General features: G+C 32.6%; 1 protein-coding gene and 1 pseudogene across 1 annotated transcript; both read left to right on the top strand.

Annotated features, from left to right (window-relative positions):
* Positions 1 to 71605: 71605 nt before the first annotated feature.
* LOC126882834 (5S ribosomal RNA) lies at positions 71606 to 71718 on the top strand (annotated as a pseudogene).
* A 1215-nt stretch (positions 71719 to 72933) lies between these two features.
* Positions 72934 to 133112, top strand: LOC126882707 (uncharacterized). The gene is made up of 4 exons (XM_050647688.1): positions 72934 to 72998; positions 73064 to 73294; positions 74291 to 74698; positions 132881 to 133112. The coding sequence occupies exons 1-4, from the start codon at positions 72934 to 72936 to the stop codon at positions 133110 to 133112; spliced, it is 936 nt and encodes a 311-aa protein (XP_050503645.1).
* The last annotated feature ends 11067 nt before the right edge of the window (positions 133113 to 144179 follow it).

The following is a 144179-nucleotide window of genomic DNA, read 5'->3' as shown; positions in this document are numbered from 1 at the left end:
TCTCATTTAAAATCGAACGGGTAGACGAGCCTACAAACAGACAATTTCTACGTGGCATTCATTAAAACGCATGTACTGGGCACGGGAAACATTATTTCTTTATAGCCTTGTTTGACAATAAAAAAATTAACTTCTAGCAATGTATATAATCAAAACCGGTATAATTTGACTTGAACTTTCAAGTGCGTTCGTATTCAAAAATGACAATTTTTCGATTTTTTGAAAGTTCAACCGCGTTTATCTCGAAAAATATGCAGCCTACGAAAAAACTTGTAAGAACATTTTTTACTTATAATGACCCAAGAAATGCAAAAAAATGTTTTTTTTTCGCGAAAAATCGCTGTTATGTAATTCCTCAAGCTATTTGTTTATAACAATCTTATCGGCATCCGGAGCAAAAAATACCCAAAAAATTCGTGATCTACGGGTCAAAATACATAAAAAAACTTGGGTGAGTCCATCCTAATAAAGGAGGCCGTTGTACCCCTCTGGCGACAGGACTAATATTTCAAAGCTATTTCTAAAATTTATTCATAATAAAATTTACAAAAAATTCGAAGAGAAGAAGATATGGCTTCGAAAAAATTTGGCTTTCGAAACGGTATGGGAACTCGAGAAGCTTTGTTCAGTTTCATTGTTCTCATGCGAAAGTATCTGGATCAACAAAAAAGTCGACTTGTGAGTAGATTAGAAAAATATAGATTACGAAAAGGCTTTTGACAACGATCAACTAATATAATGCTTGCAAAAAATGAACCTGGATCCAAATAACATTAATACAATACGTGAACCCTACTGGAACCAAAACGCCTCTGTCAGAACCGAAATGGGTGATACTGAAACATTTGAAACCATAAACGTCGAAAGAGTAGTTAGACAAGGTTGTATACTATCACCATTATTATTCAACTTGTACTTAGAGGAAATCTCTGCACGAGCTCTAGATGAAGCACAAGAAGGAAAAAAAGTCAATGGAAAAATCGGGAACAACATCAGGTACGTCGATGACACAGTACTTATTGCTGGCAGTGAAGAAGAACTGCAAATTATGTTAACCAAAGTAGTGCGAGAAGGAGAACTATATGGCCTTAAGGTGAAAAAACAATAATAATTTCCAAAAAGCACATACCAGTTATAAATATTTTGTGGTTCATTTTTTAAATAGGAGGAGTAAACTCAACATACAGATTCACACCCAATAATGTCACTAGAAAAATAACCAGATTCATCTTCTTTTTTGGTTAATCGAGTTGTCCTTACGACGGTAATCCATAAATTATAGTATATTATATTAAATCATTGCTAAAGACTTCTAATAACAACTGTTTTTTTTATAAAAATATAGACTGGAAATGTAAAAATTAAATGAACATCGTAGAAAAAACAAAAAGTTGTTGATATAACTTAATTATTAATTTTAAATGACATTTGTGTCAAAATTACAAAAATATCAATAGTGCCAAAATTTCATAATTTAGTGGAATAAGCTTGCCTGCAATTGGACCAATTACAAACAACTATTACGGCAAGGTAAATCTAAATTACTCCTCCTATTTAAAAAAATGAAAAATAGTCAGCAAAATTCTCGTTGAACAGGTGAAAAAGTTTAAGTACCTAGTATATTTGATACATTGAATGTTAGACCAAGAACAAGAGATTAAATGGAAAATAGCACAGGCAAGAAACACCTTAAAATGCGACATTGTCCCGCTACCGGGTATCCTAATCTGTCCTTACGGTACCGCATAGTAAAGTGTTATGTATATAGTGCACTATTACATTGCATGGAAGCTTGGACCTTAACAGTTAGCTCGTAACGACGTTTAGAGAGCTTTGAGATGTGGTTATTTCGTCGTATGCTGAAAATTCCTTGGACCGACTGCGTTAGAAATGAAGAAGTTTTAAGGCGTATGAATAGAGCACGTGAACTAACAGAAATTGTCAAGAAACGTAAAACATCTTATCTTGGATACATATTTATTTAGACACTGCAGTAGTGTAACTTCCTTCAGCTTATTAAAGAAGGGAAAATAGAAGGCAGACGTGATCCGGGTAGACGAAAAATGACCTGGCTGCGCAACATCAAAGAATAGACATAGGGCAGTCAATGGGAGACACCCTTGAGTCGCTACAAGAATTGTTAAATAGAATTAACGATTATTGCATTCGATATGGACTCAAAGTAAACAAGAAAAAAACTAAATTTATGATTGTCTCAAAAACACAACATGGAAATGAAAGGTTAATACTAGAGCAAACCCAAATAGAAAAAGTAAAGACATACAAATATCTGGGAACCTGGGTTGATGACAAAAATGACCAAAGCAAAGAAATTAAAGTCCGAATTGAAACTGCAAGGCAAGCATTTATAAAAATGAAGACACTGCTTACAAACAAAGATCTTCAGTTGCCTCTCAGATTGAGGGCTCTAAGATGCTACATATTTTCTATATTACTATACGGAATGGAAGCTTGGACATTGAAAAGGCAACATATAAGAAAAATAGTAGCGTTCGAAATGTGGTGTTACAGAAGAATGTTGAAAATTCAGTGGGTTCAAAGGATTACCAATGTTGAAGTGCTACGACGTTTAAATAAGGAGTTAGAAATTATGAACAGTATAAAAACAAGAAAACTAGAATATTTGGGTCACATTACCAGAGGAGAGAAATATGAGCTGCTGAGAGTTATTATGCAAGGAAGGATCCAAGGAAAAAGAAGCATAGGAAGAAGACGCATCTACTGGCTGAGGAACCTTAGAGAATGGTTTAACTGTAGTTCATTACAACTGATCAGAGCAGCAGCCAACAAAGTGACCATAGCCATTATGATATCCAACCTCCGCTAGGAGATGGAACTTTAAGAAGAAGAAGTCAATGGGAGCAAGAATAGGATATTACCTCCGAATTCTATCCTACTGCATGGATTTTAATGAAATTTTGGGCCTAGCCTCTACTTATCTCCTAATTCAAAGTCTACCCTATGCTGATGTGTGCTTTTATATTGGGGGTGGTTCCCACCCCTTCTTATGGGTGGAAAAATTTTTGGTTAAAATTACCACGGAATTCTCTAGAGAACCTAATTCTAAGCAAAAACTGTTCAATATTTTTTTTTGAAAACTCAATACTTTTTGAGATATTCGTGGTTGAAAATTGGCCATTTTCATTGAAACATAATACCTTTTCGAACGGTTTTTTGCGAATACCTTAAAAATTATGCATCTAACTAAAAAAACTATATTAAAAATTTTTGTAGGTTATAAAAAACAAAGATACACTTGCCTTCATAAATCTTCTAGTTATAATACAAACAGAGATATGGTGGGTGAAAATAGTTTGTTTTTTGGTACATTTTCAAATTGGTGTATTCAACTTGAAATAACAGAGAAACGGTCAACTTTAGGTGTATAATGCTACTAATACCTATTATAGTACCTATGCTTGAAAATACCTTTAAAATGAGCTATTAAAGGTCCATTACATTAAAACTAAGCGAGATATGCTGCAAATAAATTGATAACTAATGTATTTTAAAAAAAAATGAGAAGTAATTTTAACCTCCATCCACCAAAATGTAATTGCATCGTTTTCCTTCTACAATAACTTTTATTATAGTGTTTTTTCTGTGTTTAAAAAGTTGGACGGGTTTGAGATGAATGATTTTTGAAAAAAAATGATCAAATTATAGAGTGCATTTTTAAATTTTCTTAAAAATCTTCTTTTTCTCCATGTAACTTGAAAATAATTAGAGATACAGTAATGAAATATAAAAAAGGAATTTATATCTGAAAAAGCGCTACATTTCTGTGTGGTACCTTTTTTTCGTATCTCTTATCTTTTTCTAGTTACATGGAGGAAAAGGAAGATTTTTAAGAAAATTTAAAAATGCGCTCTATAATTTAATCTTATTTTTTTCAAAAACCGTTTATTTTAATCCAGTCCAACTTTTTGAACATAGAAGTAACATTATAATAAAAGGTATTGTAGAAGGAAAACGATGTATTTAAATTCTAATGGATGAGCGGTTAAATAAACTTCTCATTTCTTCTTAAAATACATTAGTCATCAACTTTTTTTCAGTATATCTCGCTTAGTTTAAATGTGATCGACATTTATTATTGCTCATTTTAAAGGCCCTTTCAAGCGTTACAAAAGTTATTGATGTCATTATACATCTAAAATCGACAGTTTCTCTGTTATTTCAAGTTGAATAAACCGATTTGAGCATGCAGCAAAAAAACAAACTTTTCTTACCTACCATACCCCTCGTTGTATTTTAACTAGAAGATTTATGAAGGAACAAATGTCTTTGTTTTTTTATAACCTACAGAAATGTTTTATATAGTTTTTTTGTTAGATTTATACTTTTTAAGGTATTCGCAAAAATCGGTCCGAAAAGGTGTAATTTTTCAATGAAAATGGCCAATTTTCAACCACGAATAACTCAAAAATATCGAGTTTTCAGAAAATAATTATAGAACAGTTTTTGCAAATAAAACATTTTTCACCCCCGAGAAAGGGTGGGAACCACCCCCAAGGTAAAAGCGCACATCGGCATAGGGTAGACTTTGTTTCTTGAGCTATTCCCTACTTACTGTAAAAATATCAAGTAAATCGATATAGTAGGATAGAATTGGGAGCCAAATACCCTCATTTACTGCCCTAACAGGATTAGACAAATAATTACTTAAATTATAGTCCCACTTCCGGTTTAATTCGGTCCGGTCCTACAATAATAAATACGGTATAGCGCGATTAAATACGAAGCTGCAACAACAGGCACACTTATTTTGACGGATACGATAACGATTTTACATCTGACCTTTTCGGGAAAGATTCAAAGTAAACGTGGTGGTGGTAGAAGAAGACCATCATGGCTGAAAAATCTAATGGTAGCCAACATTATGTTCAACGGTCGATAATGGTCCTCGTCAAGAAGAAGAACGTGGTAAATGCGGGCATATTTTTTTTTCTTTTTTCTTTTAAATAATTAGAATTTCTAATTTATAATAAGCTTTGCATGTTCCACGACTATATACGACGCTGCCAAGTCAAAACGGCATAAACGCCAAAATGACCACTTTTTAGTTAGCTGCACTAAAAAATAGGATTTTAATTTCCGCACCAGACAGTCAACGCGGAATAACCGCAGAAAAAGTGAAATAGGTGTAATATAGGTTTAAAATTTTTATAAACGCCAGTCTAGTCACGCACGTGAATACCGACGTGAACACCGATTGACATAATCGCCAGTGTCCGTAAGATTATCATTGTGTACATTTCGGTCCAGTAATAATAGTAAAGGTATGTATTTTTACAATTTTTATGGATAAGTAACATGATATTACCTACCCTTGCAATATTTTCAATTTGTATTGATTTTTGAAGCGTAAACACACTGAATTTCTTTAAAAACTATGAGGTGTTTATGCCAAAACCACATATTTACATTGTGGTTGACACAAGTGCCATTGCTCAATGCTATTCTTATGCAGGTTTCTTATTTAAAAATTGCGCAAATAAAAAGTTTATTTTAAAATTTACTATTGTAACTTTGTACTAGTGTGATGAACAATTCATTTTGTATTACAGCATAGAGTTCAAATCAATTTTATATAGCTAAAAATGGCGATCGATTTTTGGCGTTTATGCCATTTTGTTGTTGTAGATCAATAGCAGAAGTAAACAAATAATGGCCTGACTAAATGAAAATAAAACATATACCAAATCAGTACAAAATGATATACTGACTGACAATAACTCCCCTATATTTCTCTTAGAGGTTTATGACATTTATAATGCCAACATTGCAGAAGCTTTTAGCAATGACATTATCGTCTTTGAGGAACCACCAGACGTTGCAGTAGAAGAAGAAATATTTAGTCACAATATCACATCACGTTTCAACTTAGCAGCAGATAATGGTTTGGGTGCCGGTATAAGTAGTGATCAAAATCAGGAAAATACAAGCAGTCAAATCAATACGGATGTTGAACCAAATATTGACAGTGATTATGAATTAGAATCCACTATTATTAGATATCCGCTTCTATTCTCGAATTTTTTACTTTTAAGTATTTCATCCTGGCATCAAAAACATGTTTAAGAATTGAAGGTTTTGTTTTTAACTTATAATGTATTTTTGATTAATAAAAAATAAACCTTATCAAAAATCTTCGTAATTTCATAATTTTTCTTGTTGGCATAAACGACAATTTTTAATTTTCGTTTCTTTTTTCATTAATGGTATATATCCCTTTTAAGCGCCATATTGACTAACCTTACAACGATACGATCAACACAAACGCCAGAGGTAAGTTTGGCATATCCACCAATGTTATATCTTGATTGGACATAAGCGCCATTTTCTAGTTTTTAATTTATTTCAGACAGTATTTTCAGCCACATTAATATTCACAATATATTAAAATTTGAAAAAAAAATCACCATTTTTTTGAGTCACTCTGCAGATAAGCCGAATTGGTAAAAATAAAAATAATCAGTTTTTTGTGTTTCCTGAAAAATCAAGTGAATGTCGTTTATGCCGTTTTGGCTTGACAGCGTCGATATACAACCAAAAAAGATCAAATATATACCGGAAATCAACAAAAACTTCACCGGAATAAATTTTTTTTATGACTTGAAGTTAACCAAGACATAATATTTAGACATTTTTTTAACGCTGTGATCACGAATTCGTCAAAATAAGTGTACCTGTTGTCGCAGCTTCGTATTTAATTGCGCTGTACCGTAGGGGAGAGGCTTGTACCTTGAAACGGATTTTTTCAAAGCTCAATTATTTTTAAATTTTAAAATTTTAAGGAAAAATTTTTGGACTAACTTGTAGTTTTACACCATAGTATACTATATTTAAAAGTTATTTTAATAAAACAAAACCAAACATATTTTTTAGAATTTTATTTATTAGAGTTAATTTGGTCCAAGGTAAAAACCAGTCCTGTACCTTGAACCACGTAGTCTTGTACGTTGAACCACCCGTAAACCTTTAAAAATATATGTAAAAAATTGTGTTATTCAACATTGAACCTCTCAAAATATAAGTCAAACACATGTACTCCTTTTTGCCTTTGAGACTACCCAGCCTTACTTGGTTGTTTAAGTTTGAGAAACACATCTTCAATGTCAGTGTCAAATTGTTGATCACTTGGGCCAGAAAATTTGTTGCTGTTTAGAATTCTCTTCAGATACTGGACCGTTAAATAGGGACTTACAGCAGTTACTTGTGCAGCATAAAAATGTGTCTTCTTTTTTCCCATTAATTTTGTACGGCCCAACGTACAAGACGTGATATCGGTCCAAGGTACAAGACTCGGCCGAAATGCAAACAAATGTGAATTTCACCTAATAAAACGGTTTTGTTATATTTCTCATTATCTATCCTCTGAATAGTTACTTTTCACGAAATAAAACACTATATTTTTACGATAGCCGCAAATGATTTCTAATCACGTTCAACAACTTACTACAGAATGACAACGATTTTAGAAGAACTTGAGATACGAAACACAGACAGTTCGCGCGCAAAATAAAAGAAAAATTGGGGGCCCATGGTACAAGCTGGCCCAAGGTACAAGCCTCTCCCCTATTTATTAGTGTTATCAAAACCGGAATTGAGACTATAATTTAAATAATTATTCCCGTTTTGACAATTTTTGTCATAATAATTTTAAGTCTTGAATTTTTCAGTTTTTCTGTATGTATTAGTTTTTCAATCGAACCTGGACAAACAAATATAATCTACGAGGCTAGGATCAAAATTATTTTATTTTGTTGTTATTATTTTGATCCAATATCCAGGAAAAAATGTGTTCTAATTTACTATAAAACGGTGAATATAAAGTATTCAAATATGAGAAAAATTATGCCTCGGGATCTTGCCCATTACAGATAAAGGAAAAGCACCCTATGTAGTTTATCATCTTCTTTTATTCTACAATCAAACAGAAGAAAAACGATAGAAACTCGGTTTTTCGTCCAACTACTTCCGGTATGTAATCTTTTAGTAAATTTAAACATTTATCTTCCTATCCCTGTTACATATTCAGTTCAAGTCGGCACTGACTTGTGTCAGGTAAAATGGTTGCTAGAGACAGCCCGAAACATTCTTCCTGTGTCAGAGTCACCTAGGAGGTAGTGAATCACTTGTAGGAATGTCGACAAGCGAACTGACACCAAGGCAGCTTTTGCGGTTTCCAAACAGACACTATTTAAGTTTGTAATGTGACTATTTTGGTAACGCAAAGAATATAAGTACGCTCAACGAGAAAAATACAGGGTTGTACTGGATATATTTTCTACTAGTTTATTCAATAATATCTAGCAATATAAAAAGGAAAATGGTGATAAAATAAATAAATACGTAAACAATCCCAAAATATATGACAACATTTATTCTAGGAATACACAGACCTTCTGGAAGTAAGGGGCAATTATTTTGTAATCTTTACCATCTTTGTAGAATAAAAACCAGAATTTTTGGAAGAATCGAACTGAGAAAAAATATTTATATTCTCAAGCAGACGAACAAGCATGATTTCTTACGGGTTGATCCACTATTAACCACATTTTCTCCTTCAGCCATATAATAGAAAAAAAAAAGATGGTACTGAATCAAAATATTTATGTTTTTTTCGTCGACCCACGGAAAGCCTACGATACTGTTTCACCGAATAAACTGTGAAAAGTGCAAAGCTCGAATATTATAATATAGAATTAATAAAAGCCGTCAAAGTATTATATATAGGCAGTGCTGTTTTTGTAACAATATAGGTTCCGGTACGCAATATTCTGGGGGTGTTTAGAAGGGGGTCCGCCCCCGGGAAAACTTTTTAAATTTAGCCTCAAAAGGGGCGTTTTAAAGGTATTTGGGATCAAGGAAAAAATTCAGGAATTTGTCTATAATTTGTCCTGAACACTATAAAAAATCTAAGACCCTACTTGGCTACATCATTGATAAGATAAGAGTACAAAGATTATTTGCCTGAGACATTTTGAAATTTTTTACTATCAAACTTGTGGTTTCTTAAAAGTTATGTCTACTTTTACTGGAAATACCTGTATTTGCTAACTAACTGGCCTACTGTAGAAGTTTAATCTTGTACAGATTGCAAGCCTTTCATTTCAACTCAAGCCTATGATTACAGCGATGCCAAATATATGGAAACTTCTCTTTTAACAGTACACCACCTCCAGACTTCCCTCCAAGCATCACCGCTGCTCCATCACATGCCAAAGCAACAAGTTTACTTGTTAAAACGTTTTCATCTACTTTGTGCCCTTCAAGGCATTTCATAACAGCATCAAAAATTCCACGAGACGTCACATTTTCCAGTTCCAAAAAGTCTAAGAATAAGTTCACAGGCGACTTTTTTAGGCACACTCTAAGTACAAAATCAATGTTGATTTTTTTACTTAATGTTGTTGACTCATCAATGATAAGCGCAAATTTATCAGTCCCTTCTACTATTTCCTGTACAACTTGTTTTTTCATTTCTGTGCTTATGTGAGTAAATTATATTAGCACAAATTCATTGTCAAATTGAAAAGCTGAAATTTAAAAAATTCTCTCAAAAAAATATTAAATATTAACGATTTTCAAAAGTAATAAACGAATTGGATAACTAATAATTTGTTAAACTAACCGATGAAATATAAAAAATTAAAACCGAACTAAAAACCCAATATAAGAAAGTGAAATAAGGATATCTATTCATCGATCAACTGCCGTATTAAGTTATTATTAGTGAATTTCAAGTAGATACAATGTGAAACTATTATTAATCTGATATGTAAGTGTATTTTTTGCTGATAAATTAATTTAAAGTTGCAAAAACTCTCAATAATTAAAAACCCAATTAAATGAGTACTTCCGACAGTGACATTTCAAACATAGTATTATTAGATAAACTTAGAGAAGAAATCAGTAAACAATCTGCAGACTTAAAAAAATCTATATTAAGAGAAATTAGAGATGAAACACAAATATTGACCAACAAAATAAACAACGAAGTAAAAAATCTTGAAGAAAAACATATTAAAGTACTAAATAGATGTATAGAGTTAGACAGAAGATTAGAAAAAATAATATATTGATATATGGAATAGAAAAAACTGAAAACGGAGATATAATTGCAGAAATACTTAACTTGTTTAATGAAGTGCTTAAAGTTGAAGTGTCAATTTATGAAATAAACAATATTTATCAAACAACAATTGGGACTAAAAATGCAGTAAAAGTTGAATTTCTATCTTATCTCAAGAAAAATATAATATTAAAAAACTGTAGTAAATTACGCAATACCAATATTTATATAAATCACGACCTATGCTACGAGGATAGACAAGATCAAAAAATTCTTAATACACATCTTAAACTAGCAAGAGAAAAGAAAATTTATGCTAAAATTAGTGGTAAACATTTAATCATAAATAATGAAAAATATTCGGCAAAAGACTTGAAAAATATAGAAAAGAATGAAAATAAAGATGATATTGGATCAGAAAAACCTAAACACAATGCAACAGAAACACCAACAATAATCAATTCTATAAAAAATTTCGAAGACAACCTATCACAATTTGCCATAACTACACCCAAAAATTCATCACAAAAGAAAATAACTGAAAATCTAACAAAAGAATCAGATATTAATAAAGGTAAATCAAAAAATAAAAAATCAGAAAAGAAAAATATTATAGAACATAACGAATTACTAAGACTGGAAAAGAACAAAAACGAGGATAAACACGAGGAAGGAACAAAGCCAAAATCAAGACTAAACTCTTTTTCAGGTACCAAAGAAAGAGTTAATACTAGGAAACAAAATAATAAATTCTAAAATTTTGTAAGACAAATATTATTTTTCAGGTTTTTTTCACTATAATTTTTTTTTTTTTTTTTAGTTTTTGTTATAGTATGGATCCATACATTCGTGATGTAAACTATATTCCCATAATTACTCATAAACCTAAACATATTGAAGATTTTAATAAATTAACTACAGATTTTTATAAAGATAAATATAATGAAAATTTTACCATTTTACATCAAAATATTAGAAGCCTTAATAAAAATCTAGATGAGCTACGATTAAATATACAACAGATGACACTCGATTTTGACTGTATACGTCTAACAGAAACTTGGATTATTCCTGATATATCTTTATTTCAAATAGATAATTATAATATTTTATATAATCAAGGAAATATAAATCAAAATGATGGTGTCGTTGTATATTTAAAAAAGAATTTAAAATTTACGTGGAAAATTGTAAACATTAGTGTATGTAAAGTATTAGAGATAACTATATTAGGTAAAAATAATAAAAATACAATAATAACAGTGATTTACAGACCACCATCAACAGATGAAGAGCATTTTTGTAGTGATTTAGATAAATATTTAGAGATTACTAAAAAATCAGTTTGTAATTATCATATTTTATTGGGCGATATTAATATTAATATCAAAAACATGACACCAGAATCTTCTGAGTATTTAAGCATATTGAGTGAACATAATTTTCTATCTATAATAAATAAAAATACTAGAGTACAGGGGAATTATCGTAGTTGTATAGACCACATTTTTATAAAAAGTAAGTTTTGTATCAACCATAATGCTTTATCAGCTGTTCTGGATCTCTCTGTGACTGATCATAAAGCAACATTTGTAAGTTTTTCTTTTGAAAAAAATAAAATTGAATACAAAACTAAATTTAGGAAAATAATTAATTATGATGATTTAAAAAAAGATCTTAGTTTTCAAAATTGGGATTACTTTTCTAATACTAATAACCCTAATGATTTCTTAAATAATTTTACAGATACACTCATTTCTTTAATCAATAAAAATACAAAAGAAATAAAGAAAAAAAGATGTGAGATTAAGAGGAATATCTGGATGACTGATGGTTTAATAAAATCAGTTAATAAAAAAAATGAACTATACAGAAAATTTATGAACAAGCCAGATGACCTAAGATTAAAAAAAGAATATACAATTTACAAAAATAAATTAAATAAACTGATTATTGAGGCAAAAAAGAATTACTTTCATTCAGAAATCACAAAATATAAAAACAGTTCTAAAGGTCTGTGGAACACTATTAAAAAATTAGATAATAATCAAACAAAAAATGAAATTAATTCCATTTTAAATCAACATAATGAGGTAATCACTGAGAGTCAGAATATTTGCAATATTTTTAATGATTATTTTTCTAATGTAGGGTCTGAGCTTGCTAAAAATATTAAAATACCATCTTCACCTAATCCTCCAAAAACTACATGTAATAGTACGTTTTTTCTAAAACCCGTAACAAAATCAGAAGTTCAGTGTATTATTCATTCTTTAAAACCAAAAAAATCTCCTGGCATAGATAACATTTCTGCTGATCTGTTAAAGATAATTTCCCATTATGTTGTTGATCCAATAACTAATTTAATAAATATAATATTTGAACAAGGTACATGTCCTGACAATTTTAAAAAAGCTGTAATTATACCTATATTTAAAAAGGGTGATAAAAAATTAGTGCAAAATTATCGTCCAATATCACTTATTACCAGCCTTGCAAAAATCTTTGAAAAGGCATTAGCCGAACGAGTTAATCAATATCTTAAAAAGTTTAACCTGCTTTCTACAAACCAATTTGGTTTTAAAAAAGGATATTCCACTTCAGATGCTATAACATCTGCTACTGATTATTTATATAAGATGCTGGACAGTGGTTCTCCTACTTTAGCAATATTTTTAGATTTAGCGAAAGCATTTGATACTGTTAGTCATCAACAGTTATTAAGTGCTTTGAGCGATCTTGGAATAAGAGGAATACCATATTTACTATTTCAAAATTATTTAAAAAATAGATTACAAATTGTCAAAATTAATAACAAACTTAGTACTGAAAGAACCATTGAGTATGGTGTGCCTCAAGGTACTGTTTTAGGCCCTTTATTGTTTTCAATATATATAAATGATCTAGCGGCAATGAAAATAAATGGAAAGATTATTTGTTTTGCTGACGACACAGTTATACTTTACACTAGTAATTCTTGGAATGAACTTAAAACTTTGGCAGAAACAGAAACTGTAAAGGTTCTAGATTGGCTAAGTAGGAAACTACTGACAGTTAATACAGATAAAACTTACTTTATACCATTTTCAATATATAAAAATAATTTACCCGAATTCATGGAATTAAATCTAAACTATAATAAGGCGTACATTAAAATAAATAGGAAAGAATACATACAATATTTAGGCGTTTATATAGATTGTCACTTGAAATGGGATATACATATTGATATGGTATGTAAAACTCTAAGAATGATACTATACAGATTTAGATATCTCAGCAACATTCTTGATTTATCTTTCTTAAAGATGGTATACTATTCCTTAATAGAATCACGTCTTAGATATGCCATTATAGCATGGGGTGGAACATATTCCTCACATTTGATTAAACTCGAAATACTTCAAAGGAGATTTTTAAAAATAATGTTAAAAAAAACTCGCTTATATTCATCAGAACTTCTTTATCAGCAAGCTGGTGTTTTTAAAATTAGACAATTATATTTATTAAACATAATTTTGCATACATACAAAAATAAACAAATATTGAAATCAATAGATCATAATTACGACACTAGAAGAAAACTTCATGACTATGTAAAAATTATTAGTAATTTTAAATCAATTGGTAAACATAATTTCACATACTATATTCCTAAAATATTTAATTATTTACCCGAAATTTATAAAATATATTTGAGAAAAATAAACTCATTCAACATGATTAAATCCATTTTTAAAAAATTTATTAAGAACACTGGAACTGAATTTTTGAATGCGATCTTTAATTAAATTTATAATATAACTACTAATATATAATATATTTGTTATGCATGAGTTGTTATGAGTTATGTATTGTTAATTTTTAATATTTGTTATGCGTTTTTGTATTGTTAATGTTTAATATTTGAATAATGTAATCCCTGAGCACAACCTCTGGTTCTTCAGGGAATTTCTTCTTTTGGTTTATTTACTATTTATTTATATGTGAAAATATTTAACTTAAAATTAATTTGTAATTATGTTAGTATTGAATTATTCTATTATAATATTGTTATATATGAGAGCATAATGAGAAGTAAATAAACATTATTATTATTATTATTATTACAAGCGTTCCGTGAATGTAAAATTCTGCCCATATCTGACCCGTTTAGCTCTTGTACATTTATTTCTGCCTCATAGTGGTTGAAAAATTGATTTTCCTTTGCTACCTTATCAGCAGTTCGAGAAACTTACGCCGTTACTTCTTTTTTTTGACATAGTTTTTTAAAAAGAATCTTTTCTAACAATAGTTTCTGTGAATCTGCAAAAATTTTTACACCAGCTTCATGAGCATCACTGACTGTGATCAAATATCTTTTTTCTCAGTGAAATTTGTCGATGAGCTCGACTCTCTCCGAAATTACTAATATCACCTTCAGTCCACTGCTTGGCCATTTTCATACCAGTTTCTTTTTCTACACCCAGAGATCCAACTTTTCTGCAACTTTCACAGCCTAATTTTTTGTTGTGAACAATAAGCCAATCGTTTTTCTTACAATGTTCATTTTTTTGTTCAAAAGTTTAACAGTCTGGCCAGTGTTTATCACGTTCTTTGTCGTCATCAACAGAAGAAGACAAATTAACGCCGGATGAACTAGACACTAGTGAAGCCGTTTGGTCCAATATCACCGGCGATGTTAAGCATTTTTAAGATTGTTCATCTAATTTTGGTTTTTTGGGCTGGTTAAAATAATTAGTAATTTTCTGCATTGTTTCAACTGTAAAGCATATGAAACATACAGTCTCGCGCCAAGTACATAAAGTACAGTCTCGCGCCAAGTAGACACAGTTGTCAGTTCTACATCGCTTCAATCGCATAATGGCTCACCTAAAGTTACAAAATATTTTATTTTTTTTTGTTTTTTCTTTCAAGAGGTATTATGTTTTCCAGCTTTTGGGTTATTTTGCCGGTTATTAGCGCGCTCATCACTGTATAAGAAGAAAGAAGAATGAGCAGCCCAAAACATTCGTAGACTAAATCCCTTAATAATCAGCCTCTGTCAAGAAGACAACTTAGACTCTTGCTTTATCTTATTTTATGTCTGTCGCACTCGCAAACGAAACTTCAAATATAGTTCTAACTAACGATCTGCAGACCCGGAAAACATTGAATTATATAAACAAAAAATTTGTGTGTACTTTGAACGCACCTAGCGTATGATTTCAAAGACTTAAATATAATATAAAAAAATTATAACGCGACAACTCGCAGACACTAGATAACCTACCTGCTACAAAGTAGTCGTCGTTCTTCGGTTGTCCCGGGTCTTCAACCTTTACGGCCTTCGACTTCACTCGGTCACAAGTGGAGACGGTCGTGGATCAAACTTAGTATTCCCGGAATTCCACAACTATATATTTGATCTTAAAGGACGCCAGCTGGATTGCTCCAGAGGCCAATCATAATTCCCAATTTTCCCTAACCCAGCAAGAGAATAAATAACAAGACAAACCTCGAGCTCACAACATTTATTGTTTGTCACACAATAAGAAATTGACAAGTGTTTATTCGGACATATATCAATACGTGAAATCCGCTAATATTCCCCCAGATACGATATTTAGGCCATTGGCTCTAGGTTTCCTTATAGACTAGTAAAATCCGCTAATCCGTTTCTCTCCCGAAAAATTGTCAATTCACTATCTCCCTTCCCTGAATACTAAAATGTGGTAGGTAAGAAATTAACTGTCATTGCAATATAAATACTAATAATGAATCAACCCAGGGTCGTTACCATTGGTACCAAGGCGAGCGACGAGAAAGAAACGAATTTTAAGGAATTAATTCCTATACCTTTACACTGTCATGTATATATGACTATACTCTGGGCTAATTAGCAAAATTCATGGAAAAGTTATTTACCAGCAATTTTATTGCTGGAATTGAATTATAAGATCCTATATATTAATAATATAGGTATGTAAAGTCCGCAGATAGTGTGCTACTTTTTTTATAAACAAAATGGCGCCGACAAATCGTATTTTTTTCAATAATTGCTCTATAACTCCGAAGATTTTAACTTTACAACCAAAACAGCTTAATAAAAATTCACCGCAATTAAATTCTGCATAGAGATAGGTTTTTCACGATTTGCTCCGACGAAAATTTTCCTCGGAAAATGCGGGTTTTCCTAACAAAAACTCTAATTTTCAAATAAAGTTTTAGGTAAGTAATTATTAATCAATAATTAAATAACTTAGTGACATCAAAGCTTTCTTGGTATAGATTGTAATTCCAGAAGCCGGTGAAAATTAAACGAATATTTTAGCAACAATTCAATTGTAAATTAACAAACTACGATCGCAATAATAAACAAAATAATCATGATACATTGATCAAACTTATAAAGATTATAAAGATGAGATGCTTATTTAATATTTTATCGACAAAATATAAATTTTTCTTTTTTTTGCATAATGTTTAAATTTTGAAAAAAAAATAGTTATAATACGCTGGTCTAATTAGTAAAGTAAAAAGAAAGGTTATTTACCAGCAATTTTATTGCTGAAATCGAATTATAAGATCCTATATATTATTAATATAGGTATGCAAAGTCCGCATACAGTGTGCTACTTTTTTATAAACAAAATGGCGCCGACAAATCTTATTTTTTTCAATTATCGCTCTATAACTCCGAATATTTTAACTTTACACCAAAAACACTCAAATAAAAATTCACCCCAATTTAATTCTGCATAGAGACATGTTTTTCCCGATTTGCTCCGACGAAAATTTTCCTCGGAAAATGTGGGTTTTCCCAACAAAATCTCGAATTTTCAAATAGATTTTTTGGGCCAGTAATTATTTATCGATAATTATATAGCTTGGTGAAATAAAAGCTTTCTTGTTATAGATTATAAATTCAGAAGCCGGTGAAAATGAAACGAATATTTTAGCAACAATTCAATTGTTAATTAACAATTTACAGTCGCAATAACAACCAAAATAATCATGAGACATTGATCAAACTTAGAAAGATTATAAAGGTGTGATGCCTATTTAATATTTTGTCGACAAAATATAAATTTTTCATTTTCTTGCATAATCTTTAAATGTTTAAAAAAAATTGTTATAAACAAATTAATATTTCTCAGAAATTGTTCATTATATTCTAATTAAAAAAAATACTTAAAATGCGTGTTTCATAGGTCTTGAAAATAAATGCTTTAAAAAAATTTTCCAACCATTTGCAAAAAAGTTATGAAACAGCAAAATAAATATACGAAATCTCCGTTGTTTATAATTAGTTTTAATTGTTTCAAAGCTTAAAAGTGAGTCTATGGTACAACCTAATTACTCACAAGGAATGTCAAAAATTACTGCAATGGTTATATTTTAATCAAAGATTAAAACACTTTTTTTGTAATTTTTAGCGCAAACGTAGGCCTGATACAGAGTCGGAGCTAAAATGTTCACTCGAAGCGACTGACACGCAGCATGCATTATTTATTAAAAGTGTACATCACGCGGCCGGTCGTCGCTTCGAGTGAAAATGTATGTAAATTATAAAAAAATATATTTATAATCTTTAATTAAAATATAACTATTAAACTGATAATCGATATTTTTTTGTAAATAATTAGCTTGTACTTTAAACTCACTTCTACGATTTGAAAGAATTAAAAAAAAAGTATAAACACAGTAGTAATCATATGATTACTTTGCTGTTTCATAACTTTTTTACAAATGGTTGCAAAAAAAGTTTTAAAGCATTCATTTTAAAGATATTTAAAATGCCCATTTTAGCTATTTTTTTAAATTATATAATAAAAACTTTCTGAGAAACGTTAATTTGTTTATAACTATTTTTTTAAACATTTAAAGATTATGCAAAAAAATAAAAAATTCATATTTTGTCGACAAAATATTAAAAAGGCATCTCATCTTTATAAGATTTCAAAGCTTGATCAGTGTATCATAATTATTTTGGTTATTATTGCGACCGTAAATTATTAATTTACAATTGAATTGTTGCTAAAATATTCGTTTAATTTTCATCAGCTTCAGGAACTATAATCTAAACCAAAAAGGCTTTTAAGTCACCAAATTATTTAATTATTGTTAGATAATTACTTATCTAAAACTTTATTTGAAAATTAAAGATTTTGTTGGGAAAACCCGCATTTTCCGAGGAAAATTTTCGTCGAAGCAGATCGGAAAAAACGCGTCTCTATGCAGAATTTAATCGCGGTGAATTTTTATTTGGGTGTTTTTTTTGTAAAATTAAAATCTTCGGAGTTATAGAGCAATAATTGAAAAAAACACGATTTTCGTGCGCCATTTTGTTTATAAAAAAAGTAGCACACTATCTGAGGACTTTGCATACCTATAATATTAATATATAGGATCTTATAATTCGATTCCAGCAATAAAATTGCTGGTAAATAACTTTTCCCAAAAATGGCCTATTCTCCGATAATCAGCCCAGAATACTATGAGATGTTGGAAATTGATAAGTTCAAAAAAATATATAATTAAAACTACAAATGATACTCATCATCCTGCAGAAGTTGATTCATCCTTAGGCCTTCTTCGCCGCCTCCAATCAGAAACAAGAAAATAGACTAGCGTCCAGTGTGTAAATTTCTACCGTCTGGTATAAAGAAAGCTTATAAATTCTGGTACAAAATTATAGTCCGGTACAAGCAATATTGCCCGGTACAAGCATCCTTAAAACAATAATAAAATCCCATTACTATGTGCCATCAAACTGTACATACTTTATACATATTAGTAGTACATCAATTTATACTACCAAATTAGGTCCACCTTTTTTAAAGTGAAATGCAAATCAATAATTTTTACTCAAGAAAAATTAATTACTCAAATCCCACCACATAGAAAATATTTACAGATCACTTCGCAAGTGACTATCTGCCGTATTTAAACAAATGTAAAAAAATACACGTGCCCTTTTTAAATATTTACCGAATTTAATAAGTCCCAAAAAAATGACATTTAGTAATGTAATCAAAAAACTACTACAGATCCCACAAGGACAAAAATAGTTTCTGTCCTTGTGGGATCGGTACTCACCGGAGGGACCGCAGACGTTCGGAAAAAATTAGCGTCTCTTTGCAAAGACAATGACGTCGACTTTGCAAAGTAACAGGACACTTACTCAACACACACACACTACACATTACTCCCCTGACTTAGTGATAAGTTATACAATTACGTGGCTAAGGGTTCTAGTTCTAAACCAAAGCCAAAATCAGAGAAAAAAAACTACTACAGATACTGATAGTGTAGAACAGATTGTGACAGGACAGATTCTTCCCAAAACGAGACTGTGTTCGAGACATATTTCCATCAGCTGTCATTCGTTGACGGCACTCCTAGAGTACACCGGGTTACTCCAGCACCAACAACCTTGTCGAATCCGATTATATATTACAGGAGAATGGCATTTCCGCATATCTACACCCCGCACGGTCTGCCATCACCCGCAATCCCTTTATAGTCGAGAAGAATAATACATTTACCAGATTAACCACCCAATGACGTCATGCTACTACCGTTCTACCCATCAACAAAATATCTATGATCATTGTCAACACCAGTTTAGAAAAGAGAAGAAGACGACGAACGTCACGTCCTAGCCTCACGTCATAACCTCCGAATGTCAGACGTTTTCAAATGTAAACACTTTAATATTTTGGTTGTATCGCCTGTGATTATCGGAAGTGGAGTGTACACCAGTCACCCGGGCTACCAGAGTCCGCTTATAAATCCCAAAAAACGGCTCACAATAAACAGAAACCTACTGAGTATTCGGAAAATAGTAGAATCTACTTCTGCTTACTAAATCCATCAGAGGCTTGTCTAATAGTATCGTTCAGCAGGAATACATCCCACTCTCAACCCACACAGGACCCTGAATCTATCGAGACACCATTCAAGAACACAAACAACTCTTAAAAGAAACAGCAATTCTTTAAACATTACAACGTAAAGTACGCATATCTTCCTCTTTCTAAACCGCTAGACCATAATAAATTTCCTGTCAACAAATGTCGAAATATCAACATGAATTAAACTTTAAAACCGAACAATGGGTAATCGGTGCCATTGGACCGTCACTAGGCATGCATTAAGTTTAAAAAAATGTTATGTAACGACGTGACAAGGTCGTTACAAAATTATTGAAACAATACCAAAATTAAAAAAGTACAAGGTATCAAAATGAGGTGTCCCTAAGCGGTCACCCATTCAAAATATAACTGGACTAGTAAGGATCTGTTTTTAGGTGGATGTGAGAGGTGGCATTCAGATTTTTGCGGATAAAGTTAGGTGATAACTTCGTTAATAATAATTGATTTATGCTCCTTCTCAAATATGCCCGGAACATTAATAAAAAAAATAAAATATTTAAAAATTTCAAAAAATTTCGTTTTCTTTTTCTACTTTTTTTGCTTATAACTTTAAAACAATTCATTTTGGAACAAAGTCGTATAGGAATAAAACAAAGATAATTAAATTTTTTATCAGACTCGATTGGTTACAAAGGTGTTAATTTATCACCCTTGCTGCAGAATAGCAATAAATTTAAAATAAGGGGGCAAAATAAGTCTGTCTTTATTCAATGATTTTCCATCACTTAGGTTACACTTGGAACCTTCCTAATTCGCTTAGAAAATTTTTGTAATATGCTAAAATCGTACACCAAATTTCATTAAAATTGACTAACTAGATTTTAAATAATAATTTTGCAATCTAAACTTTTTTTAAAAAATTAAAATTTTTTAAAATTTTGCACAACAAAAACTAGAACTAATAAAGATTTATCAACTTTTTTACATATAAAGAAGTACTCCACCTATCTAATGTATTTTACAGAATTGAAATCGGATTATTTAAGCAGCCTCAGCAATGTTTTAAAGTTATAAACAATTTTTTGGCATATAAACAAATTAGTGCTTTGGCCAGGAGGGTGAGCTACGGGCTCCTTTATTTAGATGGACTTACCCAAGATTTTTGTGTATTTTTTGACCCGCAGAACACGATTTTTTTGTCTAACAGTTGATCCGGATGTCGATAAGATTGTTATAAACAAAGAACTTGAGGAATTACATAAATAATAAAATAATATATTTTTTTGTATTTCTTGGGTAATTCTAAGCAAACAATGTTTTTACAAGTTTTTTCGTAGGATCATTGATTAATAACTACACAGTGGGTGGTTTATAATCAATGGTAGGATGCATAGTTTTCGAGATAAACGCAGTGGAACTTTCAAAAAATCGAAAAATTGCAATTTTTGAACGCGCATAACTTTTGATTAAAAAATAAAATAGCAATTCTGCTACAGCATTTGAAAGTTTAAGTCAAATTATACCGGTTTTAATTATTTGCATTGCGAAAAATTAATTTTTTTATTATTAAACAAAGCTATTTTTTATAAGCCAAAAAATTGTTTATAAGTTTAAAACATTGCTGAGGCCCATTAAATAATCCGATTTTAATTCTGTAAAGTGTATTAGATAGGTAGAGCACCTCTATATAAATATGTAAAAAAATTAGCTAACTTCTAAATGGTCTACTTTTTGTATGTTCGAATGTATGTTTGAATGGTCTTGTTCAGAAAGATTTTAAAAAAATTTAACTTTTTTAAAAATATTTAGATTGCAAATTTATTATGCAAAATCTATTAAGTCGATTTTAATGAAATTTGGTACACGGTTTAAGTATATTACAAAGAATTTTCTAAGCAAATTACTAAGGTTCTAAGTGCCACCAAAGTGGTTAAAAACATTGAATAACAACAGGCGTATTTTGCTCCCTTATTTTGTATTTATTGCTATATTGCAGAAAAGGTAATACGTTGAAATTTTTGACCAGTCGTATAATATTATCTTTATTTTATTTCTCTACGACTTTGTTCCAAAACGAATCGTTTTAAAGTTATAAGCAAAGAAAGCAGAAAAAAATCGACGTTTTTCGAAATTTTTAAATATTTTAATTTTTTTATTAATGTTTCGGGCATATTTGAGAAGAAGCATAAGTCAATTATGATTACTGAAGGTGTCACCTAACTTTATCTGCAAAAATCCGAATGCCACCTCTCACATCCAAAAATAGACGTTTTTCACAGATCCTTACTGGTCTAAACAGCGCTAACACTGCTTGACTACGGTTATCGGGTGAAAATCGTACAAGTCAGTGTGCCATGGCGGTAAAATTGATATCAAAATTGATTATTTTGACAGTGGAATTGCTCCACCACCTATCAGGAAGAAGGTCACGTCAGAGGTAGGTCAACGAAAAAAGCAGGAGACGGACCGAAGACACCCCTTATATGACCACCAAACTCAGCCAAGCAGACTAAGATCTCGGAAAAGCTTTCTGAAAACATCAAGATCCATCCCCGAAGTGCCAGAGACTCGCCGAATACATCTATGGTAAGCTTCAGCTACCGCGACACATTTTCCTCCCTCAGAGGAAATGGCTGCTGGATACAATTTACCGTATCCGACTTGGAAAGCGCTAAACAGATTAAGAACCGGCGTTTCACGTTGTGCTAGTAACCTGAAAAAATGGGGATACCAGGAGGACGATACCTGCGACTGTGGCGCGGTTCAGACCAGCGGGCATCTACTATCATGCACAGAGATGAGAGAGACCTGCACAGAACAAGACTTAATTATAGCAAATGATAGGGCCATCTATGTGGCCAACCATTGGAAATACAGAATTTAAAGTTGTTGGTGTTCCGGACACGGAAAGTAAGTAAGTATTTTGATATATTCTACAAATAGTAAGATTGCTTTTTAATCTTCCTTTCATTATATTCTAATTATCCTATTTCCGACGAAGACAAATACAAATACACAAAAATTATAATAAATATATTAACTAAAAACATCAATATATTTTTTTACATTTTACTTGCACTGATACATAAGCAACTTGAAAGATTTAGCAACTAACTTTATACTGTGGTTTTTATAAAAATTCACTCTCAACATTTTCCCCAATCCCGCCTAAAGAAGTATAACTTCAAAAACACGATCCGTAATGACTGTATTTCTTATTTATTAAAATAAACAAAGAAAGTAAAATTTTACGAAAAATAGCCTCTTCTTAATAATTTTATTGTAAAAAATTATTAGAATAAAAGTTATTGGTGTTACAATTCTTGAACAGTATTCTTTAACTAACGTGACTTTGGCAAACGAAGTCACTTAGCTGATGTGTACACAAACAAAACGTTTTAGCCAGAGTACTTTAGTTGACATTTTATGCTTCAACTCTGGTTTAATTAAGAAAGACCTCATTAAAAAGCTTATTTTTAAAATAATCCTCTTTGTCGGGTTTAGGCGCTTTAACGCAAAGAACACTTACACTTTGTTTGAACTTGAAATAAAAAATAGGTATTGTTGAGAAGTTGTTGCTCATTTTTGTAACTTGTCACTGTTTTTCTGTCAATTCAAATTAAAAATGAAATTACTACTTATACGCCAGTCAATGGGAGCCAGAATAGGATATTACCTTCAAATTCTATAATACTGCATGGATTTTAATGAAATTTTGGGCCTAGCCTCTACTTATCTTCTAATTAAAAGTCTATCCTATGCCGATGTGTGATTTTATCTTGGGGGGTGGTTACCACCCCTTCTTATGGGTGGAAATTTTTTTGGTTAAATTACCACGGAATTCGCTAGAGAACCTAATTCTAAGCAAAAACTGTTCTATAATTTTTTTTTTGAAAACTCAATACTTGAGATATTCGTGGTTGAAAATTGGCTATTTTCATTGAAACATAATACCTTTTCGAACGGTTTTTTGCGAATAGCTTAAAAACTTTGCATCTAAGTAAAAAAACTATATAAAACATTTTTGTAGGTTACAAAAAAAAAGCAAAGAGACACTTGCTTTCATACATCTTCTACTTATAATACAAAAAGAGATATGGTAAGTGAAAATAGTTTGTTTTTTGGTACATCCTTAAATGGGTGTATTCAGCTTGAAATAACAGAGAAACGGTCGATTTTAGGTGTATAATGCTATTAATACCTTTTGTAGTGCTTAAAAAGCCCTTTAAAATGAGCTGTATTAAAGGTCCATTATTTTAAAACTAAGCGAAATATCCTGCAATAAAAATTTATAACTAATGTATTTTAAGTAAAAATGAGATGTCATTTTAACCCCCATACACCAAAATATAAATGCATCGTTTTCCATCCACAATACCTTTTATTATAGAGTTATTTCTATTTTCAAAAAGTTGAAAGGGTTTAAAATGAATGGTTTTTGAAAAAAAAATCAAATATAGCGCATTTTAAAATTTTCTTAAAAATCTTCCTTTTTCTCCATGTAACTTGAAAATGATAAGAGGTACAATAATGAAAGATGAAATGGAAATTTTTATCTGAACAAGCCCTATATTTTTTGTGGTTTCTTTTTTTCGTATCTCTTATCTTTTTCGAGTTACATGGACGAAAAGGAAGATTTTTAAGAAAATTTAAAAATGCGCTCTATAATTTGATCTTATTTTTTTCAAAAACCATTCATTTTATTTCATTCCAACTTTTTGAACATAGAAATAACACGATCATAAAAAGTATTGTAGAAGGACAACGATGTATTTAAATTCTGATGGATGAGGGGTTAAATATATATCTTCTCATTTCTTCTTAAAATACATTAGTCATCAATTTTTTTGCAGAATATCTCGCTTAGTTTGAATCTAATCCACATTAAGTACTGCTCATTTTAAAGATCTTTTCAAGCACTACAAAAGTTATTAGTATCACTATACACTTAAAATCGACAGTTTCTCTGTTATTTCAAGTTGAATACACCGATTTGAGCATGCAGCAAAACAACAAACTCTTCTTACCTACCATATCCCCCATTGTATTTTAACTAGAAGATTTATGAATGAACGAATCTCTTTGTTTTTTTTTTGTAACCTACAGAAATAGTTTAATAGTTTTTTTGTTAGATATATAGTTTTTAAGGTATTCGCAAAAATCCGTCCAAAAAGGTGTCATTTTTCAATGAAAATGGCCAATTTTCAACCACGAATAACTCAAACAGTATTGAGTTTTCAAAAAATAATTATAGAACAGTTTTTGCTTAGAATTGGTTTCTCTAGCCTCTTTCGTGGCTATTTTAACCAAAACATTCAAACCAAAACCCAAGATAAAAGCGCACATCGGCATAGGGTAGACTTTGTTTTTTGAACTATTCCCTACTTACTGTGAAAATATTAAGTAAATCGATGTAGTAGGAACGAATTCGGAGCCAAATACCTTTATTGACTGCCCTATTAGGTATTTGGTTCGTTTAAAATAAGTTAAATAAATATTTTTGTTTGTTAAATAGTTTCTAGAGTCAAACATAAGCAAGTTGCGCTCAAACTAAACTTGGTCCCTTTTTTTGGTAAAAAAACTTGTGAAAATAACCCTCTAATTAGCATCCCAAACGAAATTATTAGGTAATTACCGTTTCACTCTAATTTACTTTAATACTTAATTTAATTTAATTATGTATTTTTTATACGATCTGTAAGTTATATTTCCTTAAAGTGCTTATTTTTGAAAAAAAAATTGGTCTTGAAAAAAAGAAAATTTTGAAATTATACAAATTTTTTCTTACAAAATAACTTAAAAATTGATATTTGTATATACCAAAAATCTCATAGAGATGGGGCTTTTCTGAATATTGTGGATTTTTTGTTTTTCTATAGACAAGAATAGGTGAAGACATGACTGTTCAACATTTTCATAAACTCGTGATCAGTGACTCGTTTAAGCCTTTTCAACTACAGCCCTTACAAAAATAAGCACTTTGAACCGATGAAACTTACAGATCTTATTTATAAACTATACACCGTTAATAAGTAACTTGTGAAGCGGTAACGATTAATTTTATTTGAGATGCTAATTAATGAGTGATTTTCACGATTTTTTTTCACCAAAAAAAAAGTGACCAACTTTATTTCGAGCGTAACTTGCTCGCTTTTAATGCTAGAAACTTTTCTAAAAACAAAAGTGAAGCTTTTTAAACACTTTAAGAAACTGTTAACGATTTTTTCCGAAAAGTGCGTCATTTTTTGTTCATTTGACGTAGAAATATTCGATTTGAAATTTGACGAATAACAACCTATTTACATTTTCTACAATAATTATGCGTTTACTGGGTTTACGTACTTCATATATACAACATTTTTTCACTTTTTTATAAGCTATATTTTTGCTAAGAATGTTTTTTTCAAGAAAATACTTACTTTTTGAGTTATCTGCAAAAAACTCACGATACACCATGGTTTGTTTTTAAATCAGGAAGGGTAAACTAAAAAGACAGATTCACACCCAAGAAAGTCACTAGAAAATTTACCAAATACATTTTCCTTTTTGGTTGATCATATCGGCCTTCGACAGTAATCCATAAATATTATATTATACTAATACGTCGCTAAAAAGTTCTGAAAACAACTGTTCTAAAAACAACAAAAATATATTTTTTTATCAGTTGGTCTGTGCCCATTGAACTAGCAAGTACCTAGTTTTTTCGAGCAGGGAAGTTTGTTGCTCTTTAAGCATGCACTTAATTTAATCTTATAACATCGACTGGTAGTAACCATATTTTCATAAAATTTAACATGTATATTAAATATATATATAACCATATATTATGAAGTTACCACTTTGAATAGTGTGCTAGTTACAATTATTTAGCAGAATGCACTGAAGATGTTCTGAATTAGAACGAAAACGTTTTGCACGACATTTTATGAAGTTTTTTAATAAACGATTTTATACCAGTATACAACTTGAAGTTTTTACATCTGTATGAGTTTTTTAAACTATGGTATACAGCCAACTATTAAGATTTTCCCATTGATTTTAAATAAAGATATATCGCGGGAAAAATAGTACAACATTTATTTAATCTTTTAGCTATTACTAAATCAGTGGTTTTCAATGTATTTTAGTCATGTACCACAAAATTATTATTGGTACCACCTAACCGAAATAGCTATCGAACTAGGTAATCTAATTAACTACAAATATGCTAGATTTTGGCTGTGTTTTTGTGTTTTGTGTACCTACCACCCCAAATTATGGTATTACGTACCACCAATGGTACAAGTAGCACATATTGAGAATCCCTTCACTAAATGATTCTATAATATATCGTCGCCTCAAAGCAACAGTAGGATATGTAAAAAAAATGACTTTTGGGATAACCATTTCAAATGATTGGAAATAAACCCTTCTGTTGAGTGTAACAGTAAGATAAATAAAAAGTGGAATCCTTTTTTCACAATATTACATATCCTTATGTAGCTTAATTCTCTTTAACTCATATGCTATAATGCAAACACTAAGACAACATACATATCCTATTGTTGTATTTTGTCCTTTACTAATTTTGGTCACAAAATATTAATGCAACACTAAGTTATCTTACGCATATCCTACAGTTAATGTAGTTATTGCCGAATTGCCAATATTTGTCTTTGTTTATATTAAACGGCTTGCACCCACAATTTTTATTATCTTCAGAAATCTTACCACAGTTCTACTATTACATTCATATTAAAAGTTGTATTGTGAGAATAAACATGAACAATTCAGCATCAGCCAATATAAGTTATAAAAAATCTAAAATATGTAGTAGAAGTCAATATTTAGTATATTGTATTGAAAAGGAAAGAACAATAATACTTAAAAATGGTCGAATTTATGTTCTTTCTGAATTGACCACCTTTGCAAAGTCAGCTAAAAAGAAAGGTAAGCCATATGAAGTTACTGAGATGTCAACTGAAGAATTTTTGATTGGAAAAAAATAGCCAAAGACATGGGATCGAACTTTAATGTTAATGAAAAGGCCAAAAAGTTTTAATCAATGACATCAAATGGATTAAATCAAGAAAGGCAAACCTGGAAAAATTTTCTAAAAGACTTCATTCAAACAGGAAGAATTTGATGTTATCAATATTATCAAAAAGTTAAGAAGCCAGAGAGAAAAGCCAACTTTATTTCTTGCCTATGAGCAAGCACCACCGACACCGATTAAAAAAAAAGAATGATTTAATGAGTTTATGCAACGATAACTTAATACCAAAGAGACACCATAATTTTTTCACATAGTTATCTGCATCCGATGTGACCACAACTAATTCTGATTAATTTTTCATTCTCTTTTGTTTGTCATTTTCGTTGTCAAGTTTTAAAATTGTCGGAAAACATGTATATTGAGTTTATGATTTACCTAATAAAAGGTTTGAACAACAAAATTGTTTTGATTTTTATAATAAAATGTGTAAAATTTTACACAAAACTTCAGTACAATAAGTTTATACAGTGAGGACGTTTGAGTCGGAATAAATTCATTATCTCGAGAAGGGGGTGAATTTGGAGAGAAATCCTGAGACAGTTCGATTTTTATTTTTAAATTATGACTTTTTGCCATATATATCATACTACTGACGTCATCCATCTGGTTGTGATGACGTAATCGATGATTTTTTTAAATGAGAGTAGGGGTTGTGTTAAAACTCATTTAAAGGTTATTTAATGCTCTATTCAGTAATGTAAATATTAACATATTTATTTATACAGTGTGTTCAAAAACTTTTTTTTTATTAAATTATTTGACACAAAAAAAGAATGTAAGCAATTTATTTAATTAAAAATACATTTTACTGCTTTCATAAAAACAGGTGTTAATGTTTATCTCAAAAATAAACATTACTTTTCGCTTAAATTTAATGTTCAAGCTGCTAAGAGACAGGTGGGTGGCAAATTTAACATTGAATTTAAGCGAAAAACAATGTTTATTTATGAAATAAACATTTCTTTTTGTTTTCTGACAGCACTCAAATGTATTTTAAAGTAAATGAATTACATACACTCTTCTTTTTGTCTCAATTAATTTAATAAACAAAAATTTTTTTTGGGCATCCTGTATAAATAATTATGTTAACGCTTATATTAATGAATAGAGAATTAAATAACCTTTCAAATGAGCTGTCGCACCATCCCTACTCTCATTTAAAAAAATCATCGATTACGTCATCACCACCAGATGGATGACGTCATTAGTATGATATATATGATAAAAAGTCATAATTTAAAAATAAAAATCGACCTGTCTGAGGATTTCTCTCCAAATGCTCCCATTCTAGAGATAATGAATTTATTCCAACTCAAACGCCCTCACTTTATAACATATATTTACGGATATCGTTAAAAACAGATTAACTTTTAGAGCAACAGTAGGACACGTAACTTTTTTTTTTCAATTATTTCTCACTTTTTTATGAATTAATATAAATATTTATGTAAGGCCTCTAAAGTTATATACTCAAACAAAATTCCATGTAATTCCATTCAAATATAAAAAAGTTAATAAGTAATTAAAAATTCGTAAAAATTTCAATTGCGTTTTTCTCGAAACTACAATATTTTACATATCCTAACTGTTGCTTTGAGGCGACGATATCAACTAAAAAAATATAATAGGTATATTAAAAAATTAAAAAACTAGGTACCATATATGTACTATGTTTTAACCACTTTTGTCTGAAAATATTTTAAGGACTTTATATAATGAACACCACCAATTTGTTACTGTAGAAAAAGGCATTATGAGTAAAGTAAAAAGTTGACATTTCTAAAGTGTACTCAAAACTTTAAATCTACTAAAACCTCTCGCCATTTCTATATTAATGGATTGAAAAATATTTCTTTGAACACGTCGAATAGTTTAAAGAAAACTTCTCGTGTTAAAAGAATTTCTCTGTTGGTTGCTTTAATCCAAAAACTTTTGCAGATTATTTGACACATACTTTAAATTAAGTCCTCCGAACATTATTATCAATTATATCTTATCAGTTTTACGGAAGGGGAGCTTTATTCAGTTAAGACCTAGTAGAATATCAATTTAATGCCCCTTTTCACCTCGAAGGTTGGGCTTATTCTAATAACCCAGTCAAAACTTCACTCACAACTTTTCACATAACTTCAAAAGTCGACAGGGAGGAATCAAGGACGGAGATGACTTAAGCAAAGGGTTATAGTGATATTTTATTAGTATCATATTGTACGCGGCTAGTAGTCCAAGTAATGAAGCTTAAAATAGGACAAAACCTTGCAATTTTTACAGAATGGATCGATTTGCTTGAAAATTTGAGAATAAGTAGTAGATAGTCCAAGGAACAAAATCTATATGATGCCAAAAGACCCTTTTACTATGGGGGTGGTTACCTCCCCATCTCGGGGGTGGAAATTTTTTATTATATTTGGACCGCAAAAGTTGTTAAAAACATTCATTCTAAGCAAAAAATGTTCTATACATTTTTTTGATAAAATTAATAGTTTTCGATTTATTCGCTATCGAAAGTGTTAGTTTTATATCGAAAAAATCAATGTTTTATAGTTATTTTCCTAACAAGTGCAGAAAGTCATACTTTTCCGCACGCGATTGCAGTTTGCCGAACGAAGCGAAGCGGAGTTCGGCAAGCAGTCGAGTGCGGAAAAGAGACTTTCTGCAAGAGTTAGGAACAATATTTTTTCTACGAGCATTTAAAAATGACCAAATCTTAATCAATTAATTGAATTAATATAAAAATACATACACAAATTAAATCTTTGACGAGGTTGTCAAAACCAAACTTTCTATATAATTGGTTAGCATGACGACGATCTAATAACACCGAATTAAATTTAATGCGGTGCCTAAATACCTGTTATGTACAGGTTTTAATATTTTAAAGGCATAGCAACGATGTCAAACAAAGCAATTATTGTCAAGAAGCACGTCACACATTTTAAAATTTATCTTTACTTACGAATTAAAAATAATTCAGTGATTTAGATGGCATCAAGTGACGAAGAACTACCTCCATCTATCCTCGACGTTGTCAATTATCTTAATTTGTTACCGGAAAAATCAGCAAACAGGTACAAGAAAGGATACAATATTTTTATGAGTTGGCGTAAAGAAAAAAGTGTAAATAGCTTAAAAGAAGAAGTGTTTTTGGCTTATTTTATTAGTCTATCCAAAATCTGCAAACCAAATACTTTGTGGTCCCGCTATTCCATGCTCAAGTCAGTATTAAAAATTGAAAAAATGTCAATATAGGCGATTATTTTAAGTTAACAGCACATTTGAAGAAAAAAGCGTAGGATTCAGTTGTACGTTCAATATAAACATTGTAAGTAATAAATAAATATAATTAAAATTACATATTTTGTATTTGATAATAATAAAATTGTTAAAAAGTTGATTTAATTCTTTGACAATGTTGTCAAAACCAAACTTTCAATATAATTAGTTAGCATGACGACGATCTTGGTTTCCATGACGGTGGATACGCGTGCGGAAAAGTAAAAACCGCGTGCGGAAAAGTAAACCGCGTGCGGAAAAGTGACACGCGTGCGGAAAAGTAAAACTTTCTAAACTAAAATGCGTGCGCGAAAGTAGACATTTTTGTACGCTCGTAAAAAAAATAAGTTTCCTGTTAATAACTCATAAAGATTTATCAAAACAACTTTATTTAACAAAAATGTACCTTTTGAAAAAATAAATAAAACCGTTTTTTCCAGTTTTTTTAAAGACCAATAATAATCGAGCTATACTATGTTAGCTCTTCTTCGTCAAATGCTAAATATTGTAGTTTCAAAGTCAAAAGACGGGAAACTATGCATTTTTCGAGGATAACTTGTTGAAACTAATTTAAAGTATTTAGCAATATCTATCTCCGAGAAAAAAAAAAGTCTCTAGCTCAAAAATTAAGTGACTTATAATGAAAAGAATATCAGTCCCCATTTTTTTTCAGCAAAAAGTGATCGAAAACAACTCCCTAATCACCACCTTAATTAAAATTAGTCATTGACCTGATTTACCCTTCTTTATTTATGTATTATTATTAGGTTCTAGAAGTTTGATCGGCTTAAAATGATTAGTTTTTAAAAAAATGGAGTTAAAAGTTAATAACAAGTTTTTGTAGTTTGGTAAAAAATGACCTTTTCTTCAGAATAGAAAGATTAGCATAAGAGATACGAAAAAATATTTCAATACGAAATTGTAGATTATTTAATTCCCAAGAACTTGGTTTGCAAAATTTTTTTCTACAACAAAAATTGAGTGAGCTATTGACAATTAAAACTTGTAATAACATGCAAAAACCATCTTTACCAAGCTTTTCAATGTCATCTCTTTTTGTGACTGAGGATTCTAAAAGGATTTAATATTAACAGGCTTATAGATCTTATAAATATCTACAAAATTATTTTTCACCAAACTTTCCAAGATAAAAAATAAAAAAGTTACAATTAAAAAATCAATATATTTTTTTGAAAAAAAAAAAGAGGGAAATCCAATTGGAAGCATAATAATGTAAGTCAGCGGTGTTTTTAGTCATTAGTCTTATTCATTCTTCTTTATTTATGTATTGTTAATAGATTCTAGAAGTTTGACTGGCTCATAATGATTAGTTTAATAAAAACTGGAGTTTAAAGCGAATAACGAGTTTTTGTATTTTGGTAAAAAATGCTATTCTCTTCAGAATGGAAAGATTAGCATCAGAGATGCGACAAAATGTTTGAATATGAAATTGTAGGTTATTTAATTCCCAAGAACTTGCTATAAAAAAATTTCTACGGCAAAAATTAAGTGAATTGTAAATGAGTATACCATCGAAAAACATTGATTCCTTAGATATGAAACTAACCCTTTCGATAGCGAATAAATCGAAAACTATTAATTTTATCAAAAAAATATAAAGGGCAGTTTTTGCTTAGAATGAATGTTTTTATCGACTTTTGCGGTCAAAATATAATAAAAAATGTCCACCCTCTAGATGGGATACCAACCACCCCCATGGTAAAAGCGCCTTTAGGCATCATATAGATTTTGATACTTGGACTATCCACTACTTCTTCTCAAATTTTCAAACAAGTCGATCCATTCTGTAAAAATTCTGAGGTAAAAAGATTCGGTTCCTGGACTATAGTATCTTTATCGATAACTAAATTCAATAGTCTAGGCGCCAAATAGAGGTCACCGTGACCTTTTCAATTCTGATGGGTAAACTCGACGATTTCTTATGGATTTTTGACTGCTGATTACGAGTTTCGAGGGTGAATTTTGATCCTAGTTATCAATAAATTGTTATAAACAATTTAACTGTATACAAATTGTTTATAAGGCTCTAGCTCAGACTAAAAGAGATACAAAATAATTTTTCAAATAAAATTTGTTCCTTAATACAAAACAAAGGAAATGGTTTTTACTAAAGTGAAATCCAACAGTTAGAACTCAAGATATTATTGTAAAATTAGAGCATAATGCAAAATGCAAATTGCAAAATAAGTATCTTTCGAAGCTTTTTCGAACGTAACTCGGCTTCCACCCATGATATAAGCTTTACAAAGTCTAATTTTAAAAATCAATTCATAGACTTTCAAACAAAGTTTACTTAAATTACATTATCTTTATTTGTATTAAAGCTGCATATACCCGTTTGAAGTTATCCTTTTCTTAAGAAATTTGAAACTCAAAAGGAAAATTAGGAATTTGAACTCAAAAGGAATAGGTACTTTCAGCTTAGGAAATTGTTCGTAGGTTTATTTTTGGCTAAAAAATCGAGCAAAATATTAATATTTTAAATGAGGCGCAAGATCAGCTCATAGGGTAAAGGTTTGCACGCTAACCTCTCGATACAAATGTATTTACTTTTCATTTTTGAAGATACTAATACAATTTTATCATATAATTCTTATACGCTGTGAGCTCGTACGTAGAGGGGATATTTACAAATTAGCGAACGCCAGTAGTGACAAGTTTGTAAACGTTTACTGGAAATTTGACATAAATGTCAAAGTGATTCATTTAAAATTAAAATTAAAAACATTAATTATAAACAATATTAGTTGGTCAAAGCTGTGGTATATATTTTTACCTTAAATATATTTACGTTTTAAATACTGAATTTAAGTTTTTTTAATGTTCCGTAATATCTAATCATAAATAATCTATTATAATCTTAGCGCCATCTACACGATTATTGTCAAAGTATCCGAAGTAAGAAATTGATATTTTATCAATAGAACGTCAAAATGATTAGAAAAATCTTAAAAAAATCGATTACAATTTAATTACTTTTTTGCGTTGTAAATATTAAGCAATAACAATTAAATAATAAATTTTAAAATTACCGGTAAAAGTTGAATTAGTAACCGCTAGGAGCGACACCAGCGAAGCTCAGAGTGTATACGCTGTGAGCTCCTACGTAGAGGGGATATTTATAAATTCGCGAGCGCCAGTAGTGGCAAGTCTGTAAACGTTTACCGGAAATTTGACATAAATGTCAAAGTGATTAATTTAAAATTAAAATTAAAAACATTAATTATAAAAAATATTAGTTGGTCAAAGCTGTGGTATATATTTTTACCTTAAATGTACTTACGTTTTAAATACTGAATTTACGTTTTTTTAATGTTCCGTAATATGTAATTATAAATTCTTAGCGCCATCTACACGATAATTGTGAAAGTATCCGAAGTAAGAAATTAATATTTCATCAATAGAAGGTCAAATTGATTAGCAAAATCTTAAAAAAATCTATTACAATTTAATTACTTTTTAGCGTTGTAAATATTAAGCGATAACATTTAAATAATAAATTTAAAAATTACCGGTGAAAGTTGAATTAGTAATCCGCCAGGAGCGACACCAGCGAAGCTCAGAGCGTATACAGTCGGAAAAATTAAAGATTACCCATGAACGATCACATCAATCACTTATTTTGTATATGCTGTCTTTTTCTATAACAAACGTTTGTTATTTATAGAACAAGACAGAAAATACAAAGTAAGTGATTGCTGTGATCGTTCATGGGTAATCTTTCATTTTCCGACTGTAATTAAATCGTCATAGATGATCTGGTATCACCTTTAATTCTATTTACTTTTTCTTCGATTTTTTGTACTAAATGAGAAAAAAAAATCATTATAAAATAAGATTTCAGAAATACAACTAAAAAGAAGTTGTTTTTATTTATTAATACCATTCTTACAAACATTTTTGAAGTTATACTTCTTTAGGAGCGTTGGGAGTAAATTTATATGTGCGCGAAATCATCAAAATCTTGGTACTTGGCGCAGCTTAAACGTTATACGTCCTCTGATTGGGTAATTACAATAACCTGTCAACAATTGTTCAACATGTCGGTTATTTTATTAATACGTCAATGTTTATGGGTAAACAAATGTTGTGTATATTAGTTTTTATTGTTGTGAGGACACAAACAAAAGCAAGTTTATAATTGTAGTGACTTTTTAAATAGTTTTAAAAGCAACAGGTACGCAATTGTAAATGTTTCAATATTGTAATAAAAATTACATAGGTAGGTACTTACCTATTTGGAAAATGGAAAATGTACATACCTTTGTAGGTAATGCTTTGATTTACATAATTTGATTACCAACAAAATTTCTACCAATCTTCATCTAATATATTGTTTTCTTACTCTATGTTTTGTTGTATTTTAATATTTTAATTCCACAACAATCAAACTAACTTGATTAAATTCAAAACTGAAGACATAAGTGGATAAAGGTCATATGTCACAAAATATTGTTTTTGAGTAATGAGCATTTTAGTGTCTTTTGTTCCAAGTTAATTATTTGTTTTATAAATTTGCATTGCTATACTTTTTTAAACAGGTATCTGAAGGTACTTTTTTACGATTTAATTAAAATTTAATAAAAGTTACCTAACGCCAAATATTTCAAATTTTGTGGACATATTACCTTTATCCAAATAGTAAGTAGTAGAAAATTCTCCATATTTACACATTTGACGTGGATAAAGGTATGATGTCCAAGCGCAATTTTGGACATAATATCTTTATCCACCACAATTCGGAAATCATTGTGTGACATGTTATTGCTTTAATACCTTTCTGTTATTTTTATTTTGCTAAAAATATGTAATTTTAAAATTTTAAAAGGTTAAATAGCATATTACAAGAACAAAAAGATAATAAAACAATTTTTTAAAAAAATGTGACATGACCTTTATCCACTTATCTCTTCAACTGTCAACCAGTAAAACGTTCAGTTGGCCTGTCTTCCCACATGAAGGATATGATGTGTAAGTGGGTAAATGAGTAGAGGCTTCGATTACAGATCTAAGCAAGTTTTTATTTTTTTTATAGGTTTTATGATTGTAAGTATAATTAATATAATTTTTTTTTTCAGAAAATACGTATTTAGTTCAAATTTTTACCAACAATTATTATTCAGAAATCATTATCTTTGTGGCATTTTTCAATGTGTTTGTGTGTGTTTTATTCTTTTATTTTTTTAATTTTTGGTATTGTTTTAATAAAAAATTTTGGAAAGTGGTAAGTATTAAAATTAGTTTAATATTTAAATAAAATATAAATAAACTGTTTGAACTACATATATCAATTTCGTTGAAATCACATAATAGAAGTATAACTTCTTACTTGCGCACAAAGTACACATTCTTTTTTTTTTCATGCAGATACATCGAGGTATACAGGAAATCTCAGCTTTTTCACATCCACAAACGTTTTTAGAGCAATTTTTACAGTTTGGTGGTAATAAGTTTGTTCTTGGATACACTAAAATTAAAACTTTTTGGGGCTTCAGAGTCTCATTACTAGACTTAGGCAAATATGCAAATTGCATATTTTGCATATTATGCATAAAATATGCAAAGACTTAAAATTTTGCATATTTTTATAAAAGTGTGCATAAAGAGCATATAATTTGAAATTTTGGTTGTAACTATTTATATTCTTGTAACAAATAGCTTGGAAATCCCAATATTTTGATTTGTAATCTCTTAGTATTCAAATTTTTGGTATCGAAATTAGTAACTAATAAAAGATAGCGGCTTATAGTTTTGTCCTTGAATGTAAGGGTTCCAAAATCTGCCAGTTTATATCTCTAGGTAAAATTTTTTATTTTGACGGCCAATTTCACTTTTGTTGTTGAAGTCGAAAAATTGAAGCCGTGAACACGTATATGTGTAATTGTGAATAATTGTACTTTGAAAATCCGAAAATAAACTGTGATAAAATTTTAAAGTGCTTCAACTATTATAAAACCTTACAAAGAGGTATCTATGGATATGGATAAAGTTTATTGCTCATTTTGTGGCAAAACCGTAAGTACCTACGTATTTTACACGGTGCGGTGGTACAAACAAACATTTCAAAAATTGAGAATATTTTTAATAAGTGCGAACACAAGGCTGGATCGCAAGAAATCTTTTTCTGTTTTCAAGCATTTTTTAAATCTCTTGAGATGAAAAAATCTTCAAAATGCAAATCATTCACTAGTCTACTGAAAGGTTGCTTTTACTGTTTTTTTGCGGTACATATATATTGCACTTAATTAATGAAGTGCTCTTAATTTATGTTCATATTATTTTTTCTTTAAATATAAAAAGAAAAGGTTGAGGCCTCCTGTAAATATTTGGGGGTTCTTCCTTCTTGCGCAGTTATTTCTTGACATTTTCAAGATTACTGCACAAAATTTTATTGGATATTTTTAATTTAATTATTGTAAGTGTTATGCAAATAAAAGTTAAATTATTTTGATAATTTTAAGATTCCTATATCGATTTTTATTTAATATTTTTAAAAGAATTCACTGAAAACGAAAATGAGAGAGATCTTACATTTCAATTCATTAAGAGAGGACCATAGGTACGTTTCACCCTTATTAGAGATCGTCGGAGGGGTACATATGGTTCCTTCTGTGAGGTATATACCCCTCCAAAGCAGCATTTAATAATTTATTATTACTACAATTCAAATAATATCCTTTATTTGTTAAAATACTTAAACTTAAATATTTAATTACATAAACTTAGTTTCTAAAATACATAGGTACATGTTAATAATATTTTATTACATGCATATTTTCTAGATAAACGTGCATATTTTTGCGTAAAATACTGCAAATTTATTCGCATATTTCATACCTTTTTATTTGCATATTTGCCTAAGTCTACTCATTACCTATGTGATATACATATAGGAGTGCATCTAATAGTTCTTTTGCAATATTATCAAGGAACGTCAATTGTGTGTACCCATATAAAATAGCCACATAAAATGCTCGTTTTATATGCAATGATGATGCTGCAAAGAAATTCGATCCACTTTTATACGGGTATCATATAGATCAGGGGGTACCAATTATGTTTCCGATGGCCCGTTTCGAAAACCTATGACATTTCAGGGGTCCGGATTTAATGCTACCTATGTCTGATTGTTCTAATTCGGCTTCTTTGCGTATTGTTGTTAAAAAATAGCCCTTATAAACAAATCAGAAGGATGCCGGGTAAAATTTTTGGGCAGAAATTGTTTAAATTTTGTTTTTAATAAATTCAAAACATCATTTTTTTTGTAGGTACCCGAAAATATGTTCTCAGCATTTTTGGGTCATGTTAAACAAAAAAAATCTATGATTTTTCTCAAAAGTTGATAGATTTCGCTTTTATTCTATGTTTTAAGCGAGTTAAAATATGAAAAATGCGAAAATAAGCATTTTTGAAGCTTGAAAACTTATGTGTAAAATATTCTTTTTGAGGTTGTGCCTGAATTGAAGTTTAAACATCCAAGTTGTTTTTGTTTGTTAATTATGCGCGTCCACTCGACCCTTAAGCCGTCGCGGCGGCGCGTCGCACTATATGATTGGCATATTTAATTAGCACATTGGCAATAACTAATTGAATAAATAAATAAATTATGAAAAAATATATGTCAATAAAATATTATAAAATTTTAAAAAAATGGCAAATATATGTTGGGAATTTTTCGCATAAGTACGTAATGTAGGTATACGTGCGACAGAGATGCACCAAAGTGCGACGCGCGGCGATTAACAAATAAAATAAGTCTATATTGAAATAAATTCCGATTACTCGTTAGAATCTTGAAATTGGATGTATAATTTTTAATTTAGGCACTTGTCAACCTGAACACTAATAATTTACACGAGTTTTTAAGCCGCGAAAATGCATATATGTACCTACGTACTTTTGCATTTTTCAGTATTTAAATCGCTTATAACTCGAAAACTATCAACTTTTCAGAAAAATTATGAAAAATCTTTTTTGTTTAAAATTACGCAACAAACCTAAAAATGTATTTTTCGAGACAAAAAGGTAATTTTGAATTTGTTTAAAAAATGTTTCCTATGTAAAAAAAAATTACAACTTGTCTGAAGTTTGGAATGAGATTAGTGCAACTGATTCTCATTAGGGAGTTGAGCCAAATATAAAAGAACATACATAAGTTGGGCCAAACATGGTACCTACACGATTTCATGGCCAAACATTTTCATAATTGCAAAACACTATATTCTGAATTTATTTGCGGTCCGGACAAAACTAGCCTCTGATATACCCTCTGATACAGATAATACCCTGATAATAGGACCCCTGTTATAGATAATAAGACTATGAAACCCCAAAAAATTTTAATTTTAATGCCTTCATAGCAGACTTAGTACCAGAATGTAACTGTAAAAATTGCTCTAAAAACTTATGTATGTATATATAAAAAACCTGAGAGTTCCTGTATATCTCGATGCAGATGCATGAATCAAAATATTTGTAAAATAGTATTAATACTAATACTACTTTTACAAAGTACAAGAGAAGTACTACCGAACTCGACAAATCTCCTGTTGTCATCAATCCCTTGTTCCTATTTTAACGGATGTGCATTTAGAGAGAAACATGTCGGTGATATTAAACAGTATGTGGCATACGAACTTGCATCTTTTCCATTGGCATTATTCACAGAGAGGATGGAATGAGAAAGAGTACCAAATCGTCCTTGTTTAGTGTCTTTGCAACCAATAATAGGACGACCCTCCAATAACAGTCACAGAAGCCACTTTGTTATCGATTGTGGTTTTATGATACGTAAAGTGGTTTGCGATAGAAATTCCTCTTTTAAAAACATTCTCCATGAGTGTCTTGGGTACGTGCAAGAAAATTATGGATTGTCTACAAGTATATTGTTATTTGATGGCTGCTCTGAAAATCCTAATATCGCCGGAACAAAGTTATGGGAGCGCTAGCATGGCACTAAAAAGCACCAATCGATAGATGTACAGTTTGATAAGAGCACCGTATCAAGATTATCGCAAGAAAAATTTCTTGGTAATGAAACGAACAAACCTAACTTCATATACCTTCTGAAGACTGCTCTATTAGAGGTGAGTTTTAGTGTCGACCAGGCTGAATCTAATGCAGATGCTGTCATCGTCCGCTGTGCGCCTGCTGCATCACAGTATGATTCGGTGACAATCATAGCAGAAGACATCTACACCCTTGTCGTGCTCACGGCATTAGAAAGGAAGCAACCTAATATATTTTTTTAAAACCTGAAAAGGGCGTACCTCCGAACAATTGTACTGTCCTTCGGGTTTTATATATGACCACGTAATTGCACAGAATATACTTTTTCTCCATGTCTTCTCAGGATGCGACACAACGTCATCAGCGTACAACATGACCAAAGTAAATTTCATAAAAAATTTGCAGAAGCATCCTGAGTTAGCTAGTGAAACAACATTATTTGTCAGTGTGAAAGTGGAGCCATCTTTACTCAGTGTTTTTGGCGAAAGTTTTTTCGCTTCTTTATGTGGCGGAAATAAAGACGATTCTCTGGACATCCTGAGATACAAACGATTCGCTAGTACAGTGGTAAAAATTGCATTTAATCTCTCCTCACTTCCCCCAACACAAGATTTAGCCCGTTTCCACAGTATTCGAGTATATCACCAGATCATGGCTTGGTAAACATTGTGATCCAGAAGATTAAGACTGAAAAAAGCATGGAAAATTTTAAATAGGTACCAATCCAAACTTCCAAGCATCCAGCACCCCCTGAACTTATGAAATTAGACATTTGCAGATGCAAAGGAAACTGTGGAAGTGTACATGGAGATAACTCAAGATGGAACATTCGATGCTGCTATAAAAGATAGAAACATACAGCGTAGAAAAGCCGTATCCATGATGAACGGCACTCTGTGGGGCCAAACAATATTTAAAGCAAACTAACAGCTCATACCATACTTAAAAGGGCAATTACACACAACAGTGAAGTTTGGCAAAAGAATGGAAAGAATGTTACTAGGAACAGAGATGGACCTCTGGAGAAGAGCATCGCGCATATCGAGAAGAAATCGGATATGGGAGTCACGCATAAAATAATTGATGACATAAAAAACAAAACAATTGATATCGTATGGCCATGTACAGATAATGCCAGATGACAGAATTTCTAAACAGATTCTGACGTGGACACCACAAGGGAGACGGAAAAGAAGAAGGCCAAGAAGAAGCTGGAGGGAGGGAATTTGAAACGAACTATAAGAAAGAGAAATCCCTTCAGGTCTATAGCTAAACAAAGAAGAATGGCGGTTAGGAGTCGGAAGGCGTCGGAGAAAGCTGTAAACCAATAGTAGTAGTATATAAACGTTATTCGTGTTTCGTGTAAGACGTTCCCAACCTTTTATATCTGGCGACCCACCTTCTGATGTTTTTTCATATTCGCGACCCATCCCTTTCCCATGAATATAAAGAACACGGTCACTGTACGGTACCCAGTTACTGTAAGAGCCACGGCGCGACACCATCTGAAATCCTCCCGCGACCCACTAGTGGGTCGCGACCCACCGGTTGGGAAACGCTGGTGTAAGATATGCATCAAGTTTATAATAAAGTTTGGCTTAACTCTTAATATGAAAAAAAAAATACAGTATTTAAAAATAAATTTGCATGTAAGTATATAATTATTACAAGTAACTTTATAGATGGACTATGTACATACAACGGTACAACTCCCTTTTTTACAAACTAGGCTCATTTAGAGGCATCATTTGCTCGTTTGTGAGGAAAGTGTTCGTATCGTGATGCAAAAAACTTCCCAGCGAAAACATTTAGTGATACTTCCTTGAACACGACACAGCAGGGACTCAAGTGTAGACTTTCTGTTCGAGAAAATGCTCGTTTAATTTAAATTAAAATTTACCCGCCATATTTACTTCAGGGTATGTAGTTAGCTAAATATGTTTGAGGATAGAGTTACATTTACTTCGTAATGTATTCACTGGAACGACGTAGTTAATTCCGTTTAGAATATGGGGACAAGTTTAAGCATTTCGGTGAAGGTAAAGGTGAGACTGTAAAATATATTACTGTGATCGGTTATGTGAAAATGGGAAAATGGGAAAAGAAACAGGACTTTAAAATGAAATTATTTCATAACAGGTCTCTAAAAACATGCTCTATATTTTTTTAACTTATCTTGACCTTCCTGCATCCTAAGATTATATCTATTAAATTATAATATTTTTTGTTAATTTATGTCTTAATTAATTGAGCTTAATGGCAGTGCGATCTTCAACATCAAGTACTCTGTAGTATGAATCAGTATGGATTGCGCTTGAGGCGATATGTATATTAGATTAAAGCATAGATTATATGTAATAATTTACTTTTACATTAATATAAGGACGAGCACAAGACACAGTAAAATCAAAATAAAAACATTAAGTTGACCGAATATCAATAAAGTTAAATACCAGAAATACCAAATATCAAATGTTACTGTTTTATGTGAGAAGATAATTAGTTTCATGTCCCTAATTTCACAGACGCTTAATTAATTGAAATCTACTATACCGGTTGTCTATTAGTTGCGAAATTTAATATTATATTTTATGTTAGGCTAATTATTTATTTAAAATGTGTGTTGATTTATGTTGTTTTTCTACATTTAGTAAATAAGCATAAATCTCATTGAGATGCTCGACATCTGATTTCTTATTTATTAAGTTTTCAGTTTGGGTGGTAAATACCATCTCAAGGAAGAGTCTTTTGTTGAGGTTACTTCGGTTGTAGTCTTTTAAGGTTGTACGTGTTTTGCAAGGGAGCATCTGGCAGAGTATAGTCTACTGTCATTCTTGTGGGAAATAATACGGTCTTTTAGGTGTCTGTTGGTTTGGAAAATATATTGTTTGTTACAAAATACACAAGGAATACAAGAGACTCTCTTCGATAACGGGTCTGTAGGTGTTTTATTTTTAAATTTAATGAAAATGGAATCAATTGTTAAAATTGAGTAGTTATCGATTTTCAAATTCTCATCAACTGATTTAATAATTCGTGTTACGTTTCGGTGTTAAGTCTGGTATGAATGGTAATCGAAAGTATATAAACGGGGTTAATTTGGTGTCAGTGGTTGTGTCTATTTTGGGGTTAATGTTTTGTGGTGTTTGATTAGGGTTGGCTTGTGTTACGGAAAATGTATCATTTGTTGTATTGAATAGTAGTTTAGTAAGTAGTTTGTTTGGGTATGAGTTTTCTAGATAGAGCTGATGAAGGATTTTTAGGTTTTTATTATGGAGTAACTGATCTGAAATTTGTAAGTTTCTATTTTTAATTTGACTTACAAGATTAATTTTTGTATTATGCTTATGATACGACAAATCTTCGAGAGCTGATAGGTTTCCTCTACCAATATGTTATTATTACTTTCTTATTGCTACGTATTAGTGTAGTGTCAAGGAATGGGGCAGAATGGTGTTTGTCTTCTGTTTCAACTGCAAATTGGATATGCGGACGTAGCAATAACAACCATTGACTTAAGAGGAAACAGTAGCGATCAGCAGGTAGTAAAAACGCGTTCCAAGATTGCGGCTGTAATTTTGAATATTTTTCGAGATATTTAGCACACGTATTCGTAATATAATAAAGAATGACGGTACATAGCCCAATTTGAAAAATATATTGATATGTGGAAACTACTCTGTAATTAAATACAATATTAAAAAAACCAGCCTGTACCGCCATTAAGAAGAACAAAAAAATACACTTTCTTTAAATAAACATTTTTATCCGATGCCTAGATTTTGTGTCATTTTGGAACTTCTAAAATTTTTTATTTCATTAGTAGTTCCAAAATGACACAAAATCTAGGCATCGGATAAAAAAGTTTATTTGAAGAAAGTGTATTTTTTTGTTCTTCTTAATGGCGGTACAGGCTCGTTTTTTTAATATTGTATTTAATTACAGAGTAATTTCCACATATTAATATAGATTTCAAATTGGGCTCTGCACCGCCATTCTTTATTATATTACGAATACGTGTGCCAAATATCTCGAAAAAATATTCAAAATTACAGCCGCAATCTTGGAATGCGTTTTCGCTACCTGTTGATCGCTACTATTTCACCTTAATCGTACGACTATCTTGCAATATTATTAGAATTAAAGTATGAGTTGATTTACAGACATATTTAAAGAGTTCATTTCGAATAATCTACAAAATATTTACTAGATAATCAAAAATTTAATGGAAAACCTTCGGAGCACTTATAGAGTTTTCTTTTTATGCCAATGAAATCTGAAAAGTTTTATGTATTCATCGAAAAGAACATTTCGTCGCAACCTAGTCATGCTTCCCAGTACTTCCAATCAAACAAATTTCTTGGAAGCATCGACAGTTTCGTGGTAGCCTCTATTTATTTTCAATCAGAGAGAGAGAGAGAGAGAAAGAGAGAGAGAGAGAGAGAGAGAGAGAGAGAGAGAGAGAGAGAAAATTATACGAGAGGCGATAAGTTAAAAATTTACATTTTGTTAATGAAAAAAAAAAGACAACAAGGTGAAATAAAAACCATGAGTTAGAGTTAAACAATAATTTTAGCCTATTTTCGCCTATTCCAATCACTAATAAAAATCTTAAATTTTTGAAAAGGTGTTTTAGGTAACTAATATTGCTGTGCCATTTTAAGTATTATGTTTCTCTCATACTATCATACATATTACAGTATAAGTTGATTTGCAGACTTATTTAAAGAACACAACTCGAATATTATACACAATATTTACACGAAAATGAAATAATGGAAAACGTTCGGAACACTTTTTTATATCAACGAAATTTAAAAAAAATTATGTATTTATCGGAAGAACATTTTGTCGCATCCTAGTCATGCTTCCCAGTACTTCCAATCAAACAAATAACCTGCTCGTCAAAAGTTAGGGATATAGAAATTGATGCTGATTTTTATAGCTGATTTTTTCGCGAACAGACGGATTCCGCTATTTTTTTTATTTTAGATTTTTCTTTAGTGAAAAGGTTTACTCAAACTTATTTTTTGTACTTATACCGGGTGGAAGAAAAGAAATGTTTTTCTTATGTTAAGTTTGAGACACCCTGTAGGGAGAACGAGGTACAAATGTGAGTATATATCAGAATCGTATTGTAGTCTTCTGTTTTGTGAACATATTGTTGTTTGAATGTCCCTGATACCTTTAGAAACAAAAAAAATGGACGGTTTTTTAATTTAACATGTGTTTTAACCGAAACAAAACTTTGAGACACCTTGTAGGGAGAAAAAGGCACAAAAGTGAGTATACCTCGATATTATGTTGTAGTCTCGTATTTTGTGAATATTTTATTTTTTTAATTTCTCTGATATCTTTGCTAACAAAGGAACTAGACGGTATTAGTCTTTAATATGTGTTTCTATGTTTCACATGTGCGATGTGATGCATGTCGTCAGTTAAAACACATATTAAAGAGTAATACCGTCTAGTTCCTTTGTTATTAAAGATAGAGAAATTAAAAAAGTAAAAAATTCACAAAATATGAGACTACAACATAATATCGAGGTATACTCACCTTTGTGCCCCTTTCACCCTACAAGGTGTCTCAAACTTTTGTTTTGGTTAAAACACATATTAAATTACAAAACCGTCTATTTTTTTGTTTCTATCAGAGACATTCAAAAACAAAATATTTACAAAACATAAGACTACAATAAGATTTCGATATATACTCCCATTTGTACCTCGTCCTCCTCACAGGACGTCTCAAACTAAACATAAGAAAAACATTATTCTTTTCTTCCACCCGGTATAAGTACAAAAAAAAAGTTGGAGTGAATCTTTGCATAACTGTGTAAATACTAAAGAAAAATCTAAAATAAAAAAAATTTCGCAATCTGTTAATCTGTTCACGAAAAAATCTACTATGAAAATTTAGCAGAATTTTCTATATCCCTAAATTTTGACGAGCAGTTTATCTTGAAAAAGCCTCTATTTTAATTCAGAAAGACACAGAGAGATAGAGAGACAGAGAGAGAGAGAGAGAGAGAGAGAGAGAGAGAGAGAGAGAGAGAGAGAGAGAGAGAGAATTATACTAGAGGCGATAATTTACAAATGCATTATTGAATAATTTACAAAAGGACAACAAGGTGAAATAAAAACAATGAGTCATTAGTAGTCCTGTCGCCAGGGGGGGTACAACGCCCTCCTGTATTCAGATGGACTTACCCAAGTTTTTTTTTATATATTTTGACCTGTAGAACACGAATTCTTTGGGTAACAATTGATCCGGATGTCGATAAGATTGTATAAACCAAGAAGTTGAGGAATCACATAACAGCGATTTCTCGCAAAACAAAACATTTTTTTGTATTTTTTGGGCCATTCTAACCAAAAAATGTTCCTACAAATTTTTTCGTAGGATGCATAGTTTTCGAGATAAACGCGGTTGAACTTTCAAAAAAACGAAAAATTGGAATTTTTGAACCCGAAAAACTTTTGATTAAAAAATAAAATAGCAATTCTGCTTAACGCATTTGAAAGTTCAAGTCAAATTATATCGGTTTTAATTATCTGTATTGCTAAAAATGTATTATTTTATTGTTAAAACAAAGCTATAAACACCTAGTGCTTGAGTGATGTTTCAATGATTTCTCATTTAAAATCGAACGAGTACGTAGAGGAGGAAAAAGTACAAGCGGGGCTATTTCTAAGTAGCATGCATTAAAACGCATGTATTAGGCGCGGGAAACACTATGTGTTTATAGCTTTTTTTAACAATCAAAAAATAAATTTTTAGCAATGCAAATATTCAAAACAGATATAATTTGACTTAAACTTTTAAAGGCGGTAAGCAGAATTGCTGTTTTATTTTTTATTCAAACGTTATTCGGGTTCAAAAATTGCAATTTTTCGATTTTTTGAAAGTTCAACCGCGTTTATATCGAAAACTATGCATCCTACGAAAAAGTTTGTAGAAACATTTTTTGGTTAGAATGACCGAAAAAATACAAAAAAATGTTTTGTTTTGCGAGAAATCGCTGTTATGTAATTCCTCAACTTCTTCGTTTATAACAATTTTATCGACATCCGGATCAACTGTTACCCAAAAAATTCGTGTTCTACGGGTCAAAATACATAAAAAAAACTTGGGTAAGTCCATCTGAATTAAGAAGGCCGTTGTACCCCCCCTGGCGACAGGACTATTAGACAATAATGTTAGCGTATCCTCGCCTACTCCACTCACTAATAAAAATCTTTTAAATTTTTGAGAAGGTGTTTTAGGAAACTAATATTGCTGTGTCATTTTAAATATGTTTCTCTCATTTCCCACTGTTATAAGTTTATTACCACCAAAGATTTTTTCGATTGTCTTGCAACAGTATTATGTAGACTCGTACAGTAAGAGTTGCTTTGTAGACTTATTTAAAGAACCCAACTCGAATATTATTACAATATTTACACGAAAATGAAATAATGGAAAACGTTCGGAAATCTTCTTTTTACATCAATGAAATCTGAAAAATTTTATGTATTCATCGAAACAACATTTCGTCGCATCCTAGTCATGCCTCCCAGTACTTCCAATCAAACAAATATCTTGAAAGCATCGACATTTTATTGGTAGCCTCTAATTTAAATCAGAGAGATAGAGAGAGAGAGAGAGAGAATTATACGAAAGGCGATAATTTAATTCCAATTTCAATATCAACTCACTCCATTTCCCCTTAATAATGAAACTTGAATATTGGCCCGTACGCTCGTAGCAGCTAAATCACCTTTTTGACATTAAAAAGACAATCTATTTAAAAACCGGAAATAGCTTTCTTTAAGCAGTTCTTTTATTATTTTAAAATTTCAACGGTCGGGCTGTCAGAATAGGCGATGAAGCGATTCGAGAGGATTAAAAATGCATGACGCCTTTGGATTTAACAAATGTTTTAGCTTAATAGATATTTCAAAGTGGAAAAAATGACAATTAGATTTTCTTTTTATGGAATTCTTCGATTTACTTTATTAGAAAAGCCATCAATTTTTTATGTTTATCCGTAAAGAGACGTAAAAACTTGGTGTTACATTACTAACATACTGTTTTGCTATATTTTCACGCGTATACTTAAATTATACAAAATTTTGCTCATCTACAACTAACTTTCCATCAAACAACAGTCTACTATTTAATACAATGAATAATAAGTTTCGTTCCCTGAAAATGCAATTCCTTCGGCATTTATCGGTGATTAATCGCAAAACAGATTATGTTACTCCTTCTGGTATAAAGAAATATAAACTTATTCTCTAATCAGCTGTCGTTTAAACTATACACAAAAAATCACAATACACTTTTGCTTTTTACACTTAAAGAAAAATTACCCATTTTCGTGCTTTTACTTATGGCAGACAAAATAGGGTTATATAAAATAAAATAAAAATAAAAATAAAAATAAATAAAAACGTTTATTGCCTTAATAAAATTTACATTGCATTCTAACTTAAGATATTTCATTTTCTTCTTCTAAGTGTTCCGCTATATGCACCACCTCCTCTGAACTGCATCCTTGGGACTTGGTTCTTCACTTGTTGTTTGTTTCCTGGACATACTCTTCTGTAGGTACTTTTTCTGGCTTCGTACCTACTTACCTGACCGGTTTGCAACCACCTGGCTATCGTCTGATCATGTGGTCGATCAGACGGTGTTTTTCTCTTAATATCCTCTGGATCCTGTTATTCCCGAGGATATTCCTGGTCTTAAGGAGTCTTCTTTGGCCTGGTGAAAGAAGTAATGTGTCCTTTTCTCGGCCACCTCCCTCAGTGGTGTATACTGGAGCCTTTCCTGGATGGTTGCATTTGTCACCCGGTCCTGCCATGCTGAGCCAGCGATGATTCTGTAGCATGACGTTTCGGTTATGGCAGACAAAATAGGGTTACAAATTATATAGACTTATATAGACAAAAGGAACTTACGAATAATAACAAACCTTTACTGGAATCAAACAGCACAAATTGATATAGATAACGAACCCAGTCCAGAAAATGAAATCAGGAGAGGAGTTAGGCAGGGATGTATTATATCTCCATTACTCTTTAATGCATATAGTAAAGCCATTTTTGAAGAAAAATTAGTATCTCAAAGTGATGGAATAATAACTAACGGAAGATCTATTAACCACATAAGACATGCAGATGACACCGTGATTATGGCAAGCTCTGCTGAACAACCCCAATTACTACTCAACAAAACAAATAGTTTCTGTGAAGAATATGGACTAAAAATGAATATAAACAAGACCAAATACACGACAATAACTAAAAAACAAACATACAAACAAGCATACATTTGGGAAAAGTACCGATAGAGAGGGTTCATAAATACAAATACCTAGGAACCTGGATTTCAGAGAAAAATGTTCAAACAACAGAAATAAGGACCAGGATAGAAATAGCAAGAAAACATTCGTAAAAAGGAGAACAATTCTCTGCAACAAAGACCTTAGCTTAGAACTGAGAGTAAGAGATTTTAGATGCTACGTGTTCTCGAAACAAACCAGATAAAACAAAACTACTCATACAAACCAGATCAAATAGACCGGCGCAACAACACTTTATTGGCGATATAGAACATGTGAATAGATTCACGTACCTAGGAATGGATCTGGTTGCAAGCAATGAGGAAGAACCGGAAATAAATAGAAGGCTTGTGCTGGCAAATAATGCCTATTTCGCGATGGGCCACATATTCAAATCGCGAGACGTACACCGGAAAACAAAACTCCGGGTATATAAAACAATAATCAGGCCCATAGTAAGTTATGGCTGCGAAACATGGGTGGCGACACAGAAATCTGCCAATGCATTAGATGTGTTTGAAAGAAAAGTATTACGTAGGATACTGGGCCCAATAAGTGAAAATAACAACTGGCGAATTAGGTATAATAGAGAAATATACGAGCAATATAGCGAACCAACTCTAGCACAACACACTAAACTGCAGAGATTACGGTGGGCAGGGCACGTGGTCCCCATGCATGAGAATAGAATCCCCAGAAAATTGCTGAATGCAAGAATGCAGGGAAGAAGACCTGTTGGAAGACCTAAAAAGAGATGGGAAGACGAAGTCGATGAGGATGCCAGGAACTTCCTGGGAACGCGTTCATGGAAAAGAACAGCGGTAAATCGAAATGATTGGAGAAGCTTATTGAAGGAGGCCAAGGCTCGATTTGGGCTGTAGTGCCATTGGATGGATGGATGGTGTTCTCGATACTGCAATATGGACTTGAAAGCTGGACATTGAAGCAAGAATACATAATAAGCTATAGTCATTTGAAATAAAGCACCTGGACCAGATCAAATCCCTGTTGAGCTACTTAAACTTTTGGATGAGGAAAACATTACCTACTTGACTACTTTCTTTAACAAAATTTACAACGAAGGAAAAATACCAGATGATTGGTTGGAGTCACTCTTTATAACATTACCAAAGAAAAGCAAGCCCACCAAATGCAGCGATTTTAGACTAATCAGTTTGATGAGTCACACACTTAAGATACTTTTACGTATTATACAAAACCGAGTATTCCTTCTGTGCGAAACTAGAATGGGTAATAAGCAATTTGGATTTAGAAATGGTCTAGGAACTAGAGAAGCACTATTTTGTATGCGCGTTCTATTACAAAAAAGTTGTGAATTCCGAAAGAACGTTTATGTTTGTTTCATCGACTTCGAGAAGGCATTAGACTGAGTACAACATGATACACTTTTTCAATGCCTGCAGGCAGCAGGACTTGACCACTACGATATAAAACTGCTGAAATACTTATACTACAATCAAGTAGCCTCTATCCACATTGGAGACAGTCGTACTGAAAAACTGCCGATAAAACGTGGAGTACGACAAGGTTGTGTTTTATCACCCACCCTTTTTAATCTGTACTCTGAAGAAATCTTTAAGGAGGCTTTGGATGACAGACAAGAGGGAGTAAGGCTAGGTGGAGAAGTAATCAACAATATTAGATACGCTGACGATACAGCCATTCTTGCTGAAAATTTACAAGATCTTCAGACATTACTAAATCTAGTCAGTGAAGCAAGCTATCGAAGAGGCCTTAAAATCAACATTTCAAAAACAAAGTGGATGGCAGTTGGAAAGATTAATATAGATCAAGGTCAGCTTTCTCTTGATGGAGAGGAGTTAGAACGGGTAAATCATTTCAAGTACCTTGGCAGCTGGTTAAATGTAAATTGTGACTCTGATGAAGAGATAATAACTAGGATCGAAATATCATGGAAGGCTTTTATGACATGCTCAGATCGGTGTATTCAACTTGAAATCACAGAGAACCGGTTGATTTTAGGTGTATAATGTTACCAATACCTTTTGAAGTGCTTGAAAAGACCTTTAAAATGAACAATATTAAATGTCGATTACATTCAAACTAAGCGAGATATGCTGAAAAAAAATGTATGACTAATGTATTGTAAGAAAAAATAAGAAGTGTATGTAACACCTCATCTACCAGAATATTAATGCATCGTTTTCTTTCTACTATACCTTTTATTATAGTGTTATTTTATATGTTCAAATGTTGGACGGGTTTAAAATGAATGATTTTAGAAAAAAAAAATATAACATCACATTATTTATAGAGCGCATTTTTAAACTTTCTTAAAATTCTTCCTTTTTTTTCCTGTAACTTGAAAACAATAAGAGATACAGTAATAAAAAACAAAAATAAAATTGTTATCCCAAAAAACCCTATATTTTTGATCAGTATGTATCTTTTTTTCGTATCTCTTACCATTTTCGAGTTACATGGAGAAAGTGGAAGATTTAAAAAAAATAAAAATGCGCTCTATAATTTGATTTTACTTTTTTCAAAAACCATTCATTTTAAACCCGTCTAACATTTTAAACATAGAAATAACACTATAATAAAGAGTATTGTAGAAGAAAAACGATGTATTTAAATTCTGATGGGTGAGGGGTTAAAAATATACTTCCCATTTTTCTTAAATTACATGTCATCAATATTTTGCAGCATACGTCGATTAGGTTGAATGTAATTAACATTTAATGTTGCTCATTTTAAAGGTCTTTTCTAGCACTTCAAAAGGTATTTGTAGCACCAAAAATCGACCGTTTCTCTGTTATTTCAAATTGAATAAACCGATTTGGGCATGCACAAAAAAAAAACAAACTTTTCTCACCTATCATATCTCTTTTTGTATTATAAGTAGAAGATTTATGAAGAAACGAGTCTCTTTGTTTTTTTGTAAGCTACAAAAATATTTTATTTAATTTTTTTCGTTAGATGCATAGTTTTTAAGATATTCGCAAAAAATCGTAAAAAGGTGTAATATTTCAATGATAATGGAAATACCATTAATAACATTAATAGCCTTAACCATGAATAACTCCAAAAGTATCGAGTTTTGAAAAAAATATAGAACAGTTTTTGCTCAGAATTAGGTTCTCTAGCAACTTCCGTGTTTATTTTAACCAAAAAATTTTAACCAAAAATCCCCCGAGAATGGGTGGGAACCACCCCCAAGAAAAAAGCGCACATCGGCATGGGGTAGACTTTGTTTCCTGATCTATTCCCTACTTATTCTAAAAATATCAAGTAAATCGATGTACTAGGATGGAATTCGGAGCCAAATATCCTCATTGACTGCCCTAATACAGGGAACAACCCAGGGAACTATCCCTTTTTAGTTTATAAATATATTATATTTCTTTGATATAAAATAAGTAGTGCAATGCAATAAATCTTCTTCTTTAATCCTGGTTTCATACAATGTCAACTCTCTCTCTCTCTCTCTCAAATATAAATAATTGTTTGTTCTGGCGAATCTAATATCTTTTATACATTACCACTCCAAATGCAATATATACCGAATTATCTTTGACTTTCCGTGAATTTATTACAGTTCATTGTCTGATATATGTCACTTTTATCAAAGCAGTCTTGAAATATATGTCGAGGTGCATCCAATTGCCATTCTGTGCAAATACAGAGACGAGAGAAAGAGAGCGTGCATACGATATGAATATTGACATAAATAACTACCGAACGGAAAATAGCAACAGCTAGAGATAGTTTTGATTGTTTTTCGTTTCAACAATTTAAAATATTCAAAAAATTTTTAATACGTTGTAACGTTATAAACCATTGCATCTTTATTTCATTTTTATTCCACTAATTATTCTATTCCAATTTATACTGAATTTATTAATGTCCGTTTCATTTTACTATTTTTTTTTAAATAGTTGGCGCTCCCCTCTTTCTTTTTTATGAGCTAAATATTCTGCTCTCATCTAATGGCCGTGTCGCCAATGATGAATAATAGTTTATTCGACGAATAAAGTTATTAAAGATATAAAGTAAAATATCCAGGGGCGGAACGCTGCTTGGGGTACAAAGGGGTGGTAGGCAGGGGTGAGTATCAAAAAATAAGGGGTTTTTCTGCCGTTCGTGATTAAGATAGTGCACCAACATTTGTGAATAAGTAGATAATGACATTACTAAGCAAAATCTCCAGGAGCGGAACGCTGCGTGGTGGACAAATGTTATGCTGCGTCACAAAAAAAAATAATACAAACTGCGACTTTGACCCCTTAAAACTACCCTTATCCCCAATTCTAGTTTCCGCCCTTGGAGATTTTGCTTAGTTACGTCATGATCTAGTTACTCCCAAATTTTCAAATTGTAGTTCACTATCTCGATCATGAGGTCACAAAAAAAATAATAAAAATCGCGACTTTTACCCCTTAGAACTACCCTCGTCCCCCACTCTGGTTTCCGGCTCTGAGGATTATACATAGTTATGTCATGGTCTACTTATTCCCAAATTTTGGTGCACTATCTCAATCACGAAAGTCGCAAAAATCTCATTATATTATTTTTTATATTCACCCATTTCCCACCCCTTTGTCGGCCACGCAGCGTGCCACTCCTGGAGATTTTACTTAGTTACGTCATGACCTACTTATTCCCAAATTTTGGTGCACTATCTCGATCATGAGCGTCACAAAAAATAATAAAAACCGCGACTTTTACCCCTTAGAACTACCATCATCCCCCACTCTGGTTTCCGGCTCTGGAGATTCTACTTAGTGATGTCATGGTCTACTTATTCCCAAATTTTGGTGCACTATCTCAATCACGAACGTCGCAAGAACCTCCTATATTTTTTATATTCACCCCTGCCCTCACCCCTTTGTCGGCCACGTAGCGTTCCACCCCTAGAGATTTTACTTAGCTACGTCATGACCTACTTATTCCCAAATTTTGGTGCACTCTCTCGATCGTGAGCGTCACAAAAAAATAATAAAAACCGGGATTTTGACCCCTTATAACTACCCTCGTCCCCCACTCTGGTTTCCGGCCGTTGGGAAAAGTCATGCACACAACTAATTCAACATATCCCCGTATAGTTTTTCCATATTACTTATCACGCACAAAATCAGCTTCTATCTGTCCGACTATCACTGGCTCTGATACAGTTTCATCGTTATACAAGGTGATTAATTAAGAATGTTTAATTCTGAGTTAACGAGCTACAGGGTGTATTATTTAAAAATTATTTTTACAAAGTTATATTATATTATCGTTACGAATGAAGACTACATTTATTATTTACATATAAAGTATTTTAGAATCCAAAAAGTATGCTAAAATAGCAATTCCATCATTGGCGTAGAATTTGGCAAATATCAACCATTCACTTTACACCTCTCGTAGTAGCCAGAAACGTTTATTTAACATAAATTAGTAGGGTGTATAGTACCTACACTGATGAAGTTGAGTAAGATAAAGTTAAAATAAATAAAATAAAATATAAATTCAAAAATAGATATTTACAATTATAATAATAATAATTCAATATAAATTAATAAATAAAAATAATAATTCAATACATAATTCATGAAATTAAAAAAAAAAAAACTACCAACTCTCTTCTGAAAATAGAGGGACTGTCTTTATAATAACTTAGCAGGGAGTTGATAGTACCAAAAATATTTTAAATTGTTTATTTAAATTTGTTTGTTAAACGTAATTAATAGATTATGGCAAATTGTTAATTGTAAAAATAGATTTAATAGTTGAGTAAAAAATGTAAAAATATAAAAAAAAATATCTGTAATCCCATCAGGAAAAAACGACCTGGATTAGTCACTAGAGGCCAGGTCATATGTATAAATAATAAATAAATAAAAAGTACCTACACTTTTTTGCAACTATGATAAGGATATTTCAAAAAATACTTTAAAAGTACTCGGTACAAATAATTTTTAAATCAAACATCCCCATTACATAAATATTAAATAAACTTAGGTGCATAGTAATCGGCCCACTTAAAAATTTGATCATTTTTGATGTCTCATATTTCCTAAACCTCTTTTCAAATTTAAGTGAGTTTTTGAACATGTTATAGCCTGATTCTTTAATATTACCACCGTAATAATATTGTTGCTAAAGAGGTTGTATATCGGGTGTACAAATCAAACTGTGTTTTTTTCTCAAAGTTCGCATCACCCTGTGGGATATTCTAGCATTTATAAAATACTGAAATTAAAACCCAACTATAGCCTCAGGTTTTTTAACCATCCGTTTTTTGATTCACTAGTTTATGGTGGATAATAAAAAAGTTAAGTACTTTAACAACTAGACGTGTTCACTATCAATATACGGTATTTGTAAATAAGTGCGACAAACTTTAAGGGGTAATTCTGCATAAAAAAAGAATGTGTGTGTACTTTGTACGCACGTAAGAAGATATTCTTCTATTACACAGGCCTGCAGAAAAAAACTTTTGTTTTGGTGCCGTGAATCTTTAAGCTGATTTTTACTATATTAAGGGCGATAAATCGAAATATGGATTCCGTTCTTTTGTATCAGCTCTAGTTTTATGGATATGGCACATTCCGAAATTAGTAGTTTTAATATGTGAGATAATGAAGAATATGTTATTCAAAGGAATATACATTGTTAATTAAACTTCTTCCTCGGTATATTTGTTCTCAATGTATTATGCTTTATTTATGCAAGAAAGAACATTATTGCCCAGTCTTTAGTCGAACCAGAGAAAATAATCTTACCACCCCTCCATATTAAGCTAGGCCTATGAAGCAATTCGTTAAGGCACTTGATTCTAATGGACCATGCTTCACCTATATAGAAAGGAAGCTGCCCCTAGATAAGTACGGAAAAACTTAAAACTGGTATCCTTGATGGACCACAGATTAGAATTCTTACAAAAGATCCGTCTTTTGTGGGGTCAATGAATGAGGTAGAGAAAAAAGCTTGGCTTTCTTGTGGACATTATGCAAAATTTTCTGGGAAATCACAAAAGTGAAAACTATGCTGAGCTGGTAAACCGTTTGCTGAATAATTTCCAATTACGGATGTAATATAAGCATCAAAGTCCACTATGCTTACAGCCACCTGGACCGTTTCTCTGAAAACTTAGGTGACACAAGTGACGAGCAAGGTGAGAAATTTCACCAAGACATAAAAACCATGGAGGACCCGTACCAAGGATTATGGGACACCCGTATGATGGCAGGTTTTTGCTGGAGTCTGAAAAAAACTGTTTAAAAGTTCATTCCAGGAAATCGCGCAGGAGACTGTATTGTTACGTCAAGTAAAGTCTTTTTTCTATTTTGTTAGTTTTTTTCTCTAAACTAATTGTATATCTGTTTCATTGTACAAATGGTTTTATTGTAGTTAAATGCCTTAAACTATACTTTTTTTCTAATTGTGTGATTTTTATTCCAATTTAGTAAATCCATATCAGCATATTTGTATTTTAATGCATAATAGCTGGCACGACCTACGTTATCTTGAAAACTAGAGCTGGTAGGGCAAAACTAAAGCCATATTCGGAATCAGCACCCCAAATATACCTAAAATCAGCTCTAAACACTTTGGCACCAAAAACACTCTAGGCCTGTGTTATATAATAGGTAATTAAAACGAAGTAAATATACTTAAAGGTTATTTGTACTTATTTTATTTAAAAATCAAACTAACTTTCTTATCTACCACTTTCAGAAAAGATGAACATCTTCAAAAATTATATAACAATATACTTACAATCATAAAATCTATAAAAAAAATAAAAAAATAATAACTTGCTTGGGGCTTGAACCCACTTCACGTCTACCGCGCCGTACGAAAGTTGACGCCATTTCAAACTGCACTAAACTCTCGTATACGTCATGTGGGAATATACACAAACTAAAAGTTTACACCATAAATTTATATGAATTTAATAAAATTATTAGTTTGATTTTTGTCGAAATAAAATACAACAAAATATAGAGTAAGAAAACGATATATGAGATGAATATTTGTAGAAAGTTTGTTCGTAATCAGAATATGTAAATTAAAGCATTGCCTACTAATAGGTAACTACATTATTTTGTTTACATTTTCCAAATAGATAGGTATAGAAACTATTAGGTATTTCCAACTGAAACATTTAGAATTACGTACCTGCGGCTTTTCAAAACTGTTTAAAAAGTCACTATAATTATAAATTTGATTTTGTTTCTGTCCACACATCAATACGAACTAATATTATACAATATTTTTGTTTACCGATAACCTCCATATTGAACAATTATTGACAAATCATTTCAAAATTTCAACACCCAATCAGAGCCCGTATAACAACTAATACCATACTGTCGGTGTGCGCATGCGCGCGGATCAATCAAATTTTACCCTCAATCGATTCGCCGCTAAAGAAGAAAATCTTCAAAAATAATGACCGTTTGCTATTTAATAGTATGTCCGGGAAGCGAATTTACAAAACCTATACTATTTCAGTCATGGGGGCGACTGAATTCGAGTAGGTTTTGTATGCAGAATATTAGTTACATATCCTATGCTATTTCGGTCCAGAAATTAACTGTATCTGTGTAGGATTTAATTTGTAAGCGAAATTTTTTATTATTATTGAGCAAATGTCTACACTGTTTCAGTCATGTCAGTAAAACTAATCAAATATTTACCAAGTGGATTTATTATTATATCATAAAATTTAGAAATGTTTTGAAAATTAAAATTATTAATACATATTTGGATAATATTAAAAATTAAAAACAAATGAATAATTACTAATGTACGAATATATACAATATATCCCTGTAAGTTGGAACAATATGGAAAAAAAAATTTATTATTGATTTTACGAAAAAATATATTCATAAAAAGTTCTGCATGATCTAAAACCAATCATCTGATATCAAGCTTTTTCAATAGTATACGATGGATGTCAAAAAATATGAATTTGTCTCAAGAGTAAAGTACCTTTATATATTTCACAAGATTGAAAATTGTTATTACGAAAATTTGTTTGGACTTAAAAATAATTTTCTAATATGCAACTACATTCTTCTAATTGAAAAAAAAATAAATAAAAATTTTTCTCTAAAGGTACTTTACTCTTAACAGAAATTCATATTTTTTGACATTTCTCATATGCTATTAATAAAACTTACTAGTAGTAATATCAGATGTAATAATGCAAAAGTAATATCAGATGATTGCATTTTCGGTTTTAGACCATGCAGAACTTTTTATGAAGAATATTATTTTTTTTTTCGTAAAATCAATAATAAAAATTTTTTCATATGGTTCCAACTTACAGGAACATACTGTATATATTCGTATATTAGTAGTTATTCATTTGTTTTTAATTTTTAATATTATTCAAATATATATTATTCATTTTAATTTTCAAAACATATCTAAATTTTATGATATAATAATACTTATTAAATATTTGATTAGTTTTACTTACATGACTGAAACAGTATAGACATTTGCTCAATAATAATCAAAAATTTCGCTTACAAATCCTACACCGATACAGTCAATTTCTGGACCGAAATAGCATAGGATATGTAACTAATATTCTGCATACAAAACCTACTCGAATTCAGTGGCCACCATGACTGAAATAGTACAGCTTTTGTAAATTTGCGTCCGGGAATGCTTCGTTTCCGACATACGGGATGTTGAATTTTTTCTTACAAACTGACGATTTATTTTATTGCTTTAAAACCGGTTGAGATATACCAATGAAATTTGGTGGGTTTTAAGACGTAGTTATTGCGGATTTTTTGACATAAAATTAAGAATTTTGTATTCACCATTAGCGTGCATACGGGTAATGTGATCTGTCATATTACACGTATGCGCGCTAATGGTGAATATTAAATTCTTAATTGTATGTCAAAAAATGTGCAATAACTACGTCTTAAAATCCACCAAATTTCATTGGCATGTCTCAACCGGTTTTAAAGCAATAGAATGAATCTTTAGTTTGTAAGAAAAAATTCAACATCCCGTTTCTCGGAAACGAAACATTTGCAGACATACATTTTATAAAGCCAACTGTCACTCTTTTTTATGCAGAATTACCCCTTAAAGTTTGTCGCACTTACTTAGAAACACCGTATATTGATGAAGAACATGTCTAGTTGTTAAAGCACCTAACTTTTTTATTATCCAACATATACGAATAAGTCAAAAAACGTTATGTTAAGAAAACCTGAGGCTATAGTTGGGTTTTAATTTCAATATTTTATAAATGCTAGAATATCCCACAGGGTGATGCGAACTTTGAGAAACAAACACAGTTTGATTGGTACACTCGGTATACAATGAAAATTTACCTGTTTAGCAACAATTTTATTACTCTCGGAAGCGGCTCTTTCTGACACAAAAACGAAAAAGGCAGCAGGGATTGACGAGTTGTACCCGGAAATGCTTAAATATCTAGGAGCCGCAGCCAAAAACACCATTCTGAGCTTGATTAACCTAACATGGAATTCAAGAGTCCCAAGTCAATGGAGGAAGAGCGAGGTCATACCCACCCTAAAGAAACAAAAAGACCCGAGCCTGACTGATAGCTACCGGCCAATATCCCTCACAAGCTCCTTATGCAAAGTAGCCGAAAAAATGGTTCTGGACAGACTGAACCGAGCCATAACCCATCTTGAACTGATTGACGACGCACAAGCTGGCTTCAGGAAACACAGGAACACCATGGACCATGTAGTCGAGTTTGCTCAAAAAGTCAAGGATGCTTTCCACCGTAAGATGTCAACAGTTGCAGTGCTAGTAGACCTCAAAGCTGCATACGACACAGTATGGAGAGGTTTGCTGTTACACAAGATAGCGAAGTCTGGAATTGACGGTAAACTGTTCAATTGGATAAAATCTTTTCTCGGTGAAAGGTATCAGAGAGTCAAATTTCACAACCATTGTTCCAAATTCAGACTCCAAAGACAAGGGCTGCCACAAGGAGCTGTCATCAGCTGTCAATTGTTCAACCTAATGATAAACGATGTGCTCGCAATGATTAGAAAGACACCTGGTGTTGATGCCCTCCTGTATGCCGATGACCTCCTAATATGGGCATCAAGTAGCAGTCTGAAAGCGCTCGAGGGAGTAATGAACCAGGCTCTCAAAAATCTAGAAAAATGGGCGGATAAAAACTGTCTAACTGTCAGTACAACCAAAACCGTATATCAAGTACTTACCCTTTCAACAAAGCAGACTGCTGTCAAGCTGACATACAAAGGAGTCGACCTGGAAAGAGAGGATGTAACAAAATACCTGGGGGTGTACATAGATAAGAAAATGACGTGGAAACCTCAAATCGACGACATTGCAGAGAAAGCCACAAAGAGATGTCGACTGCTCAAACGTCTCACAGCAACACAATGGGGCGCCACGCAAGATGTCTTGGTAGCAACATACAAAACCTATGTCCGGCCGATACTAGAATATGGGAGTGAAGCTACAATAACTGCGAGTACAAACACCACCTCCAAGCTTGAAGTCGCCCAGAACACTGCCCTTCGCGTCATCACCGGTGCTCCAAAATCAACACCGATTACATCAATGGAAGCCCAGACCGGTATTGAACCAATACAATGCCGCAGAGAGCAACACGCGTTAACCTTCTGGGAAAGGCAAAGACGAATACTTCCACAAAAATGGGACGAATATAGACAAGCAGCCTCACGTCTTAAAACACAAACCACTCCGCTTACAGTAGCAAATCAAATCATGGAAAAATACCACATTGACCTGTCGAAAGCCGCCCCCTTCCCAGCGCAAACTACACTCGCCCGCTGTCTACCAAACACAAAATTGCGTCTTGAAAACCATAACGACCCGAAGCACTTATCGTCAAACATTGTCCTAAGGAAAGCCGCCCTAGAGACGATACACACCAATTACCCAGCGCATGAGTGGCTCCACATCTACTGCGATGGCTCCTCGATGCCGGACTCGGGAAGAACAGGAGCAGGATATGTCTCAACGTTCTCCAAAGGCTCCATAGCTGTGGGTGCCCCTCTCACCAACTATGATGGCGAAATTGCTGCTATACACGAAGCCGCTAAAAGTCTCGAGAATCTCCAACACCCCCAAAAAGTTGCCTTCTTCATCGACTGCCAAGCCGCAATCCTCGCCCTGTCGACAAATCGATATACCGACTGTGCCCAAACAATGTCCTGCCGCGTCCAACTATCGAACTTGCTGGAAAAAGGGTGGCTGATTACTTTACAATGGATCCCTAGTCATGTCGGTGTTGAAGGGAATGAAGCGGCGGATGAACTTGCAAAAGAAGGCACTACTCTTCCACAGCCCCCTAGCTTCCAATCGTACACATCAGCAAAGTCCACCATTAAAAGAGGAATCAAAGCGAAGATAAAAGACCAGCAAATACAAGCCGGTGCTGGAAAATCTTGGGCCCACCTAATAGAGTCACTAATCCCTCACAACTTGCCGAGACCCATCAGTGTAGCCGCGTTCAGAACAACTACGGGGCATGACTACCTGGCCTCCCATCTACATCGCATCGGCGTCCGTGAAAATGACAACTGTCCACTATGTAATCAGCCCCAGATGGATGCTGCTCACCTCCCAGAGTGCCCAGCCCTGATAACAGACCCACCCGAGGAGGATGAAGATCGCCTACGAGAAACGGCTCGTCTATACTGGTCAGCGCGCCGCCAAATGGCTAACATGCCAAGAGTGGGCGTTGGCTAGTAAGTAAGTAAGTAAGTAAGTACAATTTTATTACAAATTTATTGCTGTATTGTTAACTAATCTGGCTAAAAGATGTTCAAAAAATCACTTAAATCGGCTAACAGGTTTAGGAAATATGAGACATCAAAAATGACCAAATTTTTAAGTGGGCCGATTTCTATGCACGTAAGTTTATTTGCATCTAGTATCTTAAAAGAATTTAACATATCCTTACCATACTTGGCAGAAGTAGGTGCTGTACACCCTACTATAATATGTTAAATAAACTTTCTGGCTACTACCAGAGTCGTACGATAGGGGAAATTGAATGATTGGGTAAATAGTTATTAAAGGGCCTAGCCGGGTAAGATGGTGAAAAGTGCCCCCAACTCGATTTAAATTCCATATAGGCCACTTTTTAGCATTTATAGAGAAACTCACTTTCTGAAATTTTTAGCCCCCTAAGTGGTCACGTGACCCCCCTAGAGCCTATTTAGGCTTTTTAGGTTTTTATTTTTTATCTCAGCCGCATCAAGAGCTAGTCAAAAACTTTATTTAAAAAAGTTGTAAGTTTCAAAAAGATCTATATGAAATTTTTTTTTTATTTTTTGGCGGGAAATTCGAATTTTTAGAACAATTTAAAAGTTTTAAATAACTCTGAAAAAAAACTAAGACACTCGTTTTTACGAAAATCAATTATAACGTGTATTTTTGCACAATCTTTCATCCTGAATTTTTTTAGAATTTTAAAATTGGTGAAACGTCCCTTTAAAAATAAAAAACCGCATTTTTTCGTTTTTTTTTCGTTTTTTGATACAATTTTATACATATTTTTCAAAAAGGTAACACGGTCACTGTAATAAGTAAAAAACTGAAAAATAATTGGGGTTTATTTTATAAAATTTTTTTGTAACGCCATCCATTTTCAAGATACAGGGCGTTGAAGAAAACAAAATTTTACACATTTTTTACGATTTTGCTGAAACTACTGGCAACATTGTAATAAAACTTGGCGGGTTTTAAGAGGTAGTTATTGTGCATGTTTTGACATACAATTAAGGATTTGATATTCATCATTGGCGCGCATAGGGGTAATGGTGTGAACTTTTTAAAGAATAAAGATAGTACGCCACTGACATATTTCAAATTAACAATCGTTTTTGGATTCCTCGTTCAATTTTTGACAAAAAATCTATCTTCTTATTTTTTCATACGACGCGCCATTTTTATTCAAAAAATAAAAGATCTTAATCCTTACAAAGCATTCGAACTTCTAGTAGTTTCTGCATCTACATACATAATCCACAGAGAACGACAGTTCTCACCAGTGGCGCACAACACCCCTACAAGCGACACTATATATACACGAAATTTTCGATTTTCTAAACCTGACTGAATTGAAAATTGGGCCAAATCCCATCTTAAAGTTTAGGAAAAGACTCGTCCATCCATATGTTACCTCTCCATTTTGGTCCAAGGGTGGATTTTACGGCCCTTCCCATTTAAAGCCTGTTTTTCGTTCTCGTCCCCAAAACTCCCAAAAATTTCAAAAATTTAAGCCGGACCTTTGCGGCTTCTGATAGCACAGATCATTACATTTCCAACGCATGTTTAATTTTGAAAATCGGTTATACCATTCAAAAGTTATCGAGCTCAGAAATATGACTCAATTTTTATTTAAAAAATGGAAAATGTTTGTGGATATGTATGTATGTATGTATGTATGTATGTGTGTGGAAAAGTTACACCGATCTGAATTTTTTTTTTCTGTGTTTCAAGAAGGTGTGAGGGCCGATTCAGAACCGGTCTAATTTTTGACTTCTGACTACCCGTAAGCCAGCTAGAGGACTAGGTAGATACAAAATAGCATATTTTTTGGGGCGTATATATCTTAGGTTCAAGGAAAGACAGGAAAACCGCAAATACACCAAATCAATAGGGTTGAGTTAAGCTTTCAAGTGGCGCTTAAGCGATCAAGCTGAGACATACACACTGCTCACCATAGCCAAAAAACTGAAAAATTAAACTTTGAAAATTTTGGTTTTTCGACAATTACTCAAAATTTCAACCTACGAATTGCGCCAATAACTGAGCGTTTGTAGAAGGACTCAGGACGCGTCTAACGGTGTATACCTCATATCTGGGAAAATTCGAATTTTTAAGTTATAGGCTTCATAATTATAATCAAATCTATTTCTTATGGGAAAAACGGTTTTTCAAACTCAATAATTCCTGTAATACGTTCAGTTATTATACTCGATCTTGGATGCTGGTCAGATACTACTTGTCAATACGTTTCAAATTCATGTTTAGTGATCAACATCAGGTAAACCGTTCAGAAGTTATAGAGCTCCAAAAGTATAATTAGTCCAGGAACTGAAATTTTTCACTTCGCAATTTTTACAGAATGGATAGATTTGCTTGAAAATTTGACAATAAGTAGTGGATAGTCCAAGGATCAAAATCTATATGATGCCGAAAGACGCTTTTACCATGGGGTGGTTGCCACCTCATCTCGAGGGTGGAAATTTTTTATTATATTTTGACCGCAAATGCTGGTAAAAATATTAATTATAAGCAAAAAATGTTCATTATACATTTTTTTGATAAAATTAATAGTTTTCGATTTATTGGTTATCGAAGCTGTTAGTTTTATATCGAAAAAATTACCAGAGAACGGCAGTTCTGGCCAGTGGCGCAGAAATACACCCCCCTACATGCGACACTATTATATACACGAAATTTTCAATTTTGTAAATCTGACTGAATTGAAAATTGTGCCAACTCCCATCTTCAAGTTCAGAAAAAGACTCACCCATTCATATGTCAACCATCCATTTTGGTCCAAGGGTGTCGATTTTACGGCCCTTCCTATTTAGGTCTGTTTTTCGTTCTGGCCCCCAAAACTCCCAAAAACTTCAAAAATTTAAGTCCGACCTTTGCGGCTTCTAACAGTACTGATCATTACCTTTCCAACGCATGTCTAATTTTGAAAATCGGTTATACCATTCAAAAGTTATAGAGCTTAGAAATGTGACTTAATTTTTATTTAAAAAAGGGAAAATGTTTGTGGATATATATGTATGTGTGTTTGAAAGTTAAACCGATTTGATATTTTTCCTCTGTGTTTGAAGAGGGGGTCAGGGCCGATTTAGAACCGGTGTAGTTTGTGACTTTTGACCACCCATAAGCCAGCTATAGGACTTGGTAGGTACAAAACGGCATATGTTTTGGGGGTATATATATTCGGATCAAGAAGAGCCAGGAGAACCGCAAATACATCAAATTAATAGCGTTGACTTAAGCTTTCAAATGGTGTCTAAGCCGTCAGAATCAGACATACACACGGCTCAGTATAGCCGAAAAACTGAAAAACTAAACTTTGAAAATTTTGGTTTTTCGACAATTACTCAACATTTCAACCTACAAATTGCGCCAATAACTTAGCGTTTATAGAAGTACTCCAGACGAATTTAACGGTGTATACCTCATATCCCGGAAAATTTGAATTTTTTAGGTTATAGGCTTCATAAGTATGATAAAATCTATTTCCTGTGGGAAAAACGGTTTCTCAAGCTCAATAATTCCTGTAAAAGCTTCAATTTTCATACTTGACCTTAGATCCATCAGATACTACTGGTCAATACGTTTCAAACTCATGTTTACTGATCAAAATCGGTTAAGCCGTTTAGAAGTTTTTAAGCTACAAAAGTATAATCCAATTAACGATTATTCCCGAAATGGTTTATGTAGTTGTAGTGGTTACGACGCTAAATTTGATCTGGCAACGGGCAATCCGACTTCATTTACCGGCCATCTTAATTTTTTTTTCAATCTATTTCGAATAAAAAAAAATCTAGTGTACATTCGATGGACACTAGATCATTTGGGAGATAATGCAACAAAGGTGACCATTTATAAAGCTTGACGTGTAATAGAGGAACATTGCATTCAACTTCATACATTTAATTTATAAATAACTTTGAAAAACTCCTGATACAAGAATAAAAAACCGCTAAACGCCGTAAAAATGAGTGGCGCATAAAATATTCCAGCTACCAAAGATCTGATATGAATATTACGTGGCGCGAAAATGGATTTTCATTTGATGCAAAACAAAATTCTAGTTTTATTTTAAAAGATTTTTCCATAATATTTGCTAAATTTGAAGTAAACGCGCCACAAAAGAGTTTCAAAATTCAAACTGTATCAAAGTTACTCTTTTGTGGCGCGTTTACTTCAAATTTAGCAAATATTATGGAAAAATCTTTTAAAATAAAACTAGAATTTTGTTTTGCATCAAATTAAAATACATTTTCGCGCCACGTAATATTCATATCAGATCTTTGGTAGCTGGAATATTTTATGCGCCACTCATTTTTACGGCGTTTAGCGGTTTTTTATTCTTGTATATTATACTCGTACATCCATTATAAAAATTAATTCGAATACTTTGGAAGCGTTAAGATATTTTAATTTTTGCAACAAAACGGCGCGTCGTATGAAAAAATGGGAAGATAGATTTTTTGTCACAAATGGAACGAGGAATTCAAAAATTATTGTTAATTTGAAATATGTCAGTGGCGTATCATCTTTTTTTCTTTAAAAATTTCAGACCATTACCCGTATGCGCGCCAATGATGAATTTAAAATTCTTAATTGTATGTCAAAAAATTCACAATAACTACCTCTTAAAACCTGCCAAATTTTATTGCGATGTTGCCAGTAGTTTCGGCAAAATCGTAAAAAATGTGTAAAATTTTGTTTTCTTCAACGCCCTGTATCTTGAAAATGGATGGCGTTACAAAAAATTTTATTTAGCAAACCCCAATTATTTTCCATTTTTTTATCTATTCTAGTGACGGTGTTACCTTTTTTGAAAAATATGTATAAAATTGTATCAAAAATCGAAAAAAACCGAAAAAATGCGGTTTTTTATTTTTAAAGGTACGTTTCACCATTTTAAAAATTTGAAAAAATTCAGGGTGAAAGATTGTGCAAAAATACACATTATAATTGATTTTCGTAAAAACGAGTGTCTCAGTTTTTTTTTTCAGAGTTATTTAAAAGTTTAAAATTGTTCTAAAAATTCGAATTTCCCGCCAAAAAATTAAAAAAAAAATGTTTCATATAGATCTTTTTGAAACTTACAACTATTTTAAATAAAGTTTTTGGCTAGCTCTTGACGCGGCTGAGATAAAAAATAAAAACATAAAAAGGCTAATTAGGCTCTAGGGGGGTCACGTGACCACCTAGGGGGCTAAAAATTTCAGAAAGTGAGTTCCTCTATATGTGCTAAAAAGTGACCTATATGGAATTTAAATTGAGTTGGGGGCACTTTTCACCATCTTACCCGGCTAGGCCCTTTTTAAGTCAAACACCCTGTAACTCAGTAATGAGGCACATTTTATTTAAGTGATTTGGTTTAAATCGTAATATTTTGAGGTATAGAATTTACAACTCAGAGATTGGACATTCAATGAATCACCGTGTAGATAATAACGACGAAACTGTATTACAGCCAGTGAGAGAGTGAGCACGCAGCCAATGCCGATCTCTAAAGTCAGAACTTTTTTCTATTGCATATTTTGACTTAAAATTTTCCAGAAAAATTTTTCATGACATATATTTTAATGCTATTTAAGTTAAAATTATAAACTAAAAAAGTAAACATGAAACTAACAAAATCTGACGACAAAATGTTTAAAAATTGTCAACTTTTCTTTATTTTAACCTTTAACTACACGCGCTGGCGTATTTTGTACGCCAGATATAAGAATTCTACTGCAAATATATTTAAAAATTTAATTTTTGACCTTGTTTATCTCTCTAACCTATCACTGGAATGTGCTTTACAATCTGGTTTTAGTTTCGTTCTAATCGGCGTTCTGGGAAGATCGTAATTTACAGTTTATTATTTGTTGTTTCCGGTGGTGGACAATATACACCACGATTATATTAATATAAGTAGTAATATAAGTACATATTTCAATTGTTTTTTAGTCATTATGGCACAAAATATATTTTTCTTTATAAACAATACTTTTTCTCCTGTAAAAAATCACATTCCAAAAAATTTTTTATTAGTAATTTTATTTATCATGGAATCCAGTTATTCCATGATTCCAGTTATAAATCCCAATTGGCTTACTGAGAAGGAACTCCAAGTATTCACTGATGACTAAAGACCGGATTATATGTTCCTGTTTTGACTGAAATATGTACATATATATGTCTAAAATATGAGTAAAATATGTTGCAAATATTCCCTAAAAGTTTAAAATATGTTCCAAATATGTGGAATATGTGAAAAACATTTTAAAGTAACAAGAAAATATGCATTAAAAAATGTATAAAAGTTTTATTAAATAACGGTAAGTACATATATTGACAAAATTAACCTAAATATACCAATGTATACCTATCTAGTACCTATTACTATTACTTACGTTTCTACATTTTATTCCTTCTTATAAAAACAATTCACATTCAAATGTTTTTCAATATTTTCAATAGTAAAATTATGTCGCCTATCCGTTAGTAGTAATTTGTATGTTGAAAAGCTTCGTTCAACATCAACTGATGTGATTGGTGCAAATTTTAAAACATTAACAATCTCCGCATTTAAATTGGTATTAACATCAAAATCGCCACAAAGAATTTGGTTTGATTCCTGTAATAATTTTAAATCACTATTTTTCTGTAGTAAAGTTTCAATATATTTTTTATTTATTGATTATCCAATTTTTCCAGAAACTTCTTCAGCGTTTTCCTGAAATTTCTGAATTAAATTAAGAGACTCTTGTAGTGGAAGCGATTCAGTTTCAAGATTGAGGATGGTTTTATAAACAAATTCTTAATTCGATTTAATAAAACAAATTTCATTGTGCAGTCATCTGGTTTCTAAAATTGATTTGCATTTTGAAATCGCACCAATATTTGTTTCTTCAAAACTTAAAATTAGTTCTTTTACAGGGAGAAAATGTTCCGCATAAAAACAGGCAGCTTTTAAATATGTTCCCTATCTTGTGATTATAGGCTTCGGTGGCAAAAGAGTATTTGGTAATTTTTCTTTATATATCTGAATCCTTAAAGGCGATTTTAAAAATATTTTCTTCACGTTGCTAATTAAAATATTAACTGTGGGAAATGAATTTCGAATTTCTTCCGCCACTCTATTTAAACCATGCTCCAAACACGTCACATGAATTAAATTGGGATATAAAACTTTTAGTTGTTGGCCAGTCTTGACCATGTATGACGCAGCATCGGAAACCATAATCAAGATTTTGTTGGAACAATGTCGGGAAGGAAAAAGTTCATGAAAGCATCATTTATAAACCTAACCATTGTTACGTGGTTAACTGTGTCAAGCTGTTTACAAGCAATCAAATATGATTTACCAGGGGCGCTCTCATTTAAACAACCTATTAATAAATTTACCATATAGCCGCCACAACCGTCGTTTCATCTACTATAGATATATATAATTGTTATCTATAGTTTGGTGGGTTTTTCCGTAGGTCTGCGACGATTCTTGTGACATCAACAAAAATTTCGCTAAAATTTATTAAAAATATGCCAAAATATGTGAAATGGTCGAAAATATGTTCAAACCATCAAAATATGTTAAAAAAACGAAAATATTCTAAATATGTAAAATTAAATTAGTGTCAAACGCCTTTAATTATCATAATTCGTCCACATCCGGAAGCATTTGATTGTATCTTTGATGGTTGTCGATATGCAAAAAACATATAATCCGGTCTTTACTGATGACGAATAAGGTTTATTCAAACAACTAAGCGTATTTTTTCAAAAAAAAAAATAAACAAAACCGCTGTTTTTAACCCGAAACCTGCCACGTGGGGTGCTACCAGCACCCCATAACATATTTTTATCAAATATTTGATATTTCAAGTTTGCATACCGTGCTGTGCGTGATAGTAGCTTTCTATAATAGTATATAGCATAGATGTATTAGCGTTTGAAGTGGTTATTTAGTGTCATTCTGAACTTGTAGCTCAAAAGTCGAAATGGGGTGTCATCATCTGGCACTTTAAGTTTTAATTTTTTTTTGTATTTTTGATAAACATTTCAAATTTACATTTTTTTATTGAAATAACTGATTTCAATTATTAATATAGACTCTATACTCACTAAATCTTATTTTTTTAGATATTTTACTTCATTTCATTTATTATAGCTTGGTACTTGCTAATTTCCTTATAACACCTTTTTCATTTTATTTTTTAACTTTTATAACATACTAGTGGCTAATAAGTCAATAAAATATGTTTTTTTATATTCATGTGTTACTCAACACATTATTTTGTTTCTTAAACAAGTAGATCACAGAAAATTTTTAAGGGGTGCTGTGAGCACCCACGTGGCAGTTGACGCCTTGCAGGGCCACGTGGCAGGTGCGGGGTTAAGTGTATTCTCTTGTGGCGTATAAAGTACGCCACGCGTGTAGTTATGTTATAACTTGATGCGCGGGTAGTTAAAGGTTAAACATTTAGAAAAAATGTCATTATATCTAAATACTTTAAAGATGATACAGTTAAATTTCTAAAAGGAAATATTTGCAGCTATAGCGAGTTAAAGTTGAAAAATCATCAAAGTTGATTTTTCGCATTTTTGCATAAAATTTGATTTTTGAACATGTTCCATTAATTCTACATACAAATAAACTTCATATTCGGATTCAGCGACCCCGAGAACATAAATAATGACCAACAACTGCCATTCATCTATGATGGTCGCTTTTTCGATTTTTAAGCATTAAATTAGAGGTGTGCCTCTCGCATATAATTTTTTATACTTCTGTGCCACATTTCATTTCTCAGTTGACAACTTCCCTTCCAATTCTGCAGTCAAAATCAGTCTTTCTAAGAGGGTAGGGCGTCGGGTAGGGCAAAGTGTTTTTACAATACCTATCTATCCTATTTCTAATTAAACCTTCAGCTGCTTTTAAGAACACAACATCCTCTTCAAGACACTAACATGGTCAACATCTAATGCATCATCTTACATCCAACTGCAACCTCCACACAGAAGAAAGCAATCCATCGATGCTATAAGTATCATACTACCATTTTTTGTAAAGCTATTGGGAGAGTATACTTACTTACATAGTTAATTTATTGTCGTTACATTATTTTGTTTTATGAAAAATAAGTATGATTAGTTAATTTTATGTATATATCCCATATTTAGATAGGATAAGCATAAACGGTAGGCTTCCATAGTTTTGGCAATGGCATTTGGCAACGGCCATACCACACTGAATAATAATTTACTGGTTCTCGTCCGATCACCAAAGTCAAGCAGTGTCGGGTGCGGTTAGTACTTGGATGGGAACACCGCATGTTGTTGCCTTCCTTTTTTTTTTTTTGTTTTTTTGATATATTGTCCGCCTCCGACGCCCCTGAGGGGCATAATGATTTTCGACAAAGAAGAGAAGATATATTGTCCGCAGGATGGAGGCCCTCAACGTCGAGTTACCTGACAAACGTGATCAAAAGCTACCTAACTAATAGGCACGTGTCTACAGGTAACGACGATAATAAACTTACGGTAGGTGTTCCACAAGGATCCGTCGCGTCGTAGGCCCGACGCTGTGCGTGTTCTCCTCAGTGAGTTCAACAGTACTAGGGACTCCTTCACCAATCTGCTAAGAGCGTTCCACCTCAATCCAAAAAAGGCTTCCATAGTTAGTTACTATGGAAGTATGTTGAATGATCCACAGCATCATGAGTCATTTTCGAAAATAGTTCCTAAAGAGAATTTACAAATTGTGTGAAAGTCAAATTTCTCCAACTAGTTCGAGTTCACAAAGAGAGAGGCTTTGTTATCAGTGCAAGTCTTATTTTAAAGATGCAGAGACATCAATTGCGATATATACGAATGTCTGGTTGATTACGAGAAAATCTTTGATCGAGTACAGGACAACAAGAAGATGCAAATAGTAAACGAAGCAGGAATTAACAACCTAGATCGGACCGCAAATTTCAGAATGGAAGGTTAACGATTAAATATACATTTTTTTTTTCGAGTGGTCTCGAAGACCACTGAGCAGTTGCGGCTGGTCAGAGGAGACAAGAGAGGCTTAACCTCCCCATAAATTTTTTACACATGCTACACTGTTTTGTTTACTTTGCTATTTTGCTTCGCGTTAGAGATATCGAAAAAAGTTATTTGACCAGTTGTTGCAAATAAGGTTCTAACCCCTAATACCAAATTTCATCACAAAATTCGCACTTTTAGTTTTTTCATTATTTGTAATCAGGATCCTAAAACTGGAGAGGAGGCTCTGGCCGGAAAATCTCACGTGCTACTGCTCCGCGCAGCCCAGCAGCGTTTACGGAGACCCGGTCTCCTTAGAGCTGCATTAAGGCTCCCCCAAACCAACGCGAATTATTCGCAGCGGATTCGTGACGGAAAGTTCGCAGTCGAATTCCTGACGGAATTCGTAAAGAACTTCATATTGAAGCGAATATATTCGCGTCATACTCGTATGTGTCTAGTATTGAGAAGAGTTGGTGACAACGAAAAACAAAGAATACTACTCAGTGATCTCAATTCTTCACAAAAATGTATACATCATCAGATGAAGAAGAAACTCTTGTAATGTTAGCAATGGAGGACGACAATTCAAGGTAAAATTATTATCTATAGTTATCCTAAAACAACAATATGGACTATATTATGAATTTAATCTTAGGAAAAGAAGAAAATGGGTTCATGATATCAATCTAGAAAGACTGAAATGTGGGGAATATCACACGCTGATGCCTCAATTACGAAAAGACGATAAAAGATGCTACATTTATTTTAGAATGACAATAGATTGTTTCGATGAACTGTTGCACCTTGTAGAAAATGATATTAGAAAATCAGACACGAATTACCGAGAAGCTATTTCTCCCGAAGAACGGTTGGCCATAACATTAAGGTAAGAAAATGAAAAAAAAAAACTGCAGGCATTATTTATATCATTAATTTACTACAGTAAAAGAGAATAAGGATCAAAATAACTCTAAAATATACTTTATGTATTGTAAGGGTCAAAGGAATTGACATAGTTGGAAACTGATGGATTATGAGAAGCTGCTTGGTTGCAACTCTGCGCCAAGTTGTGTAGTGTAATATAATTATTTTCACAATTCACTTCATAGAACCCAGAAGTATTCGATTGTTTAGGTAATGCAGTGTCATTTGGTGAAGGTAGGGATACAACCGAAATACTTCCGACGGAAGAGGGGTTTTGATAGGTGTCTGTACTTTCAGCTCTAGATTGATGGCTATTTAAAGAACTTTCCTCCAATTGAAGCAACTCCTGCTCCATGATAACTTGCGCAATCTTCATTTTTGTTTCAATTTGCCTTCTAGGAGAGAAAGATTTTACCGTAGAAGCATGAGCCAAAAACAGTTGATCGGTAGCATCATGCACTACTCTCTTTTTGCTCTTAAAATAACTGATCATATCTTTCACAGATGTGGATGGCTCAGAATTGCGTTTTCTGTTTGTTCTGCCTGTAGAAGGAGTTTCATTTGAAAGAGTAACCCTAGGAGCTTCATTTCGAGTAGGTTTTGATGAGGAGGGTTGAATCTTATTCTGGGAATCATCTGTCTGAGTTGTTAGTAGATTTTTACTACACGTTGGTTTCCGTACTGCGGAATTTTCATCCGTTAATATATTTTCGGGTGATTCTATATTTGGGAATGCTTCAGATTCTTGTGTATCAACATCTGTGACATTGGATGCAGTCTTAGCAAAATTTAGGAACGGTTTGAACGATTCCATATGATCTGCCATATCCATTTTTTTTATCGCTTGCCGCTTGTCCAGTTCTAGTTTTATTAGTTCTTATGTACTTAGCGTACGTATCGCGCAGATTCCTCCATTTTTTTTTAATCTCATCCCCTGAAACAAAATACTCTTTTTTAGGTATCTGGCTACCGGAGATACATTTTATACAATAGGCCATAGTTTTAGAGTCGGGTTTTCGACTGTAAGTGCCATAGTTGTAGAAGTTTGTGAAGCTTTATGTAGAAATTTGCAACATATTTACTTGCCCGAACCAACTACAGAAATATGGAAAAAATCTGAAGAAGGTTTTAGAAATACCTGGCGATTCCCAAATTGTATTGGTAGCATCGATGGCAAGCATGTTACTATCAAGTGTCCAGACAAAACAGGATCTAATTATTGGTGTTATTTGAATAAGTTTTCTACAGTATTAATGGCTATTGTTGGCCCAGATTATAGATTCATTTCAGTTGATATTGGCGGTTTTGGTAAAAACAGCGACGGTGGAATATTCGAAGCTTCCAACATGGGCATCTGTAATGCAAAGCAAATTATAGGTAATTTACCGTGTTTTTGGATACGCAGTAGGCCGCTTTTAGAATTAAAAAAAATCAGTTACGTATCTTAAAAAATGTGAACATTCAAGATGTATGGACTGCAAAAGTTCAAATCGGTATTTATTTTGATACGCATATCTACTTATAGAGATAGAATTGTTAACAAATAAACGACAAAAACTTTGGTAATACACTTTTGCAATTTGACTACCTAACTATTTTTAAAATGATATGATATTATGAATTATGATGATATTAAAAAATGTAAATAAAGAATGGTCAAAAAAGTGGGGTCTTAAATTAGATTTTTTTGGCGGATTTTTTTTTGCTAGTGCAAATTTGTCTAGATATTTTACAATTAAGTATAGCCTCCCCTATGGTAAAAACCACGAGCCGCCACTGCCACTGAGGGTCCTCGCTTAGCTCTGATATCTTTACTCACCACTGTTAACATGTATGTAGCTTCTTTTCTGTCATATTTATTCCATGTAGCTGATTTGATAGTTCGTTGTATTTGCAATAGTCATCTTGGTTTTAATCCACCATTATTCCTAGACCCTATTTCAAAATTTATAGAGTTTATTTCAATTTTTCAAGTTACCTTCTCATCACCATCATCATTAACTCGTACTCGTCCACTGTTGGACATAGGTCTCCCTCAGCTCTTTCCATCTTTCTCTGTTTTGTGCGGCTTGCATCCAGTTGCCGACAATACGCTTCAGATCGCCAGCCCATCTGGTTGATGGTCGTCCTCTGCTCCGTAGTGCTTCTTCTCGTGGCCTCCACTCGAAAATACGTTTTGTCCATCGGTTGTCTGACAATCTGGCGACGTGTCTTGCCCAATTCCACTTGAGCGACTCGATTCTTTCGACGGCGTCCGTTGTTTTTGTTCTACGACGTATTTCTTCGTTCGGGATTCGGTCCCTCAGAGAGACACCCAACATCTGGCGCTCCATAGCCCTCTGAGTTATGCGAATCTTGTTCACTACCTTTTCTGTGAGTATTAATGTTTCCGCTTCATAAGTGAGTACAGGCAATACACACTGGTCAAAGATTTTCCTTTTCAGGCATATGAATCCGATGAAGTTCGATTTAATTACATAGCTCAGTTTACCAAACGCTGCCCAGGCTAATCCTATGCGACATGGGAGCTCGCACGTCTGGTTATCTCTTCCCAACCGAATTTCATGTCCCAAGTACTTGTAAGATGCAGTCGGCTCAATATCCATTTCATCAACAACAATATTACGATTTAGCACCAGATTAGTCATTATTTGCGTTTTGTTGATGTCAATCTTTAGTCCGATCTCTAAGGAAGCGTGATATAACTTGTTCAACATTATTATTGCATCATCCACACGATCGGCTATAAGGACGATGTCATCTGCGAATCTCAAATGACTGAGCTTCTCTCCATTTATATTGATACCATATTCGTTCAGATCTGCCTTCTTAAAAGAGTTGTGAACAGATTTGGTGTCTCCTTGCCGTACTCCTCGCTGCATACAGAATTTATTAGTTTGTTGATCAGAGAATCTTACGCTAGCCGTTGCATTGTGGTAGATATATTTTATCATGTTAGTGTAGCAATGGTCTATTCAGCATTCTGTCAATGATTTTAATATCTTCTGCTGGTTTGTGGTATCGAACACATTCTCGTAGTCCACGAATATCAGTGCCAATGGTTTGCTGTATTCCGCCGACTTCTCTATCAAGTTTTTTTATTACCAGTAAGTACAGTGGAACCTCGATAAGTCGGATTAATTGGGACCGCGGCCGATCCGGGTTATCGAAAATCCGGGTTAGCCGGAGAATATGGTAAAAATTACTAAAATATAGTATACTTACAGATAAACTCCATTATAATTGCAAAAACGTGAAATACATAATATGCACAGTCAAAACGTGAAATACATAAAAATTTTCAGGGGAGCCAGACGTGAAGATTTTGCACATTACATTTTATCTAACAATAAAAAACTGAAAACGTTTGTTTTCTATACTTCCACAAAATTTATTATATCTAAGTGACTACAGCTGTTTCGGCGGAGTGCCTTTCTCAAGTAATATAGTTTACAATGTGTTTGCCTTTTTAATCTTCAACTGAAGAGGTTGAGGAGTGGGGAGCTGTTTGTCTCGAGTTGGTCATTCAGAATTATATCTGTATTTTTCAGTTTATTAATTTCCATAGATTCTAAAAAAGATAGCTTAAGGCCTTTATTTTGAATATGTAGAATTTTAAACTCTTCATTGAAAGAATGATTATGATCTAGAAGGTGAAGTGCGTATGTAGAAGTGTCTGTTTTTCTATTGTTGAATGCCCTTTTGTGTTCTGCTATCCGTTTGTCAAAAGTTCTGCCACTTTGACCGATGTACGTTTTCGGACAGTCACCACAAGTTAGTTTGTACACACCACTCTGTAGTTGCTTTCTCTTTCGGCTTTTATTGTTCTTAATATATTTGCTTAAGTTGTTGTTAGTTCTGAAAGCTGGTGTTATTCCTTTCTTTTTTATGTATCTGGCTATTGTTGTTGTTATATTGCCAGTATATGTGAGAGAGCAGAAGGTACTGGGTTCTTTCTGTGGTGGTGGATACACTAATTTCAGGGCTTTCTTATGGAGTTTTTGGTTTAAAATTTTGTTAACTGTTTGTTCGTTATAGCCGTTGTTTACTGCTATTTGTTTAATGATGTTTAGTTCTATTTCGAAGTTATTTTTTGTCATGGGAATTTCTGTCAGTCTATGTATCATGCTATGGTAGGCTGCTAATTTGTGTTGTGTAGGATGGGATGATGAATTGTGTATAGTTGTGTCAGTATGGGTAGGTTTATGATATATGGAGAACTCATGTTTGTTGTGTAGTCTGGAAATCGTTACATCTAGAAAGTTTATAGAGTTATTCTGTTCTGTTTCTACTGTAAACTCAATATTATTATGAAGTGAATTAATATATGATAGAAATTGGTCAAGTTGTCTGTTAGTTCCTGTAAAGCATACTAGTATATCATCCACGTATCTCCACCAATATAAGAACTGTTTAAATACGGGATGTTTAGAAATTGTTGTTTCAAGTTGGTTCATAAATATATCTGATAGCAATGGGCTTAGAGGATTACCCATAATAAGTCCTGCACTGTTGTTTGTGTATATTTGATTATTGAATTCAAAATATTCTTGATTTATGCAAATTTCAAGAAGGTGTAAAATTTCAGATGCAATGATCGGATTTGTACTATTATGGTCTAAAAGATTCTTAACTAAAACAAAAGTTTCTGTAGGAGGAACACTAGGAAAAAGATTTTTTACGTCAAATGAAATTAGTCTGGAGTTTTTGGGCAATTGAAAATGTTGTATTTTATTAACTAGTTCTAGTGTATTTTTTACGGTGAATTTAGGTGAAAATTTAGTGTATTCTGTAATAATATCTGACAGTTTTTTTGAAATTTTATATGACGGAGCTGTATAAAAAGAAACTACAGGTCTTATTGGGTGGTCAGGTTTGTGTAGTTTAATAAAAGAGTATAATTTAGGAGGTTGTGGGTTCATAATATTAAGGTATTTCTGTTCTGTTGGATTTAGTATTGATTTTGAATTTTCAATGGCTAGTTTAATTTGTTTTCGGTATTTTTCTGTGGGGTCTTTGTTTAGTTTTATACTGTTTTGGTTAGTTAAAAATTCTATTGTTTTGTTATTATAGTCTCGTTTGTCGATAGCAATAGTAGTGTTACCTTTGTCTGCTTTTGTAAATATTATGTCATGTTTTATTGATTTATTTTTAATTGAAACGGCTATTTGGTTTTCTTTGAAACAGGAATTATTAGTTTCACTACATACATCAGTAATAGATTTTGCAATGATGCTTTTTTCTATGTTTTTGGCAGTTTTGTTTAACGCTACTTCACACTCTACACCTAAATACTCTAAATTTTTTTGATTATTATGTTGAGGCAAAACTGCCAAAAACACTAAATACACTAAATTCACCGTAAAAAATACACTAGAACTAGTTAATAAAATACAACATTTTCAATTGCCCAAAAACTCCAGACTAATTTCATTTGACGTAAAAAATCTTTTTCCTAGTGTTCCTCCTACAGAAACTTTTGTTTTAGTAAAGAATCTTTTAGACCATAATAGTACAAATCCGATCATTGCATCTGAAATTTTACACCTTCTTGAAATTTGCATAAATCAAGACTATTTTGAATTCAATAATCAAATATACACAAACAACAGTGCAGGACTTATTATGGGTAATCCTCTAAGCCCATTGCTATCAGATATATTTATGAACCAACTTGAAACAACAATTTCTAAACATCCCGTATTTAAACAGTTCTTATATTGGTGGAGATACGTGGATGATATACTAGTATGCTTTACAGGAACTAACAGACAACTTGACCAATTTCTATCATATATTAATTCACTTCATAATAATATTGAGTTTACAGTAGAAACAGAACAGAATAACTCTATAAACTTTCTAGATGTAACGATTTCCAGACTACACAACAAACATGAGTTCTCCATATATCATAAACCTACCCATACTGACACAACTATACACAATTCATCATCCCATCCTACACAACACAAATTAGCAGCCTACCATAGCATGTTACATAGACTGACAGAAATTCCCATGACAAAAAATAACTTCGAAATAGAACTAAACATCATTAAACAAATAGCAGTAAACAACGGCTATAACGAACAAACAGTTAACAAAATTTTAAACCAAAAACTCCATAAGAAAGCCCTGAAATTAGTGTATCCACCACCACAGAAAGAACCCAGTACCTTCTGCTCTCTCACATATACTGGCAATATAACAACAACAATAGCCAGATACATAAAAAGAAAGGAATAACACCAGCTTTCAGAACTAACAACAACTTAAGCAAATATATTAAGAACAATAAAAGCCGAAAGAGAAAGCAACTACAGAGTGGTGTGTACAAACTAACTTGTGGTGACTGTCCGAAAACGTACATCGGTCAAACTGGCAGAACTTTTGACAAACGGATAGCAGAACACAAAAGGGCATTCAACAATAGAAAAACAGACACTTCTACATACGCACTTCACCTTCTAGATCATAATCATTCTTTCAATGAAGAGTTTAAAATTCTACATATTCAAAATAAAGGCCTTAAGCTATCTTTTTTAGAATCTATGGAAATTAATAAACTGAAAAATACAGATATAATTCTGAATGACCAACTCGAGACAAACAGCTCCCCACTCCTCAACCTCTTCAGTTGAAGATTAAAAAGGCAAACACATTGTAAACTATATTACTTGAGAAAGGCACTCCGCCGAAACAGCTGTAGTCACTTAGATATAATAAATTTTGTGGAAGTATAGAAAACAAACGTTTTCAGTTTTTTATTGTTAGATAAAATGAACTTCCATCAAGTAACGGTCGAATCCATCAATTACATTACATTTTGTACACTATAGATAACAATATATAGTTTAAAGCATTCGAAAAGCTAGGGGGGCCACGGCCCCCCTGCCCATGGGTATGGGCGCCTATGTGCACAGTACATCTAAACTACGTACAGTTGTATACAGTATTGTTCATTTATTGGTAAAAAACTCAGTCAAGCTGAAAAAATGTTTGTTTTGTCTGATGAAAATCAGTCCGAGTTAACCAGACTTCCGGGTTATCGGAGGCCGACTTATCGGGGTTCCACTGTAGTCGTTAGTGCTATTTTCGGATCTAAACCCAGCTTGTTCTCTAGGCTGATAGAAGTCTAACTTAGCCTCCAGTCTTTTTTTTGATAATTTTTGTGAACAGTTTATATATTATGTGTGATAGCAGACTGATAGGACGGTAGTTTTTTAGATCTGTTGTGTCACCTTTTTTGTGCAATAAAAAAATGACTGTATTGTTTCATTGAGAAGGGGTTTTTCCTTGGTAAATGCATTCGGTGAAAAATTTGGTCAAAACCTGGATAATTTTATTTCCACCTTGTTTGATCACTACTCGGTCATCCCCAGGGGATTTATTATTTTTCATTTCTGAAAGTGCCTTTTTAACTTCGTATGGTCTTACTTCCGGCATTAATTCTGATCCCTGATTTGTGACTTTGGACAGGGGCTGATCTTGCCTTGCGTTGGTGCTCTCATACATTTCGCGATAAAGCGATTCGACAACCTTAAGGATTTCGGCTCTATCTGTAGCAATGTTGTTGTCTTTGTTTCTTATTCTGTACATATTTTTTTGCCAGTGTTATTCGTATTTCGCCGCAAAATTTTAAACTTTACTTTACGTTACCTTCTCATCTCCTCCCTTATCCGAGCTTAGAACCAACACTGGCGGTTACTGAGGTACTCAATCCTGCCAGCTCTTTCTGGGGTGGAGTTCTACAAAAGTTACAATCGTAAACAATTTAAGTCAGCCTTAAAATACCGGCCAAACGCTCCTCATGAACGGCATTAGTGACTGTGGCAGAAAATAGATATCCTCTTAATCTAGTTCTATGACCATTATCGATCGTTAGATATTATGTTGGCTACCATATTCGCTATCGTCACTTTATTGACAGCAGCTCTGAATAATGATGTCGATTTTTCATACCATTTCCGTAGATTTTTGGGTCATGATGTTCTTCTTAGTAGACGTCACCAGTAATAAACTTTGTGGATTCAGTATAGAAAACCAGCATCGATTGAATGCTCTACCTATAGTTAGAATATTTCTGCCACAACTCTACACATACAAAAATATTATTAAAAATACTGAAATGTATTAAATTTTTTATTGCAACCATATATAGTCATTAGTATGCTTTTTTAAGAAAACAATAATGTATTTCTTAAACTAAAACTTCATGTTCCGTTACTAAAATATCTCCAGCTTCAATATTTTATTATCGTAACTGTACTGCTCGTATTCCAATTCGTTCCCCACGTATTTCGACTTTGATCCTACCAAAAAAATTGACTGCGCCAATTCATTTGTTGCACCTTCGCAGGAATATTCGTAATATACCTGCACCGAAACCGTATCCAAATTAAATTCGAAATCCCCATATGAACCTTATTTGAATAAAATCCATTATACATCGACAAAAAAGAAGATAAAAGAGATATATTAGGAGAGGAAATATTAGGCAAATTCGCAAATATCTGGCGAATAGAATCATAAAAGGAGGGCTCGGCTTCTGATATTGGCTCCGGTATTTTTTGACAGCTTATGCGTTTTGTTACCACTAAAATTGAAGACAGGTGCGTTTTATTAAAACCTTTCCCGACTCCATTTTTGCATTATATTCTCAGACTTAGTATGGCGATTACGCCAGCCTGATTTATTTTCATTTTATTCTTAATAGGTCGCAAAATCATACACTGCAAAATGCAGCCTTTTTAAAATATTTGATTTGGTCCTTGATGAGATTACAGGATCACGATATTTTAATTTATAAATAATAAAACAAGCGCACAATTTCATGACTAGTAGGACGCATCGGTCAAAAAGTTTTGTGTTTTTAAGGTGCGTCCATAGTGCACGCTGGTTTCCGAAGTCAGCGCCGAGTTCGTGTGCAAATAATCCTTCGTATTTAACGAGCCTGTTCAAAGTGCACCTGAGCGCTTGTAACGAGGTCGTTGCGTTTGTTGCTCCAGGTCATGGTACAAAGACGCCAGGTACGATATTGCGCATGCGACGATCAGCTAATCGCGTTCTGTCGACGTCACAATGAGAGTAGCCGCTGTTGGAATACATATATTTATATGGGAGTTTTATCGATTTTGTAGCTTTTGAGGAGAATTTTGTGAGATTTAAGTTGATTAGTAGGCTTGTTAGTGTGAAAGATTTATTATTTACCCCTTAATGTATTGTCCCCAAAATTAGTTTATTTAAAAAACAACTGAACGGTATCTTAAAATAAGTAGTTTATTATTCTGAGATGTTTGATAGTTTAAAATTTATTGTTTATAAAGTACAGCTTTCTTAAAACTTTTGTAAATGGATGCCGTTAATAAATAAATAATGTACGAATTAGTTTTGAAATTTCATTCGGTCGACAAATTATTGCATTTTACAGAAATGTTTCAAATTTAAAGATGGATAACTATATAATTATGTATACCTAATATTGATGATTTGATATACTACATAAATTATATCCAATGTTCTTAATTTATGGTAGGGGAGCCCAAGCGGGGATTTTTGCAGTTACTCGAGCGCGTCAGATTATCATATGGGGAGAAACCTGGTGCCCTGCAGATGTACCTCTACCATATATTGGCTCTTAACACAGAGGAGTTCGTTAAGGGTCCTATCCTTAAAAATACTCGAAGTTGTCAGATTAAGATAAGATAAGTTAAGGACATGCAAAACAGTGTATACTTAAAAAATCTGACGATTTGAGCGGGGCGTAAGGATATGGGCGAGTTAAAAAGTTTCACAAAAAAAAGCGAATAATTCGCGAAATGAACGTTAGATCGAAAAACTTAAAAATACGTGCTATTCATATTTTTAATGTTTTTCAAAAATCTATCGAATGATACCAAATATTACCCCCCACGGAGAGGGGTGGGGGGTAAATTTAAAATTTTAAATACAAATCGCGCGATATTTCGCAAAATAAACAGATCGACAATTTGCAAAATACACTTAATCAATATTTTTGAAAAATCTATCGAATGGTACCAAAACGGCCCCCACGGAGGTGGGGTGGGGGTTACTTTAAAATCAATAGGAGCCCTTAAATTTTTATTCCAGGTTTGGATTCTTTGAGTAAAAATAAGCAACTTTTATTCGAAATATTTTTCAACATATGGATAAATGGCGCTATATGGAAAACTTGACTTAACTTTTTTTGGTTTTAGGACCTACTCTTCACAACCCAATAGTTCTCCGAAACGCTCGAGTGACTGCATATTTAGCCTACTTGGCTCCCCTACTATTACAATTTACGCTATATATGTCGGTATATACCTACTCAATATTTTTCATATGCTAAATAGTTCAAATTTCAAAATTGCTGTGGTAAGTGTTTTATATTGAAGACCAAGGTAATAATTATTTATTCATCAAATTTTGCCTTATCGCAAAACAAAATTATGACATAAATACGTATCAGTTATAAATAGTTCAGACTGGACGTTATTAGATAGAAAATAAATATCATCTTACAGTGACTCAACCCTGGCTGGGCATTGGGCAATAAAAAAGGTACTATTTAGATACTGCCACATATATAGGTATATTTACTGCCATTTTAGTCCAGAGAAATAACATTTTTGTCGGGACACTTGAGCAGCCAGGTTGCAAATGAGTTCTTTGGGTACCATATACCTAATACATTATAAATACAAACATGCCCGTCACAGTTCAGACGGGAAATTTAGTTATTAACAAATAAGGGTCAAAAATGGCGGTTTTTTCGTTTAAATCGCTACAGGTAAAAATAGGATAACTAAAAATATCTTCCGCTTACACGTGCACTGACCAACTCTCCGAAGGGGGCCTAAAAAAACCTCCAGAAGAATTGGTGGTAAAAATGCATCAACTGGATACTATATTTAATAATTTTAAAATGGGTCTGGACTTCTGTTAAAGCCAGGGAAAAATTATTTGCAAAGACTTATTGATTTGTCTGAAAAGATTGAATGTGATTACAAAACCAAACACCTGTTTTTCGGTCGCGCATGTATTTTAGGATTAAGAAATTAAACACATTTAAAAAAAAATATGAGAAATAGGAGAAAATTAAAGAAAATTGTAACTTAGTCTTGTGTTTTATTTGTTTTGTGATTTTGTTTCACACCATTAATATAATCAATTATTTTCATCTGCTTACGTGCAACTAAATGAAGGCTCGATTCATAGGCGCCCATACATATATGGGTAGGGGGACGTGGCCCCCATGGCTTTTCTGGTGCTTTAAACTATATATTGTCATCCAAAGTATACAAAATGTAATGTGCAACATCTTCAAGTCTAGCCCCCCTACAAATTTTTATATGTACGCCCATGGCTCGATCCCCTCCTTAACACTGGCCCCAAATAAGGCAAGCCAATCAAAAATAAGCTCGTAAAATTTATTTAAAAAGCGACGAATACAAAAAATTTTTTGAATATACATCACAAATTTATTTTAGAAATTTATTTTTGTTCATTGTATTGTTCATTAATTTTTGAAATCAAAATAATAAAACACCTACATTTCCATAAATCCTAAATAGTGAAACAGAAATTATATTAATCTATTAAAATGACATTTTATGACCAATTTAAAAGTAATTGTGCTCCGAGCGCTAATGTTTTAAATGGGGAATATTTAAAATCACTCTCATTGTGACGTCATGCGCGAACTCATCCGAATTTCGGATATTCCGGCTATCGTACCAGGCGTCTTTGTACCATGGCTCCAGGTAACAAAAATTCAGCCGAAGACAGAAGGTTCGCTTTTTTAAGACATTTATTTTAGAATCAAAACATTACAAATGATAAGATAATTAGACTTAATTAGTACTCGTTAATTTCGTTAATAAAATATATTTATAGCCTACGTATCGAACATTAGGTTCGGATTGATGTGACGATATCTAGTACATGAAGGAATACTACCGACAATCGCGTGGATTTAGGAATTCATTTATTAATATGAAACGGACATATAACGAGAGGAAAGCTCGCTCAGCTCGCCAGCGGAAAAGACGTGTAGGGAACTACGATCAACGCTCCTAAAAGGATAGGTAAAAGGAAAACCGTCGGATCCGTTCAACACACCAAAACGACGGCGGAAAATAGTCGGGATAACTCACCTCTTATACCTCGTTTTGGTTTATTATTCTTCGATCAACGCTCCAAGAATAATCAACTAGGTTTTTAGTTCCGACTTTTATATCGTAAGAGACGGTACAAAAACACGTAATACTTAATTCATTGGCGTACTCTAGACGATAAAATTATATTATCGTCACACCCCCTCTCTTAAAAAAATTTTGGAACCAAATGTTAGCTATAATATACCTAACTACAACTTATAACTATACCAAAAGAGAAAAAAACGTCTTTCTGAAAATTAAACTCCAGAATATCCTTTAATGCACTAGAACTAGCACTAACGTTTGTATCGTTTCCATATTGTCCTGGTGTTCCATCCTGGAATGGGCGGCGGCGTTCTTACAGCACTGTCCTGTGGCGGCCTCAACACTGCTGAGATCTCGATGATGACTTCCATTTTGATAAATAATGTATGTAATACAGACGTGTCGTTGTATAACTGGTGTGATGAGTGTGAGTGTGGGGTTCGGGTTGGGTTTAGGGAGTGAATGGAATCATGTACTATCGTCGTGAGCCGGTTTCATATCTTTAATGTGAACTTTGTTAATTGTTTTTTCCGTTGCATCCTTTAACTGAAAAATTATTTTGTGAACAGTATATGGACCGTAGAATTTGGGAGCTAATTTGGCGTTCAGTTTTTTGGCGGAGTTGGAAATGTTGTAATCTTTTTTCATGACTTTGTCTCCGATTTTCGGTGTCCACTCTCTGCGGCGTAGATTATAATAGTCGCTTTGTGATGTAAACGCTTTGGCCAAATTGATTCTTACCAGTCCAAAAGTTTCTCTTAATTTATTCCATTTGTACGTTGGTGGAATAGTGTCGGGCGGATTAGGTGCTTCTATAATTTTACTGGGTATGTCTAGTTCATGTCCAAAATTAAAAAATACTGGAGAGAATCCGGTTGAGTCGTGTTTTGCCGAGTTGATTGCGAAAGTCAGTTCTGGGATGTATGATTCCCTGATCGGGCGCCAATGTAACGAGGTCGTTGCGTTTGTTGCTCCAGGTAACAAAAATTTAGCCGAAGACAGATGGTTCGCTATTTTAAGACATTTATTTTGGAATCAAAACATAACAAATGATAAGATAATTAGCCTTAACTACTACTCGTTAATTTTGTTAGGAATTAAATTTATTAATTTAAAATGGACATATAAGAAGAGGAAAGCTCGCTCAGCTCGCCAGCGGAAATGATATGTGGAGAAATACGATCAACGCTCGTAAAAAGATAGGTAAAAGGAAAACTGTCGGATTCGTTCAACACACCAAAACGATGGCAGAAAATAGTCGGGATAACTCGCCTCTTATACCTCGTTGTTGTTTATTATTCTTCGATCAACCCTCTAAGAATAATCAACTAGGTTTTCGTTCCGACTTTTATATCGTACGAGATTGTTCGGTACAAAAACACTTTTTACTTAATTCATTGGCGTACTCTAGACGATAAATTTATATTATCGTCACACATTCTTATTAGGATTATTCGCACACGGACTCGGCTTTCTGACTCGGAAACCAGCCTACACTACGAACGCGCCCTTAGATTGCCTTTGTTTATATTTCTTAGTGCATATTATTCTAAAGATAAATTAAAATGGTGTTGTGGATGTGAAATTTGTTTTTCCATTCCTATATTTCTAACTAATTCATCTGTTTCCCCTCTTTGCCTCTTTATGGCAATTTTGTTAGTTTGCAGTATTAAATTTATTAATTTTTTGTATTTATATCTACGGATTTTTAATTTTTACCGTGCTATCATTAGTTCTTTCACTTAATCGAATCAAATGCTTCTTAGAAGTCTATAAATAGCATCTCTAATTTAGTCCTGTGGCCAGGGGGGGGGGTACAACGGCCTCCTTAATTCAGATGGACTTACCCAAGTTTTCTTTATGTATTTTGACCCGTAGAACACGAATTTTTTGGGTAAAAGTTGATCCGGATGTCGATAAGGTTGTTATAAACCAAGAACTTGAGGAATTACATAACAACGATTTTTCGCAAAATAAAACATTTTTTTGTATTTTTTGGGCGGTTCTAAGCAAAAAATGCTATTGCAAGTTTTTTCGTAGGATGCACAGTTTTCAAGATAAACGCGGTTGAACTTTCAAAAAATCGAAAAATTGCAATTTTTGAACCCGAATAACTTTTGACTAAAAACAAAATAGCAATTCTGCTTACTGCATTGGAAAGTTCAAGTCAAATTCTATCGGTTTCGATTATCTGCATTGCTAAAAATTAATTTTTTTATTGTTAAACAAAGCTATAAACACGTAGTGTTTACCGTGCCCAATGCATGCGTTTTAATGTACGTAATCTACGTAGAAATTGTCTGTATGAGCAATTTCGTTGCTAGCAAAACTCGTTCGAATTTAAATTAGAAATGCATTGAATACATCATTCAAGCACTATCTGTTCATAGCTTTGTTTAGCAAATAAAAAATTAATTTTTATTTTTAATCAAACGTTATTCGGGTTCAAAAATAAATTGCAATTTTTCGATTTTTTTGAAAGTTCAACCGCGTTTATGTCGAAAACTATGCATCCTACGAAAAATTTGTAAAAACATTTTTTTCTTAGAATGACCCAAAAAATACAAAAGAACGTTTTGTTTTGCGAAAAATCGCTGTTATGTGATTCCTCAAGTTCTTTGTTTATAACAATCTTATCGACATCCGGATCAACTGTTAGGTACCCAAAAAATTCGTGTTCTACGGGTCAAAACACATAAAAAAACTTGGGTAAGTCCTTCTGAATAAAGGAGACCGTTGTACCCCCTGGTGACAGGGCTAATTCTAATGATTGGTGTTTACTGTATTTTTCCATGGTTTGATTTATTGTGTGTGTGTGTGTGGCATCTATTGCTGATCTTCCTTCTATGAAACTATATTGGTATTGTCCCACCTAACTTAATCTTTGTCATTTTTCGTCATGGTATTCGTCATTCTTAATAATTTAACTCTTATATAATTTTCACAAATTATGATTATTTCACAACGATATATTATGAGGAATGAATCTAGATGTACCCTTCCACAAAACATCCTGCAAGGAAAAATATTTGGAAAGCGGGGTTCAGGTAAAAAAAACGTCCCTCAGGACCTGGTTTAACACAACATCTTTGTAGCTTCTTCGCGCTGCTGTAGATAAGATAAATAGACACTCCTAGAAAAATAAGGATTTTCTCCTTTAATCTCCCTTTTAATGTATTGCAAAAAATAATGGTGAGAGACGGATTCAAAACTATTCAGCTGAGTGAGCACTTGCAGTAATACCATATACAGGGTGCGCCCAACCTCTGGTTTTCTTTGATTACGGCTAAACTATGAGATATACAAAAAATATTTATAACAAAACTAATGTGTATCAAAGACATCTATAATTTAAAATTATTTTCAATTATACATGGTGAGTCATAACGACGGTATGAACCAAAGTTTTATTTTTTTAAATGGAACACCCTGTATATTTAATCATTTTTTAATATATTATTTTAAAATATGAAAAATTTGTATAAAGTCTTACAGGCCTAAAGTTAATAATTTTCGAAATATTTACATTTTTATTGAGAAAAATGGTAATATTTATAGGGTTGTGGATTATGTTTCTAAGGAAATAAAAATTTAAGTGATAGGTCAAAGTTTTTAAAATATAGTGTTATTTTTAAATAATTTAATATTTTTTGCTTTTAGCCATAAAATATACAGTGTGATCACTATTTGCAAATACAAAATTTTCTCATTTTTTTTAAATGGGACACTCTGTATATTCGTTTTGAATTTTTTAGTAAATATTACAATATTTCTTTTGGTGTAAGGTTGTATGTACCTAGCATGTTTCGTTTTGTAGATATTTTAAAAAAACTATAGATTTTACGTTTTTGCGGATTTTTTATTTAAATTTTTTTTTCAAAAAAAAATTATAATCTGGTATTAGAAACATCACTAAAATATAAAATATGAAAATAAAAACGTAATTAAAGATTAAATTAAATCGTATGCTAGTACAATTCAATTGAATTTAATAACTTTAAATTATTTTACAAAAAAATATTATACCATATTAATGGATGAATAAATTAGTTACTAAATTAAATAAACAACCAAATTTTAAATCAACCGTAATAATTTTTCTACCGCAGCAACTTTCCTGTACCAAATTAATTGTTAGTTATATTGTATTTACGAGTAATCAGTTAATAACTTTTTAATTTACCTACACCTTTAGAACGTATAAAGTATACTTTCAAACAAATGAACGTTATGGAAGTATATTAAGAAGTAAATAGTATCTATGTACCTACTCGTGTCAAAAAAGCTGGTAATAATTTCTAATGGTTTCGCCCAAAACAAATGTCATATCCACCAATTGTTCGGTTGAAAAATTAAAATTTAAAATATAAAAAATTGTTACAAAAATTTCAATTACAAAAGTATTACCAGCTTTTGTGACACCAGTTAATACTATTTATATTAATAATTTGGCATTTAACATTCATTTGTTTAAAAGCATACTTTATAATGATTAATTATTATTATATTCTCAAGATGTATGTAAGTAAATTTAAAAGGTAAATTAAAAGTTTAACTAAATACAATACAATATAACTAACAATTAATTTGGTACAGGAAAGTTGCTGTGGTAGAAAAATTACTAAGGTAGATTTAAAATTTGGTTATTTATTTAATGTAGTAACTAATTTGTGCATTCAGTAATGTATGGTAAAATATTTTTTGTAAAATAATTTAAAGTTATTAGATTCAATTGAATTGTACTAGCGTACGATTGATTTTAATCTTTAATTACGTTTTTATCTTCATATTTGATATTTTAGTGTATATTTCTAAAACCAGATTATATTTTTTTTTGCAAAAATTTTTTTTAATTAAAAATCCGCAAAAACATAAAATCTATAGTTTTTTTAAAATATCTACAAAACGAAACATGCTAGGTACATACAACCTTATACCAAAAGAAAGGTTGTAATATTTACTACAAAATAAAAAACTAATTTACAGGGTGTCCCATTTAAAAAAATTGAGAAAATTTTGTATTTGCAAATAGTGATCACACTGTATATTTTATGGCTAAAAGTAAAAGATATTAAATTATTTAAAAATAACACTATATTATAAAAACTTTGACCTATCACTTAAATTTTTAGTACCTTGGAAACATAATCCACAACCCTATAAATATTAGCATTTTTTTTCAATAAAAATGTAAATATTTCGAAAATTATTAACTTTAGGCCTATAAGACTTTATACAAATTTTTCATATTTTTAAATAGTATATAATATACAGGGTGTTCCATTTAAAAAAATAGAACTTTGGTTCATAGCGTCGTTCTGACTCACCCTATACAATCGAAAATAATTTTAAATTATAGACCTCTTTGATACACATTAGTTTTGTTATAAACATTTTTGTATGTATGTGGAAAAGTTAAACCGATCTGAATTTTTTTTTCTGTGTTTGAAGAGAGGATGTAGTTTGTGACTTTTGACCACCCATAAGCCAGCTATAGGACTTGGTAGGTACAAAACGGGATATTTTTTGGAGGTATATATCTTCGGTCCACGAAGAGACAGGGGAACCGCAAATACACCATATCAATAGTATTGAGCTAACCTTTCAAATGGTGTCTAAGCTGCCAGGATCAGACATACACACGACGCAGTAGAGCCGAAAAACTGAAAAACTAAACTTTGAAAATTTTGGTTTTTCGACAATTACTCAAAATTTCAACCTAAGAATTGCGCCAATAACTGAGCGTTTGTAGAAAGACTGGGTAAATCTAACGGTGTATACCTTATATCCGCGAAAATTCCAATTTTTAAGTTATAGGCTTCATAAATATGATCAAATCTATTTCTTATAGGAAAAACGGTTTTTCAAGCTCAATAATTCCTGTAATACCTTCAGTTATCATACTTGACCTTAGATTCGTCAGATACTACTTGTCAATACGTTTCAAACTCATGTTTAGTGATCAAAATCGGTTAAGCCGTTTAGAAGTTACTAAGCTACAAAAGTAATTAACGATTATTCCCTAAATGGTTTATGTAGTTGTAGTGGTTACAACGTTAAATTTGATCTGGCAACGGGCAATTCGAGTTCATTTACCGGCCATTTCAATATTTTTTTTCAATCTATTTCGAATAGAAAAAAAATCTAGTGTACATTCGATGGGCACTAGATCATTTGGGAGATAATGCGACAAAAGCGACTATTTATAAAGCTTAACGTGTAATCGAGAAACATTGCATTTAACTTCATACATTTAATTTATAAATAATTTTGAAAAACTCCTGATACAAGAATAAACAACCGCTAAACGCCTTAAAAATAAATGGCGCATACAATATTCCAGCTACAAAAGATCTGATATGAATATTACGTGGCGCGAAAATGTATTTTCATTTTGATGCAAGACAAAATTCTAGTTTTATTTTAAAATATTTTTCTATAATATTTGTTAAATTTGAAGTAAAACGGGCCACAAAAATTAACTTTGATACAGTTTGAATTTTGAAACTTTTTGTGGCGCGTTTACTTCAAATTTAGCAAACATTATGGAAAAATCTTTTAAAACAAAACTAGAATTTTGTTTTGCATCAAAATTGTATGAGCCACTCATTTTTACGGCGTTTAGCGGTTTTTTATTCTTGTGTATAACATAATTAGTACGTTCTTTAACGGTAAAATATTGCAAAACCTCTATATTTTAAAGAACCGCTTGGATTGACATGAAATTTGGCATACACATAGCTATTAAGTCAAAGAAAAAAAGTGATACTGTGCCGATGTGTGCTTTTACCCTGGGGGTGAGTTTCACCCCTTCTCGGGGGTGAAAAAATATATGTCCAAAATAAGTTCGGCATTCGATAAACTGATTAATTCTAAGCAACTTTTATTCTATAGAGTTTTATCAGCAAGTCAATACTTTTCGAGTTATTTTCGAGTGAATTTGTTCATTTTTAAACCAAATAACCACGTTTTAAGACGGTTTTTCGCAAATAACTCAAAAAGTAAATATTTTGTCGAAAAAATATCCTTAATAAAAATATAGCTTATAAAAAAATGAAAAAAATGGTGCATATAATAAGTCTGTAGAACCAGTACAAGCAAAGTTGTAGCTAATGAAAAGTAGGTTCTTATTCGTCAAATTCCAAATCGAATATTTCATCGAGAAATAACCAAAAAACGGAACAATTTTCGGGGAACACTCGTTTCAACTTTTTTAAAGTCTTTAAAATGCTCAAAATATTGTTGGTACCTTTTATTTTTTGGTAAAAAGAATCCCGAAAAGCACCCCCTAATTAGCATATCAAATAAAATTAATCGCAACCGCTTCACAGGTTACTTTGCTTATTTATTCTTTATACGATCTGTAAGTCTAAGCGGTTTAAATTGCTTATTTTTAAAAAGGCTGTAGTTAAATCGGCTTGAAGGGGTCACTAATCCCGAGTGTATGCAAATTTTGAACAGCCATAACATAACCGATTTTTGTCTAACAGGAAAACAAAAAGTCCAAAATATTCAGAAAAGCAAAACGTAGATTTTATTACTTCTTGAGATTTTGGTTTTACTAATAATTTTTAAGTTATTTTGAAAAAGAGCATTTTTTTCAAAATTAAAAATTTTAATAATTTTATTTTAAAACCATTTTTTTTTTCAAAATAAGCACGTTAAATCGATGAAACTTATAGACCATATAGACACAACATAAATAAAGCAACATGTAAAGTGGTAAGGATTAATTCTATTTAAGTTTTTAATTAGGGGGTGATTTTCCCGATTTTTTATGCCAAATCAAAACGGACCAACTGTATTTTGAGCGTAACTTGCTTACATTTGATGGTAGAATATTTTTTTATACAAATAGACATAAAGATTTTTAAACTCTTTAAAAAAGTTGTAATGAGTTTTTTTCAAAAAGTGCTTAATTTTTGGTAATTTCAAGTTGAAATATATTTATTTGAAGTTTGGCGAATATAAACCTATTTTTTTTAGCTATAACTCTGCTTTTACTAGGTCTGGAGACTTCATGTATACACCATTTTTTCACTCTTTTACAAGCTATGCTTTTGTTAAAAATGGTTTTTTTTGATAAAATAATTACTTTTTGAATTATTTGCGAAAAATTGTCTAAAAACGTGTTTGTTTTGCTGAAAAATGAACATATTCACTCGCAAATAACTCGAAAATTATTGACTTGGTGAAAAAACTCTATAGAACAAAAGTTGCTTAGAATTAGTCAGTTTATCGAATGCCGAACTTTATTTGGACATATATTTTTTCACCCTCGAGAGGGGGTGAAACTCACCCTCAGGGTAAAAGCACACATCGGCACAATATCACTTTTTTCTTTGACTTATTAGCTATGTGTATGCCAAATTTCATGTCAATCCAAGCGGTTCTTTAAAATATAGAGGTTTTGCAATATTTTACCGTTAAAGAACGTACTAATTATGTTATACACAAGAATAAAAAACCGCTAAACGCCGTAAAAATGAGTGGCTCATACAATTTTGATGCAAAACAAAATTCTAGTTTTATTTTAAAAGATTTTTCCATAATGTTTGCAAAATTTGAAGTAAACGCGCCACAAAAGAGTTTCAAAATTCAAACTGCATGAATACAGTGAAAAAACTCTATAGAATAAAAGTTGCTTAGAATTTGTCATTTTATCAAATTTCGGACTTATTTTGAACGTATGTTTTTCACTCACGAGAAGGGGTGAAACTCACCGTTTATGTCAATCCAAACGGTTCTTTAAAATTTACAGCAAAAACCGTCAAATAATGTACTAAATAAAGAATTTTTGTGAGATGCATGCTTTGTAATTTTATTAGCTATTGAAAATTTTATGTTTGATTGAGATAAAACCTTGAGATTAAACATGAGTATTAGTAGAAAAAGGTTGTAACTCGCCTAACAACCATTTTACACTCTCCGTGTTAATTATTTTTTCCGTTTAACTATTAAAAGGTTGTATGTTTTGAGTTATTTGCAATATAGCTAGCAGAAAATTAGTTTTTATGGTATATGTAAACAAAATATCAACTCACAGTTTACACAATCTTAATTGGAAATTATAAATTTTACAATAACAATAATATTCTATCACTATGAAAAAAACATGGTATAAAATATCCCAAATTTTTCGCGTTTTTATTGCGTATTTGTAAATATTTTATTTTAGAATATTTTACTTTATTACTTTACTCTTTTACTATTAATATCTACCTCAAAATTAACATGTGTGCCTTAAACAGGTTAAAATTTAGAATTTGCTTCTGATTTAGTTCAGTTATGGATTTAGGCTTGTCTGATGCTTTGGCATATCGTATCATGGTTATCCATTGGTGTAAAGCACATACGACTTAATGTTTTTTCCGTTTTTCTATAAGGGCATGCATTGAATCACTCTCGTTTTGTGAAAGTGCTATTTCAAAAAATACATGTGTAATGTTAATATAGTCGGTTTGCTAAAGTCAGACATAACTTGATAGTGATTTTAGTAAGTAATTTTGCCAAAATTGGTAATTGGTAACAAAATTTGGTAAAATTCGCACAAAAAATAATTACTAAATAGTTAATATACCCCATTCCACGAATATACGTCTGTTTTGAATTATCGCGACAACGAATATTTTACTGTGCAAAACATGAAGAACGAAAGTACATTGCAAATTATATTGTTCTTTATTGGAGTAATTATTAGAGCAAAATACTTTCGTACTTCTTATGTTGCACACTAAATTATTCGTTGTCGACATAATCCAAAACAGACGTATATTCGTGGAATACACCATAGTTACTAAACAGTTGGCCATCTTGCCAGTTTTAGCAAAATTGGCCAAAAACAAAAAAATTACCTACTGAAATCACTAGCCAGTTTTGTCTGAGTTTAGCGAACAGACTATATTAAACTTTTTCACTACATAAAAGTAGGTAGCAATCACTATTCTATACCTACTTATTTTTTCCACCACAACTATCAAAATGGAAAAAAGTCTGTAAATCCTTTTTTACTTTTATTTCGATAAATTGACTTATGAGATGCACCATTTTAATACTCTATAAATTAAACATACGTGCAACAAAGTTGTAACTCATTTAAAAACCTTACAAAACGTAAGTTGAAATACAAATTTTTTCAAATGGAGTATTAGGCAAACTATTGAGAATTAAACTATGTCGTTTATATTGATGTGGGCGCAATTTTTTGCTGAATTCGCCTGTGTTGAAATGTGAAAAAAAGATGTAATTTGAGTTACAACCTTGTTCAATGGGGGTGTCGATTTACAGAAATTAATTGTTTCTGTAAACGTTCCAGGGAGAAGATCAAGAGCACCATTACCAACCAGATCGTCCGATCAAATTTAGGATTAAGCAGGCCACTCACTTTGTGAAATCCTTAGAGCAGATGAGATAAAGACCAATGAACAAAATTTATTAGGGATATTGGAGTACACCATGCTCCTCAGTAATGGGAAACGACATTATTATAGCGCATATCAAATATGGGAATAAGATCAGTTAGTGTTTTAATTTAATTTAATAAAAATTTTCAAATATACTTCTTTTTAATAGTTATATATGATGTACATAAGTGTTAAAAGTACAAGTGTAAGGCACGCACTTGAAGGTTTGCAGAATGAGCGGAAGCGAGTTCTGCAATTCACATGAGTGCGTTAAAAATGTACTTTTTAACACGCATATCATACAATATTTTTTCTACAAACGTAATTACAGGACAATATCTACAAAAACTTTTACTTGAACTTGACTGACATTCCATTTTTATATTTTTTTGACATTACATCAAAATTGCCTATACGCTGTGAGCTCGTACATAGAGGGGATATTTATAAATTCGTGAGCGCCAGTAGTGACAAGTCTGTAAACGTTTACCGGAAATTTGACATAAATATCAAAGTGATTAATTTTAAATTAAAATTAAAAACATTAATTATAAAAAATATTTGTTGATCAAAGCTGTGGTTTATATTTTTACCTTAAATATACTTACGTTTTAAATACTGAATTTGCGTTTTTTAATGTTCTGTAATATGTAATTATAAATTAATCTTGGCGCCATCTACATGATAATTGTGAAAGTATCTGAAGTAAGAAATTAATATTTCATCAATAGAACGTCAAAATGATTAGCAAAATCTTAAAAAAATCTATTACAAGATAATAGTTCTATTGATAAAATATCAATTTCTTACTTCGGATACTTTGACAATAATCGTGTAGATGGCGCTAAGATTATAATAGATTATTTATAATTAGATATTACGGAACATTAAAAAAACTTAAATTCAGTATTTAAAACGTAAGTATATTTAAGGTAAAAATATATACAACAGCTTTGACCAACTAATACTGTTTATAATTAATGTTTTTAATTTTAATTTTAAATTAGTCACTTTGACATTTATGTCAAATTTCCAGTAAACGTTTACAAACTTGTCACTACTGGCGTTCGCGAATTTGTAAATATCCCCTCTACGTACGAGGTCACAGCGTATACGGTGAATACGAACTGAACTGCCTTAAAAATTTTAATTACAGGACAATATCTACAAAAACTTTTACTTGAACTTGACTGACATTTCATTTTTATATTTTTTTGACATTACATCAAAATTTCCTATACGGTCAATACGAACTGCAGTGCCTTAAAAATTTTAAAGCACTAGTGCCTTAAAGTAGCATTTTTAACGCTCGTATGGAGTGCTAAAAATTGCATTTTTAACACGGTTGTAGAAATAGGTCTGGGTCCTGCGTATGAAAAAAAAGTTGATTAATAGCAAGCTGAAAATTTGTTAATGGCTTAAGGGTGTCTAGTCGGACAAATTTTGATACATGGGAACACTGGAAGAGGGTAAGTTTTAATTGTGGAACAGGCTAAAAATATTTGGAACGGTCAGACCACGAAAACGGCACATGTATTTTTCCGACAGAACAGACTTAAACTCTCCGAACAGGGATTAAACTCTCATGCAAAAATCAGACTGCTATTTATCATCAAATGGGCGTTTTAATGAGTGGAACATGTAGAATATGTCAAATGACAGGAATTATGACGGGTGATAAATAGCAGTCTGATTTTTGCATGAGAGTTTAATCTCTGTTCGGAGAGTTTAAGTCTGTTCTGTCGGACAAAATAAATGTGCCGTTTTCGTGGTCTGACCGTTCCACATTTTTAACCTGTTCCACAATTAAAACTGCCCCTGTTCCAGTGTTCCCATATATCAAAGTATATCCGACTAGACACCCTTAAGCTATTAACAAATTTTCAGCTTGCTATTAATCAACTTTTTTTTCATAAGCTGGATCCAGACCTAAATTCTACTTTTAGTCTAAGTTTATTTATCCCTTAAATTTTTAAATCCTATTACATTTTTAACAGTGTAAAAAACGCGTTAAACCTAAAAATGTAATATTGAGAGAAGTTCCAGGCTCTATCCAGAATAGAGCTGTAAATATGAACTGCAGGTATTGCGGTTATTTCTGCTAGTGTTTGTTGGCTTTCGATATTTATTATCTGTGGTTTCACGATCTACGATTTTCTATTAAAGTGCGAACCTTTATATTAGACATAATTTTTTTTTTTAGGATAAATGGGAGTAAGCAAGAAAGGTCTATGGTTGTAATGATGCGTAAACATAACATTCATGAAATTTAATAAATCTTGTAAACTTTCGTGTTTGCGTAAATAATTACTGTATGTAAGAAAGATCCTCTAGAAACAGTATTGAAAGTAATTAGAGATTTAAATATTTGTTAGTATTAATGTAGAATGGAAGAGAACTGTCAATTTATCTTCTTGATTAGATCGAAGTGATAAGACACCTCTTAAGAAGTGTTTTACTGATAAAAAATTTAAGCTTCACAATTTCTTCTTCTGCATGTACCGTGTCATTTCAGAACGTTGGTTATCATCATAGCTATCTTAATTTTATTTACTACCACCCTAAGTAACATTCTTGTATCAACACAATACCTACCAATCCCGCAAGTTCTTCAACATTGAGGTTCTTCTTCGCCCTGGACTGCGTTTGCTTATTATTTTCCCTTGCATAATATTTTGTAGCAACCTATATTTGGGACTTCTCACCACATGTCTGAAATACGCCAGATCCCTCTTCTTGATCCTTTTTATAATCTTGATAATATTGTGGAGTTTCGAATCTTCTGCACCCAAAAAACTCTTAAAATTCCTCTATAGCGCCACATTTCGAAAGCCTCAATGCGATTTAGATCGATTTTATTTACAGTCAGGCGCGGATACAGAGGGGGTCAACGGGGCTTTAGACCCCCTATTATTCTACTTAGTCTCTAAATATTATTTTTTTACAGTTTTACAATTGTCCCGACGTAAGCAAAGGAACATTACTGCTATAAATTATCATTTTGTGTAACTGTTTTAGGCAGAATATTTGATTTGAATTATTAATTTATGCAACAATATGTTTTCCACATTTTAAACAATGAACAGTATGTCCGAATGCATTCACACAACGGTCAAGCCTATGTGGCAACATTGGAACATTCAATACAGTTTATTCACTGTTATAATTCGGTTTGGCTGTAGCAAAACTGGCGGTATTTTGGTATTTAAAGACAATCAGATCCAAAACGACAATGTCTGATATGGATGTCAATCCCAAGAAACCATCCAATATCTTACCGGGGGATGCCAGGCGTTTGCTGCAACTGAATAAGGAACGGCATGACTTAGTGGGAAAGATCCTTCATTAAGAGATCAGGTATATCAAATCAGATATATCAGGTATATCAGATAAGTTATCAAAGTGGGACTTCTCCAAACCAACCATCTACCATATTATAATGTTATTCTGAAGCTATTTTCTTGTGGCATTTTTGCAATTAACTAGTTTTGATGGGAAATAAGCCACAATTTTACTAAAAAATGATTTTATTAACGTTTCGACGCCCAAATCAGGTGTCGTTGTCAAAATACAAAAAATATTAATAAATCTATTTTCTTGTGACATTCTTGCAATTAACTAGTTTTAATGGGAAATAAGCCACAAATTTACTAAAAAAATGATTTTATTAACGTTTCGACGCCCAAATCTGGTGTCGTTGTCAACATACAAAAAACATTACCTAATCTTTTTTGTATTTTTACAACGACACCCGATTTGGGCGTCGAAACTTTAATAAAATCATTTTTTTAGTAAAATTGTGGCTTATTTCCCATAATATAAATACGTCCATGAGAGTATGCTTGAGAATTACAATTACTGGGACAGCAGACTAAACAGTGGCATATAATAGAACAGATCTCATTCGTTAATAAATTCATATTACAAAACACTAATTAATGTGGCGATACCTAACAACAATAACCTGCGTGTCAAATATAATGAAAAGAAAGCCAAGTACGGAGATTTGGAAGTACCGAAACAATACCCAACTATTATTCTCTCTACTACTGGAGTCATTCCGAAGAACCTTCTAGAAAACATAAAATAGTTGGGTCTGAATGAACATCTGTATAGACCATGCTAAAAGCTGTACCACTTTCATCGACCAGATATACACGGAAATTTTATTTTTGAGAGATACTCCAGCATACTAAGTCACCTAGGGCTCAGTAGCACGGAAAGAGATAGGATAGAGATAGTAGCACCAGAGCTCAATCCATTGAGTGTAGTAGAGAGAACGACATTACCGCGGTATCTAGGAGGAAGAGGACTTGTATGCATAAGTAAGCAAATAGAAAAGCTGGTTGCTAATTTAAGAATCTATTTTCAGACGCAAGCCGAGATATCTACTTTAAATCGCGCAATTTGGGCATTAGATGAAACAGCGCGGCTTAAACTGAGGGAAAAAGCAATGAATATAAACCACTTTTCTAAGCATGAAAATGCAAACCTGGATGAGTTGAACTACTGGTTGATATCAGGAAGGATATTTTCCGAAGCAGAGGAAAGATTATTCACCAGGAATATACCAATAAACTGGGACTTCTCCAAACCGACCATCTCCCTTGTTATCAATACATCCCTGACTAAATGCTTCAAAACGACAACTACAAGCTATACTGGGACCGCAACTCAGAGCCTTATGGGGAGCGCGAGCCGTATGGCTAAATCTGTATAATAATAATAACATTTTCGGGAAGTCCAGCCCCCCCTAATATGAATTTATAGATCCGCGCCTTTTTACAGTCCAAGACTCGACACCATAAAGTAAGATCAAGAACACGTAGCAGCGAAGTAGGCGGATTCTCAATGCAAAATTTTATGTCTCTGTTTTATAATACTTTGGACATCCTTATAAAAGCGGCTCTGGCCTGCTCTATCCTGGATCTAACTTCACCGTGACTCTCCGAGTTACAATTTAACTGGTATCCAAGATGGATAATTTGATCAATACAAGTTTGGTATTATTTACGTATATAGACGGCTTTATATTCTATTGTTTACTTATTACGAGTAATTTGGTTTTACTTATGTTTAGATCCAGATCTGCTTCCTTACATCTGTAAGGATGCTATCAAGTAGTGTTTGCGTATCTTCTTGAGTAGGAGCTAGGAGTACTGTATCGTCCGCTTATCGCAAATTATTGATGATTTCACTGTTAAAATAATATTCTTTTGGGACTGCATAGCTACACTGATAAAGCATAAGATGCAGAAATAACTATCTTTAGATGGTGGTCCAACTCTAAATCAAATTAAAACAAAACTGCCTTTCCCCCTTGTTCTTCTTTACTAAAATTTTTGAGTACTCGAAACTGTCTGTCGGCACTTTTTCCTAGACGAAAAGGGAGTAGATACGTGACGGTTGTCCTTTATACTTTCTTCTATAGTCGTCGTCTCCGTGCTTATAAAGCCGGTGATTGAGGATGTAACCAGAAAGCAGTTTCTTTCGATAAAAATTCTTTGATTTCAAATATTGTTTGTTGTTTTATATCCAATATTTTAATTGTTTTATTACAGTAAACTTTGCATCTGGGTCTTTTCGTCGTCTTCCTGGTTTTACTAGAGATGTCGCTGTTTTGCGTCTCAAAGGTGGAATTACTGCATCGCGGTGATTTCCCTTAAAAGGCAGGATTGTTGGTTTTTGTTTCAGAGTTGGGACTGCATAGCTGCACTGATGAATCTTAAGATGCAGAAATAGCTATATGTAGATGGTGGTCCAACTCTGAATCAAATTAAAAAAACTGCTTTTCCCCTTATTCTTTTTTGTTCTTCATAAAGTGCATCTCTGAAAATGCTTTCGGAGTAAACGTTGAAAAGCAAGGTCGACAAGAGGTATGTGATTTCAATCCGTCTACTAAAACTGATATTGTTTGATTCCAATACAATTTTGGCATTATGCGAACCTCTCTGCCGTCCAAGCCACTGTCTCTTAGAACCGATTAATATAGAGTACTTAACACGATCATCACAATATTATATCACAATATTACATATATTCGGGGGTTAATTTTTGTGGCTTCTATGTAGATGGAAAGTAAGATATTTGAACATTATTGCTTTTATTGTAGAGTTTTACGGGGGGACAGTACATATTTGGTAGCTTAGTCAACGGACAATCTGTCCTACAGTAACTGTAGCAGTTTCTTTTTTTTTGTTACATTACCAAATGTTATTTTTTGGGGCTTATTAAATTCTTTAAATAGGTATTTAAAAAAGGGGCACATGAATGTTTTTGGCATTTGTTTAAATACTGCATATAGTCACATGTAAATTCATTTTTCTTGCGTAGGAATTATTGATTTGCATTTTACTTCAAAAATAAAAAGGGGACCTAATTTGGTAGTATAAATTGATGAACAGTAGAACGTCGATAATCCGGACGTCAAAAATCCAGACCGTTAATAATCCGGATTTGTATCTAGCAAAAATATCTGATTCTTTTAAAATAAATTAAGAACTTCGCTGCGAAAAACGAACCTCTACCGCAGTTCAAAAATATTTTACACATTTTTTTAAAAGCCCAAATAGTGTCTGATGTTTTTACTGTACACATGGTGCTATTATAAATTAATTACAATACGGTGTTTAAACATAAAAAAATGTTTTGATTAATTTCACATCTAGACACTTTACTGTACAAGAGAAAACATAAAATTTTAAAACGTTTGTTGTACTTTAATATGTATACTGGCCTTTTTGAGGTAATTTCGATAATCCGGATAATTTGATAATCCGGATGGGGTCCGGTCCAAATTAATCCGGATTATTGACGTTCTACTGTACTACTAAATATGTATGTATAAAGTATGTACAGTTGAATGACACAGAGTAATGGAATTTTATTCTTATTTTAAGGGTGCTTGTACCGTACGATATTGCTTGTACCGGACGATATTGCTTGTACCGGACGATAGTGCTTGTACCGGGTGCTAACTGTAACAGAATTTAAATGATGGTAGAGGTTTCCATACCTGCCGGACGTTGGTCTATTTTATTGTTTCGGATGGGAGGCACAGGGCACTAACTGTGCTAGAATTTAGATGATGGTAGAAGTTTCCATACATACCGGACGTTGGTCTATTTTCTTGTTTCGGATGGGAGGCAGCGACGAAGGCCTAGTGATGGAGTAACTTTAGCTGGACGATGAGTATCATTATCTTGTAGTTTTAATTATATATTTTTTTTATTAACTTATCATTGCCTTCTTTTATATTAAATTCTTTTATTCATAGTCATGACAGTGTAAAGGTATTAATGCCTCAAAAATTCGTTCCTTTCGCGTCTCTTGCCTTGGTACCAATGCTAACGACCCCGGGGTTGAATCACTACTAGTTTTATTTTATAATAATAGTTAATTTCTTACCTACCATATTTTAGCATCCGGCGGGGGGGGGGGGGGGGGAGGTAGTAAATTGACAATTTTTGGGGAGAGAGACGGATTAGCGGATTTTACTAGAGCCAACTGGCCTAAATATTGTAACTGGGGGACTATTTTACTGGATTTTACTAGTTTATAACTAGTAAAACTACTAGTTTTACTACTAGTTTATAGTAACGATACACAGATGGGATTCAGAAAAGGATTAGGTACAAGGGATGCTCTCTTTGCCTTGAACGTTCTAACACAGAGATGCCTAAATGTTAACCAAGAGGTACACGCCTGCTTTATAGACTTTGAAAAGGCCTTTGACAAAGTACACCACAGTAAACTCAAAGAAATCCTGGAGAGTAAGAACATTGACACCAGAGACATACAAATAATATTAAATCTGTACTGGAATCAGCGAGCTAATATAAAAATAGAAGAACAAACATCGGACGAAATAGAAATACGTAGAGGAGTACGACAGGGTTGTATATTGTCACCGCTCTTATTTAATATCTACAGCGAACAAATATGCCAAGAAGCTCTCTCATATGCAAACGAAGGGATAATAACATTCGATATGCTGACGATACTGTGATAATGGCAAGAACAGCGGAAGATCTACAACATTTAGTTGAAACTATGAATGAGATATGTAATAAATACGGCATAAGGATGAACGTCAAAAAAACCAAATATATGACCTTCAGTAAGAATCCAATAAATGACACTAGTATCACAATAAACGGTACCCAACTTGAAAAAGTAAACGAATACAAATACTTGGGAACCCTTATCAATGAAACAGGTGACCAAAATCACGAGATAAAAAGACGTATTGAAATTGCCAGATCTACTTTTATAAAAATGAAAAAATTATTTTGTAATCGTGATATTAGTATTCATCTACGAACTAGAATGTTAAAATGCTATGTATTCAGTACTTTGCTCTACGGTGTTGAGTCATGGACTCTTAAACAGAGGAATATTAAAAATCTTGAAAGCTTTGAGATGTGGTGCTACCGCCGTATACTACGAATAAGTTGGGTGGATAAAATTACAAATGAAGAAGTAATACGTAGAGTAAATAACGAGCCAGAAGTTCTACGGAGTATAAAAAAGAGAAAACTTGAATACTTAGGCCACCTGATGAGAGGACAAAAGTACACATTCCTACAAAATATAATGCAAGGAAAAATCCAAGGACGAAGAAATCCAGGCCGTAGAAGAATGTCCTGGATGAGAAATTTGAGAGGGTGGTTTGGCTGTACCACTAACGAATTGTTCAAAACAGCAGTAAATAAAATTAGAATCGCCCTAATGATATCCAATCTCCGATAGGAGAGGCACTCAAAGAAGAAGAAGACTAGTTTATAAGGAAACCTAGAGCCAAGTGGCCTAAATATTGTATCTGGGGGAAATATTAGTGCATTTTACTAGTTTATATGGAAACCTAGAACCAAGTGGCTTAAATATTGTAACGGGGGGGAAATATTATCGCATTTTACTTATTGATGTCTGGCAGAATAAATACCTGTCAATTTATTTTTCTTTTGTGTGACAAACAATAAATGTTGCGAGTTCGAGGTTTGTCTGGTTATTCGTTCTTTTGCTGGATTAGGCAATTGAGAATGGTGATTAGCCTGCGGAGCAAACCAGCTGGTGCCCTGTAAGATCAGATATATAGTTGTGGAACGACCGTCTCCACTTGAGTAAAGCCGAAGGTTGTAAAGGTTGAAGACCCGGGACAACCGAAGAACGACGACTACTTTGTAGCAGGTAGGTTATCTAGTGTCTGCGAGTTGTCGCGTTATATGGCCTACATTTTACTGACCATTATCTAGTTCCCGGAATGGTTACTTATCAAATCGAGTTATGATGTAGCCGGTGCTAAGCATTCTCTAGGCTAGGAATGTGTCTGATACAAAAACTACCATTCTGCACATCCATGGTTGGCACTATTAGATATCTTCAAAAACAACAGGCCGAATTATTTGAAAAAGAGGATGTTCAACAAGTTATGTGTACTAGCAATGACTATCTACGCCGAAATATGTTCCTTAACTCAGGTCACAGCAACCAAAATCAGACGCGTCAAACGCGTCTCTTTTCTGTGTGTCAAATAGCCATGGAATTTTAAATAACTTCTGAGAAACGTAAATTGGTTTTCCGTTTTTTTCTGCTAAATTGATAGCTTGATACATTCCTATATCAATACTCTGCAGTGATTGGCTGACTATGTTGATGTGAAGTAAAATGTCATGCCATATTACCACAGAGTAAAGGAAAGTAAAATCACTGATTTGATTTGTCAAACAGCTTGCCTCATGAGCAACCATTTTATCATTGTTTTTATTGACAGTGATTTCTACAAGAGCATCGTAGATTTCTTCAATTTGGTATCTGATCGGAGTAAAATTACATCAATGATCATCTAGTTCCCACCTAGTTGCGGACAAAGGTTTCAATGCTATGCTACATATATGATTGTTCAGTATAGCCCAACGATGAATAGATGCTGAGAAAAAGTTGTAAATTTTTGTCACTAAGGAAAAGAAAGAAACTGCAAACTGTGCGGCTTTAGTAGCATCGTTCACGACTAAGTTGGGTGAATGGCTAGAATATGGGACAAAAAGTTCTTCACTTTCATGTTTGCCCCATTATCATACTCTTGTCCTCTCATATCTCACAAAGGTTTTCTTAGTTCATTCAGTTCTTGCAAATTAACGTTTGTAAGTCCTAAGCCAGTGGTTTCCAGTGCAGGCACAAATTGAAGAAAATGTTTTGCAATTTTAAAACTTTGTGAACAGGAACCTAAATCGACAAAATGTACAACAATAATCATCTGTTACACCCCAGAAGTAGCAGGTGTACAATCTAAAATTACACTATAATACTTTGCTGATTTCAAAAAGTATAAAATTTTATTTTTGATTTGGTCATGGAGGAGCGGAATAATTTCGTTTTGAATACGTTTTCTCAAGTAGTGAAGCTGCTTGTTAGTAATATTCGTTGTTCTCCTAATGTGCTCTTGTAAAACAGAATCAAATTTTCCAAATCGCTCAACAAGCTTTAAAAAATTACTATTGTTGTGACGAAAAAGTCTATCAGAATCGCCCATCAATGGAAGACACTATTGTGCTAAGAACTGTATGACGAGTTTCTGAATTTAGAACTTTTTGTATTTCTTCGTCTATGCTTTTGCCCGAATCTAGTCTAATTGCTAGTTCTACCACTGTCGCTGTGACTGTAGATGAGCTGGAGACTTAGCGTGGCTGGACAAAGCTTGAGCCACATGTTTCCAATTACTATATAAATTTTCAGTAAATTTAATTTTAAGTGAATTTAATTAAGTTCTGATCCCACTATTATTATGTGATGAAGAAGAAGGCGGTGATGTCGATTTCCCGTCGAATGAACCTTGCAATTATTATTGTTTCACTTATTTGATTCTCGTTTTTACAGCTGCATTTTTGCCCCTATTGTTCATAATATTGATGTTCTATCATAATAAAAACATAATTTATTATTTCTTTAAATTAAAAAATTGGCTGTCCTCTAAAATTTGCTGCTCCTAAATTTGCCGCCCTGAGCGGCCGCCCAGTTCGCCCACCCCTGGGCCCGGGCCTGAAACGAGGAAATAAGAAGGACAGGTGTTACCTATATCATGGCTTAAGTAGAACTAGATAGATAGATTGATAATTTATTTGGCTATAAGTTACAAAATAATGTTTATAGCAAGTCAGTAAATATACAGGGTGTTAGTAAATAAGTATGAAAAATTTTAAGGGCTAATTCTACATGAAAAATTAATGCCAGTTTGCTCTATAAACATATGTCCCCAAATGCTTAGTTTCGAAGATACGGGGTGTTGAAATTTTTATTTCAAACTGCTAATTTATTTATTGCTCTAAGACCAGTCGAGCTATGAAAATGAAATTTGGTGAGTTTTAGGAGGTAGTTATTACGAATTTTATGACATACAGTTAAGAATTTTGTATTCATCATTGGGGCGCCTACGGGCAATGGTCTGAATTATTTTAAAGAAAAAAATAGTACACCACTGAGATATATGAGAAAGTATTTGAACTAAGTTTCTATGACCTCAAATACTTGGTAAGCGTTAAGATGTTTTATTTTTTTGTATAAAAACGACGCCTCGTATGAAAAAAGAAAAGAAAGATTTTTTGTCGTAAATTGAACGAGGAATTCAAAAATGATTTTTAGTTTGACATATCTCAGTGGCGTACTATTTTTTTCTTCAAAAAATTCAGACCATTACCCGTACGTGCGCCAATGATGAATATAAAATTCTTCTGTTATCTGTAAAGGAGATCATTTTAAACATTTCTTGCAGCTTTGTACCTAGTTGAAATCTTATTAGTAATATTTTCTGTTATTGTTCTAGTTTAGTATTATTATATTGGATAGTTCTTGATGATGTATTAAGAAATAAGAAATACGCTCCAAGATGTTTTATTTTTCTGCATAAAAACGGTGCATCATATGAAAAAAGGCGAGAAAGGTATTTTATCATAAATTAGACGTGAAATTTAAAAATAATTTTTAATTCGAAATATCTCAGTGGCGTACTATTTTTTTCTTTAAAAAAATTCAGACCATTGCCCGTAGGCGCGCCAATGATGAATACAAAATTCTAAATTGTATGCCAAAAAATTTGTAATAACTACGTCCTAAAACTCACCAAATTTCATTTTCATAGCTCAACTGGTCTAAGAGCAATAAATAAATGAGCAGTTTGAAATAAAAATTTCAACACCCCGTATCTCCGAAACTAAGCATTTGCGGACATATGTTTATAGAACAAACTTTTATTAATTTTTCATGTAAAATTAGCCCTTAAAATTTTTCATACTTATTTACTAACACCCTGTATAAAAGTATAGAACAAACAAAATTAAGCATTTAAAACATTAAAATTACGTACAAAAACATTCAATATAAACAAAAAACGTAATACAAATTAAAATAATTGTGGTGATTGTGTTACAGTTTGGACATTCACACCATCATAATACTCTCCCAGTGAATAAGGACACATGGTCACTAAGTAATCTTTAACTTGGGTTTTAAACCCCGTAGTCGAGTTTATATTTTTAAATTTTAAGGTAATTTATTATACAATAGTAAACCACAAACAGTAGATGACTTCCTGCTTAATTCTAGATGTCGGTATGTTACTACATATTGTCTCTTATTTCGTGTATTGTGTGAATGAATATCACTGTTACATAAAAAAGTTGTTTTATTCTTATGAATAAGTATCAGTAACTCGAAAATGTAGATTCCATACACTGTTAATATATTTAAAATGTTAAAATACACATACACTGTTAAAATTATTGAGAGACTCATTAAAACTCGACTTATGTCCTTTATCGTTGATAACAACATTTTATCACAAAATCAGTTCGGCTTTTTAACAAATAAATGTACCACTGGTGCCATGTTTTCTGTACTACATGAGGTTTACCAAGCACTAAACAATAATCTTTATACTGCCAATTTGCAATTTATATATATTTTGAAATAAATTGTTTTTGTCTTGGCTTTTACATCTTATACTGTACATTAGATTATTGACGATTTATCTAATTTTAGTAAATTGTAGTTGTTATTTGTTATTTATATTATGTTTTTCTTTTGACTGTATGTAAGCTTTGTCCATAAAATTGTAAAAATTTTCAGTGACAATAAAACATATTTCTATTCTATTCTATTCTATTCTATTTAACTCGTTAAATAGGTCTCTGCATTACCAACCATACGAAACACCCGCAAGACATCTCACAATACGTTTTTGGGCTTTGAAAACATCCTTTATACTAGGAGAGTTACCCCAGACGGTTATACCATAACTCATTGTGGACTGTATTTCAGCAAAATAAAAAAGACGAAGATGGTTCTGACTAAGTGTTCTACTCAAATTTCTCAATTGATAACATTTAGAGTTGATTTTTTTAGATACATTCCATCAATGAATCTTAAACGATAAATGAGAGTCAAAAGTCACTCCCAAAAACATCACATCACTACAACTTAAAATACTCTCACCATTGATGGCAACACTTAGATCAGGTTTAGTAGAGTTTGCACGGTATGTAAATGATACAAATTTAGTTTTTTAAACATTAAACAGAAGCGACTGATTACTGGACCAGTCGGAGAAGGTCTTCAGTAAATTTGTTATTTTATCTTGCAAAAAATGTATGTCCTTATTACGATATAGCATTGTAGAGTCATCCGCATAAAGTGATACAAATGCATCAGACATTACATATGGTTGTTCATTAATATACAAGATAAATAATATCGGGCCCAATATGGAGCCCTGTGGTTCTCCATTCTTAAATCGGATCAGACCTTGAAATTTTGAAGTCATGTCTTATTTTAACTATTTGGTGTCGGTCTTTGAGATAGGATTCAAACCAACTATGGACAACTCCCCTAACACCATATCTGTACAATTTATCGAGGAGTACATCGTGTTGTACACAATCAAAAGCACGAATGAGGTCACAAAAAATGGCAGTCGGATTTTCACTATTTTCAATTGAAATTAAAACTTCCTCATAGAAACTGTTAATGGCTGTGGAAGTAGAAAATTTATTTCGAAATCCATGTTGATGTTTTGTGATAACTTGGTTGATATCTAAAAACGACAAAAGTTGGTTTAGCATTGCATATTCAATATTCTAAGATAGCACTGATGGAGCAGATAATGGTCGATAATCTGACATTAACTCAGAGTCCACTTGTTGTAATACCGGTGAAATGATGGACGTTTTCAGCATACTAGGAAAACATCAGTACTGTAAGAAGCATTTATAATGTGGGCAAGTGGAGTCAAAATGTGAAAAGCAATTTTCTTAATTACTATACCTGATATTTCATCAAAACCACACGTTGATTTATTTTTAATTTTATATTTAACTAGGCAGGCTGCATGACCGCCGCTAAAGTGTTGGTCGCCGGTGTGCAACTTAATATTTTCCGCCCCCCTTCCAACACTTTAGACTTTAGACGTTTCAAGTTGAAACGTCTTCAACATAGGTATTTTACTAGTATTTAAAGAAATGTGCAGGAGACCGTAACGCGTATATGAATAATAATTGCTCTGATCTCGACGTTACTTTTAGACCTTGATCCCGCGTACCAAAGAAAGTTAATACTATTATGTCAATAATAATATACAGAAATGCAATCTTGCACTAATACCTACATGTGTAAGTTTTGTTAACAAGACTACTTACAACATTCGGCATGCTTAATTGTTTACTAATATATTTAAATATAGACCTGGATCCCGCGTACAAAAAAAAATTTGATTAATAGTTGAAAATTTGTTAATAGCTTAATGGTGTCTAGTCGGACAAACTTTGATGTATTGATGTATGGGGACACTGGAACAGGGGAAGTTTTAATTGTGGAACAGGTTAAAAATTTGGAACGTCAGACTACGATATCCTTCCAATATGATATAACTTACAATTGATTTGTTGCCAGTTCATTAAACTCTCTTGCAAAAATCGGAATTTTAATGAGTGGAACACGAAGAACATGTCAAATGACAGAAATGATGTTGGTTAGTAATAGCAGTCTGATTTTTGCATGAGAGTTTAATGAAAGGGTAACAAATCAATTGGATGTTCTGCCCGACAAAATACATAGGACGTTTATGTAACCTGACCTTCCAAATTTTTAAACTGTTCCACAATTAAAACTTCCCCTGTTCCAGTGTTCCCGTACATCAAAGTTTGCCAGAATAGACACCAGTGGCGGCTCGTGACCTCAGTATGCGGGTAGTCTACACATATATTTCGGGTAGGCGACAAAAAATATCCTACAATTTGTAATACATTTTGAGCCGTATTGCAATACTAAATGTAATCTATGAGCGCAACAATGTGTAAAAATTGCTTTTGGAGCATCTACTTTAATTTTTGATTGTAATCCGTTTAAAGAGCCAGCCATTACACTTGCACCATCGTAAAATTGAGCAATTAATTTATTTTTGTAATCATATGGCTCAAGCACGTTTGAAATTAAACTATATAGAGCGTCTGCAGATCTATTCTCGCTAATATCAAAAAACCCTAAAAATCTTTCTGTTACCTGACCAACTTTGTTAACAAAACGGATTGTTAAAGTACACTGTGATTTTACGGTTATATCAGTAGTATCGTCCGCTAGTATAGAAAAAAATTGACTTTCATTAATTTCTGTTACAATTTCATTTTTTACGTAATCGGCAAGGCAATCTATTAAATCATTTTGTATTGTTTTTGACAAACCCGTAAACACCCCTTCTATTTTTTAACATGATCCTGGATTTCCTGATCGCGTTTAACTACTAAATTAAAAATTTCTTTAAAATTACCCATGTTTGAAGAATTATGGCTCTCATCACGACCGCGAAATGCAAGTTCTTGTTTTACTAACAGAATTGTAACATCAATTTCTTCAACTTCTTCAATCTTTTTCATCTTCTTCATTATATATCTTATTAGATAGAGAAATTGGTCTAGCTAAAGCACTGCCAATAGTTTGTTTATTTTTTTCTAACCGTTTTAAACCTAAGCAATTATTGTTTAAATGTTCTTTCGAAGATTCATGTTTTTTACACTAGTTGATAAATTTTTCAAATCTGAATATCCCTGACTCACCCAAAAATTTTGCTTCAAATTTGAAAGCAACAGACAAGGCCAACAGAAAAGTGAATTTTTAGAATAACTTTCGCTTAGCCATTTATGATTTTCATACCATATTGTTTTAAACGATCTCGAAAATGGTCGATTGTCTTTTGTCTTATCTGTGGATAAAATTGTTAAATTTGGTAAAGGCCGGCCCATTGAAATAATTTCTGATCTTTCTTGATTTTGGCGCCTTGAAAAATGCGTCTCGATCAAACTGCATATTACATCGTTTAAAATATTCATATTCGATAACTAAAGTTTTTCCACCAATAAAACTAACACACCTACGTTTCAACAACGTCAAATATTACTTATTTTATTTATGTATCAAATAATAATTTACTCTTCGAATAAATTGATAAGTTAACAATTAACCTCGCTTTAAATTTTTAATTATCTATATAATCTAATAACACAATTCGTCAGTTTAACTTTAAATTATCCAAATTGTATTGAAACACAATAAAAATATAATGGACGACTGACAAATAACTATTCACAGATTTATTTGTCGTTGGTGAATTATTACTAAATTAATATAAAATTAAAATGCCCTTCAATAGACCGATCTCAAATTTACCTGTTTATTATTCAGTTTTCATAAACAAATTTAAATTGTCCTACCTAGTTTTATTCAACACTTAACCTACTAATAACAGCCAAAATCAAAAAACAATTATTTAAAACAGTTTCACAAGACACAAGAGAAGCAACTGATAAAATTTTGTAGGTCCGGCTATAAGACTCTGTGCCTATCCGCCCTTTCAAAATCGTAGAATACGGTCGCTACCAGCAGACCTGCAGCAGGTCTGCTCGCTTAAACAGAGAGAGATCGCACGTCAATTCGGTGTTGGCGTCGTTCTATTTCAGGCTACGTTTTCAAGTGCCTGACCAAGGAAGAATATAGAATCTTATAAAGTACGACTGATACTACAAGGAGCGTACAATAATTATAACTACGGAGAAAATTTTTTGGATATTTTTAAAAATAATTTGGATAATTTTTTCTATTTTATTGTAGGTATTGTGTCAAAATTTATAAATTACAATTTTGAAATAAGTAATTTATATTAATAATTTATATTATTGTACTACATTTGAAGAGGGTAGGCGGCGCCTACCTTGCCTACCCCGACGGGCCGCCCCTGATAGACTCCGTTAAGCTACTAACAAATGTTCAACTTGCTATTATTCAACTTTTTTTTCGTACGCCGGATCCAGGGCTATTTGAAATACAGTAGTGTGCCAAAGAAACGGGCACCACTATATGTACATATATTACAAAATAAAGCGTTTATCAAAAGCGTGTATAAAGAGAGCAACTTAACAAGCACTTATCTAAATTCTCGGAAAGTATCCTATTATCGTATCGTACGCTCTTAACAAATCATAAATGTTCAGAATTTGAAAAAATTGCATATGAACCACATAGATAAAAATTACAACGTCCGAAAGCCGCCAGCCACTTTGAATTAAAAAGCATTCCCGGCAGGGGTGTAGTCGCAAATTAGGCAGTACCGGAACGCTATGATTTTGTGATATTACTTGTCATTAGAGTGGTCAATTTTCCGCGGGGTATGAGTAGTGTGACCAACTCCCCTGACAAAACTACCTGAAATCCGGGACTTTTCAATGAAAATCGGGCCATTTTGTTTAACATAAAACTTTAATATTATCATTTTATTTATTATTTAACATTTTATCTTGACAATGATATTTTTGATGGGATTTAGCCACAATTGGTTGTAATGATAATTAAATTTTAGTTAGTTTTTGACGTTTCGACTTCCAATCCGGAAATTGTTCTCAAAAAAAGGAAAATTTAGAAAATCAACTAATGACGGGTTTCCATATAAATATAACCTTAGGTTAATATAAAAATGTAATTCATTAAAACCAATGGTGGCTTAATCCCATCATAAATATAATTGTCAAACATGCCAAAAGAAAACCGCTTCAGAACATTTTTATGTCGATTACTTCTTACTATTGTAGCGTGTTTCTTAAAATCATATTTGTCTTGAGATGCAATATAATACCACTATATAAAATGTGTGCATTTTGGATGTGGTATTAGAATATTACACTCTAGAAATGTCGACTTTTTTCGTCCCACCAACTCGATATGATGTGAATTCTTAGAAAAATAACGCATTCAAAATAGAAACCAAAACATCGAGAATTCGGATGGCCCGGAAGCCTTGTCGGGGACGCCGGGACACGACTTCGTAATTCGGGCCATGTCCCGAATTTTTCGGGCTAGTTGGTCACACTAGGTATGAGGAACCCAAAAAAGCAGTACCGGAACGGCGTTCCGGTGCGTTCTGGCTCCACTACACCCCTGATTCCCGGAACTACTTTATGACTACAGCTGCAAAAGGGCAGTCCATATATAATACATAACACTTTCTGCCATTTTAGTTTAGATTGTGTGGAATATTAGAGTTTATATAAATATCTGAATCATTACTATTTAATTTTTTGAATTTATTTTCGTTTTAAAAAAAGTATTATTATCATTGGCCTGCTTTTGGCCGCCCCTATAATCGGCCGACCGTGTGCGATGCACACTTCGCACACATGGCAGCGGCGACCCTGGCAGGCTGTGTGACCAGAATGAATGACGAGCGGTGAAATGGAAAACACTACAATGTAAAGACCACGAAAAAAGAGGAAAAGCAGTGGTACACCACCTTCACGATAGACAGACCACGTCAATAATTGCTGGAAACTGGCTGCAGGAAACTCAAGAAGATGATAAAAAATAATTCTGATATTTTTATAGATGCCCAATATCATTTACTTTCTAAATATATTCAATAGCAAGAGCGATATTCGGTGTCCTCATGGATTGGACTGTTGATCCTAGGGGTTCTCTTAGACCTGTCAAAAATGTGGTTAAAGTTTGTTAAAAAAAATGATTTTTACTAACTAATCAGTATTTCTTAAGGAGTTCAAAAAGCGAAAAATATACAGGGTGTTCCTTTTAAAATATAAAAAATTTATTAGATTTCCAGATAAACGACAAATCTAACAACCATGTAAATAGCAACATTATATCTAGACCAGGGCGCATCTGTAAAAATATTAGTACATTTGGATGTTGAGAGGGACTCAAATTTTTTTTGCAGAAAATGCTTGAAAATGACTCAAAAATAATAATATTTGAGTTATCCTTCCTCTCAAAAAGTTCCGGAACATTGTTTAAATAATCAAAATGACAAAAAATTAAGGAAAAATTCGATTTTTTTCTTGGTTTTTTGATGATAACTTTAAAAGTATTAATTTCCGAGAAAAGTTGTACTGACATAAAAGTTGCGTAATTAAATTTACTATAATATAGAATTGGTTAAAAATATAAAAAATAGTCACCCTTGTTGCAAAATAGTAATAATTGAGAAAAAAGCATACAAAATCAAGTATTTGCATTTTACGATTTTCAACCATTTATGCTACATCTAGGACCTTCATATTTCACCCAGAAAAACTTTATGATACAGTAAAACAACACTGTAAATTTGATTAAGATCGGTTCAATAGATTTTGCAAAATAAATTTTGCAATCCAGCTTTCGCAAAAAAAATTCATTTTTTCAAAATGTTACAGAACTGAAAATAAAGTAGATAGCAAGTTGATTTTTTTTGCGTATAGAAGTGTACTGAACCTTTCATTTGCATTTTGGAAAACTAAAATCGATTGGCTACCACGGCGTCAGGAGTTTTTTTTTAAATAAACATTAATTATTGGTGCTACGCGCAGTGTCGCGCAGGACAGCGGATAGTTGGCTCTGATTGGGCATTGCAATGATTGATACATTTTAATTTTTATTACATTTCGATATAAATAAATAAATTTGTTTATTGCAAAATACAAACACATACTCTATCCTTTGAAATAACACTTTTTTTAGCAAAAACTTTCTTTGTTCATATATTTTAACTTAGAGAATAAAAGTTTAGTATTTTTAAACATATGCAATTGTTTAAACAATATTTCACAAAAAGTAATAAAATTGGTTTGAGTTTTGTGGAATTAACATATTAAAATACAACAAAATATAGAGAAAGAAAATGATATATTAGATAAAGTTTGGAAGAAATTTTGGTGGAAATCAACTTGTGTGAATCGAACACCGCTGTCCTGCGTGTAGCACCAAAAATTAATGTTTATTTAAAAAATTTCCTAACGCCGTGGTAATTAATCGATTTTAATTTTGCAAATTGCAAATTAAAGGTACAGTACACTTCTATAAAAAAAAATTCAACTTGCTTTCTGCTTTATTTTCAGTCCTGCAACATTAAAAAAAATGAATTTTTTTTGCGAAAGCTGGATTGCAAAATTTATTTTGCAAAATCTATTAAATCGATCTAAATGAAATTTACAGTGTTGTTTTACTATAACTATATCATAAAGTTTTTTCTGGGTAAAACATGAAGGTCCTAAGTGTAGCATAAACGGTTGAAAAACGTAAAACGCGAATACTTGTTTTTGTATGGTTTTTTTCGCAATTATTGCTATTGTGCAACAAGGGTGACTATTTTTAAAATTTTTAACCAATTCTATATTGTAGAAAATTTAATTACCCAACTTTTATGTCAGTACAACTTTTCTCAGAAATGAACAGTATTAAAGTTATAATCAAAAAACCAATAAAAAAATCGAACTTTTCCTTCATATTTTGACATTTTGATTATTTACACAATGTTCCGGACCATTTTGAGTGGGAGGATAACTCAAATATTATTATTTGAGTTATTTTCAAGCAATCACTGCAAAAAAATTTGAGTCATCTCTCAACGTCCATCTCAAAACAGATGCGCCCTGGACTAATCGGTCGTATCAACACTTAAACACCAAAATCTATAAAAACCGAACAAGCCGTTTTCGATATAATTGAGGCATTCCATACATAAAACTCACTCTGTATTGTACAGAATAAGTTATTAGTCTTAAGTTACATAATGTTGTTCTGAAGCTATTTCCTTGTGGCCTTTTTATAATCAACTATTTTTAATGGGAAATACCTAAGCCACAATTTTTCCAAAGAAATGATTTTATTAACGTTTCGACGCCCAAGTATTTTGTATATACTTCAGTAGTATTTTGTATTTTGACAACGAAACCCGATTTGGATTTCGAAACGTTAATAAAATCTCTTTTTAGATCTTAAGTTGATCAAATAGTTGATCTTAAGTTACATATTAATAAAAGAATAAAATAACACACAAATGGTTGATAATAAAATATTGTGTTTATTAAACTTTATTCAGTCTGCAGCCAAACTTTTCTCAAGCAAAGTTACGGCGTCTAGATATATGTCTACCCACTTACTCTCTTAAACAAGTTCATCACGATCTTATTATAATTTAAAACAACTTCGTCAACAAAAAAACATCTTCGGTAAAGTAGCAACAATGTGGCGGGTCACACAATCCCTTAACGTCAACAACTAACTCACGAATTATCCAGCAAGGACAAGAAAACTTCATCAAAGAGATTGTTAATGGGTTGCAGGGGTACCGTTATATAAATAAACTACGACAAGCAGATGAAATAGTGCAAGATATAGCTTCTAACAAACTTCTTACCGGCGTTAAACGTATGGAGTTTCTGAGAATGGAGTATTATAACTCCAAGTTGGAGCAGTTGAGGCTGACTTTGAAATACGTATGATGAGAAAAACCTTCTCATATACAGTATGATGCAATAATATGGAAAAAAATAATGTGTATAATTTGTACGCACGTAAGAAGTTATACTTCTATTATATGATTTCAACGAAATCAGTATACTTTAAACAGTTTGTTTATATTTTATTTAAATATTAAACTAATTTTAAAACTCACTACTTTCTAAAATTTTTTATTAAAACAATACCAAAAATTAAAAGAATAAAACATACGCAAACACATTGAAAAATGAAACAAAGAAATGATTTCCGAACAATAATTGTTGACAAAATTTTTAACTAAATACGTATTTTCTGAAAAAAAAAATCTAATAAATATACTTACAATCATAACATGTATAAAAAAAATTAAAAAATAAAAATTTGCATTGGGAATTGAACATGCGTCTATAAGGTTGTTAGATTTTGAACTCATCGCACGCAGAACTTAGCTAGCGAGACATTTGAATGATATGGGGAGACACAGCAACTAAACGTTTTAAACTTTTTTGACAGTTGCTTATCTCTTAGTTTAATTAAATAAGTTTGGTTCTTGCGGAATTAAAATATTAAAATACATCAAAATATAGACTAATAAAGCAATTTATTAGATATGAAGATTAGTAGAAATTGTATTGGTAATCAAATTATGTAAATCAAAGCATTACCTACTATAGGTACCTACATTTTCCAAATAGGTATGTAGGTCCTAATATTTTATTACAATACTGAAACATTTAAAATTACGTACCTGTTGCTTTAAAAACTGTTTAAAAGTCACTACAATTATAAACTTGCTTTTTGTGTCTGTCCTCACAACAATAAATACTAATATACTACATACAATTTGTTTACCCATAACCATTGACGTATTAATAAAATAACCGACATATTGAACAATTGTCGACAGGTCATTGTAATTACCCAATCAGAGGACAAATAACGTTTAAGCTGCGCCGGGTACCAAGATTTTGATGATTTCGCGCACATATAAATTTACTCCCAACGCGCCTAAAGAAGTATAACTTCAAAAATCATTATTTCACAAACAGACTACTTAAATAAACTTAAAATACGTCCATTTAAATTTTTGAATGGCCATCATGCATCATTGTTGGCGTAATGACGCAATTGGCGATTTTGATTTCACTCATTCTACACCATTAAAAAAATGGTTAAAACTTTGACTTATCCACGTCCGTCTGTCCGTCTAGTCCTAATCACTTCTGCTCCGTTAGTATAGAAGATAAATAAAAAACATAAGTTGTCAAAATAACAATACTTGAACAGGGCAGGTGGGCAAGATTAAATAATTTCAGTTGGGACTTCCGAAGTGACATATATTTATTGTTTACATGGTATATATAGGATATATCATTCGACTCGTCTTGATAAAAAGGAACCGAATATATTTTTTCGGTTCTGATATCACTTGCTGTTTCAAAGATAATTTACAGAATTTTATAAAATTTTCTTGTCACAGTGTTAGTTACCACTTGTCGCAGTATTTAGATAAAATTCTAACAGAATTCTGTATTTTTAGTAGTAGTCTAGTCGCAACATAGGGGGTCCCGTGGGTACCCCGTCAAAATAGCCCCGTCGAAAAAGCTCCGACAAAATAGCCCTGACTTAATATCCCGCACACAAAATAGCTCCGACAAAATAGCCTGCAGACAAAATAACCGCGAAATAATAGCCCTCCGACAAAATAGCCCCGACAAAATAGCCCTGACAAAAAACTCCCTCCAGAAATAATCATGAAATAATGCCTTAAAAATAGATTTTTTCAAAAATTGTAATTATCTTCTATTCAGATGTTTATCTTAACCACATTAAATAAAAATGGTCTTTTCAGAGAACTCGAGTCCTGTGTTCTCGGCCTCTTGGAAGTTTGACCATTTAATTTAAGCGAAAATCAATGTTTATTTGTGATATAAACATTTTTTTTGTTTTCGGGCAACAGTAAAATGCATTTTAAATTAAATAAATTACATACATTCTTCTTTTTTATCAGATAATTTAAATTAAAAAATGTTTTTGGACACCTTGTATAAATAATTATGTAATTGTTTATATTACTAAATAGAGAATTAAAAAACCTTTCAAATGAGCTAGCACACGATCTCTATTCTAATTTAAAAAAATCATCGATTACGTCATCACGCCCAGATGGATGACGTCACCAGTATCACATATATAACAGAATATCGTAATTTAAAAATAAAAATCGATCTATTTCAGGATTTTTCCTGAACTTCGCGGGTTTACGAAATAACGAATTTATTCCTTCCATTTGCACCATACAGTACGTCTGAATTGCCGATATGAATGAGTCAGATTAAATTAATTAGAAGATTTTTTTACCTAGCAACAACATTTTTGTTTATTTTATTAATATTTTTTATTTTGACAACCACGTCCGAAGTGGATGTCGAAACGTTAATAAAAACTTACTAATGAAGTAAAAACCTCACATGTAGGTAGGTGGTATATAATTTATTAAAAAATTTTTTCTAAAAATTATCCAAGATGGATAAAATCACAAACGTTTTCGGACCAATCAGTCCATCATCAGGTGGTAGAAACTTCAGATCCAAAGTAGTTGGAACTAGCTACATATTTAGGTCAAAAGACCTTAATGTAGTAATAATTATGCCATTTAGGCTACAAAAATGTCGACAATAAGTCGATGTCACAAGAAATTAAATTGCAACGGTATTACAAAATGGTCTTCATCTTGGCCTCAAACTGACAGACTCAAAGTCAAAGTCAAAGACAGACTTCAGTCTGTCAGTTTGAGGCCAAGATGAAGACCACTTTGTAATACCGTTGCAATTTAATTTCTTGTGACATCGACTTATTGTCGACATTTTTGTAGCCTAAATGGCATAATTATTATTACATTAAGGTCTTTTGACCTAAATATGTAGCAAGTTCCAACTACTTTGGATCTGAAGTTTCTACCACCTGATGATGGACTGATTGGTCCGAAAACGTTTGTGATTTTATCCATCTTGGATCATTTTTAGAAAATTTTTTTAATAAATTATATACCACCTACCTACATGTGAGGTTTTTACTTCATTAGTAAGTTTTTATTATGGTATACAGCCAATGAGAGGAATCTTTTCCTTTATATGTTAATAAAATAATTTTTTTAAATAAATTGTGGCTTATTTCCCAATTAGAATAGTAATTTAATATAAATGATACTCCGGTAAAATGTAAAACATTTTATTGGAGGTGTTTTCTAAGAGTCTGTTTAAGCCGGGGCTGTGTATTTTAGCCGGGGCTGTTTTGATCGGGGCTATTTTGTGTGCGATCTATTTTGTCGGGGCTATTTTGTTTGCGGGCTATTTTGTCGAGGCTATTTTGTGTCTGTGCTATTTTGATGGGGCTTTTTTGACGGGGCTGTTTTGACCGGGCTATTTTGACGGGTCACGGGTCCCGTGGGCACTTTTAGTTCGCCGCGATTTGATGGTGGTATTATAGGATTTTTGGGTCGCTGAATCCAATTGAAGTGGTCTGGAAGCCCAAATGTGGTGCGTTTAATTGTTATTAACAAATTATGGTAAAATTAGGTGTTTTCAGGAATTATATTAGAAGCCCTGTAAATAAATTGATAGTGTTAAAGTCTTCTCTGGTGTATTTTTGGTCGCTAAATCGAATGCGACTATTCGCGATTACTCAAAATATGTTCTTATTTTGTTAACAACAAAATAATTGTTGGAACATTGAAAATTATTATTCATTTTGATTTACTTTACTCTGTTTGGAGTACAAAGGGAACTATTCTCGTTGGAAATTCACCGCGCTGAGCAGATGAGACGTGAATTATATATTGTAGAATTCCCTCATCTTCCTTAGTCTCGGCATCCGTATGGCTTGCAAATTGTAGAAGCCTCGGAGGTGTAACCAGAGAAGGTTCCCATTGTTTTCATTCTGGTGAGATGTAGAGTAGCATTATGTTGCTTTATATGCTATTAGACTGAAAACTTAGACTTTTGATAGCAGTTGCCGCTAGGGCATCTATGCCATTTCGTTCGTTGAGATCCGTGACTGCACGCCGGGGTTTGTTTTGGTTGGATCGGGGAGAGCAGCATATGTGCCTCCTGATGAGAGACTAATAAGTTTCGAAACCGGTAGAGGTGCTTACGGCACTCTCTGATTGGACTAAAATATCGCGCGGCTGTAGTTTCTTGTTGCAAGGACATTGAAAATGGTTATTCATTTTGATTTACTTTACTCTGTTTGGAGTACAAAGGGGAACTATTCTCGTTGGAACTTTACCGCGCTGAGCAGATGGGACGTGAATTATATATTGTAGAATTCCCTCATCTTCCTTAGTCTCGGCATCCGTATGGCTTGCAAATTGTAGAAGCCTCGGAGGTGTAACCAGAGAAGGTTCCCATTGTTTTCATTCTGGTGAGATGTAGAGTAGCATTATGTTGCTTTATATGCTATTAGACTGAAAACTTAGACTTTTGATAGCAGTTGCCGCTAGGGCATCTATGCCATTTCGTTCGTTGAGATCCGTGAATGCACGCCGGGGTTTGTTTTGGTTGGATCGGGGAGAGCAGCATATGTGCCTCCTGATGAGAGACTAATAAGTTTCGAAACCGGTAGAGGTGCTTACGGCACTCTCTGATTGGACTAAAATATCGCGCGGCTGTAGTTTCTTGTTGCAAGGACATTGAAAATGGTTATTCATTTTGATTTACTTTACTCTGTTTGGAGTACAAATGGGAACTATTCTCGTTGGAACTTTACCGCGCTGAGCAGATGGGACGTGAATTATATATTGTAGAATTCCCTCATCTTCCTTAGTCTCGGCATCCGTATGGCTTGCAAATTGTAGAAGCCTCGGAGGTGTAACCAGAGAAAGTTCCCATTGTTTTCATTCTGGTGGGATGTAGAGTAGCATTATGTTGCTTTATATGCCATTAGACTGAAAACTTAGACTTTTTAACAAAATAATTGATTATTCACCGAAAAGCTCAAAATGCGATATCTACAGCAAGTTTGTAGTCTTTTTCATAGTATTTTTATACGCTAAATCGATTGTCACTAGTCGTGATAACTTAAACCACGTTTCGACTTTGTTATTAATAAATGATTTCAAAAATAACGATTTATACATAGTACGTTCACTCACAATTTTTGCTCTAGAGTTAAAAAAAAACCACTTGGATTGACATGAAATTTGGCATACACGTAGCTAACATGTCAAACAAAACAAGTGATATTGTGCCAATGTCTGCTTTTATTCTGGGGGTGAGTATCACCCCTTTTCGGGGATGAAAAAAGAAACCTTTAAATAAGTCCGGAAGTGGATAAACTGATTAATTCTAAGCAACTTTAGTTCTATACAGTTCTTTCACTAAGTCAATACTTTTCGAGTTATTTTTGTTTTTTTGATGAAAAATAAACATATTCACTCGCAAATAACTCGAAAACTATTGACTTGGTGAAAAAACTGTATAGAACAAAAGTTGCTTAAAATTATTCAGTTTACCCCATTCCGGACCATTCCATTATTTTAAAGGTTTCTTATTTCACCCGCGAAAGGGGTGAAACTCACCCCCAGGGAAAAATCACACATCGGCTTAATATCATTTGTTTTGTTTGACATGTTAGCTACGTGCATGCCAAATTTCATGTCATTCCAGGTTTTTTGTTATTAGAGCAAAAACCGTGAGTAAACGTACTATAAACCATTATTTTTGCAATAATTTATTAATAACAAAGTCGGAACGTGGTTTAAGCTATCACGACTAGTGACAATAGATTTTTCGTATAAAAATACTATGAAAAAGACTTCAAACTTGCTGTAGATAACGCATTTCGAGCTTTTCGGCGAATAAACTATTATTTTGTTATTAACAAAATAAGAACACATTTTGAGTAATCGCGACTAGTCGCATTCGATTCAGCGACCAAAAATACAGCAGATAAGACCTTAACACTATTAGTTTATTTACAGGGCTTCTAATAATTCCTGAAAAACACCTAATTTTACATAACAATTAAACGCACCCCATTTGGGCTTCTAGACCACTTCCATTGGATTCACCGACCCAAAAAACCTATAATACCACCATCAAATCGCGGCGACGTAAAAGTGTACACGGGACCCCCTATGTTGCGACTAGACTATAGTAAGGATGCAGAATTCCGTTGGAATTTTATCTTGACAAGCGGCAGGTGATATTGAGAATTTCCTCTTTGTCTGGCTAGATGTCGCTAACGCATCTGTATGCATATAATATTTTATTATATTGCTTATTGGGACAGCTAGAATCAGTTCGCTTCGGGATACAACCAAGGCGGCTCTTAAGACTATGGAAAGAAGAAACCTATGCCAGCCGATAGTGATGGTCCCCGAATCGAATTAAATCTAAAGCTGTCCTTTGTTACAACAGTTAGATACAACTGATAGATACAATAAATAGTTAGATACAACTTTGAATATAGGTACGACATTTCTTCTTCTTCTTCTTCTTCTTCTTCTTCTTCTTCTTCTTCTACAGCACTACAGCCCAAATTGAGCCTTGGCCTCCTTTATTTTTTGCCTCCACCCTTGCTTGTCTGTGGCTGCTCTTCTCCATACACGGACTCCTAAAAGGGCTTGTGCGTCGCTGTTTACTGTGTCTTCCCAGCGCTTTCTTGGCTTTCCAACCGGTTTCGTTCCCTGCATTCTTGCATTCAGTGCTTTTTTTGGTAGCCTGTAGCCTACCCTCTCCCATTCTTATCACATCTCCGGCCCATTGCAATCTTTGTATTCTAATGAAGTCTGACAGGGGTGCTTCCTTATAAAGTTAATAAAGTTCGTTGTTCTATCGACTTCTGAAAGTTCCTTTTTCCCTCAGAGGTCCCAGTAATCTCCTCAGTACTTTCCTTTCGAATGTGTCGAGTTTGTTTTTGGATGTTTCTTTCAGGACCCAGACTTCACTGCCATAGCATGTTATTGGTCGAGTTAAATTCTATACTTAGATTTTCATCTTTGTATTTCGGTGGACACTTTTAGACTGAAATATATGAGAGAGGGCAAAATAAGCTCTGTTTGCTGCGTTATTCTCTTCCGTATTTCTCCATCTTCTGACCCGTCGGCATATATTTCTACTCCCAGGTATGTAAACTTTCCAACCGTTTCAATGCCATCTTCATGTATAATGTTTTGTGGGACTATATTTATTCTGGTCTGATTTATTATTTTTGTTATTTTTGTGTTAATTTCCATTGTTGTTTGTGTTTTTAACTTTGCGTATGTTTCCTGTGCTCCTGTTGATGTTCTACTCATCATATTAATATCATCGGCATAAGCGGCCAGTTGAACCGTTCGGTTGGTCAGTAGGTTTCCTCGCCCGGTTTGCATTTGCTTAACCGCATACTCCACTGCCAGGTTAAACAATGTTGGGACCAGCCCATCTCCCTGCTTTAGTCCCTGCAAAATTTTGAAAAAGTCTGTCCGGTAGTTTTGTATTTCTCACACATGCACAAGTTTCATCCATTGTGGCTTTAATGAGTCTTATTAGCTTGTGTGGTATTGCCAATTCAGCCAATATATAGTATAGTTTGTTTCTTTTGACTGAGTCGTATGCCTGTTTGAAGTCTACAAACACGTTTTGAACATCAATATCGTGTTCCCATAATTTGCTCAAGATCTGTTTGACTATAGATATTTGATCCAGTGTCGATCTTCCCGTCGGATGCCCGTCTAATAATCTCCAATAATATTTTTACTAGTGGTTGGAGCCGCTGGTTTATAATATAGGTGAGAACTTTATATGCTGTACATGGTAGAGAGATTCCACGGTAGTTTTTGCACTGGAGTCTGTCTCCTTTTTTATAGATCGGGCACACTATACTTTTCTTCCAGTCGTCGGGTATTTTCTCTTCTTATACAGTTCTGCTAATATTTCGTCAACTCCCGGAGCTTTATTCTTTTTCTGGGTCTTAATAGCTTCGAGAACTTCCTTTATAGTTGGAGCTTCTACTCCACCATATACTTCATTCTCTTCTACGTAGTTCATACCCATTTTATTTTCCATGTCTATTTGCGTTCCAAGTAGGGTCTGAAAATAATGCTTCCAGGCTTCTGTGACTTTCTGTTGGTCACTGATTATTTGCCCACTTTCATCTTTACATAGACTTGTTTGAGGTTTATACCCACTTCTTATCTTTTTTAGGTATTCGTATGCGCCTATAATTTCGTTGTTTTTGAAATTTTCTTCCATTTTTTTTATTTGTCTATTTTCATAGGCTCTCTTTTTCTATCTACATATCTTGTCTGCTTTCCGTCTTGCGACTTCAAATAATGTTCGTCTTTCCCGGTTTCTTCTTGTTATGTACATTTTGTGTGCTTCATTTTTTTCCTCTATTGCTTGTCTGCACTATGCTCCTCTTCTCTCCTTTTTCTTGTTTCTCAGGGTAAACGCTGCTGCTGTCAGTACTGCTGCTTTGATATTACTCCATTTGCCCTCTATGGAGTGCAGTTCTAGCATCCTTAACTCATTTACGACTTCTTGTTCGAACTTCTCTTTATATTCCTGGATCTTTAGATTTTCGAGGTCCAGTTTGTTTGTTCTTTGTTGTCTTTCGTTTCTTTCCTTTATAACTCTGCATCTAAATTTGGTTTGTAGTAAAAGATGGTCTGATCCACAGCATGTTCCTCGTCGTGTTCTCACACCGGAGATACTGCTGGCTGCCTTTTTGTCTATCAGCACATGGTCAATTTGATTGGTTGTGATTCCATCTGGTCAAATCCATGTCATTTTATGTATGCTTTTATGTGGGAAGCATGTGGAACTTATAACCATATTTTTACTGGTGGCAAATTTTTTTAAAAACTGTGCAGTGAGTGTTTTCCTATTGTGCCATAGAACTGCGGCTCCTTGCCTATTTTAGCATTCAAATCACCCATTATAATCTTGATGTCATTTTTTGGCGCATTATCATATACTATCTCCAGCTGTTGGTAGAAGCTTTCCGTTGTACATTGCTCTTGTTCTTCTGTTGGGCAGTGAATGTTTATCATTGTTAGGTTGAAGAAGTGGGTGCAAATTCTCAACTTGCATATCCTTTCACTGACTGCCTGGAAGTCTATGATTTTTGACTTAAAATCATTATCCACCAAAAATGCAATTCCACATTCTTTGCTTGCTTGTTCCTTCCCACTATATAGAATTGTGTACGTTTTATTGTCCCTGACACCTTTCCCCAACCATTTTGTCTCCTGAAGAGCAGCAATCATGAGCTTATATCTTTTTAGTTCTTGCAGAAGTGCAGTTTGAGCTCCTGGTCTATTTAGCGTCCTCACATTCCAGTTTCCAAATGCATAGTCCATTTTTCGTAGCTCGAGTCGTTTCCGAAAGTTCCTTCCTGCATTCCGAGGTAAATGTTCAGGTTTCGTAACAGTGTGTTTTGCCCAACCTTCCTCCTTTATCCGGGCTTAGGACCGGCAGTGGTGACTCCTGAGCTACTCGATCCACCCATTTGTCACCACAGGCGGAGTTAGGTACGACATTTAGCTTAATACTAAATTTACAGTAAAAAAAAGAGCAGAACAAATCAATTTTTTTTGATATACCGATGAGAAATATATACAGGGTGAGTAATGATGAAATGGAGATATGCTCACTTCGTAGGGAGGCTCCAATGGGAAATAAAGAACGACTATTAAAAAGTGTATGCTCTCATTATTTAATAATGTACAGGGCGTAGTACACAAGTAAACAAGAGAGTAAAACATACTATAAGAGATTTCAGAGCCATTAGCCCCAGAATGTGCATTTTAAGAGTTAAAGGACGTTTCTTTAACTACAGTCTAATTAATGCGCATGTCCCGACAGAAGAAAAAGAAGATGAAACTAAAGAAGAGTTTTATGATGAACTAGAGTCCGCATATCAGTCATGCCCAAAAAATGATATAAAAATAATCTATGGAGACCTAAACGCCAAAGTTGGAAGAGAACAGCAATTCCAACCCACAATAGGTAGGCACAGTCTCCATGAGCAATCAAATGACAATGGCAATAGGTTAATAAACCTAGCAAGATCACTTAACATGGTGATTGCTAGCACGTACTTCGCTCGCAAAGATATACACAAGGGTACCTGGAAGTCCCCAGATGGACTGACAGTAAATATGATAGATCATGTTATTGTAGACTCGAGACACCAATCGAATATAGTAAACGTCCGCACCAGAAGAGGGGCAAATGCGGATTCTGATCACTACCTGGTCGAAAGTAGAGTAAGGGCTAGAATTTCAAACATCAAAAAGGAAAGAGGCTCTAAACATGAACGATACAAGGTAAAAGGACTCAAAGAAACAAACAAAAATAAAGAGTATAAAGAAAAGATAAGCATCAAACTAGAAAACAGACCAAAACATGAAAACCCAAATAAGGAGTGGCAAGAGTGCAGAGAAATCATAAAAGAGACAGCTAAAGAAGTATTACGCATAGAAGGTAAAGAAAGAAGAACAAGAACGAATGACTGGTTTGACGAAGAATGTCAGATTATAACAGACAGAAAAAACAGAGCATATTTACTGATGCAACAGGGGCACAGAACCCGACAAGCATAGGAAGAATATAAACAACTACGCAAAGAAGAAAAGAAAACTCACCGAAAAAAAAAGAGAGAATATATGAACAAAGAACTTCAAGAACTTTAAGAAACTGAACAAAAGCAGAAAAGACTTCAAACCGAGAACGACGATGTGTAGAGATAAGGAAGGTAATGTATTGACAGAACAGTAAGAGATAATAAGAAGATGGACAGAACATTTTACGGAAATGCTTGAAGGAGATGGGAGTGAGACGAACCCTGATATACCATTAGACCAAGGAGACAACAGAGAAAAGAGTCCACCAACAATAGCCGAGATTAGAACAGCAGTAGACAAATTAAAGAACAATAAATCACCGGGATCGGATCAAGTAGCATCGGAATTACTGAAGGAAGGAGGAGACGCACTACAGAAAACAATACATGAATTGATAACAAAGATATGGTCAAATAAACAGCTGCCAGCGGAGTGGAATAGTGATATTATTGTACCATTACATAAAAAAGGGAATCAGTTAGAATGTGGAAACTACCGTGGAATCACGCTGCTGAATGCAGCATACAAAATAATGTCCAACGTCATTTATGAAAGACTTAGACCACACGCTGAAAAAATAGTTGGCAGGTACCAAAGTGGCTTCTGTAGACAGAAGTCAATAATAGACCAGATATTTGTTCTGCGACAGATCCTCGAAAAAACAAGTGAACATAACATCGACACACATCATCTTTTCATAGACTTCGAAAGCGCATATGATAATATAAACCGAGAATTCTTAATAAAAGCAATGAAAGAATTTAATATACCGACACAACTAATAGAACTGATAAAAGAATCTCTAAAAGTAGAAAGTAAAATCCGGATACAAAACGAACTAACGGAAACAATAGATGTGAAAAAGGGACTACGCCAGGGAGACGCTCTATCATGCATCTTGTTCAACATCGTACTCGAGAAAATAATGAGGGACACAACAGTCAATACTCGAGGAACAATAATTAATAAAAGCGTGCAAATACTAGCATTTGCAGATGATGTTGACATAATCGCAAGATCAAGAAGAGAAATGATAGAGGCATTCAATCAAATATAACGAGCTGCACAAAATAGTGGCCTTAAAATCAACCAGAACAAAACAAAATTTATGCAGGTAAGTAAAAACACAGAAATAAGGCTGCCACAAAATATAACAATAGGAGAATACAACATTGAGGGGGTAAAAAACTTTACATACTTGGGATCCCTAGTCACATCTGATAATAACGTAGCAGAGGAAGTGAAGAGGCGAATATTTATTGCCAATAAAAGTTACCATGGCTTAATTCGGCAACTAATATCAAATAACGTCGCTAGGAAAAGAAAATGCCAAATATACAAAACCCTTATAAGACCGGTACTCACATACGGCTCAGAAACCTGGACACTCACTAAAAAAGAGGAAACATTGCTAGCCACCTTTGAAAGAAAAATCTTGCGACACATATATAAGGGCACAAAAAAAAATGAAATTTGTTGAAGAAGGTACAACTTTGAACTATACGAAATATACCAGGATCCGGATATCATAACATTCATTAAAATAGGACGGCTGCGTTGGATGGGACATGTAGAAAGAATGGAAGAAGGCGAAATACCAAACAAAACATTCAAACAGATGCCAGTAGGAAAAAGAACAAGAGGAAGACCGAAGCTGAGATATTTAGAACAAATAGAAAATGATATAAAAACCTTAAAAATAAAAAACTGGAGAAAAAAATCACGAAACACATAAGAGTGGAGAAGAATCCTGGAACAGGCCAAGACCCAGAAAGGGCTGTCGAGCCAATGATGATGATGATGACAGGGCGAGATGTGAATTTTGATTGAAATTTCTATTCATCATCATTGTCATCAGTTTTGAACAGTAAGATCGAGATCGATGTCACTCATATTTTAGTCAAACGTTACACTCTTGCCACCTAATCAATTAATTGATGCGAAAAAAAATCAGGTAGGGTTTCAAAGAAATATTTTGTTTTGTTCATAAAAAAAGGTTTTGCTCGATCTTTGAACTATATTTTATCTTCATTGGTAAATCATGTAATTTGTGTTTTACTTAAAATATATTATAAATAAATTCATTACTCCGAATTGTTTATCTAAATGTTGCATCCAATTATCAAGCTTAAATTTGAAACGGATGTGTATTTTTAATGGATACTTCGAGCTAATTATTAACCCATTGTGTCTATAATTTGATAGCGGCTACGTGATATAAATAACATCGGACAACATACCTAATGTGTGCAAGTTGATTATTATTACCTAATTATTTAATGTTCCTATTTATCTATTATAAAAAAGTATTATCAAATGTACTAATTAAATATAATAGAGGTAACAACGGAGAGGGGGTTTGGTATGCTGCCCATTGATAATGATGCCCATTATGTATAAAAGCCCATTAATGAGTAGAAATATAATATAATAAGCAGAATATATTAGATTTTACCCAGTGACCTTAACCCTTATCCGGGCAACACATTTTACTTACGTAACCGGGCAACTCGGGTCCGTTGGGTCCATCACTGTTCTTAAATGTACTATTCATATTTACCCATATATTTCTAATATTCTTTTTTGTTTTTGTATTAAAGTTAAATTTAAATTGACTATATTAAATAAAATTGCTACTATAGTATGCGGTCTACCTCGAAGGTGCCATCTACCTGAGAGATTTGAACAAAATAATGAAATGCAAGAAAACTTTTGTAGAAAAAATGTTATCGTAAATATTATAAATAATCGATACGGAACAAGTTGCTCATCTACAGTTATGTTTTTTCTTGATAAATAGTATTTCTGAAAGTTTTGGTTGACTTGATTCCACACATCGAGTATTGCTGCTAATTTTTCGTTTCTTCTTCTTTCAGACCTCGTGTCCTTACGTCAAATCGAACAAATCTTAGCAAATTGTTGAATCGTTTTAACCCCATGGTAGCTTTAAATATAGTAGGGCCATGAAACTTACTCCAAAGTATATCTACATTTTGATTGTTGACACTCAGGTGCCCTGCAGTTAGTAGGAGTCCAATAAAGGCATATATGTCTGTAGAGTCGCAATTTGTTCAGTTCTCTATCCCCAGGACTTTTTCAGCTTCTTTATTTGTACACTTCACTATTTCGTTCACAATTTTTTTGTCCACAAACAAACAAAAGGAATCAACAGGATCATCCACACTTTGACCAGGGGCTAACATTACTTTGTGCACTTTGCTTTTTATTATGTCGCAGGATCGCATACGTCCTGTCGGTTGTGGTTGACTCTTCCAGTTAGTTCCATCCTTAGTTTCAAAAATTACACACTCTGAAATCTGGGAACTGGTAGCTACACATTATTCATCATTATCACTCAATAATACTTGCTGATCATCCTCTTCACTTGCTTCCAAAAGATGATCTTCAATTTTAAATTCACTTTCAATGCCAACTACTTCAGGAGATTCTTCCTCATCGGAATCCCATAAATTATTATCAATATTTTGCAGTTCTGCAGCTGATAATGGTTTTCGGGATATTTTATTCGCACTATCTACTTTCACTGTAATTCAATATAATTTTACTGGCTTAGTAGTTGTCGACATTAACATCGGTATTAAACGACTGATAGCAGATGCATTATTTATTTCAAAATATATATAGGTACCTACCTAAAAATACTATTACATTCCAACAATCATTATCAGTTTTTACAATTCATTTAGAATATATATAACACCTATTGTAAGCATATCTTTGATGTTCACATCAAAGAGATGTTTAAATAATTTTTTTGTTGCACGTTTAGACTTTATTATTGGATTTCCGGAATCATAAAAGTCTTTTACATAATCCACAAAAACATAACCTGACTGCCAGATTAACTTCTGTAACAAAGATTTAGATTTTAGGTATAACAACAAGTAGGGCCCGACAGGCCCATATTGCCCCTTTACGTGACAAAATTCTTTCGACGCAATAATTTCAAAAATGATAATGAATATTTTGAATAGCTCATGACTATGTTGAAGGAAACACACTTCTAAAAAAATTCAGTGATGCATAAAATTTAATAAATTTTGTTTTATCAGTTTATGATAACAGAATTGACGTCTCGGGCCCGCCGGGCCCACCTTGCCCGGATAAGGGTTAAAGAATATAAGAAAACGATAAGGGATCAATGGGTATCAAAGCATGAAAAAGGATATCTAATAACAAAAGATAGAAATACAGTGCTTATTTTTGATGAGAAGAAAAACTGCTATGATGAAGCTTAAAACAAAAAAAAACTCAAAAAAAAAGTTGGAAAAACTCAACCATAACTGCTATGGTGCACTGTTACAGTGCACAAAAAATTAAGACTGTTTCTTATTTTTCCGATAGCTGTTGTACGTATGCATCTGAAACTTGTACACCGAAGAAAGCAGATAAGAGAAAAAAAAAGACATTTGAGATATGAGTATAACGACGCATGTTGAGTATATCCTAGGATGAACATTGAATAAAGGTATCCATAATATAAAAGACAAGCATTATTGGCTTCGCAGCCAATGTCCATTCGCCCAATATAAAAGATGGGTTAATCATACAAATACAACAGAGATACTTACAGTATTTTCTACACATTACCAGAAGAAGAGGCACGATGGAAAACTCATCAACGAAGGCAAAGTTAAAAGGAAAAAGACCGAGAGAAAGATTTCTAAGAAGTTTGGTGGATCAAACAAAAACACTGATCAACCGTGGAATTCAGGAGGCCGAATAGAGGGCCCAGAATAGAGAACGGTGAAAAAACAGTATAAAAATTTGATGGTGTCACCACATCCTTATAAGGGATTAGGGAGGGAGGAGGAGGAGTCATGGACAGTCAACTATTTTTTACAGAACTTCATGGAAAACCAAAAGAATCAAATCAATATAGGTCTCTAAGTGGTAGGGGTCGACAAGACAAGAATTCTTGTCTTGACAACAACTTCTTGTCTTGTCTTGAGAAAAAATCAAGATATTTAAAAAATCTTGTCTTGACGTTTTCTTGACATCTTATATCTTGTCTTGGCTCAAGAAATTTAAAGATCCTGAAATTTCTTGATTACCCGGTCCGGTGATTCCACGGCGACCTTTTTATTGCGTTGCGTGCTAACACGGCCACCAGTGCCACTGGGGGTGGGGTGGGGGTCCCTGATATGCATTTGTTTTCGGACGACCCCAAAATTGATATGTAGTTGCATGCTTACAATAAGCATTTTGTATGTTTCGCACATATTCTAAGCTTAGCTGTCCAGGATTTCATAAAAATTGCTGAGCCAAATCGAAACAGTTTAGACATCGAAAAGGATCTTGATTATTTGGAGGATGAGATTAAAGTAGAAAATGCTATACATGCTACTACTTTAGATTTTAACTCTCCTGTAAGTAAAATTAAACACCTTGTAAGAAAAATCAAAGGGCTTGTAAGGCAAATTCAACTTAAATTTAACAGTGCTTGCGAGACCATAAATTGTAAGATGACTATGCCAGAACTAGATGTGCCTACAAGATGGCATTCAAATTTTGAGATGCTAACATGGGGCTTAAGTGTAAAAAATGCTTAAAACTATGTTTTGTGACGACAACCAAAATCTAAATAATTGGAAAATGTTAGATAAAAATTAGTTCTGATCAGTAAATTTTGTCAATATCTGAGAAGGTTTAAAACACTTTCTTCAAATTCTCGAAGCGGAAAAATGTTGCACACTCCCATTGGTGGTAATTAGAGTAAATTTACTTTTGGACAAACTGGAAATATGGGCTCATGAACTGAATAATAAAATTGATACAGACGCTACCGATGAGCAATTAATTTACTGCATTCAAGCTGCGAGAGACAAAATACTGAAACACTATAACAAAACTAATTGGACATACTGTATTGTTGTTATTTTGAATCCTTGCCATAAAGTTGAGGCATTTTCCTCTTCATCTTGGGAAAAGCCTCTATAATCAGAGGCAATACAAAAATTTGAACAAATATTTAAAGCTTACTACTTTAATAAATCCCAGAATGATCTATAGAATTCAATACCAGAGACAGCACTTAGTCTGAAAAAAGAAGATAACGAATTTGATTTAGATATTACTTACCTATTTAAGAAAGCTGATGATGATAACTTACAATCTTGGAAGTATGAAATTGAAAAATACTTAAATGAGCCTAGGTCAGAAGATTCTGAGAATATACATACTTGATTGGTGGAGAAGACACGAAAATATCTACCCGTCATTATTGAAAATGGCCAAGGATTTTCTCGGAACGCCAGAAACATCTATACCTGCTGAAAGGCTATGTTCAAGAGCAACTTTAACAATAACAAAGCTAAGAAATCAGCTAGGCGTTGACTCCATAAGAAGTGTTATCTGCCTTAATTCATAATTCCGGGCTTATCAATTCCGATTTAAAAATTGGCTAAATTTGTCATTTAAAATAAAATCTAGTTTTTATTATTAGGTAGTCAAGATATTTCAAGATTTCTTGTTTTCTTGACAAGAAATCTTGATATTGACATAAAATTTCTTGTCTTGTCTTGAAATCTAAAATTACTGCTTGTCTTGATCTTGTCTTGAAATCAAGACAAGATCAAGACAAGATCTTGAAATTTTCAAGAAGTTGGCGACCCCTACTAAGTGGAAGTAACTATTTTCAACCTTTTCTATTGTTTTATAAAAATATCCAATAACTTTTTCTTCAGCTTTCTGTTCTGAGCTGGGTCACAATCCATTAGATATTTTCCATAATACCGTTAATTAGCTCTAATAGTTGCAGTTGTAAATAGTTTTGTCAATTTTGGCAGGAATTTTAATAATCCAAGGTTCAGTCAAGTTCAATGTTGTCTTTAATGTTGTTGTCAATCGATAAAAGGGCTTAACGATGCGGCCAAAACAAATTTTCGGTAATATGAACATAATTTAAGAAAACTTTCCAATTTTTTTTTATTTCCTGGCTTAGACCAATTTTTAATAACTGTAATCTTTCCTCGGTCAGTTTTAATTTCTTCTACTAAAACGATATGCCCTAGATAGTACGCCTCTCTTTGAAAGGGTGAACATTTTTTATGATACTTTAGCTTTAAATTAAATTTCCTCAGTCTGTCAAGTACACAGAGTAGAAAGTTTTTTAGATACTTTTAATTAAAATGCCAAAGTTCTAGGCATACTCACTAATATCATCAAGATTAGACATGATTTCCTAGTAAGTCCTTTTAAAACCGTTTTCATGAGACATTTAAGCATAGCTGGAGCACTACAATGACCAAAATGATAGAACCTGGAACCGATAGAGACCACAGCCAGTTGAAAAAGCTGTTTTTTCTTGATCATCATGACGTATTTATACTTGTAGCCACTTTTAATATCTAGGCTCAAACACTATTAAGCTCCTGACAAAGTGTGTAGTGTATTATATATCTATTTTGTACAAGACATACAAAATTTATAGTCGAAGAGAGATTTAAAATATATTTTTTTTCAGATTTAGAAAGCTTTTTTTGTAACATATTTGAGACAAAAAAATCCAGTTAAAACATTCAAACACGACATTTACCAAACCGGAATATTCGCTTTAGATAACAAGGGCGTCGACTATAGGGATTTTCTACTTAGAATATTATTTACACCAGTAGAAGTTGGCACTAATATAACTTTTCCCCAACTTCTTAGAAGATAGCATCACCTATTACCTATCTACCTATAAATACGTAAAATTTGTTATAAATGGAAAACTAGATATTAGCGAATAATTTTTAAATACATATGTTGTAGTTTTGTCACTTTTTATAAATATGAGATAAATATTCAATGATTTCTACGTCGGACCTACAACCCCATTATTGTGGGTGGCCCGTACCGGCGTTATCGAAATGTCTCCCACTTTTTCAGGTAAATATTTTCATACATGAAATGCCTCCCAGGTACAATCGAAATGCCTCCGTTTCGTTAATCATTTAGGCTGATATTTTGTCTATTTAATCTCTGTAAAATGACACAATGTTGCCAAATCTTAATTTAAATGGGTACTAAATAGGTAAACTAAAATGGGTATATTTTGTTTGTTTATATTCTCTTTTGTATATTGTATTAATTGGCTAAATGCTGTATAAATACTTGAAAGTTTATTAGTTCTTGCATCAGTCAGTTTGTCTATTTCAAGCTTGTCAGTTCGTCGATTTCAAGATCAAATTGTGTTTAAGTCATAACATCCGAAGTAATGGAATCAACGATAAGTGTCAGTCAAAAGGGCAAACCTTCACTATCAATTGATGGTTATACATTCTGTTATCAAAAAATGTTGGCCAAAGATACAGTAAAACGGACGACATGTACTAAAAAACCTACCCATTTGTGAAAAGACAGAGATGTGAAAATACGATAATTGAATCAATATTAAATCATAACCACGAGAAGTTTTCTGCCGAAGTTTACAATAGAAAAGCCGTAAGCAACTCAATAAAAAGAGCAGCCGTGATGGAAGATCTCAGCAAAAAACAATGAAGCTCATCTGTAAAGAACTTAAGAAGACAAATTATATAGAGACATTTACTATCAATGATATTAATAGGGTTAGACAAAATTTATATTATGCTAGAACCACTAATTCTTTAATTAAACTTCCCAAAATATATCTCAATTTCATAAACCTCTTGATTCATTTTCTATTATTACAAATAGAAACAAAAAATTTATAATTAAAAATGACACAGATAATCATATTGTTATATTAACATGTTTTCCAAAATTTCGTTTTCTTTCGACTGTTTCCATTTGGTATGTTGACGGAACTTTTGAATACTGTCCTCGTATTTTCACTCAATTATTTAGTATACATGGCTTGGAAAATGGACATTATATTCCGCTTGTCTTTTGTTTACTTCAAGATAAAAAGTCATTTTCATATTATCTCGCTTTTAAATACAATATCATATCATAGAAGAATGTTTTTAAAATGAATTGTCCTGTATCCAAACGTATTGTCTAAAATAATACCTTCAGACTTTAAAATTTCCATTCATAATAGTACCGTATGGCATTTCCTGAAGCAGATCTTCATGGATGTCGCTTTCATTTGGGTCAGGCATGGTATAGAAAGGTTCAAACACTGGTTTTAGCTCCAGAATACCAGAAAAAAGGTGTTGACTCAACTGAAATTACGCATTTTCTTATTTATATTTTTGTTCTTTCATTCTTACATTCTAAAGATGTTAGCGATTTTTGTGCTATAGATTTGGCAGAAATTAAAGCAGTCGATGAAAGAGTCACCCAGTTTTGTGATTATCTTGTTGATAATTACATATCTGAAAATTCGACATTCCCACCACATCTTTGGGCTGAGCACTTTTTATTCTACAAAGAACCACAAACTCATGCGAAAGTTTTCACTCCAAGTATAATTCTTTATACTGCCCTCATCCTAACATTAATAATTTTATTGATATAATTTTACAATTTCAAATAAATACCTACATTAAAATAAATTTTGTTTCGACACCAAAAATAATTGTTGCGGAAAGTACAGCAAAAATAAATTTTATAAATGAAAAAATGTAATTAAGAGAATGTAAAATAAATAAATTAGAATTTGTCAAAGTAGTATTCTTATAAATTTAGGAAAAATATTTTGTAATTTTATATGTCTAGGCACATTTTGTAATATTTTCCAAATAAGTTTTTTGTGATGTTATTTTTAATAAAAAAATCTGTAAAATACTTATTATGTTCTTGTATTGTTTGTCAAATTATTAATAACAAAAATTAATGGTTATTATAATATATAGGGGTTATAAAACTAATTATATATGTATTAGTTGAAATTTATAAATACTGCCTAGTGTCATTAATACATAAAAGTTGAAAATAAAATAAATCAAATAACAAATTACCAATTTTGCCAAAATTTTACAAAGGGACGAAGATGTGGCAACGTCTCACCTTCACATAAAGATTAGAAGCATGTAATGTATTTAGGGCTTGGGAGGCAATTCGTATATGACCATTTTAGCGACAGGTAAGAAACCGTTCTTCGGGAGGCATTTCGTATGCGGCCGTACGTACGAATCACATCAGAAGGGTGCATCACATTTACTTACGAAAATCATCATTCGCGCTCTCATCTGTGCAATCACCCTGAGATGATTTATCAAAAATATCAACCCTTTAGTTCCTGGTCTGCCGCGAGACCAAGGTCTCTTTTGCTGTGCAGTAGCAACCGGTACCTCCTACGACCCACGTAGGATTCAAGGTTTGAGCAAAGTCATTATTTTTTACAAAATCACATTGTTGCTGTGGTGTGTGAATTTACAGTGTATTGTTTAACATCGTTACATATATTTGTTGCGAATCCATATCTTTCGTTTTCAACTATTTATGGCCGGTTTTAAATATGACAAATAGTAGTTTATTCTATGATTAAAGTTATTCGACCAATAAACTGACATCTCTCCACTTTACTGACGTCAAATAAAACTTATTGAAGATATTCTTCTTTAGCGGCGAATCGATTGAGGGTAAAATTTGATTGATCCGCGCGCATGCGCACACCGACAGTATGGTATTAGTTGTTATACGGGCTCTGATTTTGTGTTGAAATTTTGAAATGATCTGTCAATAATTGTTCAATATGGAGGTTATCGGTAAACAAAAATATTGTATAATATTAGTTTTTATTGATGTGTGGACAGAAATAAAATCAAATTTATAAATATAGTGACTTTTTAAATAGTTTTGAAAAGCCGCAGGTACGTAATTCTAAATGTTTCAGTTGGAAATACCTAATAGTTTCAATACCTATCTATTTGGAAAATGTAAACAAATAATGTAGTTACCTATTAGTAGGCAATGCTTTAATTTACATAATCTGATTACGAACAAACTTTCTACAAATCTTCATCTCATATATCGTTCTCTTACTCTATATTTTGTTGTATTTTATTTCGACAAAAATCAAACTAATAATTTTATTAAATTCATATAAATTTATGGTGTAAACGTTTAGTTTGTGTATATTCCCACATGACGTATACGAGAGTTTGGTGCAGTTTGAAATGGCGTCAACTTTCGTACGGCGCGGTAGACGTGAACTGGGTTCAAGCCCCAAGCAAGTTATCATTTTTTTATAGATTTTATGATTGTAAGTATATTACTATATAATTTTTGAAGATATTCTTCTTTTTTGAAAGTGGTAGATAAGAAAGTTAGTTTGATTTTTAAATAAAATAAGTACAAATAACCTTTTAAGTATATTTACTGCGTTTAAATTACCTATTATATAATAGAAGAATATCTTCTTACGTGCGTACAAAGTACACACACATTCTTTTTTTATTTATTTATCAAGTAAATGACTTTTAGAATAAATTGGCAAGTTAATCTCGCTGTAAATATCTATACGAAAGTAGATTCGTCAGTTTAAATTTATATTATCAAAACTATATTGAAGCAAAATAAAAATATATAGTATTTTTACTACAAAAACGTTATTACGTAGGTCAAAATTTTTGACGTAAGAGAACTGTCAAAACATTAGATTGTGACTTTTCATTATTGCTATGTTTATTATAAACACGGCAATAATGAAAAGTCACATTCTAATGTTTTGACAGTTCTCTTACGTCAAAAATTTTGACCTACGTAATAACGTTTTTGTAGTAAAAATACTATAAACGTCTAACAAATTGTATTCGACGAATAACTATTTATTGATTTATTTGTTGTTGGTGAAACCGGACCTTAATCTTGTTTCGTGTTTTGGAACTTTTTAACAATTAAATTATTTTATTTCCGTTTTACAATTATATACTTCACAGTGTATTTGTAGCTTTACTGCTTAAGGGGATCGGTACAAATTTTCGGCTCCAATGCTATTTAAACGGGATTAATTTTTTTCGAATCCTGAGATAACCAATAAGTATTTTTGAAAAATTTAAACGCAGAATGAAAGATAACGTTCTTACCGAGGGCCGAAAGTCCCTAAAAACTTCTATAATGTTTATTTTAATAAGTTACACGGGTGAAAAACTAAGAGAAAATATAGTGTGATTTTTAATTTCACATATCTCATTTAAAAGAAACTTTTTATGTATTCTACGGGACTTTCTGCCCTCGATAATAATTTAGTCTTTCGTTTTGCGTTTACATTTTTTAAAAATATTTACAGTCTGGGCAGATTATCGAAGAATAGGCCATTTTTGGTGAAAGTTATTTACCAACAATTTTATTGCTGGAATCGGATCTTATGATCCTATATGTTAATGTTATAGCTATGCAAATTCCGCAGATAGTGTGCTACTTTTTTTTAACCAAATGGCGCCCGAAAATTGTGTTTTTTTTTAATTTTTGCTCTATAACTTCAAAGATTTCTTCTTCTTTAGGTGCCGTGTCTGTATTTAGACGTTGGCCGTCATCATGTTTACAATTTCCTGAAATCTCTCTCTATCGGCTACTGCGCGTAATAATTCTTCTACTGTGCAGCCACACCATTGTCTAATATTACGCAGCCATGAAAATTTCTTTCTACCAATCCATCTCTTTCCCTCCACTTTTCCTTGTATTATAAGGCGAAGCAGATGTTATTTAGGTCCTCTAATTATATGGCCGAAGTATTCTGTTTTTCTCCTCTTTATGATGCTTATGAGCAGACGTTCCGAATTCATCATTTGAACAACATCCTTATTGGAAGTGTGCGAAACCCACGATATCTTTAGGATTCGTCGATAGCACCACAATTCGAATGCTTCTATTTTGTTTATTATTGTGGTTTTTAACGTCCATGTCTCACAGCCATACAATAGGATAGACCACACATAAGATTTCAGCACCTTCTTTCGAATATTCATCAACAGGTTTCTATTACATAAAACTGGTTTCCAGCTCACAAAAGCCTTCCGTGATATTTCGATCCTAGTTATTATCTCTTCATCAGAAACACACCAGCTGCCAAGGTACTTGAAATGATTTACCCGTTCTAACTCCTCTCCATCAAGAGAAAGCTGACCTTGATCTATATTAATCTCTCCAACTGCCATCCACTTTGTTTTTGAAATGTTGATTTTAAGGCCTCTCCGATAGCTTGCTTCACTGACTAGATTTAGTAGTGTCTGAAGATCTTGTAAATTTTCAGCAAGAATGGCTGTATCGTCAGCGTATCTAATATTGTTGATTACTTCTCCGCCTAGCCTTACTCCCTCTTGTCTGTCATCCAAAGCCTCCCTAAAGATTTCTTCAGAGTACAGATTAAAAAGGATGGGTGATAAAACACAACCTTGTCGCACTCCACGTTTTATCGGCAGTTTTTCAGTACGACTGTCTCCAATTTGGATAGAGGTTGCTTGATTGTAATATAAGTATTTCAGCAGTCTTATATCGTAGTGGTCAAGTCCTGCTGCCTGCAGGAAATCGAAAAGTGTATCATGTTGCACTCGGTCGAATGACTTCTCGAAGTCGATGAAACAAACAAAAACGTTCTTTCGGAATTCACAACTTTTTTAACACGCGCATACAAAATAGTGCTTCTCTAGTTCCTAGACTATTTCTAAATCCAAATTGCTTATTACCCATTCTAGTTTCGCACAAAAGGAATACTCGGTTTTGTATAATACGTAAAAGTATCTTAAGTGTGTGACTCATCAAACTGATTAGTATAAAATCGCTGCATTTGGTGGGCCTGCTTTTCTTTGGTAATGTTATAAACAGTGACTCCAACCAATCATATGGTATTTTTCCTTCGTTGTAAATTTTGTTAAAGAAAGTAGTCAAGTAGGTAATGTTTTCCTCATCCAAAAGTTTAAGTAGCTCAACAGGGATTTGATCTGGTCCAGGTGCTTTATCCAAATATTTACAAGAACAAATTTAGAGAAGGCCTCCAAAGAACTTTACACCAAAAACACCCAAATAAAAATTCACTGTAATTAAATTCTGCATAGAAATATGTTTTCCCGATTTACTTCGATGAAAATTTTCCTCGGAAAATACGGGTTTTTCCGAAAAAATATTTAATTTTTAACTAAAATTTTAGGTAAGTAATTATATATCAATAATGAAATAACTTGGATATACATATAAAAGATCTTTTGGTATAGATTACATTTCCAGAAGCTAATCGAAATTGAATGAACTGTTTAGCAACAATTAAATTATTAATTAAAATTTGTGGTTGCTATAACAACCACAATAATGATGTTGCATAAGACTAACTATGATTTTTGTGTAAAAAGATTCTACACCTATCTAATGTACTTTACAGAATTGAAATTGGACTATTTAGCCGACCTCAGGAATATTTTAAAGTTACGAACAATTTTTTGGCTTATAAACAAATAGAATATCTCGGAAAATAATAAAATAAATATAAATTATGGAAACAGTATTGGAAAGAACGTGACGACACTTTTTTAAAAAGAAAAACCTTTAATTGCGATCAGTGCTTCCTGAGATACAACCTGTCAAAATTGACCGGCTTGTTCGGCGAAGATATACATAAATAGACTGATAATTTTTAAACCATCACCTTTTTATTTCAGTCCTCTTTCTCCACACAAATTTTCATGTCTTTAAAATACGCATAACATAGGTATATCATAATAATAAAAACTCTCGGTATTACGAGTGAAAAATACCAAATATACCAAAATTTCAATCAAAATCAGGTTGGAGAAAATAGAATCTCAAAGTTCAAAATCAGTGTACGTTATAAAAATGCATTTTGTCGGCTTCCCATGGAGCAATTTCCTTCATTTTTTTTGTTCCCAAGTAACTCGAGTGGAGCCATCTAACTAATGCATAATTAAATGTCAAGGTTGCTTTTGTTTTGTTATAATAAATTAATTATTTATTTATAAGAAAATAAAACTACATATTTGTTCCAGTAGTAGATTTCTTTAAGATCAACTAAACTCACCGCAAGTGTACCTTTTAACGTATAAAATACTGTATAATTATTTAAACAATCTTTAAACAAATTAAACATTTTTGTTAAAATAAATAATTTAATTTATTATAACAGAACAAAAGCAACTTTGACATTTTTACTAATGCATCAATTGGGTGGTTCTACTCTGGAGTTACGTAGGAAAAATGAAGAAAATTGCTCTATGGGAAGCTGAGAAAATGCATTTTTTTAACGTATACTGATTTTGAACTTTGACATTCCATTTTTTTCAACCTGATTGTTGATTGAAATTTTGGTATTTTTGGTATTTTTCACTTGTAATACCGATAGTTTTTATTATTATAATATATGTTATGAGTCCTTTAAAGATATAAAAATTTGTGTGGAGAAAGATGACCGAAATAAAAAGGTGATGGTTTAAAAATTACCATTCTGTTAGTTATATCTTCGCCGTACATGCCGGTCAACTTTGCCCGGTTGTATCTCAGAAACTGCTAAGAAACCACTAATCGCAATTAAACGTTTTCCTGTGGCGTTCTTTCCAATACGGTTTTTACAATTTAATTTAATTTAATATTTCCCGAGATATTCTATTTGTTTATAAGCCAATAAATTGTTTATAATTTTATAATATTTCTGAGGCCGCCTAAATAGTGCAATACTAATTCCGTAAAATACATTAGATAGGTATAGTGCCTTTTTACACAAAAATCGTAGTTATTCTTTTGCATCATAATTATTGTGGTCATTATAGCGACCACAAAATTTTTAATTATCAATCTAATTGTTGCTATATTGTTCATTCAATTTATATTGGCTACACATAATCTACACCAAAAGAGCTTTTATATCACCAAGTTATTTAATTATTGATAAATAATTACTCACCTAAAATTTTAGTTGTATATTAAAGATTTTGTTGGAAAAACCCGCAT

Source organism: Diabrotica virgifera, chromosome 3 (genome assembly GCF_917563875.1).
Source record: "Diabrotica virgifera virgifera chromosome 3, PGI_DIABVI_V3a".
Lineage (NCBI taxonomy): Eukaryota > Metazoa > Arthropoda > Insecta > Coleoptera > Chrysomelidae > Diabrotica > Diabrotica virgifera.
The sequence above is the reverse complement of the archived record's forward strand: the minus strand, read 5'-3'. Positions and strand labels throughout refer to the sequence as shown.

Coding starts and splice junctions, on each gene's coding strand:
- LOC126882707 (XM_050647688.1), top strand. CDS start 72,934: ATGTATACATCATCAGATGAAGAAGAAACTCTTGTAATGTTAGCAATG. Junction 73,295..74,290: donor CGGTTGGCCATAACATTAAG/GTAAGAAAATGA, acceptor ACTCTTTTTTAG/GTATCTGGCTACCGGAGATA. Junction 74,699..132,880: donor ATGGGCATCTGTAATGCAAA/GCAAATTATAGG, acceptor TTGGCTTCGCAG/CCAATGTCCATTCGCCCAAT.